This window comes from Muntiacus reevesi, chromosome 2 (genome assembly GCF_963930625.1).
Source record: "Muntiacus reevesi chromosome 2, mMunRee1.1, whole genome shotgun sequence".
Taxonomy (NCBI): domain Eukaryota; kingdom Metazoa; phylum Chordata; class Mammalia; order Artiodactyla; family Cervidae; genus Muntiacus; species Muntiacus reevesi.
Genome location: NC_089250.1, coordinates 26,435,241 through 26,579,419, shown reverse-complemented (window position 1 = coordinate 26,579,419; position 144,179 = coordinate 26,435,241). Strand labels below are relative to the sequence as shown.

Sequence of the window (144,179 nt, the reverse complement as noted above, 5' to 3'; positions counted from 1 at the left end):
CCGAAGGTTTTCTGTTTCTCTGCTCTTTTTTGGATGTGTATTTATGAGACACAATCATTGCCTTCCTTACCTTAATACCAAATTGATATAAATTATTACCATCGTTTTCTCTTTTATAGGAGTAACAAGATGGGTTTTCAGTTTTGAAAGCATATGTGAACACAGACTTACAGGTTGTATCCAAAGAGCCCGTGTCAATAGAGTTTCCTGAAAGAAAGTGAAAGTCACTTAGTCTTGTCCAACTCTTTGTGACCCATGGACTATACAGTCCACTGAATTCTCTAGGCCAGAATACTGGTGTGGGCAGCCTTTCCCTTCTCCAGAGGATCTTCCCAACCCAAGGATTGAACCCAGGTGTCTTGCATTGCAGGTGAATTCTTTACCAACTGAGCCACAAGGGAAGCCCAAGAATACTGGAGTGGGTAGCCTATCCCTTCTTCAGTGGATCTTCCTGACCCAGGAATCAAACCAGGGTCTTCTACATTGCAGGTGTATTCTTCACCAACGGAGCTATCAGGGAAGCGCATTCTCATGACGCCACTATTTTGCCAGGAAGCTAACAACTAAGGAAGACGCTGGTATGGTAGAAGGGACACAGGCTGAACCATAGAAAATCCAATCCCAGTTCTTCATCCTGGATAAGTGGCTTCATGACTGTGTCATTCAGCTTCCCAGTAGAGACGTCAGGATGATGTTTAATGTACCTTCCTGCTCAAAAATTGACTGAGTCTGGAAATGAAATTCCACTCACTTCAGTCTTGCTGGTTTGTTTTTAATTTATTTTAGCTGCACCGGGTCTTCGTTGCTGCATGAGGGCTTTCTCCAGATGCAGTGCACGGGTTTCTTACCATGGTTTGGTCTGTGGCTCCAAGTGACTCATTCACTACGTACCTACAAGTTCCTTTCAGGAGTGGATCTCTCCCACAGTGAACTTAGATGACTTGTATGCTGTGTTTGCAGCTAAACTGAATATTTTCTGGAAAATTATGCTGTGTGTTGTGATTTTTGCATTATCAGAAGACGGTTCCCAGAGCTCTGCCCTTTGAAAACTGCACCTCCTGTCATGCATGGCTGCTGAAAGATTCAAGGAAGCTTGTTGTAGTGTCCAGGGTTGTTCAAGAGAAAAACTGACCAAACCAGAACTGAAGCCAAAGAAATCTTAGCTTTCAGAACTGGTCCTTTTCATGGTCTGGTGAAAAGGTCACCTCTAAAATTGTTGTGTTCTCTGGGGAGAGATGCAAACAGGCTGTGTGACCTTGGGCAAGTCGCTTACCTCCCTGTGCATCAAATCAGGAACTTAAACCAGATACTTTTCGCAGCTTTAAAATTCTGTATATCTTCTTGGAGACGAAGTTTAATCTTGTCATAGATGGGCTTGTTCTTATGACACAGTCAGCTCAGATATAACCCAAACAAAATCAGGTCTCCCACAGCACAAAAACAATGTCAGAGCAAGCTTGATTTACATGGGAATTAGACCGAGACTTAGATTTCAGCATTACAATGATGGGTTCCCACCAGAGTGCCCTGGGTTATCCCCCACCCTGTTCAACTGTGCAGTAAATTTTCAGGATGTGAGATCAGGACTTGCTCAGATAAATAAATGAATCAACCTTAAGCAAAAGCCGTAAATCATCAGCTGCCTTCTCCTCCGTCTCCCTTCCCTGCCAAATTCCTATGGAAACAAACAAACAAAAAAATCCAAAAGAGAAAGGAAAGCAGAAAATCTTTTCAGCCCACTGCATGATGTGCTGGACCGAGACTGCCCTACATTTTATCAGCCTGGCCTCCACCTGCCTCCCACCTAGCAGGACTATTTTCAGCACACAGGCCAGTGCTGATTTCTGTGGATGTATTAAACCGCATCTTCTGTCAGGCAAGTTTTTGTGAAGGAAGTTATTCCTTAAGCCCATCCAGCTGTTTTCTCAAGTATACCTTTAGGAATAACAGGACAGGAAGCCTGAGAAGACATAGCTAGCTCTGCACAACTCCTCACAACTACAACCCAAGAAAAATATCTCCAAGGAACGTACCTTGAGAATTGCAGATCCGCAGCACCTCCTCATATGAAGGACAGTCATCGCGTTTCTTTCCTTGGCCATTGTAAGTCCCGGATAATTACTTTTCTCATTCTCATTTAATTTGCATTAAGCCTAGTGTGTTTAGTTTTTGAGACCTAACACTCAAATCTGGCCTGTGGTTAGGAATGCAAGACTCCTGGGAAAACATCTGGTCTTATTCGGAATAAATGCCTGAATTTACTTTATTCTCCTCAAAAACCCCCTCTGAATGTCCTTCCTGATGAAGTCTATGCTGCACAATACATTATTTAAAAATAAAAATATATTCACAAATGACCATTGAAAGAATGGCAAGAGGAGAATGTTTGATACTGTATCACGAATCAAAAATTAAAATGATTCCTGACATGATGTTATTTTTTGAAAGAATCACATGCCAACTCAAGCTATTCCAATTTGACAAATGAATTTTGAGTGAATTACAGCCCTTTTCAACTCTCTCCTTTATTCTCACATTGTCAGCCTTTAACTCGATTGAGCCGCTGTCATAATTGCAGAGTGGAAGATGTGGGTAAACTTTCTATACAGTACCTTTGGGTCCTGAGGGGTACAAACCATAATGGACAAGAGTATAGGAATATCTTAGTGTAAAGTAATGAATAGTCACTTAATATATTTTGTTTGCCTTTTGCTAGCAAACATGCACACATATGTATAAGGTATATATGTGTGTGTGTATATATATATGTATGCATTTGTGTATACATACAAGTAGGTGTGTACATATATACATTGGGAGTTTTCAAATCTTGATTTGTGGACTATGTTTGAGAAAAACCAGTTTCTCTAAACACGCATTGATGCATCTCTAACTACAGCAAGAATAATACTGTGTATCTACCCCTCTATTTGGAGAAGGAAATGGCAACCTACTCCAGTATTCTTGCCTGGAAAATTCCATGGCTGGAGGAGCCTGGTAGGCTACAGTCCATGGGGTCGCGAAGAGTCGGACACGACTGAGCGACTTCACTTTATTTCTTTCTATAGCTCCCTTTGGAGAAGGAAATGGCAACCCACTCCAGTGTTCTTGCCTGGAGACTCCCATGGACAGAGGGGCCTGGTGGGCTACAGTCTATGGGGTTACAAAGAGTCGGACACGACTGAGCAACTAACACACACACACCCTCTATTGTATACAGTTAAAACCTTCAAGAAAACACTCACTTAATTCTAAGTATTTATTTTTACTTAGTGCTGGAAAACTGAGAGACTCTACATGCTTAAGTGATAAAATGTTGCTGAACATCATCTGACGTAAGTAGGCACAGAGTTTATTGGAATTTACTGAGAGCAGGAATGGTATAACCCTTGTACTTTTAGATTTATTCAGTAATTCTCAGGAGTTAACATCAGTTATATTTTAATTTGACATGGGCTGATATTTTATGGAATGATATTTTATTATTTTATTAAAAAAATTTTTTTGCAGTAAGTAAATAGAATAACATGGTTTGACTCCATTCTATTTTTTCAGGAATTTTCCACAGCAGGTACTCATGTGGAATATCACCATGGGATATGTTGTATTCTACTTTTCTAGCCCTTCTGGAAATATTTAAAATACATAAGAAGTTACACAGAAAAATCTTATTAACAGAGATCCAAGTACCACATCTTCTAATATTTAGTGTGCACTGCAAAGAATGACCGAGAATTCCTGAGTGACCTTAGCTCATGAAAGTCATCTCATCTCAGCACGTGTGTGATGCTGGAGACACATGCCTGTTTCCTCATTTTCCCCAGACTTTCCTGGATTCCCTGAAGTTAGTCCTCTTCACAAGGTACACTGACCATCTCATTGGCATGCATTTCTCAATCCTTCCTCTCCCTCACCTAAGCCACCAAAATCTAGAGGCTGTCAAAAATATCCTCTCTGTGGAACATGCTTGTAACTTTTCTGACCTTGTGTTTCTACTGCAGTCATTTCAATATCAGGTTCTTTGACACTGCCATAGGGTATTTTGATCACAGACATTTTGACCCAACTTAAAAATAATAAAATACTGTAAGATAAGCTTTTATGTTAGTTGCATATATGCAAAGCCATCCTATGCTTGAGCATTCCTTACCCATTTCAGCCTTAAAGCCTATAAGTGAGCATCAGAGGTCTCTGAGATAGCAAGGACATGGAAGAACCCTAAATGTCCATCGACAGAGGAATGGATAAAGAAGATGTGGCACATATATACTATGGATTATTCAGTTCAGTTCAGTTCAGTCGCTCAGTCGTCTCCAACTCTTTGCAACCCCATGAATCGCAGCACGCCAGGCCTCCCTGTCCATCACAAATTCCTGGAGTTTACTCAAACTCATGCCCATCGAGTCAGTGATGCCATCCAGCCATCTCATCCTCTGTCGTCCCCTTCTCCTCCTGCCCCCAATCCCTCCAAGCATCAGAGTCTTTTCCAGTGAGTCAACTCTTCGCATGAGGTGGCCAAAGTATTGGAGTTTCAGCTTCAGCCTCAGTCCTTCCAATGAACACCCAGGACTGATCTCCTTTAGGATGGACTGGTTGGATCTCCTTGCAGTCCAAGGGACTCTCAAGAGTCTTCTCCAATACCACAGTTCAAAAGCATCAATTTTTCGGTGCTCAGCTTTCTTCACAGTCCAACTCTCACATCCATACATGACCACAGGAAAAACCATAGCCTTGACCAGACAGACTTTTGTTGGCAAAGTAATGTGTATGGATTATTACTCTGCCATAAAAAAGGAACAAAACTGAGTCATCTGCAGAGACATGGATGGACCTAGCGACTGTCATACAGAGTGAATTAAGTCAGAAAGAGAAAAAACAAATACCATATATTAATACATTTATGTGGAATCTGAAAAAATTGATATAAACGGTCTTATTTACAAAGCAGAAATAGAGACATAGTCATAGAGAACAAATGCATGGATACCAGGGGGAAAATTGGGGGTATGTGATGAATTGGGAGATTGGGATTGACATATATACATTATGGATACTATGTATGAAACACATAACTAACGAGAACCTACTGTAGAGCTCAGGAAACTCTGCTCGTGCCCTGGGGGGGCCTGAATGGGAAGGAGATCCAGCAAAGAGGGGATGTATGTACACATGTTGCTGACTCACTTTACTGTACAGGAGAAGCTAACATGGCACTGTAAAGCAACTATACTCCGATAAAAAAAAATTAAGTCACTAAAAATAAAACAAATAATGTGGGCGTCAGCCAAGAGGTGTGAGTGAGTCAAGGAGTGGGTCAGAGGTTGGACAACAAGCTACAGGTCATTGGGAATCAAATTCAGTCACAGACCCTCACCCCCAAAAGAGACCACAACCTGCTCTGAGCAAACTCTCTGTTGTTGTTTTTTTTCCTAAAAAATGGCTTATATTTTGAAAGCGCCACATCACGTCGTCTCAGATTTCTCCCTTATATTCAATAATATATAACTAGAAGGAAGAAGCTAGAGCAATATGCCATTCAGGTTGCACAAGAAATCTGCAATAACTTCTCTCTCAATAACATAGTTTATACATAAAAAAACATCTTTGGTTTTCGAGAATAGGACTTATAACCCATCTGGAGGCAAATCCACTTTGCAAATGAGATTCCACTTCTGGTATGACAGCATGAGACCCTCCCCAGCGAAACTGGTCAAAATTATTAAATATATGTGTATATATATATATACATATAAAACAAGACAAAGTATTACATTATTTCATGGTTATATGTAAATTATCAATATATTTAAAATTTTATACTTGTATGTATATACACACATGAGTCTTCTTTTAATAATTTTTTTTTGATGTGGACCATTTTTTTTAAACATTTTACTTTGTACTGGAGTATAACTGATAAACAATGTTGTCATAGTTTCAGGTGGACAGCAAAGGGACTCAGTCATACATATACCTGTATCCATTCTCCCCTAAACTCTCCTCCCTTCCAGGCTGCCACATGACATTGAGCAGAGTGATGTGGGCCATTTTTAAAGCCTTTATTGAATTTGTTATGATATTGCTTCTGCTTTTATGTTTTGGTTTTGTGGCCCCAAGGCATGTAGGATCTTAGCTCCCTGACCTGGGATCGAACCCACACTCCCTGCATTGGAAGACAAAGTCTTAACCATTGGCTCCCCAGGGAAGTTTCCACGCACGAGTCTTAATTGTCCTTGTCTCAGCTGGAGAGGTGGAGGTTCCACACTCAGCGAGAAGCCCACGGGACCTGAGGGTGTTGCCCCGTGTCCTGCACTGAGCACTCGTTAAGGTGTGACACAGAGCGAAGCATGCACTGTCTTGTTCCCAGCCCTGAAGCCATGGCTCAGAGATTCTGCCTGGAAGGAGAAGGAGGCCCTGGAACAGCTTATATTCTCTTCTCAAATAACCCACCTCTTTTGAAACAGAGTGCTGAGAAGTTCAAGCCTCAGGACCCTCTCACAAGTTGTAGAGGTTGCAGTGATGGGTGACTGGGAGGCGTCAGTGCTCCACATCACTAATCACCAAGTAAATGCAAATCAAAGCAACAATAACGTGCTACTTTATCCTCATTGGAGAGCTAGAGTCAAAATGTCAAATAATAACAAATGTTATAAAGGATGTGGAGAAATCCTTTACACACTCATGGTGGAATTTAAAATGGTGGAGCCACATTGAAAAACAGTCTGGCTCTTCCTCAGGTGGTTCAGCTTAAAGTGAATGTTATGACCTAGCAATTTCACTCTGAGATGTAGACCCAAGAGAAATAAAAGTATGTCCTCACAAAAACTGGTGCACCCATCTTCACAGCAGCATTGTTGAAAGCAGCCTAAAGGTTGAAACAATCTGAATGGCCATCAGCAGATGAAAGGATAAGCACCATGTGTCAGGCCATAAAATGGAATATCGTTTGACTATGAGAAGTAATAAGGTACTGATATATACTAGAACATGGGTGAATCCTTTGTTTTTAAAAAGTAGGTTGTTGTTTTATTTATTTTTGCTGCGCTGAGTCTTTGTTGCTTTGCTCGGGCTTTCTCTAGTTGTGGTGAGTGGGGGGCTACTCTTCATTGCGGTGTTAGGGCTTCTCACTGCAGTGACTTCACTTGCTACAGAGCTTTAGGCATGAGGGCTTCAGGAGTTGTGGCACTCAGTCTTAGCTGCCCCTCCACATGTGAGATCTTCCCAGGCAAGGGATCGAACCCATATCACTTAGCTGGCAGGAAGATTCTTCTCCACTGCTCCACCAGGGAAGTCCAACATGGATGAATCTTCAAAACATTGTTTCAGTGAAAGAAGCCAGTTACAAAACCCCACACATCACATGATTCCATTAAGAAGAAATTTCCAGAATGGGCAAACCTATGGAGAGAAAAATTAAATTTGTGTTTGTGGAGAGCTGGGAAGATGAAGAACAGTGAAAGGCAGCTGAAGGATAGGGTGTTCTTTTTGAGATAATGAAAATTTTCTAAAATTGATGGTGACATCAGTGATACCAGATTCAGTATCTGTGAATATACTTAAATCTCTGGACTATACATGTTAAAAAGGTGAGTTTATGGAATATGAACTATATCTCAATAAATATATTAAAATCTATGAACTCCAAAAGATATTTTTTGTTGTTAATGGAAAAGAGAATAGTATCTTAATCATCGTTGTGGATAATTGTGGATATTCCTCTTTATTCTCAATGTAACCAACAAGTCAGTTCAGTCAGTTCAGTCGCTCAGTCATGTCTGACTCTTCGCAACCCCATGGACTGCAGCATACCAGGCTTCCCTGTCCATCACCAACTCCTGAAGCTTGCTCAAACTCAGGTTCATCAAGTTGGTGATGCCATCCAACCATCTAATCCCTCTGTCGTCCCCTTCTTCTCTTGCCTTCAATCTTTCCCAGCATCAGGGTCTTTTCCAATGAGTCAGCTCATTGGAACCAACAAGTAGTAACTTCTTAAAAAGTAATTGAAATGCATACTCTGAAACCACATCCATGAACTTTTCATCCTCTTTAAAGCTTATTTGCTTATCTTGCATTTTCAGTGGTTCTTTAATCATGAATGATTTTTGTGATTATACATCAGTCTTTTGGAAAACATGGGCTTAGTCAGTTATGCAGATTTTCCATATCTTGTCACAATCTTATTATCTAACAGCAAACATCATATTTAAGTTTTGTTTGTTTTTTAATTGCTGGTCACACTGGGTCTTCACTGAAGGCTTTCTCTAGGCAAGAGAGCTTCTCTTGTTGCAGAGCACAGGCTCTAGAACACAAGGGTGCAGTAGTTGCTGTGCCCAGGCTTTCTAGCTGTGGCACACAGGTTTAGTAACCCTCAGCACAAGGAATCTTAGTTTCCCGTCTAGGGATTGAACCTGTGTCCCCTGCCTTGGAAGGCGCATTCTTAACCATTGGATCACCAGGGAAGTCCCATGGTGGGACATTTCACACAGGTTATAGGAAGTCAATGTAGTTTCTCACTTTAGACACAGGCTGTTGGAAAACAATCAGTGGTATGTTACTCAATTTGGGTTGTAAAAAATATCTTTATTGTCTTTTCTGATTATCAGTTAAAGTATTATAGAATTCAGTATTGGTAATAAAAATAAAAATAGCTTTAAATATCTTTAAAAATGAATAAAATGTAGTTAAACTAAAAGAAACAAAGCAATAGTTGTAACAATACAAAAATGAATAAAAAGGTCCATAATCTTGATGGGTGTGGGTAGGTGAAGTGGCAGGGTTATAACTTTAAAATGTGGCTTTACACCTTGATGGGGTCATTTTCATACAGTAATGTCAAAACTGATGGTTTAAAAAGGCCTTGTCAGTATGCTCCACATTGCTATGGAATTGCCCTCTTTGTTGCAATCAATTCATCTCCTGGATTTTTGATCTGCTAACAGCTATTGTCGCCACCTCCCAAGAATCCATGACCCGTTCTTTCATTTCAGGCCATTAAATCAGCTTTTTAAAATCCACGATTCAGCACCATTAAATTTCTACTGATTTTATTGAGGAAAGAGAGTGAGTTGTCTTACCCTAAAACCTAATCATTCTCTCTTCTCTTTGCTTTTCTTGCCAAAGACTCACATTCTGTTTGCTTTGAGTTTTTTTTTTTTCCTTTCAGTCTATCCTCCAGAACACTCTGCCCATATTTTTTCCAATTCTGTTTCTCTTTATTGCAAATATTTACATATGTATTTTAAAATAAAATATTAAAATTTTAACATCTTAATTAAATAATCATAGATATATTTAGATAAAATTGTTATATAATTCTATTCAGTAATAACAGTGTACATTTTAGCAATGTGTTCTATTAAAATAGAACCCTAAACTAAAGGGAAAGGCTAGACTAAAGGAGATGAAAAAAAAAAAAAGAGCATAAATCCAAAAGGTCACACAGTTTGTCTTTTTATAAACTGGGAAAAGAGCTCGTTTGGATTTAGCTTGTGAAACTTTACATGCGGCATAGTTGCTAGCAAGGTACATTTCTCCTGTCATTGTACACTTACAAGGACTTTTTCAAGAAACCATGGCTAAGCATGTTCTCCGCTACTGAGAGAGTTTCCTTTGGTTTGTTTTTGACTTTAATTGGTCTTTGGAGTGCTTTCTCCAATTACCAAAAAAAATGCATCCATTGCTCAACTCTTATGTAAAAATGCTACCAAGATTATTTCTGTTCTGATAGCATTATTTAACATGACTCTGGAAGTGTTGCAACAGTAAAACCAATTGCATATGATTTCAGAGCTAATGCTATGGAAAGGACACAAATTCAAGAAAGATTATAGGAGAATGGGAAGAAACCCAACACAGATGTTTTAAATAAAAGCACTTTAATGAGGGAGTTACACAGAGAGCTGCAGCCAGGAATACTGAGATATCCAGACTTGAAATTGTCAATACCAGTAGAGCTGAAGGGACAGGAAAATGGGGGTGTGCTATGGAAGTCCTGGCATCAGTCTGTAGTGCAGACACCCAGGAGAACTCCGATCACTCAGGGACACAGACAAAGGAGAAAGGAAGAGGGAAGTCATCCCAGATCTTCTTTCCTTTGGTCTTTGACTTCTGGCAAGTGTCTCCCACTGCTCAAATCTAAGGGAAAAAAATTGCCAACCAGGGATCCCGGGGAATGAACCCTATAGGTTCATATGAAGAGAAGTCCAGGATAGAGAATTTACCTGTGAAGGTAAATGTTGACTCAGATACCCAGGGACTGGGAGAAAGGGGCCCGGGGACCTCAAGACACATTCTTGTGCTAAATATCCAGGATCCAGATGGAACTGCCAATTTTCAGCTCTTCTAAGAAAACAGCATAGCTTTTAAGAGGTATTGCCACTGGTGAGTCAAACCTGCATTTCCCTTTGCTATCTCCTCATGAATTCACTTCTGGGAAGATCCCTTCTTTCATGGTCATCTTCTAGTTACCTAGATTATACATTAAAATTTCCTTGGGAAGAGATTCAGTAATGGAAATAGCCAAATTAAGCATTCTTTTCACAGAGTCTGCATGGAAAACTGGAATGCTCTGTTGGACCAGGGAAGTCAGTTTATTGGTCAAGAGGTCATAGCCTACTCTTTTTCTTGATGTTGCTGCCTGCACATGGAATAATTATTTCTGGCATCCTTGCCCCATTTTCATCTCAAAAGGCAGGGCTACTAGTCAGTACCTTATAATTATGATAACCAAGGCATTATTGTTGAGTGGTACCACAGTCATCAGCGAACAGATTCAAATCTGTATAGTGCTTACAGCCCTGATCATAAGGGAAGCATTCATGAAGTACATCATGCTACTTGGTCTGTCATATGGCATCAGCATCATGTACCTGTGTCAGTCAGGGCCACGGTAGGAAAAGAATTCCACTCTGAGGACTCATCAGAAGAGTTTTTAATGAGATAATTTCAGGGGTATGCCCAGAGTTAAGGGTACCTACAAAGGATGCTGAAGCACCCAGAAATGTTTAACTGTGGGAAGCTTTTATCACCCTTAGGGCAGATGGGACAAAGGTAGGTGGTGGGTAATGCAGCCAGATCCCTGTGAGGGTTGCTTGGAGATAAGAAACAAGGGACACACTAGCTCCTTCTGCTGCCATCTCTGGTTGATCCCACACCTGGCTGCACCTCACTACTGGCCAGTGGCAAAGGGGCTCAGTCTGTGTGGCCAATCGGGGCAACCTGCCTTGTAGGAACAAGGCAGAGAACATCAATTTGGGGGAAGAAGGTGTTGAACTGAAAACAGCTAGCACAGATAGCATCTCTCCATAATAACTCACTAATTTGCTTAGTTGTTCAATCATGTCTGACTCATTGAGACCCTTTGGACTGTAGCCCACCAGGCTCCTCTGTTCATTGGATTTTTTCCTCTGTCCAGGCAAGAATACTGGAGTGATTTGCCATTTTCCTCCTCCAAGGGATCTTCCTGACCCAGGGATGGAACCTGTGTCTCCTGCATTGCAGGCGGATTCTTGCAATGGATTCATTGTAGCCATTATATAATACGGAATTTATTGGGAGAAGCCTTAATTTGCATCATTTTCAGGGGGGACTCAACTACTGAAATGCCAAATGATCTTGCTATTTATATAAAAATACCTAGCCAGACTGGAAAGTAACATCAGAGTTTCCATCTTAGGGCTAACAGTGTGGTTGAGGCACAGAAATACTACTAATAATACAATTTGTTTTGTAGAATTTGTTGTATTAAATACATACATATCATTTATCTTCCATTTTTGTCTTATTAGCAACCTCTTTCAAAAATGCTCAGCTTTTCCCCATAAACCCCCAACATCTGGTACATGCTTTCTAAAGAGTAGGATTGTTAATTTATGGAAAATCCTTCAAATATAAGTTGAGTACTATTATTTAGCATCAAAGTACAGTGGCTAGGGATTTTCTGTGTCACCTTTCTTTCCTAGTTAGTATGCCCAAATTTATGTCTCCTCCCTCATTGTAGTTTCATTGTATTAATATCTGTCACATCACAAATAATATGGTCAATCACAGAATGTCCCTATGGTCGAGTGTATTGTTTTTCTAAATCTAGTATTTTAACTGCTTTTCATTTTAAAAAATGAACAGCAAAATTGATTCCAGACCCCCAAAGTAAACCATATTAGTAACTTGTAAGAAGAAACATCACTTTGCAAATGAAAATTTCAACAAGTAAAGTTTCATTGAATCATAGCCTTTATAAGGACAGCATCCTTCCAGTTCAATCTTCAGATACAATTGTTGCCATGCCTTCGGCTCTCTTGCTGTTAGAACTGCATCTAATGAGGTTAACTCTCCCTTTGATATCATTTGAAGCAAGCTATTTACACAGTTGTAGCTATAATGACTCCAGAGACTTTCCACTTCTCCATATTTTTATTAACATTGTAACATCTAGGACTAAAAAAAGTAAAATATATTTTACATTTTAAATATTTACTTGGATCTTTTATGATTGGTAATTTTACAATCTCATGTGCCTTCAGAGAAAAAAAATAAAGTAATTTAAATATATCTTTCCTTAGAACACAATGCAACTTTATAAATGGCTTCTCCTTCAAGACACATATCTCCTTCAAGACACAAGACACAAGTCCACATTCACCTTTCCACGTTTCCCAAATCCCATTGACTGGTACCTCTCAAGTGCATACACACACACACACACACACACACACACACACACACACACACACTCACAAACCCGTTATAGCACTACAGAAAAATAAGTGGAGCTGACTCATATTAATGATTCAGAAACTGTAATTTCTATAAAATAAAAACAAAGGGATCATACTGCAAGGCATCTAATTATAGATGAGTGTCCGAAGACTCAATTCAGGTCAAAGAGGGGAATTCGGGATAAGGCAAATAAATGCACTTTCTGAACTAAACCCCAACAAAGGTTCCACTTTGAGCCTGCCCTGGAGTCTTCTGCAAGCCTGGGGTCTTTGTTCTGCCCTGCTCCGAGTGCCCAGGGTGCAGCTGAAGCTTGTGTCACATACTGACTGGCTCCTTTCTGTGAAATGAGACCCACCCCAGTGACCCACTGCAAGGATGGGTGAGGATGGAGATGCATGCAGTGGTCATCCATCTAACTTGAGGCTTTTCATACACCTGCCCTCAATGAGCAGTAACTTGCCAGAGACGGTAATGAAATCTCTCAAGCTTTCCTCCTGTAGAGGCCCTTCCCCAGTTATCAGCATGCTCTCAACCCTAACCCTAACCCTAACCCTAACCCTAACCCTAACCCTTCCGACACCTGAAGAGAAACAAGCCAACCAACCAGCCACTAGCACTACAAAGCCAACTGTAGGCTCAGTGCTTACAATTGTTCTCCATCTACTTTTTTGTGACTCCATAGCTTTAAATACTATTATGAGTGTACCACTCACACATTAATATCTTCACCCTGGTGTCTCCCATCCTCATATGTACATATCCAAATGCCTTTGGTATATATAACTAGATTTTAAGACAAATGAGCATACTACATTATATTTATGCACTCAGATATTGTAAGACTGATTCATAATTGCTAATAAATCTTGAACATTAATTTGAAACAAGATCTATGTGTTTAGCAAATGGAACCTGGTTTATATTAACAATTGGGTGGGAAAGTGTGAAATAACTGTAACTGAAAGAATGAATTATATAGGTATGTGCTGTGCTTAGTCGCTCAGTCATGTCCAACTCTTTGTGACCCCATGGACCATAGCCTGCCAGCCTCCTCTCTCCGTGGGGATTCTCCAGGCAAGAATACTGGAGTTGGTTGCCATGCCCTCCTCTAGGGGATCTTCCCAAATCAGGGATGGAAGCCAGGTCTCCCACAATGCAAGCGGATTATTTACCATCTAAGCCACCAGGGAAGCCCAAGAATATTGGAGTGGGTACCCTATCTCTTCTCCAGGAAATCTTCCTGGTCAAGGAATCGAACCAGGATCTCCTGCATTGCACGTTGATTCTTTACCAGCTGAGCTACCTGGGAAGTCCATATATATGTGTATGTATATATATCTTACCAGTTACTGGGAAGTTTCCCTTGTATTTTTCATTCCTCTAACTATCCCATGGAATTATTTCCACTGTCCTGAGATCCCCTTTCCTTATCCATTGATAACCAACAAAAGACATGGTTAGTGGTCAATTATGTTCCCAGGGATTTTTGCTTTTGTAGATATTATTTCACCCTATCTTATATTACTCAAATCATAAAAGATTCTCAGACACATCATTTATCAATTATTTCCACCTATTAATATTTATGGCTTTAGTGAAGTGTCTAGGAGAATATATCTTTTCAGAATATTATTTTATATCATAGGTATATTGGAATCCCACTAGACATAGTGTAGGTAGAAAAATCATTTGTACCACTATGTACACCAGTATAAAGCAAATGAACAGTAACTCATATAATGCAAATTTTAAATATTCAAATCAAATGACATAGTTTAACTTATTTTATTGCTTACGTGATGGCTGTCACAGTGAATAAAACACATTTCACATATATGTTCATTAACTTATTTAGTTTTATAACAGACACACATAATACACACATATATACATACTACCCTTCCTAGTTTATAATCCTTTTTTTGTCTGTTTTGGCTTTATTTTTGTTTTTAATTCCAGTGGACTATAGTTGATTTACAGTGTTGTGTGTTTCAGGTATACTGCAAAGTGATTCAGTTATACATCTATTCATTCTTTTTCACATATATTTATTCATTCTTTTCTCATATAGATTATCACAGTTCTTAATTCAACTGAATTAAAGTCAGTATTTTAAAATTTTCACACCTACTCCTTTACACAAAATAGAGATAATTGATTACACACTAGTGTCACAGTTGCTCAAGGCTTCCCGATGTAAGGTGACTGGATGAAAGAATCCATAGTTTTACACTTTAAACATTTAGGTGAAAGATACACTATAAGATCAATGCCAAATTGCTGGGGAAAAATAATGTATCATATAGTTTTCCACCTATGGATCTCCTGTGATCATTTCAGGTAGGCAGTCTCACATCAATCCAGTCTTCCTTTCTCTATATAGTGTTGAGTCTCTCGGTGCTGGAACACTTCTTTGAACCAATGTTCAGGTGAGACCCTCATGCTTCTCGACGGTTTTGTCTGATCATTGAACACCCACTGAGTGTAGCCTTTGTTGTCTTTCCATTAGCAAAGTCCGTCTAACATCCATACTCAATGACAGTCTTCATCCCCATCAGATTCTTTTCACAATCTTCCGAGGAAGGGAAGAGGTCACCGGGGGTACATTTCCTATTCTACATTGTTTTAAAGCCCTCTTCACTTGTAATAAATACTTTCATATCTTTCAGCTTCTCTAGTAGCAGTGAATCTCTTGAGATTTCTTTGAAAGAGGTATCCTCAGATTAAAATCAATTCTTTCAGTGATTCACTAAAAGAAGTGAAAGGAATTAAGTGGTGAATATCATCTAACTTGGCTGAAAAATATCACCGGTGACTTCTGAAGTGGTCCAAGAGTTCTGTGCTCAGACCCAGCACATACCTGTGCTTTACTCCAAGGTCAGAGCCCAAAGCAGAACAGCCCATAATCTTAAGTTTTTAATTTTTTTTCAGTTACAATAAATTCATGGAATGTGTGCAAATTACTAAAGTAATTAGAGCTTATACTATCCTTCCTCTGTTATCTCCCTTTAATAAACACTTAGACGGTTGCTTGGAGTGAGGAGAATGGGGGGAAGAAAGAGGGGGCTTGGGATGGACGTGTACAGACTGCTATATTTAAAATTGATAACCTACTGTATAAAACCTACTATACAGCACAGGGAACTCTGCTCAATGTTATGTGGCAGCCTGGATGGGAGGGGAGTTTGGGGGAGAATGGATACACGTATATGTATGAGTGAGTCCTTTCACCATCCACCTTAATCTATCACACCATAGTCAATTGGCTATGCTCTACTATAAAGACAGAAGTTTAAAAAAACACAAACACATTTTCTATTTTGAAAACAAACTCATTTCCTCAAAGAACAGGTTCCAATTGCTTCCCAAGGATATTTAGAGAGATGGTGAGGCCACTGACCAAGAGGTGTGATTTGACACTGAGGGAACATAAAAAAAAAACAAAACTGTGTTTAGTTGTTGCCACCTATTGTTCACCTAAGGTGGCCGGATAATGTACACGTACAAGAGAGAAGCAGAGAAAGGGAGTCTGCAGCATGGAAAAGAGCCTACCTTAACAGATAACCCAATATCAATCCTCTCACCTTTTCCTTGGACATTTTTAAGTTCCCTGGACGTACACTTCTCTCATTCCACAAAGAACCATTGAGCAGCTACTCTGTGTCAGAGACTGCACCTCCTGAAGATACACAGGGGGCAAAGACAGGACTAGCCATTTTCACAAGATCGCTGGTGCCCAAGGGACAGCGCTATTCCTCTGGTCACTCCTGTGAGGCCCTGATGGGCAGGACCATCACCATGAGCCACACCCGGTGTGCACATTAAAATGTATCTGGCTCAGCAGCTGGGAAACCTGGTATCCAGAGACTTCAGTAAAAAGGTTAAAATATAAATTTAGGAGTTTTTTTCTCTCTCTCTCCAAAAGCTGCCTGTCAGATGATTTCTACAAAGTTCTAGCAAATCCCAGAAACCAGAGATAAACAACTTTCCCATGAGATCCATAAATTTTGAGAAACACTAAACTGGAGAAAACTGCCAAGTTTCCAAAAGTTACACATTTTTCGAAGCTTTATCTGAAATTCTGATCATACCATGAGGCCAGATAGAAAATTAAAAATAATCTATCCATTAGACCTAGAGACTGTTATACTGAGTGAAGTCAGAAAGAGAAAAACAAATATTATATAATACTGCTTATATGTGGAATCTAGAAAAATGATACAGAAGAACTTATTTACAAAGCAGAAATAGGGACACACACTAGAGAACAAATTTATGGATATCAAAGGGGGAAGAAGAGGGTGGGAAGACTGGGAGATTGGGATTGACATGTACACACTATTGATGCTATGTATAATATAGGTTGGAGACGGGCATGGCAACCCACTCCAGTGTTTTTGCCTGGAGAACCCCCCGGACAGAGGAACCTGGCAGGCTACCGTCCATGGGGTCACAAAGATTCGGACATGACTAAGCGATTAACACACACACATGTGTTTTAATTAGGTGTGTGTACATCACTGTTATCACTGTTATAATATAGACAGCTAATGAGAACCTACGTTATAGCACAGTGAACTTGACCCAATGCTCTGTGATGGCCTAGATGGGAAGGAAAGTCCAAAAAAGAGGGGATATATGTATACATATAACTGATTCACTTTGCTGAATAGCAGAAACTAGCTACCAACACTGTAAAAATGACTGTACTGCAATAAAAATTAATTTTTAAAAACAAGATTCAGTTAAAAAATGCTGGTGTAATGTTGGTGGGTGTAGCTTTACTTAGGGTGGTTTTAAGAATTCCACATCTGGAAATTGTATACACTAAGATGCTAAACATGGCACTGTTTAACATAGCAAAAAACAATTTAAAAGCTAAACATCTACCACTTAGTTATATTGAAAACTGAACAAAGTCATGCTTTGTTCAAGGCTTCAAAATGTTTAATTATTATGATCTTACATATATATTTAGCATTTATAATGAGAAACTATTTACCTTGCCAAGCAGAAACGTATTTTAAAACTATCTCTATAATAAATCAATGTAAGAAAAGTGAAGAGAGAAAGCAAGCAAAATAGCAATGTTTCTGGAAAGATGCTTGCCAAACTATTAACTTACAGGTGTTCATATATTTTAGTTATATAAATATGACATTCAAGTGATCATTAACTATATGCATTGCCTTTTCTGATACATAGCCATGTTTGCAAGCCAGTGATTTACAGAACAAGATCCTCATGTGTGCATTTCTATAGACTGAATTGCAATGCAATGATTATTTGCTGGATAAATACAAACATATATGAGTAAGCGAAGTTTTGAACAACATTGTAAAAACATCATACAGTTTATCTGGAGAAAAAAAAGCTAATTGTCAATCATGGTAGATAAGAAAACTTGACATGAGGAAAGATCCCCTTTTGAGTTGAGAACATGAACAGCCAGACTAAGCTATGGGTTTTTTTTTTAATCTTTATCTTATATTAGGGTATAGTTGATTCAGTTATGCATATGCATCTTGAATAAAGTTTAGAAATAGAGGGAGGTATATTTTGCATCCTCCCTTTTCTCCACTCAGTTTCATATTCAAACACTCAGGGCTCTCCTATTCTCTCCCACTTTTAACAAAACCTGCTTTCAGGAAAGTATTAGGTACCTGTCATGTCCATGTTGACATGAATCCCATTCATTGTTCCCTGTCCCAGGTGTCGTGGTGAGATTTAGTTTGAATAATCTCCTTCTGCTTTGTAGTTAGGCTCTTTGGTCATCAGACATCCAAAATCATGCCTATGGGCCTAAGATGTAAAGCTGGCTGATGTGACTTGCTTAGAAGACAGCAGCTTAGGCACTAATGCTGTTTGAAATGGATGGGAGTAGATGGTTTTCAGTTGTGTGTTTTAAAAGAATTGATGGGTTTGTTCACATAAGCAACCTCAAATTCAGTGCTTAGACCCCACTGATGTGAAAAATGGTTCAGTAACTACCTAAATGGTCCCTGCAAATGATGTTGGATGATCTGACCCCTGACACCTGGCCACTCTCACCAGAGGTGAGCTGGTTGGGAGCAAGTCCAGCTGGTTCCATGGGAGAGAAGGGGAAAAGACTGGGTTTCAAAGCTAGTTGAACTCCACAAGACCTATACCAGGGCTCAGCTTGCTCTGCCATGCCCTCACTGGAGCTTTTCCTGAGCATTCTGTGTAGAATTACAGTCCCTCAGTGACTAGGATTTTCTATTTTCCTTTTGCCGCCTTAATTTTCTCCATAACACCCCTTACCATGTGACCTCCTCCATATTTTTAATTCATCTTATTTATGGTCCATTTGCCTTCAGGGAAGCATAAGCCCCATGAGGGCAGAAATCTTTGTCATTCCATTTGCCATTGTGATCTCCATGTCTTAAACTGTTTGGTACATAATAGGTGCTCAATATTGAGTTCAGTTCAGTCACTCAATAGTGTCTGACTCATTGCGACCCCATGAACTGCAGCACGCCAGGCCTCCCTGTCCATCACCAACTCCTGAAGTTTACTCAAACTCATGTCCATTGAGTGAGTGATGCCATCCAACCATCTCATCCTCTGTCAATCTCTTCTCCTCCTGCCTTCAATCTTTCCCAGCATCAGGGTCTTTTCAAATGAGTCAGTTCTTCGCATCAGGTGGTCAAAGTACTGGAGTTTCAGCTTCAGCATCAGTCCTTTCAATGAATATTCAGGACTGATTTCCTTTAGGATGGACTGGTTGAATCTCCATGTGTTCAAGGGGCTCTCAAGAGTCTTCTCCAACACCACAGTTCAAAAGCATCAATTCTTCTGTGTTCAGCTTTCTTTATAGCCCAACTCTCACATCCATACATGACCACTGGGTAAACCATAGCCTTAACTAGATGGACCTTTGTTGGCAAAGTAATGTCTCTGTTTTTTAATATGTTGTCTAGGTTGGTCATAACTTTTCTTCCAAGGAGCAAGCATCGTTTAATTTCATGGCTGCAGTCACCATTGGCAGTGATTTTGGAGCCCCAAAAATAAAGTCTGTCACTGTTTCCACTGTTTCTCCATCTATTTGCCATGAAGTGATGGGACCAGATGCCATGATCTTAGTTTTCTGAATGTTGAGTTTTAAGCCAACATTTTTACTCTCCTCTTTCACTTTCATCAAGAGACTGTTTAGTTCTTCACTTTCTGCCATAAGGATGATGTCATCTGCATATCTGAGGTGATTGATATTTTTCCCAGCAATCTTGATTCCAGCTTGTGCTTCCTCCAGCCCAGCGTTTCTCATGATGTACTCTGCATGTAAGTTAAATAAGCAGGGTGACAATATATAGCCTTGATGTACTCCTTTCCTGATTTGGAACCAGTCTGTTGTTCCATGTCCAGTTCTAACTGTTGCTTCTTGACCTGCACACAGATTTCTCAGCAGGCAGGTCAGGTGGTCTGGTATTCCCATCTCTTGAAGAATTTTCCACAGTTTGTTGTGATCCACACAGTGAAAGGCTTTGGCATAGTGAATAAAGCAAATGTTTTCCTGGTACTTAGTAGGTGCTCAATATAGATGCATTAAATAAACTGCTAACAAAATAATTAATAATTGCCATAAATAGTCCCTGGTGTAAAGTATGATGATGGAGAAAGCTAAATCAGTTTGTTGGGAGGGGAAGGGGCACTTGGCAGAGCACGTGACAGTTGAGGATGAGTAATTGACAAGAATTCGCCAGGGGGAAGGGAGAGGAGGTACATCAGGTAAAGTGCCAGCAAGGTGGTGCCTGTGAGGCTGGGAATCTGTGGTCTGAGACCCAAAAGAAGGTGCCTGCTGCCAGGAAGTGAGCCAACCAGAAGGCAGCTTGGATCTGGTTGGGTATGTGGGCGAAAGCCAGACATGAAGGCATGTCAGTCATGTAGGAATTGTGGAGTCCGTCTTACAAGGAAGGAGGGGTCAATTCATCATTTTAAGTAGAAAAATCATATGATGAGATCAACAATTTTAATGTTTGACTTTGACTCCAATATGGAGAAAAACTGGAGAGCAGGACCAGGTAGTAGATCCCTACTCTCATAGAGTGTATGTTCCCTGCAAAGAGAGAAAATGAATAAACAAATTTTCTATTTCTTCAGTTCAATACTTGAGCATCATCAGGACATGGTAGCTGACTGCAAACACTGTATCTTCTTTGGAATGTAGTCTTGGAGGTCACACAACATTCACTTGTTGCCTTCTATTCATGAGAAGTGAGTCACTAAGTCAAGCCCACTTCCAGAGGGAGGAGAATCAGATTCCACTTTCTGAACGGAAATTTTGTGGGAAGATTCTAAAACCACTTGAACTACACTGATAATAAAGACCATCTTTCAGGTACCTAACAGATGCTAAGATCTGTGGTATTTTATATACATTCTCTAATCTTCATCCTCAAACCTGCATCTTGCAGATAGGGTTACTGACATTCAGAAGGTTCACTGACTTATCAAAGTATCAAGGCTGGAAAGTGACAGAGACAGTGTTTATAACTCGGATTCCAAGGTGGCTTTTGTTTTGCCCTGTAACCAGCAGACCTTCACCCTTTCCCCAGACCATACACAGAACCTTAAGAAAAAATGTGACATTTTGATCATGTATAATGTATCAGGTATTTGTTTTAAATTATCTGCTACTCAGAAACAATGACCAGTTTGTTGCAAATATGAAATTATATTAATTTGAACTTCACTATTTAGAATTTGCAATAATCATTAAGGCTTGTGACATCATTGAAACCTTTCAAACAAGTTGATGGTATACATAAGATTTCAATTTGTTTATTTAATTGTAAACATTTATTCATTTATGGGTCTTTGATGCTGTGCAGTCTTTTCTCTAATTATGGAGAATGAGGGCTATCTTTAGTTGCAGTGTGCTGGCTTCTTATCGTGGTGGCTTTTTTTGTTGTGGCGTACAGGCCCTAGGGCTCTTGGGTTTCAGTAGTTGCAGCACATGGGCTCAGCAGTTGCGGCTCGCAGGCTCTAGAGCACAGGCTCAGTAGTTGTGACACGTGAGCTTAGTTGCTCCGCAGCATGTGAGATCTTCCCGGATCAGGGATTGAACCCATGTCTCCTGCATTAACAGTCAGATTCTTTTCCATTGAACAATCAGGGAGCCCAAGATTACACTTTAAATGTGATCATTCTCACAGATGTTGATTATGCAAAATTCAAAATCATATTTTTATTAAAGCAGCTTTGGCAAAATTCATATGCTCTAAAGCTTCTTGGATGAGAATTTATGTCTCTTTTCATACCGGAAATGATTAATGTGAATATTTCCCCTAAGATAAGCATTTTGACTGGTTCACTGTTTCCAGCTGATACTCTTCTTCATTCCTAAAGGGGTATGGAGTCTTAGACTTTATGTTTTTCCTATTTTTATTTAAATGTGGCATGATTGAGGATATCTCAGTGCCTGCCCTGAATCCAAACTACTAAAAATAGGGTGCTAAGAAAGAAGTATCTTTTTAGGGGTAGCTTCGACACTTGCAGGGCTTCCCTGGTAGCTCAGACAAAGCATCTGCCTGCAATGTGGGAGACATGGGTTCGATCCCTGGGTCAGGAATATTCCCTGAAGAAGGAAATGGCAACCCACTCCAGTACTGTTGCCTGGAAAATTCCATGGATGGAGGAGACTGTTAGGCTACAGTTCATGGGATCGCAGAGTTGGACACGACTGAGCAACTTCACTGGTTCACTGGTTCACTGGCTTGACACTTGTAAATACGCAAGAAACATAAGCTACAGCTGCATGCAGAAGCCACGCTGAGAGTTTGTGATGTGCCTGCTATTAAAAAAAAAAAAAAAGCTTAGTTTGGAGGATCCTGAACATCTGTCCTGAACAAGCCTGACACAAAGTAAAATGCAATGGAATAGAGACTCCTTTGCTCTGAGAAGACCCTGATGCTGAGAAAGATTGAAGGCAACAGGAGAAGAGGGCAGCAGAGGGTGAGATGGTGAGATAGCATCACTGACTCAATGGACATGAATCTGAGCAAACTCCAGGAGGTAGTGAAGGGCAGGGAAGCCTGGTGTGCTGCAGTCCACAGGGTTGCAAAGAGTCAGCCACAACTTAGCGACCACACAACTACAAGCTCTGAGAAAATGACTTAGGGGCATGTTTCCCCATCGCTAGCCAATGGCAGGCACCTGCCTTACAAATCAGCTCAGATCTATGTCTGCATGAGGCCCAGGCTGGCTTGGGAGAGGCCAGAGACAAGCCCAAGAGCTTCTGGAGTTCCTTTCAGAATCAACCACTGGAAGTTTCCTCTCTTTCCCAGAATGCCTTTTCTTCTGTTTTCTGCCAAGTCACTACTCTCTCTCCTCCCTGAAGTTTTACCTAATTCACATGCAGTACATATTTTGTCTTTTATTTTCTGTCTCACACTCTGTCTCTTACGCCTTACTTCAACACAAACACAAACTCACTATTTGGGAAAGATCTGCTTTTGTCTGCCTGCTTTAGTTACAATATCTACCAATTATGTGTTTATTTGGCTGCATTGGGTCTTAGCTGTAGCACACGGGATCTTTCATTGTGGCACACGGGCTCTCTAGTTGTGACTCTCAGGATTCAGAGCTATTGCACTCAGTAGTTGTAATGAATGAATTTAGTTGCCCTAAGTCATGTGGGATCTTAGTTCCTGGACCAGGGCTTGAACCCGTGTACCCTGCATTTCTAGACAGAGTTTTAACTGCTGGACCACCAGGGAAGTCCCCAGTATCTACTAATTTTGAAAAGAAAATCTATTCTGAAAAATCCTGACTACAACTAGCTAACAACTCACCCTCTGTCACAGAACTCACAGTGGCAGAGCTGAGATTCAAATCCCCATTCTTGATATTTCTGCCCCAGCTGCCTCACCAGCAGCCTCTGGTCAGCATACAGGCAATATGATCTCTGAGTGTTAAAAGGTTTTAAATTTGATCTCCAGGGTACAGATTACTTTTGCTCTTTCAGTTCTTCATTTCAGAAAATTTATAATCCTCTTATTGTGTGGCTCATGATTCCATGGATTTGAATAGAACATGGATCAAATCAAACCCCTCAAAGAACAAGGACACACAAGCCCGTTAAAGACTAGTATACAATGGTATATGTTAATAACAGCATTGCCTTCAATGCTATAGCATCTGATATGTGTATTTTACATCAGAGAGAAAGAAGCAATTTGACTTGAGCAAACATCCTGTGAAATCTTGGGGAGGAGGTGGACCTATGTGACCTTGGAAGCAGAGGGCCTGGGTTTGAGTTCCGGTCCTACCACGTACAAGTTGCTTGCTTTCTGTGCCTCAGCTCTCACATCTGTAAAATGGGCATAATAAAGAGACCTATTTTGTAGGCTTGAGGATTGAAGGAGTTCATATATATCAAGCTACTGGGACAATGCCTAACATGTCACAAGCTCCTAAAAATGTTGGCGACTATTTCACTTGAGCAGGAACTATTCTCACTGCCTTGTTTAGATAAGAAGACAGGGGGAAAGTGAAGTTGGCTGATTTGCACCAATCCCACAGCAGTCAGTTAAAGCAATGTTTGACTTCAAATATGCTTTTCACGACCCACGGTCTTTTGGAGAGGCTAACAGGAAGCAACTGCATTTTACAATTTGCCCTCATAGTCTCACATCTCCCTGTCCTCCCTCCACTCCATCTCCTCAAACGCCATGTGATGGTGTCATTTCACCCTCAGAATCATCCTAATGAAGGTAGGGAAGTTGCTGATTTACCATGTACACTTTCTGGAAATCCCCAGCAAGGCTAACATTTAATATTTCCCAAGAATATAAGCTCCCCCAGATTAAGATCCACTACTCTAAATTATTAAATAGTCCACAGTGAATTCCTTCCTTTCCAACACCATTTTTAGAAATTCTGCTGAGTGACAGCCTGTCGTCAGAGGCAGCCAGGGGACAAGAGGTGGAGAGAGCAGCCCAGCCTAGGGAATGCTGAACTTTTCCTCTTGCCTGTGGCTGGGTGGTGACTCCATCCCAAGATCCCTGGTAGAGGCAGCCCATCGGGCAGGGGTTCATGCTCCACCAGGGATTCAAGTACACTCAGGATCAACTGATAACCCCCTGAAGCAAATTTACCCTCACTAACATCTTTCAGGCAATTGTGGGAGACACACTGTCCCCTCTAAGCTGCTTATGCCTCGAGCCCTTTGATTTCACCAGTGCACAGACACATGGGCTGGGGTGGGGAGATGGAACAGGAAAGCCATCAGTTTTCAGTGTAGCTCTATATAACTCATAGATCTTTAAAATGTGCCATGTGCAACAAGAATAGAATGTTAAAGAGTGCAAATTCTCCTCTAGAAACTTACAGCAGGCTTGGGGCAATGAGACCAAATTAAATTTCTGCAGAAATGGAATCAAACAGAAGCTGAGTTCATGTGTAAACAGAAGTACTTTGTAGAGGGTGGACCTTGAAATTTGACCTTCATATTGAGGGAAGAGTGGGTAGCAGAAGATTGTTCCCAAACGGGAAGAATGGTCATTGGGACAGAGGGCGGGACCCAAGAAGTTGAAGTCCTTAGGAGCCAAGGCGCTCTTAAGTGGTGTGGATATAAATGGTGAGGAACTAGAGATGCAAACGGGGACTTTCCTGATGGTCCAGTGACTCCACGCTTCCAATAGAGGGATCACCGTCCCATCCCTGGTCAGACCACACGTGTTACACAACTTAGCCAAAAAACAAAGAAGAAGAAGAAGAAGAAGATGCAGGAGTGCATGGTTGTGGGAAAACAAATGGATGATTTTTCAATGGAAAATCAATTTCACTTGGATGCCCTTAACACTAAAAAGTCTTCAAAATTCTAAGTTGAGACATTCCAAAGATTTCTGTCTCCTTCGGAAGAGCTTCATATGAGTGTTACCCAGGGCAGGCCAACAACCTGCATCTGAGAGAACGATCATTATAAGTTCATATAAATGCTTCCTAATTCCACATTCCATCTTGGCTAATTGGGAAGATGATATTTTTGTAAATCAAGTAACTTAAAGAGAGGGTAATCAAACATTACCCTCTGAAAAACCAAACTGACATGGGCTTTGTGATTTGATTAATTCAAAGAGAAGAGATGTAGCTGCTTCCTGTTTTTTAATCTATTTCTAAAAAGCCTTCATTTGATTTGATACCTTTAAGTCCATTTGAGGGCATGTTTTACATAGCTTTTCTTAGAGACTGGGTCAGAAGATTACCTCTCAAAATCAACTGAGAGAAACATTCTATACCCACATACACACAAAAAACACAATGTCCTAATATAAATAATAGTGTACAAAATAGAAACCAGAGTAAAAAAAAAAAACCAAAACTGAATCTTACCAAGAGAGGGATATTCCATAAATGATAAAATTCATCCAAAAAAAAATTCATCAAGATGTGATTCAAAAATCTTTGTATTAATATATTTATTTTTTCATTTTAATATTGTTTCTTTGATTATTTTATAATAAAAATAATTTCCATTTTTTCCAATAAAAGTAGAATGTGATTCATATCTGAGAGTATTTCATATATGCATGGATTTTGATTTAAGGGAAAAATCCCTACTTGGGGGTAAAAGTTGGAAAAGCCATATAAATGCACTAGAGCTAATATTCAACTTATGTGTTCATTAAAAGTGTGTGTGTGTGTGTGTGTGTGTTAGTTGCTCAGTCATGTCGGACATATTGAGACCCCGTGGACTGTAGCCGGCCAGGCTCCTCGTCCATGGAATTCTCCAGGCAACAATACTGGAGTGGGTTGCCATTTCCTTCTCCAGGGGATCTTCCTGACCCAGGGATTGAACCCAGGTTTCCTGTATTGCAGGCAGATTCTTTTACTGCTGGGCCACCAGGGAAGCCCATTAAAAGAGTAAATTCGTACATGTCCCATGAAGCTAAAAAATCTTACACAAGTACATTCTTTGTACCACTCTAATAACTAAACCTTAGACACACAAACACACAAGTCCCAGAGTCATACGGATAATTAACCACCCAGTTACAGGAGTTCCTCTTCTCAAACCCTGATCCTCTCCTCAGCTCACATTGACTTCATTTTTAGGATATTTTAGGCCAAAAGAAGAGTCGTTTTTGGCTAGCTCCTCAAAGATCATGGGCTCGTTTCCCCTCCCTCACATGACAGAGCCCCAGGTTGGTTGGGCAGGGCAAGTGACGGGCTCGGTGTCAGCTCTCCTTTCCTGATGAGAACGATCCTCGGTACCAGCTTAGCTGCCTCCTCCAGAAACCCGCGGTGTTTTGCCTCAGGCTCTCTCTCTTAAAGGAAATTGGACACAGCTTAAAGATTTGATTATTCTGACTTCCACAGCTCATTAAGGTAACACCTAAAGCACCGAGTCCTGGAACCCCCACGAGTGTCCTGAGCCCTCACCGGCATTTAGCTTCAACTTCGGTGATCTGCATTTTCCGGGACGGTGGACCACATTGCCCAGTGGTGGGCATCACATGCAGCAGCCCTTCATTTGACAGAACAGAGATGGTCCCGTCGCTGCTCAAATCTGGTAATTATCTCCTCTTCCCACACCGCATGGTCCCTTCTCATGCCATGTCAGATGAATAGTCAAAAGAGAAAAAGAGAGCGAGAACGCGGCAGGCACGGGGCTAACAGGTGTTACAGGCAACTTTCCGTTCCCCGTCTGTCGGCAACATCAGAATCTCCTCCAGTGTGATGGGCTGGCAGGTACGATGGACCAGGGGGCCGGAGGGCTTCACCTGCTTGCCAAGGTCTGTCTTCACTGTCCTCTCTTACTAGGATCTGTTGACAGTTCTTCCGAAAAACACTTTTTTTGAAAAGAGAGAAAAGGGGCTTAATACATCATCTGAGTTCAAAGCTCCAGTCAAAGTACATACACTGACAATTCTTCCAAACCGTCACTTCTCCTTTGTTTATTGCTTTCCACTGATATTTTCATTGCCATCTTTTCTCCAAAATGGCACACTTCAGCTTCCCAAAACTGGACTGTTGCCAGCTCCCTGGTTACTTCCCTTTCCGCCATCAGCTGACCACACAGGAAGTAAGTGCCTAAGGCATCACTGACCCTGGCAGAGTCAGTTTCCAGTTGCTCTGGGAAAATGAGAGAACTCAATTTATCAGAGTTCCAGCCTGCAGAGAAAACAAATTCTGAAAGAGCCAGTCCCCCGACCAGTCATGTTCTATTAGCTAGTATATTTAGATGATCACTCAATATCCTGGTGAGAAAAGGAAAAAAGACCCCCTAATTTTTTTTTTTTTTTTGCAATTCCACAGTTAAAGAGAATCACAGACCAGGATGCAGGAAGGTCTCCTGGCTGACCTTCTCTCCATTTCCTGCCAAAGGAGGAGTGGGCTCCTGAGACCATTCAGCAGAATGTGGAGGAAGTCAGGGCTGCGCTGCTTCAAATATCTCAAGGCTGAGCAAGCTTTCTCCACTGGGACAAATCTTGGTGCATCTGACCAGGTCATTGTTTTATTAGAAAAGATATCAGTGCTTGAAATTTCACCATGGATTCAGAGTTAAAAGGCAAGAGGGCCAAAAAAAAAAAAAAAAAAAAAAAATTCCTTAAAGACAACAAGCTTTAGAAATATAAAGAAGCTCCTATGTAGAGCAGGGATCTTCCAGATGAGTCAGTAGAGAGCGGAACTTGATAATTAGTTAGTGTTGGATGTGAAACAGAACTTTGCTATGTGACTGGTGTGCAGGATAGTTCCATTCCCTTTCCTATAAAGGGAAAGTAACTGAATGCCTTTCCGGTATTATCATCTCCCACCCTCCCTCTGATGGTGCCTTGGTTTATTTAAAAAAAAAAAAAAAAGCAGAAGCATTTATTTATTCAACAGAATTTTAATAGAATCACAAAACCAGCGTTTATATGATATATTTGGCCTTATAAACAATATGATCTGTGAACAACTATGATTCTGTTTTAACTATTAAGGAAATTATAAAAGGAGGCTGATTAAAGTCCAATTTCAGGTGAAAGGAATGGATCTGCCCTCGGCCTGGAACTGGAAAAGCAGCTGATTCTTCCCTTCTCAAAGTCTCTGCTGACCAGTGTCCACTGACTTCTGAGGAATAGCCCACTGCCTCTTTAGCAAAGATTATTTTGATTTCCTAAGTGTTCGCATATTTTCTTCCTCCAGGTCTCAGTGTTCTCCCTCCCTAAGCACCAAACTTGAGTCTGGATCACTTTACTTTTAGTGCCTGTATACCACCTAAGTGGGCCTTCCCTGGTGGCTCAGTGGTAAAAAAAAAAATCTATCTGTGATGCAGGAAATGCAGGTTCGATCCCTGGGTTGGGAAGATCCCCAGGAGGAGGGGCATGGCAACCCACTCCAGTATTCCTGGAGAATCCCCATGGACAGAGGAGCCTGGTAGGCTGCAGTCCATGGGGTCACAAAGAGTCAGAAATAACTGAAGCCATTTAGCACACCGGGAGACAGCTTGCTTGCTATCCTTTGTTGATAATGACTAACTTCATTGGTAAGGACAAGTTAAACAACCAGCAGTATTTTGAATTAAAAAAAAAAAACAACTCCTAGTGAAGAATAAAAAAATAGTAAAAGAAATAAAAAAGCAAGTGATAATAAACAGAATCTGAACATCTTACTATCACTAACCATGGGTGGAGTTTGTTTTAAAAAAAAGTTAAATAACCATAGTTATTTAAATCATCCTATTTAACAAGTGGGTATGCAGCTTTGATTATAAAATGTAATATTTCCAGGAGGGCAACTTAGAGTCACTGACTATACAGTAGATCCTTGTTGATTATCTATTTTGTATAGAATAGTATAGTAGTGTGTGTCTGTAAATTCCCACCTTCTAATTTATCCCTCCCACCCCTCTACTTTGTGGGTTTTTGGGTTTTTTTTAATGCAGGCTAGCAGTAGTAGCGCTCAGTCACCCAGTTGTGTTTGAGTCTTTGGGACCCCAGAGACTATAGGCTGCCAGGATCCTGTCTATGGGATTTCCCAGGCAAGAATACTGGAGTGGGCTGCCATTTCCTTTTCCAAATGCAGGCTGTAACCCAAGAATTTATTTCAGGACCCACGATTTGAACAACACTGACTTTGAGGGGAAAAAGCCCTAATTATTTAGCATGATCAGGACCACTGAACTTTCTGTGGTTCCTCTTGCATTACTATCTCTCCATCCATCTTACTCTCTAGTCACAGGAAAGCATTTGCCAGCCTCCAGCATTTGTCCTTCATTTCTCCACGCAGGGTCCAGATCTCCTGAGACTGTTCTCGTCTTATTCTAGGCAAGCAGTCATTCTTCAGTATAAACTCAGGGCTTGTTTTCTAACATCTCACCCAACTGAGTCCTCTGACCCTCATAGCAGCTTGCACCCATGTATCAGTTCAGTCACTCAGTCATATCTGACTCTTTGCAACCCCATGGACCGCAGCATGCCAGGCTTCCCTGTCCATCACCAATTCCCGGAGCTTACTCAAACTCATGTCCATCAAGTCGATGATGTTGTTCAACTATCTCATCCTCTGTCATCCCCTTCTCCTCCCGCCGTCAATCTTTCCCAGCATTAGGGTCTTTTCAAATGAGTCAGTTCTTTGCACCAGGTGACCAAAGCATTGGAGGAGTTTCAACTTCAGCATCAGTCCTTCCAATGAATATTCAGGACTGATTTCCTTAGGATGGGCTGGTTAGATCTCCTTGCAGTCCAAGAGACTCTCAAGAGTTTTCTCCAATACCACAGTTTAAAAGCATCAATTCTTCAACTCAGCTTTCTTTATAGTCCAACTATCACATCCATACATGTCTACTGGTAAAACCATAGTTTTGACTAAATGGACCTTTGTTGGCAAAGTAATGTCTCTGCTTTTTAATATGCTGTCTATTTGACCATAGCTTTTCTTCCAAGGAGCAATCATCTTTTAATTTCAGGGCTGCAGTCACCATCTGCAGTGATTTTGGAGATCAGATAAAAGTCTCTCACTGTTTCCATTGTTTCTCCATCTATTTGCCATGAAGTAATGGGACTAGATGCCATGGTCTTAGTTTTCTTAATGTTAAGTTTTAAGCCAATGTTTTCATTCTCCTCTTTCACTTTCAAGAGGCTCTTTAGTTCTTCTTCGATGTCTACCATAAGGGTGGTGTCATCTGCATATCTGAGGCTATGATATTTCTCCCAGAAATCTTGATTCCAGCTTGTGCTTCATCCAGCTCTGCATTTTGCATGATGTACTCTGCATATAAGTTAAATATGCAGGGTGACGATATATAGCCTTGATGTACTCCTTTCCCGATTTGGAACCAATCTACTGTTCCATGTCCAGTTCTGTTACTTCTTGACCTGCATATAGATTTCTCAGGAGGCAGGTCAGGTGGTCTGGTATTCCCATCTCTTTTAGAATTTCCCACAGTTTGTTGTGATCCACACAGTCAAAGGCTTTGGCATAGTCAATAAAGCAGAGGTAGATTTTTTTTTGGAACTCTGTTGCTTTTTCAATGATTCAACAGATGTTGGCAATTTGATCTCTGGATCCTCTGCCTATTCTAAATCCAACTTGAACATCTCAATGTTCAAGGTTCACATACTGTTGAAGCCTGGCTTGGAGAATTTTGAGCATTACTTTGCTAGTATGTGAGATGAGTGCAATTGTAAGATAGTTTGAACATTTTTGGGCTTTGCCCTTCTTTGGGATTGGAATGAAAACTGATATTTTCCCAGCCTGTGGCCACTGCTGAGTTTTCCAAATTTGCTGGCATATTGAGGGCAGCACTTTCACAGCATCATTTTTAGGATTTGAAATAGCTCAACTGGAATTCCATCACCTCCACCAGCTTTGTTCATAGTAGTGCTTTGTAAGGCCCATTTGACTTCTCATTCCAGGATATCTGGCTCTGGGTGAGTGATCACACCATCGTGGTTATCTGGGTCATGAAGATCCTTTTTGTATAGCTCTTCTGTGTATACTTGCCACCTCTTCTTAATATCTTCTGCTTCTGTTAGGTCCATACCATTTCTGTCCTTTAATGTGTCCATCTTTGCATGAAATGTCCCCTTGGTATGTCATTTTCTTGAAGAGATCCCTATTCTTTCCCATTCTATTGTTTTCCTCTTTTTCTTTGCATTGATCACTGAGGAAGCTTTCTTATCTCTCCTTGCTATTCTTTGGAACTCTGCATTCAGATGGCTATATCTTTCCTTTTCTCCTTTGCCTTTTCTCAGCTATCTGTAAGGCTTCCTCAGACAATCATTTTGCCTTTTTGTATTTCTTTTCTTGGGGATGACCTTGATCATTGCCTTCCGTACAATGTCATGAACCTCCATCCATAGTTCTTCAGGCACTCTGTCAGATCCAGTCCCTTAAATCTATTTGTCATTTCCATTGTATAATGGTAAGGGATTTGATTTAGATCTTACCTGAATGGTCTAGTGGTTTTCCCTATTTTCTTCAATTGAGTCTGAATTTGGCAATAAGGAGTTCATGATTTGAGCCACAGTCAGCTCCTGGTCTTGTTTTTGCTGACTATACAGAGCTTCTCCATCTTTGGCTGCAAAGAATATAATTAATCTGATTTTGGTGTTGACCATCTGGTAATGTCCATGTGTAGAGTCTTCTCTTATGTTGTTGGAAGAGGGTGTTTGCTATGACCAGTGCATTCTCTTGGCAAAACTCTGTTAGTCTTTGATCTGCTTCATTTTGAACTCCAAGGCCAAATTTGCCTGTTACTCCAGGTATCTCTTGACTTCCTACTTTTGCATTCCAGTCCCCTATAATGAAAAGGACATCTTTTTTTGGGTATTAGCTCTAGAAGATCTTGTAGGTCTTCATAGAACTGTTCAACTTCAACTTCTTCAGCATTACTGGTCAAGTCATAGACTTAGATTACTGTGATATTGAATGATTTGCCTTAGAAATGAATGGAGATCATTCTGTCATTTTTGAGATTTCATCCACGTACTGCATTTCAGACACTTTTGTTTACTGTAATGGCTACTCCATTTCTTCTAAGGGATTCTTACCCACAGTAGTAGATATAATGGTCATCTGAGTTCAATTCACCCATTCCAGTCTATTTTAGTTCACTGATTCCTAAAATGTCAATGTTCACTCTTGCCATCTCCTGTTTGACCACTTCCAATTTGCCTTGATTCATGGACCTCCAGGTTCCTATGCAATATTGCTCTTTACAGCATCGGACTTTACTTCCATCACTGGTCACATCCACAAGTGGGTGTTGTTTTTGCTTTGGCTCTGTCTCTTCGTTCTTTCTGGGGTTATTTCTCCACTGATCTCCAGTAGCATATTGGACACCTACCAACCTGCAGAGTTCATCTTTCAGTGTCCTATCTTTTTGCCTTTTCATACTATTCATGGGTTCTCAAGGCAAGAATACTGAAGTGGTTTGCCATTCCCTTCTCCAGTGGGCCATGTTTTGTCAGAACTCTCCACCATGACCCATCCAACTTGGGTGGCCCTACATGGCATGGGTCATAGTTTCATTAAGTTAGACAAGGCTGTGGTCCATGTGATCAGTTTGGTTAGTTTTCTGTGATTGTGGTTTTCATTCTGTCTGCCCTCTGATGGAGAAGGATAAGAGGCTTATGGAAGCTTCCTGAGGGGAAAGACTTCCTGTGGGGGAAACTGGGTCTTGTTCTGATGGGTGGGGCCATGGTCTGTAAATCTTCAGTCCAATTTTCTGTTGATGGGCAGGATTGTATTCCCTCCCTGTTGTTTGACCTGAGGCCACACAATGGTGGAGGTAATGAAGAGAATGGCAACTTCCTCCAAAAGATCCCGTGCAAGCACCGCTATACTCAGCGCCCCTGACCCTGCAGCAGACCATCATCAACCATGCCTCCACTGGAGACTTCCGGACGCTCACAGGCAAGTCTGGGTCAGTCTCTTGTGGGGTCACTGCTCCTTTCTCTGGGGTCCTGGTGCACACAAGATTCTGTTTGTGCCCTCCAAGCGTCTGTTTCCTCAGTCCTGTGTAAGTTCTGGTGGCTCTATGGTGGGGTTAACGGTGGCCTCCTCCAGGAGGGCTTATGCCACACTCAGGTCCGCTGCGCCCAGAGCCCCGCCCCTGAGCAGGCCACGGCTGACCTGTACCTTCTCAGGAGACACGCAGGCACAGCTCTGGCTCCATCTCTGGGGGGTCTCTGGGTCCTGGTGCGCGCAAGGTTTATTTGAGCCCTCTGAGTGTCTCTGCTGGATAAGGGGTTTGACTCTAAACCCCTTCCTCAGGATTTCGCCCCTCCTACCATCTTGCTGGGGCCTCTACTCCATGTCATCTATTTCATCTCCCAGGCATGTCTGACCTCACCCTTCAGAACTCGGCGGTGCTTGCTGGGAGACAAAGGCGTGCTCAACCTTGCGTGCCCAGTGCCTGGACAACCTCGGGACAGAGCCTCTCAATACAGGCTGAACAAAGGAATGCATAAGAGATGGAGGTGGGAATTACGTCGGTCTTTGCCTGCTTTTATCTGTCTTCTGACTGAAGACAGACAGACTGGGACAATCTCTGTGGAGGTCTTTTGTGTACCTTAATCACATTTGAGTTTATTCTGGTTCCAAACATGTGTTCAATGTAGAAAATTTAGAAATACAGCCAAGTTAAAAATTAGAAAAGAAAACCACCATTAATCTCACTCCCCAGAGATGATCACTACTAATATTTTGATGTTTCCTTAAAGTGTTTTTATCGTTTTTATTATATATGCATATACATATCTCTGTATATATGTATATGTATCTTTTTTTCCAAGATACATTTAATAATAAACATCTATTCATAAGCTTTTTGAAAGCTAGGAATAGAAGGAAGTTTCATTATTCTGATAGGAAGAGTATTTTCAGATTTTCAATTTCTGGTTGGGTAAGGTATCCTTCCATTTTCTTATTTCTTTTCTCTTGCCTTTTTTAAACCTATTTTTCTCTTCCTGTGTTTTGTTTTGTTTGCTTTTTATTGAAGTGCAACTGACCTACAATTCCATGTTACTTCCAAGTACACAACATGTGCTGCTAATTCGCTTCAGTTGTGTCCAACTCTTTGGAATTGTGTCCGACTCCTGTCAGGCTCCTCTGCCCTTGGGATTCTCCAGGCAAGAATACTGGAATGAGTTGCTGTGTCCTCCTTCAGGTGATCTTCCCAGCCCAGGGATCGAACCTGTGTCTCTGAAGTCTCCTGCATTGGTAGGTAGGTTCCTTACCATTAGTGCTACCTGGGAAGCCCAACAATGCTGTATTACTTCCAAGTATACAAAATAGTGATTCACTATTTCTGTACATTACAAAATGATCACCACAGTAAGTCTAGTTACCATTTGCCCCATACAAAGTTATTACAATGTTATTGACTGTATGTTTTATCTCCATGACTCATTTATTTTGTAACTGAAGCTTTCATCTTAGTCTCAGTTGCCTATTTCACTCAACCCTACCTCCTCCTTTTCTCTGGCAACCACCTGTTTGTTCTCTGTGTCTATGAATCTGTTTCTGTTTTGCTATGTGTATTTGTTTTGTTTTAGATTCCACATGTAAGTGAAATCATGATATTTTTACTTCTCTTTTGGACTTATTTGACTTAACTTAATACTCTATAGGTTCATTTATGTTGTCAAAAATAGCAAAATTTCATTCTTTGTATGGCTGAGTAATATGCTACATTACTTGGACATTCTATATTACTTGTGTATTTAATGAATATTGAATATACATTGGAAGGACTGATGCTGAAGCTGAAACTCCAGTACTCTGGCCATCTGATGCGAAGAACTGACTCACTGGAGAAGACCCTTATTCTGGGAAAGATTGAAAGGCGGGAGGAGTAGGGGACGACAGAGGAAGAGATGTTTGGATGGCATCTCTGACTCAATGGACATGAGTTTGAGTAAGCTCTGGGAGTTGGTGATGGACAGGGAAGTCTGGTGTGCTGCAGTCCATGGGGTCGCAAAGAGTCAGACATGACTGAGCGACTAAACTGAACTGAACTGAATATTATATATATATATTCCTCCTCCACGGGATCTTCCCAACCCATGGATAGAACCCATGCCTCTTGTGTCTCCTGAATTGGCAGGTGGATTCTTTACCACTAGTGCCACCTTTAAAGCCAACAAATGCATATATATAACATTTTCTCTATTTATCTATCAATGGACACTTATGTTGCTTCCATATCATGACAATTTAAAGTAATGTTGCAATGAACATAGGGATGCATGTAGCTCTTCAAATTATTATTTTCTTTGGAAAACTAGCCAGAAGTGGAACTGCTGAATTATATGGTGGTTTTATTTTTAATTTTTTGAGGAACCTCCATGCTGTTTTCCATACTGGCTATACCAATTTATATTCTCATCAACAGTGCACAAGGGTTCCATTTTCTCTACATCCTCACCAACACTTGTTATTTGTTGTCTTTTTGATAATAGCCATTTGGACAGGTATGAGGTGATACCACATTGTGTTCTTGACTTGCATTTCCCTGATGATTAGGGATGCTGAGCATCCTTTCATTTGTCTATTGGCCATCTATTTGTCTTTTAAAAAATGTCTAATCAGGTCTTCTGCCCATTTTTAACTAGACTGTTTGTTTTATGTTAAGTTGTATAAGTTCCTTCTATATTTTGGAAAAATGTCTAATCACGGCAGCCACAGGGACCCTCCAGGACTGGTTCAGGATGAAAGAAACACCCCTAGACCCACTTTCCCTGCTAGGCAGGAACCAGATACCCTGAGAGCACTTGAGCACCTTCACAGTGAGAAGACCCTGGAATTTCACCTGCTCCCAGGACCCAAAGCAGGGATGTAACCAGCTATCCCCAACTTCCCTTTCTCTTCAGAGGACCTCTTCCTCCTTCCACAGGCAAACTTAAACACTACCTCTTGCCCTGTAAAAAGGAGCAGATAATATCACATTGGTTTTTAAGAGTGTTAAAATAGGTGTTAGGATTGGGTTCCAGTCATGAGGCTGCCATTCCTTAATTGTGTGAGGACAGACACAAGACTGGATGTCATTATTTCTTCAAGATTTCCTTTGCCCCAAAGGAGGATATTCTTTGGTTGTAGTTCAGTTACTAAGAATTGTCTGACTCTTTGTGACCCCATGCACTGCAGCACACCAGGCTTTCCTGTTCTTCACCATCACCTGGAGTTTGCTCAAACTCACGTCCACTGAGTCAGTAATGCCATCCAACCATCTCATCCTCTGTCATCCCCTTTCCTCCTGCCCTCCAACTTTCCCAGAATAGGGGTGTTTTTCAATGATAGCCCTAGTTTTTCAATGACATTCCTAGAGCAGAATAAGAATGACAGGAGCTCATCATGATAACCATACCCTGCAAAAAGGTAGCATTGTCGCACATGACAGCTAGACAGTCACAGGTGGAGGGTAGCGTTTTCACAGGTCGGGGTTGCGTCACAGCAGGTATGCGGTAGCATGTTCCTCCACATAGTGCACACACACCTTCCCAGCCTGGAACCCCTCCTGGGATGGGAAACACCCCTCGGAGCTGACGCTATGGGTAAAGAATGAACGCCCACACTCACATCCCTTGTAACTTTGCTGCCCAGCACACTTATTCTCCATGTGGTGCTGACTGTCATTGTGCCCAAAAGTAAAAATAGCTCCACTTCTCAGCTTCACCTCAATAAATTAGGACAAGGGTCAGAGGCCAAGGATCTCACAGAGGGAACCTTGGTAGCAACAATGGGCTAGCCCTTCAGACCAAGGAGAGGTTAGTCCTGGGGCACAACCTTCACTAATTTGCCTTCACTCACTTCATCTCTCTATGACAGCACCACCCACCTAAAGATCAGATGCACGTTCCTGGATACTGAATGGTCTTTGAAAAAATGAATATGTTCAACAGAGTCTATTTATCTTAGGGGGAAATGAATATAACTCCAGTCAGTTTCAAAAGATATTATTTTTTTTAACCTGTACAGTAGCCTATGGTTAAGGTAAGGTAACGTGTCAAACCAACGTCTTTTGTGAATCCAGGGCAGAGCTCTTTTTTTCCCAATGACATAAGGTAATTATGAATAGAAGGGTGATCCTCCTTCAAGTTCAGCAGGAGCTCAATTCTGACTATTCATATTGGCCATACCCACTCAGAATGACAAAATCATTTGATGGACGGTGGATAGACATGCATTATTCACAGAGGCATCTTCAAAGAATTCCATAAATTATAGGTTTCCGGAAACTGAGCGTTCCAGTGAGCTGGCGGTGAATGCCAGGGGTGAAGAGGTGTAATCAGCATGAATATTGTTCCTGGTTAATTTGTCCCTTAGAGGTGGCTGCATTTGATGCCCCAGGAAGAAAGACTGTCTTTGTGCTTTCTCAGCACTGCCTTTCTCTCTGGAAAATTCACTGGTCCTTGACCCTGGCTTCGCACTTGGATAGCCCTGGAGCTTTTAAAACCCCAGTCCTGGATCAAACACTAGAGATTCTTCATCTTCCGGTGTGGGGCCTGGGCATCAGAATTTTAGTCTCCCCAATTGATTCTAATGTGCTGCCATGGACTTGAAATGTTAAACTCATCACTGCAATTCCTTAAAAGATGTGCTTAATTTTTTAACCTAAGGAGAGTTGTTGTGAGAACCAAATAATACTTTCCCAGTAAGCTTAGATTCCAGTGCATTTAAGTTAGGGTTCAGAGAAACCAGCAGAACCAATAGAATGTGTCCATGTATATATGTTTATGGAGAGAGAGGGGGAGAGAGAATTATTTTAAGGAAATGACTCATGTGATTGTGGAGGATGTCAATTCTTAAATTTACAGGACAGAAGACTCAGGGAAGAACTGATATTGCAACAGAAGTCCAAAGGCAGACTGAAGGCAGAAATTCTTCCTCTTTGAGAGACCTCCATCTTTTCTCTTAAGGCCTTCAACTGATTGGAGGAGATCCACCCACATTATGAAGGCTAATTTATTTTACTTAAAGTTTACTGATTTCATTGTTAATCACATCTAAGAAGGACCCACAGGACCCTCACAGAAAAATATATAACTAGTGTTTGACCCAACAACTTTGCACCATAGCCCGGCCAAGTTAACTCAATATTAACCAACCCAGTGACCTTCAGATGGTGTGTTCAGCTCTGGGTCCATCCAGAAAAGTGCTTCAATTCTGCTCCTCCCACCTTTCTTCAATTATTTAGACTATTTACTAGGGAATAATTAGTCAATGTGTTTACCTTCAAAGAGAACAGGTGTTGTTAACCAGTGAGTCATGGGCACCAGGAAGGCTGAGGGAGCTGGGGAACAAGCAGGAAATAATTGAGACCGAGAAAGAGACTTATCGAGATCTCAGACAAATGGAGGCGTGATGCCAGGATCAGAAAAAAAGTACCAGCCTCCACTGCCATTTAGGAACTTCAGGTGGGGAGTCCCTGACACAGAGTCAGTCGGGGAGAGGGGGAAAGGGTACAGAGTGGGCTGGACTTCCCTGGTGGCTCAGAATTCGGTAAAGAATCTGCTCTGCCAATGCAGGGGACCCAGGTTCAATCCCTGGGTTGGGAAGATACCCTGGAGAAGGAAATGGCCCCTCTAGTATTCTTGCCAGGAGAATCCCATGGACAGAGGAACCTGGCGGACTATGGTCCATGGGGTCGCAAAGAGTTGGATATGACTGAGCGACTCACGCACACATACACAGCATCGGCTATGGTTCCCAGGGGCAGGAGGATCATTCCAAACCCTGTAAAGCAGGAGCTAAAGGCAGCCCTGTAGAAGAAGCTCTGTTTGCCTTGACAGGCCCCTGAGAAGCGTCACCATGTCTGAAATACATCCCCAACACTGGTGTGGACGAATCGTTGATCTTCCAGCTGTTTGAACAAAGCATAGGATGTAAACCAACTTGAAATACAAAACATGCTGATCAAGGAACTCTCCCCCGTTCATTATGTTGGCCACCTTCCAGACCCACACCCCACTTTCTCCCCATCATGGTCAGCTCTATCAGGGAACACCCTTGCTCTTGGCTCTGAGCAGAAGATGGAGCAGGAAACCAGAGGGATGGAAGATCCTGAGGTTGGGGGAACACATCACAGGCTGGCTGACAGCATCCCCCACTCCGAAAGGTCCCTCAGGAAGCTTTCTCCACTAGGCCCTTCTCTTTCCCTCCAGGCTGAACCAGCCTTGTAAAAGTGCACATAATCTTAGGACTGCAAGTCACTAAGGGTAGGGAAAGGGTGGGTGGATGCTGAAGGCAGTGGAGGTCTCTATCACAAGGAACTCATAAGAGGCCCCGAAAGCCCATGCTTTTGTCTGCGGTTCCTTTTTCCTAGCAGGACACTGACTGATTACAAATTACTGACTACACTGGCTGATCGCATATTTACTATGAATGTGGACTGGAGCTGCAGCCACCAGCCCTGGGCTCCGTGCAAATGACAATTATCCAGCTCATCTCAGAAGCAAGACTCAGATACCTCTGGACGGAAGCCAGATGATGCTTCTGCCACATTGCACCTGTGCGACCTGAGACAGGTAACCTCTGGACCTCAGAGTCCTCCTGGGTAAAGTGGGAGAGTAATATTGCCTCCTAAAGAGAGTCACTGTGAGAACTAAATAATTTAATATGTTTAAATCACAGAGAAGTACCTGGTGCACAGATATACTTAATAAAGCTAAGTCAGTAGTTCTCAAAGTGTGCTCCACAGGGCTCTGAGGTCTCCAACACCATTTCAGGGGGGTGATGAGGCCAAAACTATTTTCATTATAATATGAAGGCATTATTTGCCATTTTCATCCTGATATTTGCACTGATAGTGTAACAGCAGAGGTGGGTAGAATTCCTGCACATGAATCAAGACTCCAGTGGTGCTGGTGGTCTTTACTGGGATTCTTCACTGTCACTGAAAAGAGTCAGTGCCATGTAAGAACTTAAGAATGTCCTTGATGTGATGAGGTCAATTATTAGTATTATTAAACCTCAATTCTTGAATGAACACCTTTAGTGTACTGTACAATTTAGTGTAAATGAACAATATTTAGCATGACAAGATGAGAAGTATACATATGGCACTACTGCTGCCTAAGGAAGAAAACCAAAGTGCAATCATCTCAACTGTGAGCCAAACAAGGCTCTTTTTTCATGGAATAGACTTTTACCTGAAAGGACTATTGACCAGCAAACAATGGCCCTTCAGACTTGGGTATTTGAGAGGCATTGTCTCTAAAAAGAATGATATGACCTTGTCACTTCAAGGGATAATACATACAGAACTTGCTGCCAATGATAAAAATCTCTATCTGCCACCATGAGCTTGAGAGTTTTCCAGTATTTAGAGACTTTGTTAGTGAGATGGAGGGACATGTACCTGATGTAATCTTTTGATGCTGTTTAAGGGAATATAGCAGCATTTGGAAGATCTGTACCACTCAGTGAACCAATATTTTCCAAATGACCAATGAATGAAGTTACAAAATCACACACAGGTTAAAGACCCAACCTCAGTGCACAAGAGACCAAAGGATTACAGCATGGCAAAATTTCATTGATAAGGTTTCAAATTTCACAACTGCAACCAACCTTTAAGAAATTACTTCTTGTCAAATCCTAGTGTAGTATCAAAGAATATTCACAAGGATCTGAAAATGCTATTCAAATACTTCTACCCTTTCTAATAAATCTAGGTGAGGCCAGATTTCCTCCAGCTATTTTGACCAAAACAACAAATTGCAACAGATTGAATGCAGAAGCAGATGAAACAAACCAGCTGTCTTTTTACTAAGATTTGCAAAAACAATGCCATTCTTCTCACTAAAATGTTTTGTTTTAGAAAACAAAATTATTTTTCCCAAAAATGTTACTTATATTGACTTGTAAGAGTTTGCTATTGTTAAGTCAAGTAATAAATAAATATTTCCAATATCTGATTTTTAATTTCAAATCTATTAAATGTGGATAGAAATTACTCACATAAGCAAAAATTCTTTGACATGTTAAGTAATTTTTAAGAGTGTGAAGGGGTCTCAGGACCCTAAAGTGTAGGAACCCCTGACTGAAGCCCTGTTGCTCCACAACTGAAGCTGGGCTGGGAGATGACACCCCTGTGTGTGCTCAGTCATGTCCAACTCTCTGTGACCTCATGGACTGCAGTCCACCAGGCTCCTCTGTTGTGGAATTCTCCAGGCAAAAATACTGGAGTGGGTTGCCGTTTCCTTCTCCAGGGGATCTTCCCAACCCAGGGATCGAACCTATGTCTCCTGTGTCTCCTGGACCAGCAGGTGGATTCTTTACCACTGAGCCACGTGGGAAGCCCCAAGCAGCCTTTTATAAGGCAGCACATCTTTGCATCTCTGCTATAATTGGCCCCTCAACTTGCCTTTCCTCTTTCTCTCTATCCTCCCAAATCTTGCCAGTTCATCCAGGCATATCTGAAGGGCCTCATGTCCAAGCAGCCCTTCCTGAGAACTGAAGTCATAAATCTCACTGGCACCGACTTCCACTGCTCTTACAAATGCCTGTGCACTGTACTGTATGTCCTTTAGTTGTCCAACGTTACATCTCATTGTGCCAACTTGATTATAGTCTTTAAGAGAAGAGGCTGCTCAGTGACAATTTTTAAATGTTTATATTTATTTATTTATTTGGCTATGCTAAGTCTTAGCTGCTCTGCACAGGATTTTGAGTTGCAGCTATGAAGTCTTAGTTGCAGCATATGGGATCTCATTCCCTGACCAGGGATTGAACCAGGCTTCCTGTATTGGAATCACAGAGTCTTAGCCACTGGACCAGCAAGGAAGTTCATTGCTCAGAGATTCTTTATCCTCCTACACCCAGCCCGTGGATACATATCTGCACCATTTAATGTACTTGTAATCATCTGATTTGAATTGATGCATCCGAATAAGTCATGACCAGGCTTTTGTCACATACCTTCTCCCTTAGAAACCAAACTTGTTTTTTTTTTAGAAACCCACCTTCCCTAATGGCCTGCACATTTTCATCCATGTGTAGCTGAAGACTTTTCTGCACACAACTTTCCCCTTATCTGTGAACAAAACTTTTCTGAAAGCAGGCTGCCAGTTTTCTCAATGAAAGCTAATTGGGCAAGGGAGCAGATCAACCCTGGTCCTTCATTTTCAACATTTTTTAAATAGGTCCCCCAGAATCTCATGAACAACTGTGTTCCTTGGAAGAGCTATGGCCAAGAAAGCTTCTTTTTAAAGTGAGATGAGACATGAGGATAACTATAGGAGTGTATATAGTTTTTAAAAAGGAATATAAAAATAACAAATATAATAATTATATTAGAACAGTGGGTTATAGACCATTCCTTTTTTGTTTTACAAATTTTATGTCATGTGCTTTATATTAATTTTTTAAAAAATCATTATATATTGAAAATCCAGTTGTACATTTCTTAAAGGGGATTTGTGCCAGTTGCAAGTTGTGATTACGTGTATCAAAAGCCAATTGTGAGAATTGTATGGTATACAAATAATATTTCAATAATGCTGACATTAAATAAATGTGTCTTTGAAATACTGGGTAGCAGAGAAGAAAATTCTGGGAAGTCTGAAGAATGCTGTTAGGATACTGACAGAAAAAAGAACAAGCTTGAGAGCCCAGAATCCAGCCATATTTGCACCAGAAAATCTGTTTAGGTCTCCGGAACTGGTGGTGCCACCCTCCCTACCCCCACCGCACCCTGGGCACTCATCACTGCTGTAAATTTCTGCAGACACTTTCACAGCGTTGGCCAGGAGCATCTGACTGGCCAAGTTCACATCATGGTCAATGTCAAGAAGCAAGGATGGGGGAACTTTGTCCCCTTCTGCGGCTTCTGTTGGGGTTCTTGGCCCTCCCTCCTACCAAGATCTACACCACGAAGGCCTTTCCACCAAGAAAGAGTTTAAATGTTTGAAGCCAAAGGCTGACACATGATCACCACATACTGTATAAAACTGCAGCATTGGAAAGGGCCACAGATGAAAATGACAGTAAATGCATTACAATAAATTAAATGAAAAAATGCTTTCCATTCACTTAAGAAGAAAACCATTCTTCTGTCTTTTGAAGATGATGCTGAAAAGACCCAGTTTATATAGACTATACCATGTGGTAGCAGATAACTCACCATCATCATTCCTTTTGTTTATTTATTTATTTAGATTTTTTGTGATGTGGGCCATTTTTAAAGGCTTGATTGAATTTGTTACCATACTGCTTCAGTTTTATGTTTAGGATTTTTGGCTATGAGGCATGTGGGAACTTAACTCCCTGACCCAGGATCGAACCTGCACCCCCTTCTTTGGAAGGTAAAGTCTTTACCACTGAACCACCCGGAAAGCCCCCATCACTTCTTTTTAATCATTCTGAATCCTGCCTATTCTTTAAGACCAATCTTAAGTCTCCACCCTTCCTTCCAGGAAGTGACAAAGTCCTCTTCTGTTAAACCAATCACCTACCCTTTGACTGAAATACATGTATTTGCCAATATCCTGGAATTTAAATAAAAGCAAATGTTAAGAGAAGTAGAGTAATCCTCAGGCCAGTGACAGCTATTGAGAAAACTGTGTCCCAGAAACTGATGTTAACCAGTTAGTAGGCAACAGGTGTAAGTTTATACTCTCTGTGACCCCATGGACTGTAGTCCACCAGGCTTCTCTGCCTATGGGATTTTCCGGGTAAGAATACTGTAGTGGGTTGGCATTTCCTTCTCCAGGGATCTTCCTGACCCAGGGATCGAACCTGGATCTCCTGCTTGACAGGCAGATTCTTAAGTTTCAACCTCCCGCAATCTACCTGAAAATAGGACAGTGCTTGGCTTACTGTACTTATTGGGAGCAAGTGGACACCAGCTGGGGTACCACCCTCTCTATGTCCTGGTCATGCAACCTTGGGTCCAGTTACTCCAAACTCTAACCCAGAGTTGCCCCAACTGCAAAATAATAATAGTAATAGCACCTGCCTCTTAGGGACGTTGTTGGAATTGCAAGAGATAATGCACATAAAGTAGTTACCAAGTACCTAATTCATTATCACATGATAAATGTGAGCTATGATTATTATACATGGACCTCAATTCTGATCTCAAGCTTAATTTTTCATATAAAGTAATAATCATTACTTTCAACACTTCTGGTTTCAGCATCAGTAGCAGGCAATAGACCCAGTTTGATGTGTAAGTAGTTACTTAATATTAGGAGCTAAGATAACTATTAGGTAACTTGTCATTTAGAAAAAAGCTGGGTTGAATGTGATTTTCATCATTTTGTTCCAACTTTTTAAAAAAATTATTTTTTAATTGGAGGATAATTGCTTTACAATGTTGTGTTAGTTTCTACTTACAACAACGTGAATCAGCTATATGTATACATATATTCCCTCCCTCTTAAGCCTCCCTCTTTCTGAAGCCTCCCTCCCACCCACCCCTATTCCACCTTACTAGGTCATCACAGAGAATCAAGCTAGTCTCCTTGTGTTATAGAGAAGTTTCCCACTAGCTAGCTATTTTACACATGGGTAGTAAATATCTGTCAGTGCTACTGTCTCAATTCATCCCACCTTCTCCTTCTCCCAACTTTTAAATGGTTAAAATTCAGAGTTCCGTTCAATGGTTCCCTCAAGCATTCATACTGTGGAGCTAAAACACAAGGACAAAGACTTGATCCCTCCCTTAGAGAATGATGCTTGGGCGAGCAGGAAACATTACCACGCTGGCTTAGGAAAAGGAAGAGGAAATGAATTCACATGCTGGGGAGGGAAGGAGGGACCTATCACAAATAATGCACTGCAGTCGTGAGCACCTCCAAAGGGTTCTGAAATGTTATTCACCGCTGAGAGAGGAAATCTGAGCTGACATGTTATTTTCTGAGCTGTTTATTAATGCATTGACTGTGGAAGAAGCAGGAGCAGCCTTCAATCCCATCCCCCAGTTCAAAATCAATGCCTTGTCACTAGCTCTCCTGGCTGGCTGAAGGGAGAAGAGGAAAAGGATGAAGATTCTGAAAAAGCTGTTAAGAACTGTGCAGAAAAGAAGAAACCTGATCTTTTCCCTCCTTGCATGAGTCTAACAAAGCTGATGCTTTCAGTGGGAGCATCTGCAGTGGAATTCCCATTAACTGGGGGCCATAAGAAATGACTTCTGTTTGGCCATCGATCAATCAGCCGCAATGAAGGAGGAGGGGAACATTTTCAATCAAGGGAAATGCTTTGTCTCTGACAAATGTGAGAGTAAAGGAAATTAATCAGACATGTACTAATGACCGAGCCTCAAAGTTGAATCTCTGTTGATGGGTCCTAACTCTGCAGTTGACCAGTTCATGGGAAAAAGACCAACAGATGATTCAGCCCAGCCTCACTAAGGGCCAAGAGTTAATCTTGCTAACATGGTAAAAAGCATAAATGATCTATTCAAATAACATAGCAAAGTGACCTAAATCCATCTCTCATATGAGAAGACATAAAAATAAAGGGGATTAAAATGCATCTTGTGAGACTGGAGTTATCAAGAAGATTTTACTGTTACCAAGAGGTGTCCAGAATTAGAATCAGTTATCAGCTGATTTCAACTCTTTTGAGTCTTCCTCTTGGGGCATTTTCACCATCAAACTGATTTGGGTACCAGCCTCAGCTCCCTACCAGAAGTGCATTCAAACAACTCAGTCAAATGCAAAATAAGAATCCATAGACTGAAACAAAAGTTAATTTCAAACTCTCTCAGGCCAAGTGCAAAGCCCACCGCGTGTCTCTCCCGTGCTTGTGGCCAACTGAACCACGGAATACATTGACAGGGGTATTTGAAAATTCAATTCAACCCGCCTTTCTTAAGCAACTATTACTGCAAAGCATTGTGCGAAGTGCTAAGGGATTCACTGATGAATACGTGTCTCATTTACATCTTGACACAGATTAAAATCTTACTGGAGAGACAGATAGGCAAACAACTGGAGTGAAAAAAGCAAAATGATGCAAGAAGTAGAACTGGAGAAACAAGGAACATAATTGGGATGTCCCCTCCCCCACAGCCCTGTTACCTGCTAATGACAGTTGCCAAAGTAAATGACCCAACGGTTGAATCGCTGCCACTTTCCTATTACGATTCTGCACATGCCACCTTCCTGCCGAGCCCTTAATCAGCACTTTCACTTCAGTCACCATGATGGCAAAGACCTGACTGCAGAACAACTGCAGAAAAGTCATTTTTTTCCAGCCTGACCAGTGTGGTTTGAAAAGTTACTATCTTCAGAGAAAGTAGGAACTCATTAAAAAAGAAAGTGCAATTTTCCTCTTCAAGGTCTTTGCCAAAGTACCTGATATCATAGTATTTTGCAAAGCAACATATATGAAAATCTCTAATTAGCATATCATGGGATCATATACCTCATCTTTTTTCTTTCCTCTGATCTCTTCCTAGTTGTAATTAAACCAGCTGTGGCTATTTAGACCTTTTTCATGCTCTGAGAATAACCTTCCCCTTTCTCTATCAGAACCATTAGAAAAAATAAAGTCTTAACTTTGCCTTGGATAAACACTCCAGGATCTTATCTGAACCCATAATTAACATCCAGTTTAATCCACAGCAAATAATTAATCTAATCTAGCAGACCCCAGTGAGAGGCTCCCATAGAAAATGCTCTTCATGTACCTGATGGATATAACTAAAAAGAACTATCCCACCAACCACCTTCCTTAGCTTCCAAAGGCCCATGAAACAGAGCCATCAAGGGTGTTTGAAACTACATATATACATCAATATATGATATGCATTTTTCTCTTTCTGACTTACTTCACCTTGTATGACTCTAGGTCCAGATGAATCTATCTGCAAAACAGAAATAGAGACTCAGACATAGAGAACAAACATATGGACACCAAGGGTGGGGGAAAGGGAGGGGATAAATTGGGAGGTTGTCACTGATACATATACTGCTGCTACTGCTAAGTCACTTCAGTCGTGTCTGACTCTGTGCAACCCCATCCCTGGGATTCTCCAGGCAAGAACACTGGAGTGGGTTGCCATTTCCTTCTCCAATGCATAAAAGTGAAAAGTGAAAGTGAAGTCACTCAGTCAAGTCTGACTCTTCGAGACCCCATGGACTGCAGTCTACCAGGCTCCACCGTCCATGGGATTTTCCAGGCAAGAGTACTGGAGTGGGGTGCCATTGCCTTCTCCAGACACATATACACTACTGTGTAAAAATAGATAACTAATGAGAACCTACTGTATAACATGGGCGGGGGAGAGAAGGCACAATCTGTTTATGGGACATTTATTAAGATAATCTTATAACTGCATTCTAATATACAATCAGTTCAGTCACTCAGTCATGTCCGACGCTTTGTGACATCATGGACTGAAGCAGACCAGGCTTCCTTGTCCATCACCAACTCCCAGATCTTGCTCAGACTCATGTCCATCGAGTCGGTGATGCCATCCAACCATCTCATCCTCTGTCATCCCCTTCTCCTGCCTTCAGTCTTGTAAGTGCAGACAAATACTGTTCGATTCCACTTATATGAGGTACCTAGAATAGTCAAATTCATAGAGTCAGAAAGTACATTGGTGGATGCCAGGGGCTGTGGGATGATGGGGTAGGGAGTAGAAAGGGGAATTTAGTGTTTAATGGGGACAGAATTTCAGTTTAGGAAAGTGAAAAATTTGGGAGGTGGATGAGGGTGAGAGTTGTACAACCATGTGAATGTACTTAATGCCGCTGAGCTGTACAGTTAAATATGGTGAAAATAATATTTTATGTGACTTTTACTACATTAAAAAAAATTTTCAAAAAGGATCTTTGAAACCTCTGTTTTATAATTCAAAAGAAGACAGACTAACTAGGCGCTGTGTTAGGAAAAGCATCACATTGAACTTACCCGTCCCTAGTGAGGTTTACCTCACTGTCCTTATAAACATGAAGAGATTCAGAAGGGAGAATCAGGATTTGAACCCAGGTCTTTTGAACCAGTTCTCTCTAACCAGTGATCTCTTCCCCTCCCTGTGCTAACTCCCAAAGGTGAACCATATTCATGAACTGCAGTGACAGTGGGGCAGCCAAGGGTCCCACGGCTGCACAGGCGCGGGAGAGGCTCGGGTCTGGACTCAGCAGCCTTGCTCCCAGGCTGCTGCTGCTGACCAAGGAACTCGTGTGATTCCTTCAGGACACATATGCCATCTTTATTTCTCCCTCTTTCTTATTTCTTATTCTAACTTTAGCTCACTTTCCAGGCTGCGGTGGGATTCTCTATCCTGGCTGAAATATCACTTCTCCAGGACACCCGTAAAGTCGTCTTGGGGTCTCCTTTCCCCCACCCCCACCCCTCAGTTTCTTTCTTATGTTCCCTCCTCCAGGAATGCCATGCTCTCTGGAGACTTAATACCATCCTAATCCCTATGTCATAAAAGACAAAACCTGTCAATAAATGTTGCAGCTGTGCTTGTGGAAAGGGAGGAAATTCTCTTTATATCACCCATCTCTGAAATGAAAAAAATGCTGATCCAGTGGGACATGATAGACAATCTGGAAAGGTCTTCACCCAAGTCGCACGGGAAGTGGTGATGCCGCCTGGCTGTATACTGACAACACTGTCAGGATTGTTCATGCTGGGGAAGGGTTTCAGTTCTCACTGTTATGAAATTCCACCCACATGGATGTCCTGGAAAACAATCGCCAAGTCCAAGAACAACACAAGTCGGAGCTTACTGTCAGGCTGTCCAAGGAGATGTAATCTATTGACCCCTTCATCCCCAAAGCTGTGGGCACTGTGGGATTTATCACCCACACTGGGACAGGTCTGAGATTCAAAGGAGCTCTGCTAACAGCCACATTGGCCACCAGGTGCAAACAAGACTGCTGGGACCAAAGAAAACATCCTACCAGAGAGAAATGCACTTCAGAGCCAAGTCTCAGCATAAATCACTCTTCCTGAATATTTCAGTTCAAAGGACTGATCGATTCCTCTTGTTGTTAGAGAGGAACATTTATTCCCCACTCCTCAGCTTGCACGAGGAGGCCCGTAAGCAGGACTCACCCTCCCTGTCCTTCTTCCCTGTTCCCTCACCTCACACAGCATCAGGTGATGATGCTTGTCCTCCCGGGAACTTGCCCGACTGTAAAGCACATGATGCTGGTCCTCTCTCTGCTCTGTAATCACACCTGGTTGGTGGTTGCGGCTGCCAGGAATCAAGGCAATTCAACCCTCAATCCAAGTGGGATGTGTCCACGAGCCCTTTCCCTCACAAGTCAAGAGCCACATTACCCAAATGGCTTCATCAGTAATGAGGTGACTTTATATCCCTGAATCCTGGTTCTTAGTTCTCAGCTGGTTCTGAATTTGGATGGGGAAGCCATCTGAGTTACATTTTGACCCCTAAGATTCTCATCCTTGGGCACCCCTGGTGACTCAGACGGTAAAGAATCTGCAGCAATGCAGGAGACCCAGGTTCAATCCCTGGGTCAGGAAGATCCCCAGGAGAAGGGAATGGCTACCCACTCCAGTATTCTTGCTGGAGAGTCCCATGAACAGAGGAGCATGGGGGGCTACAGTCCATGGGGTTGCAAAGAGTCAGACATATCTGAGCAACAAACAACACTAATACACTTGATTCTTATCTTTGTTGTTTGCATAGCTGACTGGAAACAGGCTGATGAGAATCTAAGGGATGTATAAGAAAGAAGACAAACAAGAAATTAGGAGGGCAAACATCTCTCATCTTTGATAGCAAAAAAATACCCCCATGTTTTACTTCAAAAGTAACTTGGATATAAAGTTCCTTTAAAGAGTTAGCAGCATATTAATGTTCATACACACAGTCTGGAAAAGATTCAGCCATAGGAAATTTTCTTTTGAACGATACTCCTCTTTAAGGCTAGAAAGCCTGGCAGGAGTGATGGAAAGACTACGTAAATATCTTAAAGTATTTCTGGAAGGTGGAAGATTCCAGAAACACCAGCCCATAGTATACCATCACAGACTCTGAGGATACTTATCTTGTGCACATACACACACACACACACACACACACACACACACAGGTACTTACACTATTTTGAACATCTCAACAACCAGGGATCAAGTTTCTCTTATTTTTCTTTACTTCTAATGTGAACAATGGCTGAAGTCAGAAATAGACTTGGAAAGGAAACCTCCCTAATCAGCAGTTCCTAAGGAAAGAGCAGACGTACTAGAGTCCAGACTAGTCTTTTTTCCACATAATGTCACAAGGTGCAATAATTTTCAAAGTCGGGTACTTCTAACTAAATGTCAGCTCTCTTGTTGACGGGGCTGAAAAAGAATACCACTTTTACATTGCTGCAGCACACCAACTACCTTCTAAAACTAGTGATTTTTGCTAGGCAAATAATTCCAGCTAACAAGCTAGTTCATTTTAGTGTAACATTACTTCAACACACAAATGAAATATAAACTACTTTTGGGAGATATGCTTCGGAGAGATGGTTCTGATGCTGTCTTTTGCTGTATGATTTCTTCAAGTTGAGAAAGGCCAACTAGTTAGCAACTGTTTGAATTAAGAAGTCTCCTAATTTTTCTTGATAAGTGTGGGCAGTTGTAGCACTAATAGTTTCACTTGCCTATTGTCCCACCAATTGGGGTAGCAACTGGCTTTTTAAAATTTTTATTTAGTGATATATTCACTTTTGGCTGGGCTGAGCCTTCACTGCTGCTCAGGGTTTTCTCTAGTTACAGCGAGCAGGGACTACCCTCTGGCTGCGGTGCACAGGCTTCGCACTGTGTGGCTTCCCTTGTTGTGGGGCGCAGGCTCTAGGGCACGTGGGCTCAGCAGGTGCGGCTCCCAGGCTTTGGAGTTCAGGCTCAGTAGTTGAGGTCCACGGGCTTAGTTGCTTGGCCTCATGTGGGCTCTTCTGGGAGCAAGGATCGAACCCATGTCTCCTGCATTGGCGGGGGGGATTCTTTACCGCTGAGTCACCAGGGAAGCCCAGCAACGTCTTTTAGACAGAATCGGTTGGCATTAGATGTCACCAGACACTTTCAGCCAAGTGCTCAAATAAACTGTTGTGTTCAGAGAGCAGTAGGTAGGTGTTAGCTTATATAAATCTACCAAAAAGTTCACATTTTAAAAATGTAACAAGGGTGGGGAGAGGAAGGCAGTGTACTAAGAAACGAGTCCAGATTTAGATCTGTGCAATCCTGCAGTTCTTATCTTCCCAAATCTTTATGTTTCTGCTAAAATATTCACCCCGGTTGGTCTAATTATAGCCCCAGAGGAAAACAGAGCACACACAGTGAGTGGAGAGTGCAAATACTCAAAAATCACCCAAGTGGAGAGAAACGGGAACATTTGACTTTTTGCCAGCTTCGTCACTGAGCAGAAACCACGTACTTTTCACTGAGCCAAGGTTTGCCAATCTTGCCATCAGCAAAATATGTTCTGATTGCATCCTGAGTCATTTCCCATGATAGAAAAAGATTTCCACCTCAATTTAGGATTTTTGTCTCACAAAACACTAAAACTTTGTCCAGAGGTAAAATGCTCAATCCCAAATTAATTGGTGAGAAAAACTGCAGGAGAGAGAAGAGAGTGTCTGCAGACATCATTCTCCTGAAAATGTGAAGGACGGGATATTTGGGAACCCTGAGCAGGAGGCAGGTGCTGTCTCCTGGAGGTTTAGAGGGGGTTTCCAAACCACAACAAAATATAACATCTGAATCAGGAGTGAGGAAACCAAATTGCAGTTCTCCTGACTTTTGGTCCAAAATGAGTCACATCTGTGATGCCCTGCACACAGCACTTCAGCTTACTCAGCAGACCTGTCCCCACCCATCAGCAGCCACACACACCATTTACTGGATAAAGATACAGGCCTAAGGGGTGTCAGAGCCACTACGGGTGTCAGAGTCTCCCTAAGCTGAGAGAGCTTACTAGAAGCACATCAGACCAGGCCCTCCTCCTGCACGGGAGCAAAGAGCACAACTCTCATCCGTCTTTCTCTAGGACTATTCTGTGAAGTTCATGAACACACAGGCCAGGTCTTATTTACACTCGTACTTACATGCGTGCTAAGTCACTTCAGTCATGTCCAACTCTTTGCAACCCCCTGGACTATAGCACTCCAGGCTCCTCTGTCCATGGGCTTCCCAGGCAAGAATACTGGAGTGGGTTGCCACACCCTCCTCCAGGAGAATCTTCTCCACCCAGGGATGGAAACCGTGTCTCCTGTGTCTCCTGTATTGGAAGGCAGATTCTTTACCGCTGAGACACCTGGGAAGCCCTATTTATACTCACTTGTCCCCACATGGTGAGGAGGCCCCGGTACTTAACACACAGTGGTTCCAGTAACTAGTTTCTGCTTTGTCCTACTTTTTTGTGCATGTCTTTTTTAAAAGATTAATCAATCTTTTTTTGAAGTAGTTATGTTTTTTATTGAAGTGTAGTTTGTTTACAATGTTGTATTAGTTTCAGGTATACAACAAAGTGAACCATAAATTTTTATCTGCTCTTTTTTTTAGACCCTTTCCCCATGTAGGCCCTTATGGAGTATTGAGTAGGGTTCCCTGGGCTAAACAGTAGGTTTTTATTAGCTACTTATTTTATAATAGTGTGTATTTGTCAGTCCCAATCTCCACACTTATCCCCTGGTCTCCATAAGTTTGTTTTCCACACCTTTGAGTCTATTTAGATTTTGTAAATAAGTTCATTTGTACGGTTTTTTTAGACTCCACATGTAAGCCATGGCATATGGTATTTGTCTTTCTGTGTCTGACTTATTAAATCAATCTTAAGAAAGATCATAGGCTTCCTGAACTTGACTGATGCAACTGACCCCAGGACTTCTGAGGATTTACCTCTTAGACATTAGTCCTACTGAACAACCCAAGATAATCTTCACAAGCACAGTTATCAAACTGCATGTTGCTATTGTTGTTTAGTCCCTGAGTCATGTCAGATTGTTTGCGACCCCATGGATTATAACCACCAGGCTACTCTGTCCGTGGGATTCTCCAGGCAAGAAGGTTGCCATTTCCTTGTCCAGGGAATCTTCCTGACCTGAGAATTTAATCTGCATCTCCTGCATTGCAAGTTGATTCTTTACCACTGAGCCACCAAGGAAGCCCCCAGCTACAGCTTATGTCCCCGCTGTGATGGTTTGAAATGAGTCTAGGTGCCTCTGCTGGTGGGTGACTTCACCCACAAGGACAGGCCCACTGGAGTCACCGCCTCATTGTTTGACTCCCAACCCCAGTGCCTCTGTCCCACTTAGTGTTTTCTTCTCATTTTCCCTGTCATTTGCCAAGTCAGCCTGCTTTCTAATTCACAAGCCTTGAAAATCCCACATCCATGCAAGAAGCCTACCTGGTTAGATGAGTTGAGAATAATCACTCTTTTCCTAAAATTCCCACCAACTATTGACCTGATTTATCCTTTCCTCCTCCTCCTCCATGGGGGAGAGTTCCAAATAAAAGCAGGAAGGGACGGAGAGAGAGAAAATAGGGAGGGAGGGAAGAAGGGGAGAAGAGAAGAGATAAGAAGTCCAGAAAAAGCGTCAGCTCCATGAGTGCCCAGGCTGAGAAGCACTCTAAAGCATCCCGTTAGACTCACCCATAATACCCAGCCACTGAACAGGGTCACCAACCAGTGCATCGTTGGGTCTTTTCTGTATTTAGATGTGCTATTCTCCACCCACAACCTTGTTACCTAGTTCTCTTCATTGGGAATTATTAGCAAATCAAAAAAGACAGCTTTACAAAGGAGCAAGGAAGCTGTTAACTAGAGTAAATGTCAGCTAACAAAGTCATCTGATGAGTCCTTAACGAAGACAGAGCCCGTCTACCAAATCAGTTGTTCTACTAGTAGAAATGATGGTGGAGAAACAGCCTACATGGGTGCTTACACCTCCCCTCTCCCATTGTTTGTTGTGTGATCTGGACCCCCGTGTAAGGTATGTGGTTTGCCTCCTTGGGTATAACCATGTCTGGTGGAATTTGAGTAGCCTACTCTCCTGGAAAAGGAGGTAGACTGAAGTTACCCTAGTGAGTAGGGCTTGGATTCAGGCTCTAAGGCAAACAGTGGCCTGCTAAATGCAGAATTTACTACTCCTAGATTGCCATGACTTCTTTTTCTTTTGGCCATGCATATAGGATCTTACTTCCTGGATCAGGGATCAAACCCATGCCCCCTGAAATGGAAGAGCCAAGTCCTGACCACTAGACTGCTAGGGAATTTCCTGCCACAATTTCTTAACAATTACATATGTCATGGAAAGGTCCAGTGCACCTATACATAAATGTAGCCATTGAGTTCAACTTTTGAATACATTGTTTATTTGTATGGCAAATTGTCCCTGTTGACATATTAGATTAAGTCCTAAGTGATACAGACAGACTAACAATAGGAACCGTCTGTATGATGTCATGTAATTTGGGAACTCCTTGGTCCTGGTATCAAGGTATCAGATACCAAGTCAAGGAGGCTCCTGAACCCAGCAATGCATCCCTCCCTTCTTTCTACCAAACCATTTCATCATGTGTTTACCAAGGCCTCCACCCTGTGCTACACTATGTCTTAGCATAGCCCATCGCCCATGCTACCAGAAAGTGTTCAAATGTATCACCATAAAACAATAAAATAATAGATACTTAATTAAGCACTACATCTGCAGTCAATACAGCTACTACTACAATTGGGAAGGGAGGTGGGAAAGATGATCTTAACTTCTGGTGCTTGATCAAGATCCAAACAGATGGTAATGGGAGTAGCAGGACTCAAGACCAGAGGATCCCCAGTGATGGAATTTCTGCAGAGCATCTGTAGACCTCCAATCAAATTGGTGGTGGGTTGGAGAAGGATTCACAAACAAGATCATCAGCTGCCCCTTGATAGGAGATGTAAAAGAGCATGCAGTGCTCAAGAAATGACAAGCAGTCAGCAGGGCTGAGCTTCATGTTGTAGGAAGAAGAATTGGAGCAGTGGGAGATGAGCCTGCGAGCAGAGCCTCAAAGCATCAAATCATGAAGGTCCTTGAGTGCCATGCTCAGATATCCAGTGATGTCCAAGCTTCTGAGGAGATAAGTTTTGCTTCAGGGACTGCTAACAGGGAGCAACAGAAGAACAAAATCAGCCTAGATCTCAGAAAACCTCCTCCTGTCTTGGGGTCCTATTACACCTCTATCACCCCGGGGAAGATCCATAAAGAAAATTGGGGTATCAAGGAGTCCAGTGGTGCAGGCAGTCTGTGGATGGTAGGTGGGAGAGAAGCCACAGTGGGGCAGAAATTGGATGCACAAACATAGGCTCATCCTGAGAGGAGTAAGAGAGCCGAGAAAGAACCAATCCGGGAGGAAGCTAAGGTACTGAGTCAGACTAACAGAATAAAACAGGAGTCTGGTTTCTGCCCTAGGTTAAAGGGAAGTTTGCAAGGCAGAAGCCCAGATCTTAGACAAGAACAAGGGCTTGAGTGCCATGTCTGAGCAAGTGCAGCAACCCAGATGAGCTCTGTGAAATCAATGGGTGAATGAACCTCCCAGAGACGATCCCATGCATCTATGATGAGACTGAATCCACAGTGCCCCTGTGCATATGAGAGCGCTCTGCTGACCTGTGCTCCTCGGGAGGGTGCATACTGTTTGGAGCACTAATGGCAAAAAAGCTACCCAATGGGTCTGGGGTGTAAAACATGAAGCACACTGCAGGGATAGGGACCAGCTTGAAACACGAGGTTAAAAAAAAAAAGCCAGACTCATTTTACAAAATCTATCTACACGACCACTATGGGTCCATATTTTTTTTTTTCTTTTTAGAGCCCGAGTCCTGCTGTGGAATGTACGTGTTGTGAAATTCCAGCACATCACGAGAACACAAACTTTTTCTCTTACCAGTGGGGTTTATCAGCACAGAATCTTTTACTTGAAGCCAGCAAAATTTTCAGCATAGGCAGGAGCGGGTGTAATGAATCTCTGTTCATGAATAAAGGCATTTTTTCACCTGCTGAGGCCATTAGTCATTATCTGGGGTCTCACTGTGACATGCACGGTGGAGAAGCCAGGCCACAGAAAAATAAGATAAATTGGTAATTTCAAGTTTGCAGGATGAGTGAGACTCCCTTTTGACGTTTTTAGGTTAAATGAACAGGTGTTCTCATTGGCTTCTATACATTTATGAGCACACCTTTAAAAAAAAAATCTATTCATTCCTCTGGGGAACAAGCCAGGATGCAGTATGAAAGAACCAGCATCTTTGGGTACTTTGTTGGCATCTGAGGTTCACAGTGCAACTCATGTTTCCTCCTGGTGGGGATCTGAGGAACACAGACACAAACAAAAATAAATCCCGGTTATTATCAGTTCTATAAGAGTCTACAACCCCAGCTGCAGGAATGGTGGGGAAACATCATTTGGAAAACACAGCTTAGGATAAGGAGCTCCTTGAATCTTTGCTTTGGAATCAGTCTACTCGGTCAAGTCTGCAGAGACAGGACAAAGATCTATCAAACTCTGAGACCAGCCTGCTCTCCCCTTCAATGTAGGGATTGAGCCCCTGGGGAAGAGTGACCCAATGAATGTCACGTGCTGACCGAAGACCAGTGGCTGAGGGGCACGGGTGAGGGGGTGGAGAGAAGAGGCTCCTCTGGCATCCTCTCTCTTACTCCTAAGGGAAGGGGAACAATCATCTCACTCTGTGTAGACTAGAGTAGGAGAGTGAGAAGAGAATGAAAGTGAATTCTCCATGGCAATTTACTTGTGCTGCCGGGTTTAATCTGCACACTCACCCTGTAGTATAGGTGGGGTTATCTGTATTTGTACAAATAAAGAGACTGAGATTCAAAGGTTAGGTTACCTGTGTGAGGTTAGACCATAAAGAAGAATGTCCAAAAGTCAACCTGTGTTCAGTTCATTTCATTCTACCTTGAAGACTGGAGCAACAAATAACCACAAATTTGGCGGCTAAAACAAGAGAATTTGGGGGAATTCCCTGGCGGTCCAATAGTTGGGACTCTGTACTTCCACTGCAGGGGGGCCCTATTCGAGTCTTGTGCCCATTTTTTAATGATTAAGATGTTGGTTTTTGTTGTTCAATTTTAAGTGTTTTTATACATTTCTGGGTAAGTCCTTTATCAGATACATCTTTTACAAATATTTTCTCCCAGTCTGTAGCTTACCTTCTCATTCTCTTGACAGTGTCTTTCATAGATCAGAAGTGTTTAGATGAAGATTAGCTTGTCAAATATTTGTTTCATGGATTGTGCCTCTGGTGGTATATTTTAAAAGTCATGGCTGTGCTGAGGTCACCTGGATTTTCTCCTACATTTTCTTCTCAGAGTTTTACAGGTTTGATTTACATGTAGATCTATGATCTACTTTGAGTTCATTTTTTCTTAAGGATATAGTGTCTAGATTCATCTTTTTGCAAGCAGAAATCCAGTCATTTCAGCAACAGTATCGCCAACAAAGAGGAGATGTGAGTTTATCTGCAACATGCACCAATAGAAAGTCACATTTTAATTTATTTTTTAGATTTTTTTGATATGGACTATTTTTTAAAGTCTTATTGAATTTGTTACCATATTGATTCCATTTTACATTATGTTTTTTGGCCTCAAGGCCTGTGATATCTCAGCTCCCTTTCCAGGGGTCAAATCCACACATCACTGCTACAGACCTTTTCAGCCCCTTCCTCTGATGCAGAAGCATCACTCAATTATCTTAATCAAGCATTTGAAGAACAGGAGGAATCAGCCTCCTTGTGACCCTGTGCTTTTCATTCATCCAGGGTTAATACTGAAGATTAATGGAAAGGCCTTTTCTTCTTGGAAGAACTGAGTGGAATTCCCACCATGGTGAAATTTCACCATTAGATATTAATGCACTACAGACCCAGTGTGAATTGACTGATTTTCTGATTTAGCAATTATAACATGAACACTCAAAACTATATCCCAAGAGTTCCTCTTACTCAGCTGAACCCACTTAGATGATGTAGTTGATTTCTAATTGCAGTAAATTGGAAATAGGGCAGTGTATCTATTAGATAGAAAATTTTACTCATGGCAGTTTGCCTTGGTCATAGGGTCCCATCTTCATTCAGACTGCCCCTCCTTTCTTTTCCAGCTTTCACTGACCCTCTGTTAGAGAGGATCCCAATTAGACTGGGAAATCTACTGAAATGAGCAAAAGGGTCAGGGGAAATGAGGGAGAGGTGAGATCAAAAGGGAAGGAGAATAAAAGAGAAGCGGGGGACAGGAACACTTCCCATACTTCGCCCAGAGGGGATCTTTTGCCAGACATTGCATTTCACTCCAAGTAGCTTTAGCAAATGTGGGTCCTTTTCACACGGTACCTCAAGAGATTTCATGTGTGACTTTGAAATACTTTGCTAGTGCAGAATTTCACAGCTTTGCTGCAAACAAGAATCTGATCCTTATGATGACCACTTTCACAGAAGCTCCGGGCCACAGACTGTCGGTGATCACAAGCAGAGAAAAGGAGTTTCTGAACTGCAGGGTCCGTGTGCTACCCTAAAACCACGCACTGCCTGGGCCACTCATCAGCTCCTAATTGTCTTGGTACAGTTTTTTTTTTTTAACATGTGCATTGCTTCTTATCCCTAAATTAGAAGTTTCTTGAAGGCAGGGACTGGAGTAACTGCCCTACAGCCAATCTCCTTGGCTCGCTTCCAGCCTGCAGGATGTCTCCTTAACAGACTCGCCTGTCCAGATGCTCTTATATTTAAATGTGAGAAAATAAAACATGCAGATCTGAGCATATTGGCCTTTCTTCTCCAAATTATTGATGAGGTCCCTGGGAAAACACGTATCCCAGTGGACTCCAGTTTAGCCCAGAGACAGTGCACCAGCCTCAAAAGCTACTCAGTTCAGTTCAGTTGCTCAGTTGTGTCTGACTCTTTGCGACCCCATGGACTGCAGCACGCCAGGCTTCCCTGTCCATCATCAACTCCTAGAGCTTGCTCAAACTCATGTCCATTGAGTCGGTGGTGCCATCTAACCATCTCATCCTCTGTTGTCCCCTTCTCCTCCAGCCTTCGATCTTTCCCAGCATCGGGGTCTTTTCCAATGAGTCAGTTCTTTGCATCAGGTGCCCAAAGTATTGGCACTTCAGCTTCAGCAAAAGCTACTATCTTGTGTTTATTTCTATTTATTTCCAGGCTCAAATACCTGGGAGAGTTGCACATGACTTGATGTTGTCAATCTGTCAATGGCTGATTTAAGGCTTAAAAGGAGGCAGGATCCTGACAGTTATGTGCATGCAGATCTAGCTGGAGCCTCTCCCGAGGCTGGGGGTCATGTTCACTCAAGGCTGCATGAGACTTAGGGCACTGCTAGAAGCAGATTAGCAAGAGATATCTGAGAACTGGAAAAGCTGTCGGAGTAGGTGTGTGTTTCCCCAAGTCTTTAGAAGCAGGGATATTAAGAAGGCCCTCTTGACAAGCTACAAGGCTACAGGAAGAAGATTCTCTTTTTTTTCCTTTAAATATGTCAACTAATATATATATAAATAGTTTGATAAGATACAAGGGGAAAAGGATTTTTTCTTCTCTTTTGCAAAAGAAGGGTCAAAATAAGCCTGGTAAAAGTCCCGCTGCTGGGGGTTTTATCTCTGATGCAGGCTGTGCTGATTACATGAAAAACCCTAAGGCTGGGGCAACAGACCTCAGCCTGAGCCCTAAGGGAGGATTGGGAGAGGCTGTAGGCAGGGCATCCTGGAGGTCAGGTCTCCTAACAGGACTGCATCCCTTACAGAAACATAGAGATGTAAATATGCACTGTGGCTCTATTACAGGCTCTCTAACTGAAAGTGAACATATGTTCCAAGGTTGTCCCTAAATATTTCTCTGGTCAGACCCCCACAAAGATCTCTCTAACATTAAGCTCTGGGACCCATTTGGGAGGAGACATGCTGCTCACAAATTCCTGCAAGGAATGTGAAACTTCTTCTCAGGCCCCAGGTACCTGTGTGCAGAGATCTACTCTCAGAGATAAGAGCAGGGAGTAAGACAGCGTGGGGCTTCCAGTTTCCTTTGGGCAAAACACAAGGAGCAGGAGGGAAGGAAAGTAAGCTGGGCACCTGGAACCTGAGAATTTTCTTGCAGGAATATGTGAGCAGCATATCTCTTCTCAAACGAGTCCCAGAGCTTAACGTTAGAGAGATCTTTGTGGGAGACTGACCAGAGAAATATTTAGGGACAGCCTGTACGCCCTGAAACACTCCCCATCTCTCCAGGCAGACAGTTACCACTCCTGTCCCAGAAAAGCATCGCCTCACTCAGGCAATCACCGGAGCACCCCTTAGTACCTGCCCAGATGCAGACAGAGGGCGGAGACCCGCCAGTCAGCCCCACCCACCTGGACCACTGGAAGGAAGTGGAGTAGAACCCATCAAATCACCTGCCAGTGTAGGAGACACGGGTTCTATCTCTGATCTGGGAAGATCCCACTTGCCGCCCAGCAACTGAGCCCATGTGCCACAACTAGAGAATAGCCCCCACTTGCGGGAACTAGAGAAAAACCTGCGTAGCTCCTACCCAGCACAGACAAAAATAAATAAATGAGTAATTAAATAAACAAACCACAAGCCATTTCTATCACAGAAAAGGAGTCTGATGTTCAGAGAGCATATTGCATGCAGGGTCCCTGTAAGTGGGGGTCACACAGAAATGAAATTTGCTTCTGACAGTGAAAAAGAATGTGTCTTAAGACAGCACATTTTAGATTCTCTAATAAAATGGTATCTGTGTTTTATGTTAAGAAACCTAATGCCTCAGTTGTGGTCTTTAGGATATGTTAAAATGATTCTAACCTTCCCCTTCTCTCCCAGTAAATCTAAGCAAGACTGATGACTACTATTTTAAAAAACATTTCCTAACAGAATATTTCAAGCTCACATCTCTAGTGTACCTTGAACTAATTAACAATTTAGCTTAAGTTGAGAGAAAGTTCACTCCAGGCACTTTCACAGGGAAGACCAAGTACAAAGTTCTTTGGCATGTCTGAACACATTTTTAAAAAATGAATGTCCTAAAGGAAATGGAATACCAGGAATAATTTTATAGAGGCAGAATTTAATTTTAACCTTCACATTTTTATACGTTGAAAATGTTTAACGAATTCTGATCGAGAACAGTGAAATATCAGACATGGGCCACAAAAGAGGAACAATGAAAAATCAGTATTTCTTGGTCTAGTTCCTCAGAGTCATTTATAGTGATTAAATGAGTTTCGATTAGTTACAGTTACAGTAATATCAGGCATTTTAAAGAAAAAAAATCTGAATGTTTCCATATATTTTGTCCTATATACACAATATTTTTATTCCCTTATGATTTTGAAGAATGCTAATAGCCCATTGACAGTTCCTGTGGTCAGTTACAAAGATGACTCCATTCTTCACCTACCCTATGTCCACACTCTGCCATGTAACTCTGTTTGCCCTTATACTTGGATGTCTTTCCAGCTGTAGACATCCAGGCTTAGCTGGCAGCCAGCAAACCCCCAGACATGTGAAGGAGTCCAGGTAAGACCAGCAGACATGTGAGCAATGAAAGCTTGCCATTGTGTGTAACTGAGGACCATGGTGCTCTTTGGGTGGCATTATTGGGTCGACACTAAAGCAACCACTATCCTGCATGTAACTGTCTTCTTTCCTGCATATTCTGCTCTTTTGCCTCCACACTCTACATTACCTTCCTGATAAATTCCATCCATTGATTAATCTACCTTCTGCTTCCTCCACTCTTACACCTGCCTGGCTAAGGATTCCTGGAGAAAAACACAAAGCCATTCCTATAGGGGCTACTAGAAACTGAGGCCACCTTAACAGTTATCTCACATGCTGAGCAACCCTATTCCACGTCCCTTTCAAGAACCTTTCCCCATCTCCTTAGAAGCTCCTTCAAACTGCCCTATGCTCCTCAAGCTCCTGACTCCATCATTATATCCTTCATGAAGATAACTGCCTCCTTTTTCCTTATATCCTCAGATAAACATAGAAGCCCATGTGGTCCAGTTTTTGAGGGCCATCTTAGTAAAACACTGTCTGCCTCCGTAAGAAATTATCAGGAGACTACGATCCTTCACTTTTATTTCTCTTCTCATGTAAAAAGGGAACCCAAACATGTAACTTACTATTGCACTTATTATAACTCTCTTTCCTCACTTCCTTAATTATTTAGTTTCCCTTAAAAACAAACAAACCAAACACTCCAGAAGCTTTCACTAACTCCCTGAAAGTGTTCTCATCCACACTAGACAACCTCTTCTTCGAGCTCATTTGGTCTGTTTGTTCAAAATATACAGTCTTAGACCCAAAGCTAGACTCACTGAATCTAAATTCTTACGGAAGAGACCAGGAATGTATGTAGTTAAATAAGACCTGGGCAATTCTTATCATCAAGCAAGTTTGAAAAACTGGACCTTGAATTCTGGTTCTCCGTCTTTGACTGCATATTGGAATCCCTTGGGAAGTTTAAAAAAAAAAAAAAAATTCCTGATCCTTGTGCCGGACCCTCACTCCCACCCCAGGTTCTGATTTAATTGAAATGGAGCCAGTCCTGGACATCTGTACTTTTAAGAGCTCCCCAGGTGATTCTAACGTGCAGCACAGTGGTCCTGTGTAATATGGTACAGATATAGCCCCAGGTGCGCAGGGGGAAACGCTGCAGGGTAACTCAGGGTAGAATTGGAGGAAACCAAAACCTCCCATATGCAAATCTTTCCCTTCCCCCACATGCCAGAGTCCAAACAAATACACTGGAAATGATGTTCCTTTAAAAACAAGGAGGCAAGAAATATTATGCATTTCCCACTTGCATCCAGAGTAATTCCCACAACTGGGAATGTGGGAGGAGAAAGGAAAGAGAACAGAGAAAAGATGAGGTGGGGTAATGTGATACATTATAAACAGATTTCTTGACACAGAGTAGATATCAGGGCAGTCTTTTTTCCTGGTGGCTCTGTGGTACAAAGAATCTGCCTGCAATGCAGGAGACATGGGTTCAATCCCTGGGTTGGGAAGATCCTTTGGAGAAGGAAATGGCAATTCACTCCAGTATTTTTGCCTGAGAAATCTCATGAACAGAGGAGCCTGGCAAGTTATAGTCCATGGGGTCGCAAAGAGTCGGACACGACTGAGTGATTAATCAACAACAAACAGTTGCTGTACAAAGTTGTGTTAGCTTCTGTACAGCAAAATGAATCCACTATCCATATACTCTCTTTTTTAAAATTTCCTCCCCATTTAGGTCATCACAAAGCATTGGGTAGAGTTCCCTGTGCTATACAGTAGGCTATCATTAGTTATCTATTTAATGCATGATATCATTAGCTAAAACAAATACCTCACAGTTGCACATTCTCCCATAAAGTTATACATACACAATGTAGTTTCTTTCTTTCCTTCCCCTTCCTTCCTCCTTCTCTCCTTCCCTCCCTACCTTTCTTCCTTTTTTCTTCACTTTCTATAACAGATTTAATCTTACTCTTAAGCCTCTTTTTTGAAGGAGGGCATGGAGAGAGGGCAGGAAGATCTTTTCAGACAATCTGACAAACTCATATTCACTCAAAATGCAAAGAACTCCCTGTAGCAGCTAATCTCTTTGCCAAGGTCACTTTAAAGGTCCCGCTCTTGGCTTAAATGGTCCTTGAGATCATGAGGGAGAAGATGGTATGGAATCCATGGACGCCCATCAGATCTTGGGTGCCCTTTGCCCGTTGCCCTCTGGTCTGGTCTCTGATCTGTAACCATTGAATTATGTGGCCCTGTGCCATCTGCCCCTGCCAGAATGACATTCTGACTCCCATGAGTGGAGTCCATTGTCCCAGGCTCCAATCTCAGAGTCGCACACTTTGAGTTTCTTCATTCTAGCCCTAGCCTCCATTCGCCCCAGGATGCCTCAGTGGCTCTGCCTTCCTCAGTGGGCGTGCTGACATCTGAGCCTTCTGTGCACGGTGTACACGCCGGGGGCGCCACGGCGCTGCCCCAAGCCCACTGCTCTGACTTCCTGCTGCATACTGATTGAAATCTCAGTCTGGCCACATATTTTGTGGAGTCCAGTGCAAAATGAACATGAAGCCCCTTGTTCAAAATCTTGCTAAGAATTTCAAGACAGTGATGGAGAGTCTCCAGCCTGGTGGGACCTGTCTGAGTCTTTGCACAGGTAGAACATTCACAAAGCAAGCCCGGATTGCAGTCACCCTAAAAATAACCTCTGTCCCTCGCCTGCCAGACTTGTGGCCAGATCTGATGGGGGAAAAAAAATATCAAAGGAATCAACCTGTGGAATGTCACATATGATTCACTTCTAGATGCTAGGAAAAAAAAAATCTATAAGTTTTTTTTAAACATAACTGTCTTATTTTCTAAGAATGTCTTTCAAAAATAGTTACATTCTCCATTCTTCAACCCTCCTCCTCTATCCATCTTCCAATTAAAGGGGAGGTCCCTGAACTCATCAAAATGCAAAACACCAGTGTGTCTCCTTTTTCCTCCCTCCTTCACTTTGATATTTGGAATAAAGTATGTTCATCTCAGCACACCTTTACTTGATCCTCCAGTTAATTATAAGGCTTTCAGAGATTCCCCTTTATGGAGAAGGCTGTTGGATTTCCCAAACTCAATCCAGGCATGACAAGCCCTCCAATTATAGAGCAAAGGATGGCTTAAAGAAAAATGACAACAATGTTTTAACAACGACTTATACCAGTGTCTCAAGATTTGACTGTTCTTCCTATTCTTATGAAGCATATAGCACACACACACAAAGGATAGCATTGCACAATCCCCCAAAACTCTTGTTTCCTGCAGAGCAGATTTGAGTGTATATTCATGTTATTATAATTACCATTCTGCTATGAGTATCTTCCAATCAGACCATACAATTAAAAGAGAATTCACTTTATACAACAACGGAAATTAAGCCATGGAAACAGCATCACTCTTCTTTGTTTAATAATATCAGTAGTGAATCGTGGAGAGTATCCAGCCCTGTCAGAGGAATGTGAATGATATAAATATGAACTGGGCAGGAACGGTTTGGGGTTCTTCAGCTCAACATAAAGAGCTCAACCTATAACAATGGATGGATCCTTCAGTGGGTGCCTCATGGTGGTACAGACTTTAACACAACTCACCTTTCTAAATATCAATATTAAAGGTGATGAGATTGGATGCTTTACTATCAGAAGGACAGACTGCTGACTTGGCTTTTGTTCAGCAAATTGTAAGTCCAGATGGACTACTGCCCATTGAGAGCCATAAGTGAAGATGTCATATCTAGTTGTCTCTACCATAAAGCTTTGAGGAAAAGCACCAAAGCAATGCACAAAAACAATAGCAACAGCTAGTGTGTACTGAGTTCTACGAGTTTTGGATACTATGGAGGTGAATTGAATTGAAGTGAAGTGAAGTCACTCAGTGTCCGACTCTTTGCGACCCCGTGGACTGTAGCCCACCAGGCTCCTCCGTCCATGGGATTCTCCAAGCAAGAATACTGGAGTGGATTGCCATTTCCTTCTCTAGGGGATCTTCCAGCCCAGGGATTGAACCCAGGTCTCCCATATTGCAAGCAGATGCTTTAACCTCTGAGCCACCAGGGAAGCCCACTATGGAGGTAGGTACTATTTTTACATGAATTTTATAAAGGAGGAAATCGACATCTGGAGACGCTGACTCCACAGCCAGTAAGTCACAGAGCCAGAATTCCAAGACGCCATCTCAAAAGTCTGCACTCTTATCCGTATGCTATGCTACTTCTCATCAGAAAGCAGAAGGCAAACCTAAGCACTATACCAAATATAGCATAAAATTTAGAAATCTAAATTCATTGTGGCTGAATATCTTCATTATTTTATTCAAAACAAATGGCCTGGTCTTAAAATACTAATCATATGTGCAAGTAATCATAGCCAAAGGACTTGGCATTCAAATTTGAATATAATCTTTTCTTCACCTCCTGTTCTAATCATAAACACAATTAGTTTGTAAATGATACAACTCAGTTTTATAAACATGTTGCCCTCAAAAAGAATTTGAACAGCTATATGGTGATTTGAAGAAATGAACAAAAGTGAGCAATTGACTAAGTTTTTATGAACTGTTTTCACATGCAGTTGCCAGTGATTTGTTTCCTATAGTAACTCACAATCTTGCACATCGTTAACCAGATGCTAAAATGCACAAGCAAACTCTTAACCTATTCTCATTTTCCAAGTTAGGGGTGAATCAAATCACCCTGAGAATTGGGGTCAGCTGCCTTGCTAGGGATCTGAATCATGACAGAGCACTACCCGTTGTAAAGCGATTAAGTCTGACCAGTTATGATGGCCATTTAATGAACCTCCTTATGGCAGAAAGGAGTTCAGTCTACCTGTCTCAAATAGGTTGTGATATGCCATAAAGCTCACGTAATAAATAATTTAAATGTCAAAATATTCCAGAAGAAAGGCTTTCTTGCTGCCTGTGTAACACCTGGCAGTATTGTCATAAATGGAGACAGTCGGTGGTTAGGAACCTGCCCACTGATTGGTCAACTAAGGATGGGAAATACACCATCTCTTTTGATGGGCAAAGAGTTAAAACACTGGTTAAGAGTTGCAGATATCAGTGCTTGTACTTCACATCCATTTATCCGGTGCGATGGACAGGCCCTGTCTGCTGTGTCAGGCACCTAGAAGGCCTGGCCCTGAGATTGAATTAATGGTGAGAAGGAGGATATCCTATAATTATGTGAGAAATCACATACTCTGCTATTTAGCCAGCAAAGCTGGGTGGTTTCTGTAGATGGTAAATTAATCCAGTGGGGATTGGGGGCATATTTCTGTGCAAAAGATTTCTTTATTCATGAGAATAATTGGATATTGAAAAACCATCATGTATTGTATCTTGATTTGAACCTGTCAACTGATGTGTGAAGCCCTCTCCCTCCCTGCCCGCTCTCCTCGGCCCTGTGCGTCTTTGCTCAGCCAATTATAGAGTCTCCTCATTGCAGTGAGCCCCGGGAACCACAATGGCTCCCAAACCACAGAGGCCGGGGCACAAACCCTCTGGCTTGAGAAGTCTCTTCTGACTGGCATTGTCCATGCAGGTCACCCAAGTGACCTCAAGACCAAGAGGAATAATATATATATTTTAAGGAGATGAAAGAACAGTCCACTTTTCAGGCAGCTGTGTGAGATTAGCTTCCAGGTAGCATCCTCCAGGAATGAAAAAAGAATGGCTTATTTTTACAGTGACTGCATTTTTCAAGCATTTTCTCTCCCCAGCCACATTCCAAAGATATCATTTAGAGAGAAAAGACCAGACAAACGCACTGGAAGTTCACAAGTTATGAGGTAATTGCATTAGCACATAGGAAAAAAAAAAAGGAAAGTATGCACGAAATCCTGATTGGCATTTCTGTGTTTGAAAGGCATTATTTTCCAATACCTGAGCATGCCCAGAGGAGCTGTCTAGGAGCAGCTGTGAAATAGAACCTTTTTACTTCAGGGTTAGTGCAAGGAGCTCATTAGCACGGCTCTACCCCCAGCTAAACAGCCTTGTTTGCATATCGAAGCAATAGATAGTGAAGGTGTTAAAAAGGAAGAATTGCTCCCCTACTCCTGACTGACATGTCTATCTGGGCTCTTGTGTTTACAAGAGAATAACGAAGCTGCCCCAAAGCCCCTACTGGGCCTGATTATTATGCAGAGGCTTCTTAGATTATGTATAATTGATATCCTTTTTCCCTCCAGCTAACCAATGGCAGCTCTCAAGAGTAATGCTAATTCTCCTGCATCTTACCATCCAAGCAAACACTGGAAATTGCCAGCTTTCTCGCTGCTTAATAATTTTTAAAGACCAAAAAAGTGACATTTATGTTTTTTAGAAGCACAATGACTGCGCAGTTGGTGTGGGTTTACTGCTTAATAACCGTCATTGAATCAAACAGTTGAGACAGTATTCAGGACTAGCTTAGCCCATATGTATGTGTGTGTGTGTGTGTGTGTGTGTGTATGTGCGCGCGCAAAGCCGTACTATGGACTTGATAGAAATACACTGAACAACCGTCACTCTTTCTTGAAGGCAAAGTATTGCTTCAAAGGATCCCCCTTATTGGGGGTGGGGGGAGGAGGGCATGGGGATCCCAGGTTACAATGGGTTTTGGTGCTTTAAGTCTTCGAAGTTAATTTTCAAGGGAGGAAGTCATATGCGTGTGACATGGTTAGGCAAAATGGACAGAGTTGAGCTGGGTTGCATTTCTGATCTCAGTTTGTTCAAAAGGAGCAAATGGAGGGAAGGAGGATTCGAGGTGTGAAGCCTCCATTCTCCATGCATGGAGATGCCCAGGTCTCCACTGCACTCACACTCCCCAGCCTCTTGCAAATGCAGGTATCGGTGTGCTACTTGGAGAATGGAGCCTCTCAGCTTAAATATCCCTCCCTTCAAAAGTTGAGCTAAAGTTCCACCCAGTACCTGGTCAAGTGTCTGGGCAACAGAACACCCTCAACTTGTGGATGAATCCAGAAACAGCTCCAGAAGCAGCTTACAAGGAAACAAGGATGTTTGGATTCAAACTGGGGAGACTCATTCGTGTTATGAAGTTTCCTGAGTGACTATCAACTGCCAAAGATAATTCAAATGCTAATTGAGAGCAGGTCAGTTTCCTACCTCCTGGAGCTCACTCTCCAAGGAGGGAAAGATATAATGCAGCTGCCAGTTGCAAGAAACTGTGATGTGAACCAAAATAAAGGAGGCACAGGATACTGTGAAGCATCTGAAGGTCAACACTGGATCCCATCAACTTTTATAATCAACTATTACTCCAAGCCAGAAATTCAGGAAGACCCCTCCTGTTTCCAGATGACTCCAGCTCATGACCCCACCTATAGGAAATGCCCAAGACCAAGGGAAGAATGAGGCTGTTCTGAACTCAGTGTGGGCTCACCCTTACGGTCCCTCTGCCGAGGAAGATGGTAAGGATCTCCTTAGTGGTCAAGAGTAGGCTCCCTCCTTCTTCTTTGGGATTGTCCATAAATTTTACTTAATTGTTTCAAACTTACTTGTATTCCACTTGCTATCACTTGGGAGAACAGCATTCCTCAAAATTGCACAGTGTGAGGAGGGGCTGCCCCATGAAGAGAATGAAGCTGGGAGCCAGCTAAGAGGAATTCCATTTCCTTTTTCCCAACTTGGATGCTTGTTCCCCTCTGTTCTCAAAGGAGAATTAGATGTGAGGTATTAAGGACACTAGTGATTACCCAGGTAGTGCTAGTGGTAAAGAATCTTCCTGCTGCCGGAGACACAAGAGAACGCAGGTTCGATCCCTGTGTCAGGAAGATCCCTTGGAAAAGGAAATGGCAACCCACTCCAGTATCCTTGCTTGGAAGGTCTCATGGTCAGAGGAGCCTGGTGGACTACGTCCATGGGGTCACAAAGAGTTGGACATGACTGAGCATATGTTGTTGACCACTATTAAGGGCATTAGGGAGCTCAATTCAGCAGAGAAAGAGCTAAATTATGAGGAAAATAAAAAGATAATTATTTTGTCTTTGAAAATAATTTGGTTCACAGCCCTTGTACTAGGGTCTTGACACTCCGGAATTCCTGATGCTTCATCAATCTCTGAAATTTAAGAGAGAGTTGGATCGTTCATCTTGACCATTACCCTCACCAGTCTACATGCACCTTGAAGAAATATCAGAACTTCGGGCTTTGAGTTGGAATGGTTTCTTTAAAAGACCATTTCCTAGTGCCGTGATAGTTCTATTTCTAACACAAACTTACAGCAACTGGGCCTAAGACTGACCTTAGGGTGAGACCATGGGTGGCTGTAGGACTCTTTGAAATGGCAGGAAGGAGCAGGTCAGATCTGGCCTTGGTTTCTCCCCATTGGAGCACACTCCTTTTCCAGGACTCCCTTTAGGGAGGAAAGAAGAGGTGATACCTCAAGGCTGCCAGTTGCTTTGTTGCCAGTTTTCACCTAAGTCTTCATCATCCTCAGAGCCTCCTCCTCGCCTGCAACCCAGCGTCTAGAGCCACCAAAGATGTGAAATCTCAGCAAAGCTGGAAACATAGAGCATTTGAGAAGACAACTCAGGTGCGTATCTCATCAGCTGTCACTAGCTTTGAGACTGTCGATCAGCAGCTCTGCCTTTCATGTGAGCACAGAAATCCATGTTTCTTCCCTCTATTTCAAATGTTCCTCTCTCTTTGTTTAGCTTTTCCCGCAAATATTTTGTGAGATATATTCCCAAGTACTCAATATTTCTTACAAAAATTTCATTTCCTTAAAAAATTCCATTTCGTACTTTTCTGGTACATAAAAATAAAATAGATTTTTGCTCTTTGTGTACAATGACATCACTAAATTCATTTATTACCTCTAGTGGTTTGACTGTAGATTATTTTTGGATTTTCTAGGCACACATTCATGTCATTTGTGAATAAAGAAAGTTTTATTTCTTCCTTTCCAATCTTTGTGCTTTTTATTTTTCTTGCCTTATTGCACTTGGTAGAACCTCCAGTATAATGTTGAGGAGATGTGATTGCAGGCACCCTGTCTTATTCCTAATCTCAGGTTGAAAATTTTCCACATGTTATACTGAATATATTCCTTTCTGCGGATGAACCTCTTCAGGGTTAAGGCTGATAAATATTCCATTGTGTTGCTTTTATTTTAAAGTTAGTTTATTTATTTATTCCCTGGTGACTGGGACAGTGAAGAATCTGCCTGCAATGTAGAGTTTGATCCCTGGGTCAGGAAGATCCCCTGGAGAAGGGAATTGGTATGAACTCCAGTATTCTTGTGAAGATAATTGCATGGACAGAGGAGTGGACAGAGGAGCCTGGCGGGCTACAGTCCGTGTGGTTGCAAAGAGTCAGACACGACTGAGCAACTAACACTTTTACTTTCAATTTATTATTTATTTTTGCTAAATTTTTTTCCAGATCTGTTCTCTCCAGTTAGCTTCAAAAATAAGACGTCCCCGTTTAACTGCAAAAGGAATTAAATAATCACCTGCATGCTAGTGTCTATCTGGTCCTTGTCTTCACAGGGTTGCATCAAAGATATCACGATCCTTCTTCGTTTACTATGACTAACAGGTTATGATGGGCTGGTTCAGAATAACCCAGGCTAGAGGTGCTTACTGTCACTTTGGAATTTCTTCCCAGCATCTCATTACAGAAAGCTAGTTTCTAGGAAGGAAAGGAAGGGAAAGGTTTCCTCTATTTCAATCAAAGAGAAACAGTAAGGATGGCTAGATCTTTTAACCATTGGGCCAACTATTCAAAATGGAGAGTTTCCTTCAGGAGCAAAGAAATGAGTCAGTATGAGGATGCAAAAATGAGGCAGACTGGTTTGAGTTGAAGGTAGCTGTGTGAATACCAACAGGAGCCTCTCATATGGAGCACTAGTAGCATGTTTGAGCTGACAAAATCGCAAAAGACAAAGATCCCACCTTCCAGGAATGCCTAACTTACTGAGAGAGAGAATTGTGCAAAGAAACAAAATAGTGTGAAGAAAATGTCAAGTGGAGAAGTGCTCAGAGGTGGTAAGCAGTCAGAGGAGGAAGAGAGACTTCAGGATGATTTCACAGAGAATCACAGAAATGAGGCTTTGAAGTATGAATAGAAGTTTGCTCCACAAAAGAGGGAGGCACCAGTCTGAGCAGAGAGAGCAGTCTATGAGAAGGTAAAGAGACATTAAAGACGGTAGAGTCAAGACCAGAGCCTGACAGGGGCAAGAAGAATAGAGCATAGGGGATTTGATGGTGATGGAAATGCCTTCATGACAATTAGTGAAAACTCAGTGATGGAGCTTTACTGGAGATGCGTCTAGAAAAGAGTATTCTAAAATTCAGAGCTCCAGTCAGGTCTGAACTGGAGTGATCACTTAGCCAAAGTTCATTTCCTGGTAACCTTGGCTCTTTAAAATTTGGTCAAGATCTAGGAAGACTTGTGAGCAGTTACCTGGGTTTGCGGAAAGTTACCTACCCAAAGTTCTTTCCAGTTATTAATTAGAGAGTGCCTCCAACTCTTACAAAGAATCTATTTGTGCTTACGTTGAAGATAATTCTAATAATAAATTAGACTATTTTCTTTTTTTTTTTTTTCATTTATTTTTATTAGTTGGAGGCTAATTACTTTACAATATTGTAGTGGGTTTTGTCATACATTGACATGAATCAGCCATGGAGTTACATGTATTCCCCATCCCGATCCCCCTTCCCACCTCCCTCTCCACCCTATTCCTCTGGGTCTTTCCAGCACACCAGGCCCGAGCATGTGATGTAGTAAATTGAAGGGATGGGAAAGCCTGTTAAACTAACTTGAACAGCATTACTAAAATATTTAAACCGAAGGAAAAAAAAATAACCTACAAAAAAGCCCAGTGATCTGACACCACGAGCCTTAATTTTCTTGACTGATGAACATCCAGTTTTTAAGGTTTTAGAGCAATAGAGTGCTAAGTTTCAGTGTCAAAATCTGGATAAATATTTAAAAGTAACACCTTATTTTCTTGACAGCACTGATAATAAAATTGTACATGTTATTAAAATCTGTCTCTAAGCACCACAAAGCCTGTACTGGTATAATCTGAGAACTGAATCTTTAAAAAAAAAAACACTGCATGTGATGGCATGGTAGTAGAAACACAATTAGTTAAATCAGTATTCCTCAAGTGGGGGTGATTTTGACCCCAGGGTGGGAGGCATTTGGCAGTGCCTAGGGTTTTCTTGGTGGCTTAGACTGTAAAATGTCTGCCTGCAATGCGGGAGACCAGGGTTCAATCCTTGGATTGGGAATATCTCCCTGGAGAAGGGAATCGCTACCTCCTCCAGTATTCTTGCCTGGAGAATTCCATGGACAGGCTACAGTCCTGGTGGGCTACAGTCCACGGGGTTGCAAAAAGTTGGACATGACTGAATGACTAACACTTAAGAAATATTTTGGCTGTTACAATGGGAGCAGAAGAATGCTACACTACTTGGCAACCAGAAAATCTGCTGACTTTCCTATTGTGCAGAGAAAAGCCCCTCACAATAATTCTCCAGCCCAAATCACCAGCACCACCAAGGTGGAGAAAGCCTGGTTTTAGTGCAGGAAAAGCTGTGGGGTCCTAACAGTTCCATATTTATAATGTCAAATTCATTTTCTCCTGGAGAACTTTCAACAACAAAGAAAATTAGTGGTTATATATAGTTGTGTATATATTTTAATTAATAGTTAAACTAATAAACTGTTTGTTGTTGTCATTGTTTAGCCATTAAGTTGTGTTTGATTCATTTCAACTTCATGAATCCATGAACTGTGGCCCACCAGGCTCCTCTGTCCATGGGATTCTCTGGGCAAGAATACTGGAGTGGTTTGCCATTTTCTTCTCCAGGGATCTTCCCAACCCAGGGATCAAACCCACATCTTATGCATTAGCAGGTGGATTCTTTACCACTGTGCCACCAGGGAAGCCCCGTAAATTTACATGAGCTTCATTTAAACTCATCTCCAAGTCATCAAATACTAGCTTTAAAAATCCTGAGATTTCAAAGTATCCTCATGAAAGAAATCTGTTGTGAGAGTTACCTCAATTAAATTATTTCAAGATTTGCTGACTTTTTGATGAAACAAATTCAATAAAGACTAAAATTGGTCCACATAAAAAAATTTTTAAATTTCTTGAACATATGGGACTCTGCCACTCATATACTTATTCAAGAAAATCATGCATCAGTTCACAATAATCAACCAACAGAATGTCCTGTTTATTTATTTTTCCACTGATCAAACTCCTGGAGCAGCTTATTTTATAAGAAAACTAAGGATGCAGCATCACACATCTATCACTTGTACTGGCTTCCCTGGTGATTCAGTGCTAAACAATCCCCCTGCCAATGTAGGAGATGGGGGTTTGATCTCTGGGTCAGGAAGATCCCCTTAGAGAAAGAAATGGCAACCCAGCCCAATATTCTTTCCTGCAAAAATCCCACGGACACAGGAGCCTGGCAGGCTACTTTCCATGGAGTTGCAGAGTCAGACATGACTTAGCAGCTGAACAACAACCACCAATTGTACTATTATGCCAATTACTTTATTTAATGTAGACCTGAAAATGAAAGAAGATGCAGGCATAGGAGCAGGCTAGATTATTCTCCCAGGATGTATTTCACATTGCACTAGATGAAAAGTGATTCTATGATAAAAGGGTATTTCATGAAAGTCTCTAAGTCATAATGTGACCCTAACACATGAGCTAAGGATCCAAAAGAAACCCGTACTTCAGCATGCTTTCGGGGCAGGACTGAAGTTGTGACAACCCTGTGGAGAAGCCTCCAGATGGTTTGGATGACAGTCATCCTGTTTGGGGGACTGTAGCCAGTTGTCATCAGGTCCCAGCACTATTGGACATGAGAAAATGCAGGGGCAAGAAACTCTGGAGGAGAGCCTCTTGCTCATATGCTAACAGCCATGGGTTTTATGCATCCTGTTCATCCATGAGGTTAGAAAGTTTTTACACTGCAAACCAGCAGATAATTCATGAGGTTAGAAAGTTTTTACATTGCAAACCAGCAGAACTTCAACTTCTATGAAGACTGAAGCTCAGCTATACCCTTCTGATGATAAATGCTGGGATCTACCTTCACCCTCTTTCCTAAATTGATATATAATAACATCTCAATTGATCAGTAGAATCAGCTTCCCTCTTGTGGTCGAAACCCTCAACACCATACAAATATTTGAGTGATTGGGTAACTTGCTTGAATTTTTCCAAATACTTATGACTGACCGAGAATTCTTGGGAACATTCGGTTTTCATAATGTATTTCAGCAATATGTCCTCTTCTGAGATAAGACAGTGATTAGGAATAATGAGTAGATTTTAGAAGTAAAATGAGTTTATTCTTTTCCAAATTAATCAAGAACTGTTTCTCTTTGTTCATATCCAGCTAACTTCTAGTAAAACATTCTTACAATTTTTTTCTAACATGTATGCTACTACCAATTATATTTATCTCTCGTCTGCATCTGGACACATTGCCTCACCCTTGTGGACAAAAGAATTCATAATCCTGTTAAGAATCGTTATTCATTTGGATTGCCCTCAATTCCCTCTCATTCTAAACCAAAAGTCCTTGATAAATTGAGGCCAGGATGATGATAACTTTGGAGATAAACACGAGGTAAAGCCAAGGCATCACTGAAATCACTCCTTTCTTCTTCTTCTTATTTCTGGTATCCTACTTTAGCAGTTTTGGGTGAGTTCTCCCTACTAGAAAAAGTCAGAGGGCTATAGCACTGGTAGGTTTCTTAGAGGTTATTCATATTCAAAACTTTTCATATTTTTCCTTATCTCAGAAAGGAGCTGGCGTTTGGAGAGATTAAACAGCTCCCAGAAGAAGCCACTGATAGCCAGCAGCACAATCAAAACTCCAGAGTTTGGATCAGTCCCAAGGCTGTACCCTGCCTTCCAACTCCCAGGCTCTTTTCTTACAGGCCCGGTGACCTGTTAAAGGAAGAAACCCCTTCAAGTCCCTAAGTACCCAAGGAAGGCAGGAGGCAGGCAGTGAAAGGGCAAAGTGGCATTTCCTCTTTGGCAAGCACAGCTGCTGACTACAGAAGGTGGGAAGGCATGTGCCCATTTCTGCAAGGTGGCAGGAAGGAGTCCAGGCTTTTCTGCAGAGCTGGATTGTGACAGATCCCTGCTCACCTCTCAGGGAATGCTGCCTGATTCATCTGTCATGAGTGACAGCTCTGACAGGTGTAAATAACCCCTGTGTTGTAAATTTCATGAAAGCAATACACCTGGGCCATCTGGCTGTGTGTTCCTCCTGGACACCTCAACTGCTGGGGAAGCACAGTGCACAGCCCAGGCCTCAATGGGCAGGAAACACAAGGCTGTGGGCAGGGGTGGTGGCAAGATCAGCAGAGTACTCACAAATATTAGTAGTCACAGCCACTCAATAGTGTCACTGATGGCCCCATACTACCTGGATGCATTTTCTAATTTATGGTCCACTTGTTTCCATTCACTGAATCTTAGATAACATCCTCACATCACTGATAAAGACACAGAGAGGTTAAATTTTTTGCTCCGTGTCCTGAGTTAATCAGCAGCTGACCCATGATTTCAACCCACGTCCATCTGTTGACTCCAGGGCTCAAGATTTTTATGACTATGCTAAAACATTTTTATCCTGTTTCCTCCCCTGCTCCTCTGCACCACTGCTCCAAGAGGTGGTAATAGGGGTTTATTAATGTAAGAAAAATCAGAGATCTGTAAACTCTCAGCTCTCGAAAGTCTAAGTAGAGCATTTTAGAGGCTGCTGAAGGGCCAGACATAATAGTTAAACAGCTGGAAGAATCACTTTAATGACTCACCACAGCTGTAGTTTCTTTTTTTTTCTCTTGGCATTGGTTGTTTGGATTAAAACACGGAAAATGTAATGAAATCTTTTAAAGAGAGGAGTGAAAAACTTACAACAGAAGCTGAATTCTGAAACGCATGGAGATATGATGACAGACAAAAGCCATCATGGGGTCAAGGGTAGCGGATTTTTCACATCTCTGCTGGTCCTGGAAACCACATGGCCTTGGGTGCCAGACACCACCCCAGCACCTCACGGGTCCTGTAGATGTGTGTGCCCCCCCCCCAGGCACCAGTCCACGGAGCCATGGAACTGGTGACTCAGATGAACACTGTTTTAGAGATGAGGCTGCCACTGTAAATTACTCCCACACACGAATCAGGATTTGGAAGGCATTAGGAGGCTATTTGAAACAACAATACCTAAGAAACTAAGAATAGAAGACAATTTTGAAAGGCATGCTAAAGAATCTGCCTGCAATGTGGGAGACCCAGGTTCAATTCCTGAGTCAGGAAGATCCCCTGGAGAAGGAAATGGCTACCAACCCCAGTAATCTTGCCTGGAGAATTCCACGGATGGAGGAGCCTGATGGGGTACAGTCCGTGGGGTTGCACAGAGTTGGACACAACAGAGCGACTAACACACAACATTTGAAAGGCATGTGTTTTCACAGAGTTCTTGGGAACCCGATTGAATCCTGCTACAGTTTTACACCCCTGACGACAACAACATCCCTCTTGGCCCAGCTCATGCCCATGGATGAGATCGTTGACATCTGGCCATGCTGCCCTGGGATGCTTGTGGTTTGCTCCCCTCTCCTGTCCATCTGTCTGCCCTAGAGTCTCTTGGCTGCCAAGAGCAACCTGATAGGCAGCCTCAGGTTCCACTCCACCCAGTCCCCAAGACTTGCAGTAGATTGGAGCCTGCCCACATGGAGGTTTCTAGAAGATGTCTGTTACTTCAGTAATAGATGTTCCAAAATGCTCCTGCTGTGCCTATTAAGCTGTGTATGCCTTATCTCTTATGCTGTGCTGAACACACTTGGTCGCTCAGTCGTGTCTGACTTTTCTCGACACCATGGACTATAGCCCACCAGTCTCCTCTGTCCATGGGGTTTCCCAGGCAAGAATACTGGAGTTTGTTGCCATGCCCTTCTCCAGGGGGTCTCCCCAACCCAGGGATCAGACCTGGGTCTCCCACATTGCAGGCAGATTATCGACTGAGCCAACCAGGGAATTCCAAGAATACTGGAGTGGGTAGCCTATCCCTTCTCCAGGGGAACTTCCCACTGTGCCCCAAGACTGAGTGGTCCAGAATAACCACCCATTTATCTGGTCCTGATTCCCATTATCTGGTCCTGGGTTCACAGTGAAGTTGGGGTGCAGCTGGGAGGGCAGGTGTCTGCCCCTGTGATGTCAGCAGGTCAGCTGTGGATTGTTTCACCCCAGGTGGCCTCACTCACACTTGGCAGCTGCCTGGGACGGTCAGCCAGGGCACCCAGCTTCTCTTCCACAAGCCTCTCATCCTCCAGTGGGCTGGATGGAGCTCTTTTTCATGATGGTGGGAGCATCCAAAGAGGGCAAGAGGAGAAGCGAGAAGCGCTCTCGAGGTCTTGCTCGGAAGTCACGTGGTCCAGCAGTCAGTGTGTTCTTTTGGGCAAAACCAGTCACATGGTCAGTCCATGTTCAAGTGTTGGGGAAATAGACTCCGTGTCTTTGTGGGAAGAGCTGCAAAGAATGTGTGAACATGTTTAACCCACCACAACATGCTCACATCATATAACACCCTCTGCTATGTCCATCCTTCAACTGTGGTTCTGAATCCATTTTCTGATGGACATTGGTTACTCTGCTGGGTCTAGAGTCTTATCCGGAGCTTTAGTCTGTTGGGTTGTGGCTTTCCCCTGTCCCCCAGGAAACAGCTGCATCCCAAGGCACTAACTGGTATCCAGTTCCAAACTTGTGCTCCAGTCATGGTAAGAGGCTCTTGTGGCTTCTAGCTTTCTTCATAAGATCAGACACCAGAATATTAAATTCTGGCCCAGATTATTCATCCAATAAATGTTTACTAGGCTTTCTGCTTTATGTCACTGAACACTAGATACTTGAAGAATTACTGATGTTTTGAAAAGATATGTATGTGTATAATAAATTGCATTGTAATGTAGTAATTTTTGCTCCAGAAATATGAATGACAAGTTGGTGGGTACCAAGGGCTCAGGGAAACTTGACTAAAGAGGGGGCATTTAAACTGAATCTAAAGGATGAACAAGAGTTTGTCAGCTGATAATGGTAAAGAAAGGAATTTTAGATAAAACAAGCTGCAAAATTATGATGAGGATCTCACTCACATTTAGAAAAGCCTGAGTCCTGCTGCCTGTGGATCTGAAGTTCAGAGGGTGAAGTAGAAGACTAGGTTTAGTCCTATGGGAAGGCAGCTAAGCCGAGAAGTTTGTTTTCCATCCTACAGGCTGGAATCCAGCTGCGAGGTGTGCCCAGACTTGCTGATCCTCAGAATAACCGGGATCTCAGCCCAGGCCAATGAATCAGGAGAGCCATGGAGCCTGGGAGTCTGCGTTGCTAAAAACTACCCCCGTCATGCTGATGACTAGCCTTACTGGGAAGCCCTGGCCTAACCTAAGAGGGAAGGGTTTAAGTAAAGAAGGTGATGTACGTGTAACTCTATGGCTGATTCATATCAATGTATGACAAAACCTACTGAAATGTTGTGAAGTAATTAGCTTCCAACTAATAAAAAAAAAAAAGAAGGTGATGAGATAGCATTTGGAGACTGGAAATGTGACTGCAGAAGCAGTATGGAGGGGAATGCAGTGTGGAGGGCGAAGAGAAAGCAGCTGGAAGGCATTGCAAGAATCAGGGAAAGGAGTAGTGATATGGATCTGGTCTGGAACATGGCTCTATGGGGAGACTGAAGAGAGCTTTCCATGGAAGAATCACCTAAACGTTATGAGAAGGAGGTGGGGTCAATCAGGAGAAACAGAGGGTAACTCTAATGTTTCTTGCTCAAAAGTCTAAGTAGACAGACATGTCATTGACTGAGTTGCAGTATTTGAAATATCAGTTTCAGGGGAAGGATAATAAAGTGTTTCACTTTAGACAGGTGGGATTTGAGATATCAATAAGACATCAAGGTGGATCTGTCCATATGATAGTTAGAAAAGTGTATTTTAAGCTTAAAAACAATGAAGACTCCTAAACTGAAAGATACCAACAAGAGACAGGAGCTGAAGCCAGGGCAATAGATGAATTAACCAGGGACCATGCATAATAATAGCTCTCAAGCTTAAAAAGAGTAAGAATCAACTAAAAATCTGTTCAAAGATATATTCCTTGAGCTATTCTTTAGAGATTCTGATCCAAGAGGCTAAGATGTGGCTCAGGGATAAATATTTGTAACCATAAATACAGGTGATTCCAGAGGCCATATTTTGAGGAACATTGATGTGGACAGAACATAAGGATAAGTCTAAGACAATGCCTCAGGGTGCACTGTGAACCCCAGAATTCATATGTTGAAGTCCTACCTCCTCCCCACTCTCTACCTCAGAATGGGACTGTATTTGGAGATAAGGCCTTTAAAGAGGTAATCAAAGTGTATGTTGTGGCCATATGTTGTGGTCCAATATGACTAGTGTCTCCATAAGAAGGAAAGAGTAAGACACAGACACACACAGAAGGATGACGAAGAGAGGACTCTGGAAGAAGATGGCCATCTGCAAGTCAAGGAGAAAGGCCTCAGAAGACACCAACCCTCCTGAAAACTTGATTCTTAAACTCTTAGCCTCCAGATCTATTAGAAAATCAACTTCTTTTGAGTAAGACACCCAGTCTGTGGTGCTTTGTTATGGCAGCCCTAGCCAAGGAATGCAAAGGCTAAGATGGACTATCACAAAGACGAGAAGTGAAAACAAGAGAAGCTACACCCCCAAGATAAAGGAAGGGAACAATCAACAGTTGTCTGATTCCACAGGAAGACCAAGATGGGGAGACATGAAAGCAGGGTAATTGCTAAGTGATTCTTGCAAAACCAGCAACAGTAGCGTGAGGAGGCAGAGAGCAGGTTGCTGAGGGTCCAAGCTGGACTTGGCAGTGGTGAGGTGGGCACTGGGATGATATCTTAAGGGCAGATACTTCAGGGGAGAAGAGTAGGACACATTTGAGATTAAGGGGAAGAACTGGGGAAGAAGGCTGTATTAAAGCTTAAAAAAAAAATTAGGGCAGGGAGCAACCAGAAAAGCAGAGAGAAGTGAAACCAGACTTAGATGAAGGAAGATGGGAAAAGGAAACTATTGGATGAGACGGAGAGGAAGAGGAAATGGAGGAAGAGAAGGAGAAGGGTTGGAGGAGAAGCTTACACCTTTCCTCAACAGAAGAGGAGAAAAAGATGGAAGGTTGGACAGACAGGGGGTTGACTGTCTGTGTTTTCCTGGAAAAGTAAACAGTGTAGTTATCAGCCTAGAGTTAGGATTTGGGGTGAGCTTCTAATCTAGATTAAGCAAACATATAGGATGTATTGAAAGGGAAGTGCAATGCTGCTGATGATGTGTGATGAGACTGGAACTACCTAATTTGATCCAATTTGCAAAATAAACAGAGGAGACTTGGAGCCAACCTTCCTGTCATTCTCTCCTCAGTTGACTGATGCATCTGAAATTAGTCCTTTTGGGTTTACGATTAATTGTGCAGTCCTTAAATTGGGGGACACGATGGGAGAAACCAACTCTGACTCTGAAAGGTCAGACCAGCTCTGATCCATGTAGTCATTTCATTGAGTTAAGGGCTGACTTCAGGAATTCTGTGTACAAGGCTTTACCAAGTTTCTTATATGAGTCAATATAGTCCCTGTAGTGACAGGCGATACAAAACAAGTAAAATCTATTATTGTCTTTGATCTTAGATCCTAATCTAATATGAAATATACAAATTGCATTCAGCACTTAGGCCGAAAGACAGGTAAACACAAGATAGAGAGAGAGCAAAGGAAGAAAATGACATCAAAAGAAGGGGTCCTCACTGGTTCTTTACTAGGATACAGGTCAATCCAATTGGATTCCAGGCAGCAGGAATACACACTCAGAGAGAGAAGGAGCAGCCTGATTTGTGGAAAGAATATGTCATATAAAAGTCCTGTCATTTTGGAGTAGTGAGTTGATCGGAGACAGATGAAACTGAAAGTCAGACAAAAAGACATAACATGAAGGCTTCATTGGCTTTGTCAGGGGGTTGCAGCCTCATTCAGAAGGAAGGAGAAGCCACAGGAATGTGTGGGATCACTCAGGACAGTGGAGTAGAAAGGAGAAGAAAGCGCCCAAGGGGGACATGAAATCCCAGGGAATACCAGTATCCAGTCTGAGAAGGAAGTCGATGGAAAAGCCTGGAAAAAGCAATCATCTCAGTAGAAAGAGAACTAGGAGACAGCATTAGATACCTCAGGAAGTTCACTGAAAAAAAATAGCTGAAATTCTATTGGACTTTGCAAATAGGAAGCAGTAGAGACCTTAGCAAGGGCAGTTTCAGTGGTGTGGTAACAACTAAGAGGTTATTACCCAGGTGGCCTTTTTTATTTTCAGCAATGTCCTCATACCACAGCCAACATAAAGGACCACCAGATGACCAGTGATGTCTTAGGGTCTAGGCATTCATTTCCCACAGACACAGTTACCTAAATCAGATAATATAGAACACAATACTACCAAAAAAAAAACTATCAAAAATATTCAATATTCAGTTGAAGACCATTTAGAAAAAATTTATAGAAACACCCTGAAACATTGGAATAGATTTCTCTTTTTCTTAGTTGTAGTAAGAACATTCAACATGAGATCACCTCTCTTAACAAAGGCTTAAGTGCCCAATTCAGTATGGTTCTTATGGGCATGAGGTTGTACAACAGATTTCTGGAACATACTCATCCTGCAGAACTGAACAGTGAGATTGACGGACTACTAATTTAAAAAGAGTTGACATTTTCCAACGATCTGCATTTAACAGTGATTCGACTAAAGTAGAATTTCCCTTGATCAGGGGGACAATCAATGATGAGACGTTCTTTTTTTTCTCTCAAGGAGCTTCCACACCCCCTTGATCATGTAGGTCCGATAAAACAGACCCAATTACTTCCAACTCATTTGAGAGGAAGCCCATGCATGTTCCGAGCACTTCTCTGATTATAGTGCAGATTACTTTTGCCCTGTGGCAAACAGAAAAATGCAGAAATGAGGTAATAGCAGAAATCGAGTTTTGATTTCTGATTCTACCCTACCCATCAACCATTTCCTGTACTCTGATTATTCCATCTCTTCTTGTTCTCCCCACATCAGGGACTGTAAATCTTACCATCAATGTCCTGGTCACAAGGAAACCTGCAAATCAACATCTGCTGTTTTCTAGTGTTAAAAAGCATTACATATGGTCTAACGTTTTAAAACAAACTAGATAGTGGTTTTTTATTTTTTTTTAATGAAACAGAATCTAAAATCCTGTCTTTTCTCATTAACAAAACTTTACTCTGTTTCAGTAAGGTCAGCAAATTAATTGGAATGGCCTTAGATGAGGTGCAGCCTTGGACTAGACTTTCAACAAAGTAGAGTTTTTCTTCTGTTGCCTGATCAACCAAGACTTTTAAATTACTTTCTTCCACTCCTGGTACTATTTGCCCTAATGAGAAATTTACTCTTTATGAGTCATGACTTATGAAGTCAGTTATTATAATACAAGTTCTTGAAAATTTTACAAAAGACTTCAACATCCAAGGATTAATCTTTTTTTAATTTTTATGTGGACCATTTTTAAAGTCTTTATTTTATTTGCTACAATATTGCTTCTATTTTAATTTTTGGCTTTTTGACCAAGATGTATGAGGAATCTCAGCTCCCTGACCAAGGATTGAACCCACACTCCTTGCATTGGGAGGTGGAGTCTTAACTACTGGACAGCCAGGGAAATCCCAAGGATAAAATTCTTAATGATGGAGTTTCAGACCTGTAACAACTGAAAGGGCTTCCCCGGTGTCTCAGTGGCAAACAACTATCCTGCCAATGCAGGAGACACGGGTTCGATCTCTGGGTCAAGAAGATCCACCGGAGAAGAAACTGGCAACCCACTCCAGTATTCTTGTCCATGGGAAATCCCATGGACACGGGAGCCTGGCAGGCCTCAGTCTATGGGGTCACAAAGAGTCGGACACAACTGAGCAACTGAACAACAACAGCAAACAACTGAAGACAATTTGGAGGAAAGAACTGTTGCTCACGGGCTGTCAATCAACCTACATGTATGCCCTGGTATAGGGGACACAGGGATGTGTCGGTCACACAGGCTGACAGGGTTCACAGTGGTTGAAGTCAGGACCACCCAGGCACTCCCAGGATGTGATGGTGACTTTCTCCATCAGGGTGGCCACATTTTCCTGGTTGTGCAAAAAGCATCTGGCTCTGCAGACCAACTCCGTCTGTAGCTGGCCCATCTATTTCTTGGCAATCAGAAAGCGAGCTGTTGCGTCTGCCAGCCTTGCCCACCTGTCATCTGTCTCGGTCTCCAAACAGCTGGTGAAAACCAATCTCGCCCTAAGCGCCAGCCCCTGCTGCGGAGGCGGACGTGGCTGGGGATTAGACACACACATGTTCACTCAAGCTCTCTTGGACTTGGCAAACACATTGTGACAAGTCGCACACCATTCTGAACAGAACCACAAAGCCTTGGGTTTTGATTACAAGAAACGCCTCTGGTTAAAAAAAAAAAAAAAAAAGGAGCTCTTTCTCAGCCACATGTGGTGCCTGACTCTGGATATGGGGTGGAAAGGACCCTGCCTGTAGAATCTGTCTGTTCCACTCCCACAGACTCTGAGCTGAATTCTGTCCCGAGTTAGGCCAACCCTCCCAGCAGCAGGGAAACCCAAACAGAAATCTTTTCCCAGGCAAGATCCAGCAGGGATAAGATTTTCCCAGGCAGAGGAAAGAAGATGATTTCCCCTTGTCACTGGCTTCATTTATCTGGAAGGTAACTACTTGACATGTTGCATTTTTCTGTTGTAAATAAGCTTAATGATATGAGCCTTCCAGGTTGTGGCTTTACTGGCAAGTATCAGGTGTCACAATCCATATCTTGATACAATGTAGTTAAGACTCTAGATCTAGTTGGGACTACCTGTCAAAAGAGCTGGGTTGATCCAAATGAACAGTTCAGTGGTACTGATGCTATGGCCTTAAAGGGAAAAGGGCTGAAGAATCAATAACACAGTTTGGGTTTATTCATTGTGATTCTTTATGATTTCTTGCAAGGAATTAAGAAAATAGCAAAGTACAAAACCATGGAAGAAGTGTTTTTTTTTATCACTTATATTGCCTAAGTGTTACACCACTCCCTGGTGAGACCTACTTATTTAAGTATTTTTTAAAGATTCCCAACCTAATTTTCTGCATGCAGACATCCTTCCCCACCCTCCAGACTTCTTAGATTTATTTTGTGGCATCTTTATTCTAATCCAAGCAAAACTGCATGTAGGAAAGGACTAGTTATTTGCACATAAATGTGCAGTTAAGTCGGTGTTATCCATATGTATTTCCACTGGATTCTATACCTGACCTCTGATGGGAAGAAGGGTGAGGAAGACTTTGACATTGTCTCATTGGACCTTTGATTACTTGACTTTGACTGTGGAGTAAAGCCCAAATTCCTTTTAATATTAACAAATCAACAAATATTTGAGTGCCTAGCATTTACATTGTACAGCCCTAATACTATGGAGGAAAAAAAAAATCTATCAACAGATGATATGCTAGATGACCCACAGATGTTTGCTTAAAAAAAAAACAAATAAGTGAACGAACCAAGGGGTGGACAAAGTACATATTATCATTCCAATTTGTGTTTGTAGTCTCATTGCAGAGGTAAAATATTTATTTTCAGGTGACCATAACCATATTCTGAACCAACTATGAAAGAGACAAGGAGCAGGAAATTGAAAATCAAAATGATACCTCCAACACTGAGAATGGCTGGGCTGGAAAATATGCCCTTGGTATGTGGTTGTAATGGACTTCCTAATAAGAAACCCCAAAATAAGACAAAATCACCCAGTTGTAGACACAGTGGACAGCCACAGGAATTTGTGTTGAAGTTATCCCCAGAAAACTTTTCAAGCAGAGGAGCAAGAAATGATGTGTAGGAAAGTCTGGCCCCCAGGAGAGGATTAGAGAGGAAGGGGCCAAGCAAAAGACCACCCATTTTCCCATCCCAGGTTCACCAATCAGGGCAAGAGGCAGTATGCTCAGGGAATCATTTTCCCTCCTGGAAATGAGAGGAGTTGAGAAAAAGTGTTCCTCTTCCTTGACAGTTCACCTTGGATATTGTCCAGCACCGTATGTAACTACATGACAAAGAACTAGCGTTAACAGGAATTTTAGGAGAGGGAGGCATCATCTAACACTTGGGAATAAAAGAACAATCTTGACCTGATTCTTAGTGGGAGGATTTGAGTGGAGGAAGAGGCATTCCTGGGACTGGAGGGAGCATCTGGGGATGGTGAGTGGGGAAGACTATCCCAGCAGCAAACATGGAGTCTTCCAATCTTACTTCCCCTTTTTACTCCTGCTTCCAAGATCTTCTCCTCATTACTGACACGTGACCTCAGATTTCAGCCTCTGCACCTCTGTTCCCTCTGGTCTAGCTAGCTGGCTCCCCTCACAACTCACCTTTATCTGGAGAGACCCCGAAGACCTCTGCCATACACCTCACATACGAATCCTTGAGAAGACCTGCTTCCATCCTCTCTCCAAACAGAATTCTTTCTCCCCCCTCAGTCTCTCCACTTTTTCTTTAGGCACATATCATATTCTACACTGGTTCTTAGTTATTCTTAAACGTGACTGCCTCTCAACCAGATTATAAAGTTCACTGGGTCTAAAACTTATTATCCTTATTATATATATAATAAGGATATATATATATCCTGCCTTATTATCTCCCAGCAGTCTAGGATAGCCAGAGTTACATGAATGCACTTTTCATTCTAGGAATCTCAAGCATTGGTGAGTAGTGTTTCTTTAGGTAAGATTAATCTTTGTTTTCAGAAAACTCCTTCATAACCTTGCATCTTAAAAGAGAAAATGGGGACTTCCCTGGTGGACCAGTGGTTAAGAATCTGTCTTCTAATATAGGGGATGTGGGTTCAGTCCCTGACAGGGGGAACTAAGATCCCACATGCTGCAGGACAACTACGCCTGCACGCTGCAACCAAGCCCCGATGCAACAAAAAATAAATAAGTATTTTTAAAAAGAGAGAGAAAAGGTAACTTCATCATTCCAGTCCTATTTGTTTTATAGCAAAGATCAAGGTAGACTTTAAAGAAAAAGCAACAGCCAGGTGGGGCCACAAGTACTTAACTGCCAACTTTAGTTCAAACACCACAATTAATTTAGGTGTCCTTGACGGTGAGTTTTAGGTACAGAAAACGCTATAGTTATTTTGGACTTTAATATTTATCATAGTTATTAATTCAAAACTCTATTTATTACCCAAACTTTTATTTTTGAAAAATTTTACTGACGTATAGCTGATCTACAATGTGGTGTTATTATATTTTCAAGTACATAGCATAGTGATTCAGCCATACATGCACATATACGTGCATGTATTTTTCAGATTATTTTTCAGATTCATCTCCCATACAGGTTACCACAGAACACTGAGCAAAGCTCCCCCTGCCACAGATTAGGTGGATGCTGGTCATCTACCCTATATATATTTAGTAGTGTATGAATGTCAGTCCCAAGTGCCCAGTTAACCCCTCCCCACCACATTTCCCCCTTCGTAACCAGGCAGAAGATCTAAATAGACCTTTCTCCAAAGAAGGTGTATAGATGGCAAAAACGTACTTGAAAAGATGCCCAACATCACTAATTAATCAGAGAAGAGCAAATCAAAACTACAATGTTGTATGAACAGCCATCATCAAAAGTCTACAAGCAGTAAATGCTGGAGATGGTATGGAGAATAGGGAACCCTTCTACACGTTGGTGGGAAAATAAATTGATATAGCCGCTATGGAAAATAGTATGGAGCTTCCTTTTAAAAAGCTTCCTTAAAAGAGCTAAAAATAAAACTACCATATAATCCAGCAACCCCAGTCCCGGGTATATATCTGGAGAAAATCATAATTTGAGAAGGTACATGCACCCTAATATTCATTGCAACAATATTTATAATAGCAACCCAAATATTCATTGACAGAAGAATGGATAAAGAAGACATGGTACTTATTTTATGTACACAATCCAATGTTATTCAGCCATAAAAAAGAATAAAATTATGCCATTTGCAGCAATGTGGATGGATTTAGACATTATCATACTTAGAAAAAGACAACTATCAGGTGATGTCTGACTAAAAAGAATCTGGAATCTGACTAAAAAGAAATGATATAGATGGACTTGTTTTGTGGGACAGAGGCAGATTCACAAATTTCTAGGACAGGCTTGTGGTTACCTAAGCTTTTAAGTTTAATTTATAACTTTATAACTCCTGGTCTACAACACTATATTGAATTCCATATTGTTTAATATTCCCCCTCTGACTTGCACCTATTCCCACCTGCTTTACAGGAACAGTTAACCTCATTCCCTGCCTGTTTGGATCTAGGAGGTTTGTTTGTTGGTTTGGTTTGGGTTCACTGCTTTTTCATGACATTCTAATGTCTGCCTGATTCTAAAGACTCTTTTACTGGGCATTTCACTTGATTCCTCAGAATTTAAGGTATTTCTTTCAAAATTTTTACCACCTAATTTGAGAAAATCAGATCTAATAAACATTTTTCCTCCCATTTTTTCTTGTTTTGCCAAAGCCACAATTCCTAAGGATAGCAATGTGACACCTAGTAGGTTTCTGTGCTCTGTGGTTTTGTGAGACTCAAGTTATAATACTAAAGTCATATTAATGGCAACAAACACATGGAAAAGTCACCTTACGCTCCAGCTCCTGGCCTAATTTAAAACTGCCATCTTCCTTTGAATTCTTCTATATGCAGTCAGGAAGCAACAGTTAGAACTGGACATGGAACAACAGACTGGTTCCAAATGGGAAAAGGAGTCCGTCAAGGCTGTAGATTGTCGCCCTGCTTGTTTAACTTCTATGCAGAGTACATCATGAGAAACGCTGGGCTGGAGGAAGCACAAGCTGGAATCAAGATTGCTGGGAGAAATATCAATAACCTCAGATATGCAGATGACACCACCCTTATGGCAGAAAGTGAAGAGGAACTAAAGAGCCTCTTGATGAAAGTGAAAGAGGAGAGTGAAAAAGTTGGCTTAAAGCTCAATATTCAGAAAACTAAGATCATGGCATCTGGTCCCATCACTTCAAGGCAAATAGAGGAGGAAACAGTGGAAACAGTGTCAGACTTTATTTTTGGGGGCTCTAAAATCACTGCAGATGGTAATTACAGCCATGAAATTAAAAGACACTTACTCCTTGGAAGGAAAGTTATGACCAACCTAGATAGCATATTAAAAAGTAGAGACATTACTTTGCCAACAAAGTTCCATCTAGTCAAGGCTATGGTTTTTCCAGTGGTCATATATGGATGTGAGAGCTGGACTGTGAAGAAAGCTGAGCACCAAAAAATTGATGCTTTAGGACTGTGGTGTTGGAGAAGACTCTTGAGATTCCCTTGGACTACAAGGAGATCCAACCAGTCCATCCTAAAGGAGATCAGTCCTGGGTGTTCATTGGAAGGACTGATGTTGAAGCTGAAACTCCAGTACTCTGGCTACCTCATGTGAAGAGTTGACTCACTGGAAAAGACCCTGATGCTGGAAAGGATTGGGGGCAGGAGGAGAAGGGGATGACAGAGGATGAGATGGCTGGATGGCATCACTGACTCGATGGACATGAGTTTGAGTAAACTCCAGGAGCTGGTGATGGACAGGGAGGCCTGGCGTGCTGCGATTCATGGGGTCTCAGAGAGTCGGACACAACTGAGCGACGGAACTGAACTGAACTGAACTGAACTGAACCTCCTTTTACCTGGTTCTGTTTTTTTTTTTTTTTTCCTTAGCATCCTTCATCTTCAAGCATGGCATGTAAGAATGGTTTATTGTGTTTGATTTTATTGTTGTCTCCTGGCAACTGGAATGCACATTCCATGAAGGCAGGAAACTCTGCTGCCTTGTTCTCCAAAATATTCCTGCACCTGGAAGAGTGTGCGGCAGTTAGCCCTCGAAGAGACAGGTTGGATGAGTATACAAATATCAGTCAAACAGTTTCCATATTTGTGGGACCCAGTGTAAAATGAAAACACAAGGAGTCTTGTTCAAAAATGAGTAAGACTTGCAAGATAGTAACAGCAGAGTATTAACCAGCATTGGCTGTACCTCAGCATAGGATGCTGGTTGACAACACAGGTCACATACCCAGAAAACTGGCCCCAAGTAGAAGTGTATGTGTGCTCGGTCACTCAGTCGTGTCCCACCCTTTGCGTCAGGCTCCTCTGTCCATGGAATCTTCCAGGCAAGAATACTGGAGTGGGTTGCCATGCCCTCCTCCAGGGGATCTTCTTGACCTAGGGATCAAACTGCCTCTCTTGCATTTCCTTCAATGGCAGGCAGATTCTTTACCACTAGTGCCACCCAGGAAATACAAGTGTATTTCCTAAAGTGGCTCAGGGAGCATGGACTTACAGTCCAGTTGTGCATTTGTCAGACCCACTTGGTTATAAACTCCTCGTGGGCAAGGTTTGTATGCTCTTCATGTCTGTGTGTCCAGTCTGTGTATCCTTGGCTATGTCACAAAGGCAGCATCATATGAGCAGTAAGTGATCCAGTGCCCAACATAGTAACAAACAAATTGTTACTGGTAACAAGCAAATAGATATTACACAAGCACATGTTCACAGAAGAACTTTCTGACCAAGAGGAGAATGTTTCAAATTCAGTGTACCCTTTCATCTTCTGTGATTCCATGGATGGATGCAGGCATCACTGAAGGCACGCAGTACTTTCAGTATTTATGTCTTATTTGGGGACCCTTGAGTCTGGAATTGTACCCTCAAGCCTGGTGCTAAAGAATCATCTTATACTTAGAGCATCTGTATTTTCACAGCAGGTACTCTGTCCAAGAAAGAAGTGTGAGGAAAAACAGCCACAGAAAATGCATCCCCAGGTCACATTCTAGGAAACTAGCTCACCAAAAACCCTGACAGAAACTACAGAAATAGGTCAACTGCAAAGATGCTATGAGAGGCTACATTCGTTCTTGAGGAATAAATTTCATGTAAGATTGGAAAACAAGTTTTTATAGAATAGGTATCTGTGAAAGCAATTTTTAGCTTGCACTTTAAAATTTGGTTGGAAAATAACCTCATGAACAAATCAAGGAGAAAAAAAACAATTGCTTTGGATATTTTGTTTTGTTTTTAAATACAGGGCATAGTAAGATTTCTTTCTGTTAAAATTAGTCAGTAAGGAAGTTTAAACCAAGCTGGAAAGATGTACAGCACTGGATGAAGGGCAGCGATGCTATTTCCCATGGTGAGGAAGAGACAGCGGCTTTGCGTCACCAAGGGCGAGTCTGGGTGACCGCGAGGTCACCCCGTGATGAGTGGAGATAGAGTCAAGACCAAAAATACAGTCAGGAAAGCGAGTGCTGCCGGGGAAACAAACACACGAAGCATAACTCACAGTTTTGGAAAGCCCCCAGCGTTTTCAGCAACAGTCAGGATATAAATCAGATGAGCACTTAACTATTTGACCATTTACCTGAAGCCAACAAGTTTCAGGGAGAACATGTCTATACGTGCCTCCTCGGTGGGTTCTAGAATCTCCCCTCCCTCCTTTCCATTTCTCAAGTACGCACCAGTCAAATGTCTGAGTAGGGTATTGTAGAGCCGACAGGAAATACAAATGGGCCCCAGGAAGGGAAGTTTGTGTGGCTTTGGCTGTAGCACTAAGACAGCAGTAAGCGCTGAGGTGCGATCTTTGAAAGCGTGGGCTCAGTGTAGGAAGAAGCCTCTTAAGCCACTCACAACACGATCAGGCATCCAGGGCAGATCCGACAGACGCAGCAGTGTAAGAATAGAAAAAGCAGGAAGGAACTTGCAGAAGTCACATAAAGGGGATGATAGCAGCCTCAGGAGGGCCACAGGGACACATTGGTGGGGAGGTAAGGGACACGTCATCAGTTTCCCAGTGTCTGCAGTTGTAGGACTGGCAACTCTCTACATGTTCTTAACTTAATAAGAATAAAGGTTCAACTAGAGTTAGCTAGTCAATACAGTTGGGTGTTAAATTGGCTTTTTCCTTTGACAATGAAGTGTTTTCATAAGACGCAGTAAGAAGAAAAAAAAACCTGCCTTCTTACTGTTTGAAGAAAATGGCCTTAAACAGTTTGCAGTTTCTGAAAAAATAAAGGATTTTTTTTAAATGAAGAATTTGTCTCAAAAGTGAAAACATTGTCTAACGTGTCTTTCAGAACCAATTCGAAATAAACATACAGAAAGAATTCATCTTACCAGCGAGGTTAAGCAAGATTTGAAAAGAAAAAAAAAATCAAAGATGCGAAATAATATGACACAGAGAAACAGTTTGGCAAAGCAGAAGGAAAATATGGAAGTACTTTGTCTCTCCTAAAACCCGGCCCCAGGCCAGACATGAGCATCCAATAATGATAAATTAGGCCAAACCAATAATGAATGTGTGTCCACCTGACTTTGTATCAGTGGGACATCCACTAGACACAAATTGTTATTGTTCAGTCGCTAAGTCATGTTTGACTCTATTGTGACCCCCGTGGACTGCAGCCCGCCAGGCTCCTCTGTCCATGGGATTTCCCAGGCAAGAATAGTGGAGTGGGTTACCATTTCCTCCTCCATGGGATCTTCCTGACCTAGGAATTAAACCCATGTCTCCTGAGTCTCCTGCATTGGCAGGTGGATTCTTTACCACTGCATTACCTGCGAAGCCATGCATATATAGAATATATAAATGGGCTTCCCAATGGGCTATCCAAGTGGCGCAGTGGTAAAGAATCTGCCTACCAATGCCGGAGACGTGGGTTTGATCCCTGGTCCAGGAGGATCCTCTGGAGAAGGAAATGGCAACCCACTCTAGTATTTTTGCCTGGAGAATCCCATGGAGATGGGAGCCTGGCGGGCTAGAGTCTATGGAGTCTCAAAAGAGTCAGACACAACTTAGCAACTAAACAACAACAAAACCTATCTAAATATGCTACACATACTCTCTCTATGTATAATCATATATATGTGCATACATACTGTATATATAGTCATAGGTATGTTTATATACATATAAATACGGGCTTTCCTGGTAGCTCAGCTGGTAAAGAATCCGCCTGCAATGCAGGAGGCTGAGGTTTGATTCCTAGGTCAGGACGATACCCTGGAGAAGTGACAGGTTCCCACTCCAATATTCATGGGCTCCCCTGATGGTTCAGATGGTAAAGAACTCACCTGCAACACGGGAGACCTGGATTCGATCCCTGGGTTGGGAAGACACCCTGGAGGAGAGCATGGCAGCCCACTCCAGTATTGTTGCCTGGAGAATCCCCATGGACAGAGGAGCCTGGTGGGCTACAGTCCATGAGGTTGCAAAGAGTCGGAGACGACTGAGCGAAAGTATTTATTTTGGGCTTCCCTGGTGGCTCAGGTGGTAAAGACTTTGCCTGCAATGCAGGAAACCCAGGTTCAATCCCTGGGTTGGGAAGATCCCCTGGAGAAGGAAATGGCAACCCACTCCAGTATTCTTGCCTGGAAAATTCCATGGACAAAGGAGCCTGGTGGGTTATAGTTCATGGGGTCGCAAAGAGTAGGACACAACTGAGCAACTAACACTTTCACTTCATATATGTAAAACTGAATTACCTCGTTGTACACCTGAAACTGACACAATCAACTATTCTCTAATAAAATCAACTATTCTCTAATAAAAAACTTTTTTAAACAACAAAAGTCATAGTTTTCCAAGTTTCTAGCTTCTTAAATCTCTGCTGCCCTGCACTTCTGGGTTAGAAGGAACAGTTTTATTTCTGACCAAATTGGGATACTCTTTCTCTAACAAAAGTTGTACAACATTCTTGCATCAAGCCCTTGATCAAGAAAATCTATTTTAATTGCTTCATCATTTACTTTTCATCCATTGTACTTATTTGGTCAACAAACACCTATGTGGAAGGCACTTTTTAAAGTCATTCCTCTCTCCTTTTCACTCCAGAGAACGTCAATAAACTAGAAACCATGTCGTCTGATCTACCTAGAGTTTCATAAACACGCGGGTGCGAATTACAGAGTAGCAACAACAAACGATGATGCCTGTTCTGGGGTGTGGATAAGACAGCATCTCGCCACTCAGACCTCACACGTTCTGAGTTCCAGCTGCGGTGACTGAGTTTGAGCTGTGTCTACAGCAGAAGGTCACACAACAGCATGTTGACAAAATATGTTCCGTTAGGTTAACGAAGTGCATTTGGCACTTTTTCTCCCCACCCTTGTCTGCCTTTTGAAGTCTAGAAAGGTGTCACTTGTTAACCAAGTTACCACTGTTGAAAGAAACGCCCCCTGATTTGGAACTCTGCGTGGCCAGACTTGCCTTCTTTCCTGCAAGTCTACTGAAGTCGGGTCTGGTCTCTCACCTCAAGGCTGAAACTTCAAGGAGGTGGACAAGGGGAGGGAGGAGAGGAAGCAAACCTGCGATGGCATCTTCCCTGCTCTTAAAGGCCACAGGAGCAGCGTCTTGGTCGATTAGTGTGTTTGTTTTCTGACTTAATTTTTCCTCTCTCTCTCTCTCACCAGTCAGTCCCTGAACTATTGAGGATGGAGCTGCTGTTTTTTAAAAGAGCAATCCCACCAGATACAGGTATGATTGTTCAGAACCTAGCCCTTAAGGAAGAGAACAAGGTAGCCGGAATTCCATCCCTGTCTCTGTCCTAGACTGGAAACAAAGCAGTAGCTAAGGCAAACATGGTCATTCTATATCATTGATGCCATCAATTTGACTTCCTCTCCTTTAAAAACAAAATAACTTTAAAAAAAAAGAAAAGAAAAACAAGGAATTGAGGGGATTTACAGAGGTACCTAAAACAGGTTAAAAATGAACACGGATAAGGAAAATGTTAAGATGAATAAAGTAAACAATTTATAAGACATATCTACATGGGTTCCCAGGTAGCTCAGTGGTAAAGAATCTGCCTGCCAAGCAGGAAATTCAGCAAGATGGTAGGAGGGGTGAAATCGCATTTAAAATCAAAGCCATACCCACCAGAGACATTCAGAGGGCTCAAACAAACCTTGTGTGCCCCAGGACACAGAGACCCCGCAGAGACTGAGACAGAACTGTGTCTGAGTGTCTCGTTTGGAGGTATGGGTCAGCCGTGGGCTGCCTCAGAGGCAGGGGCTCTGAGTGCAGCAGACCTGGGTATGGCACAAGCTCTCTTGGAGGAGGTCACCATGAACCCCACCACAGAGCTGCCAGAACTTACACAGGACTGGGGAAATAGGCTCTTGGAGGGCACAAACAGAACCTTGTGCACACCACGACCCAGGAGAAAGGAGCGGGGACCCCACAAGCAACTGACCCGGACTTGCTCGTGAGTGTCCGGGAGTCTCTGGCAGAGGCGTGGGTCAGTGGTGGCCAGCTGCATGACTGGGGACGCTGAGTGTAGCAGTGCCTGCATGGGACCTACTGAAGGAGGTCACCATTATCTTCATTGCCTCCACCATAGTTTGGCCCTGGGTAAATAACAGGGAGGGAACACAGCTCCACTGATCAACAGAAAATTGGATTAACGACTTACTGAGCATGGCCTTGCCCATCATAACAAGACCCAGTTTCCCCCTCAGTCAGTCTCTCCCATCAGGAAACTTCCATAAGCCTCTTATCCTTATCCAACAGAGGGCAGACAGAATGAAAACCACAATCACAGGAAACTAACCAATCTAATCACATGGACCACAGCCTTGTCTAACTCAATGAAGCTATGAACCATGCCATGTAGGGCCACCCAAGATGGACAGATCATGGTGGAGAGCTCTGACAAAACGTAGTCCACTGGAGAAGGGAATAGCAAACCACTTCAATATTCTTGCCTTGAGAACCTCATGAACAGTATCAAAAGGCAAAAAGACAGAACACTGAAAGATGAACTCCCCAGGTTGGTAGGTGCCCAATATGCTACCAGAGATCAGTGGAGAAATAATTCCAGAAAGAATGAAGAAACGGAGCCAAAGCAAAAACAACACCCAGATGTGGATGTGACTGGTGATGGAAGTAAAGTCCGAAGCTATAAAGAGCAATACTGCAAAGGAACCTGGAATGTTAGGTGCATGAATCAAGGCAAATCAGAAGTGGTTAAACAGAAGATGGCAAGAGTAAATGTCGACATTTTAGGAATCAGTGAACTAAAATGGACTAAAATGGGTGAATTTAACTCAGATGACCATTATATCTACTACTGTGGGCAAGAATCCCTTAGAAGAAATGGAGTAGCCATCATAGTCAACAAAAAAGTTTGAAATGCAGTACCTGATTGCAATCTCAAAAACAACAGAATGATCTCTGTTTATTTCCAAGGCAAACCATTCAACATCAGAGTAATTCAAGTCTATGCCCTGACTAGTAATCCTGAAGAAGCTGAACTTGAACGGTTCTATGAAGACCTAGAAGACCTTCTAGAACCAACACCCGAAAAAGATTTCCTTTTTATTATAGGGGACTGGAATGCAAAAGTAGGAAGTCAAGAAATACCTGGAGTAACAGGCAAATTTGGCTTTGGAGTACAGATGAAGCAGGGCAAAGGCTAATAGAGATTTACCAAGAGAGCACACTGGTCAAAGCAAACACTCTCTTCCAACATCATAAGAGAAGACTCTACGCATGGACATCATCAGATGGTCAATACCAAAATCAGATTAATTATATTATTTGCAGCCAAAGATGGAGAAGTTCTATACAGTCAGCAAAAACAAGACTAGGAGCTGACTGTGGCTCAAATCATGAATTCATTATTGCCAAATTCAGACTTAAATTGAAGAAACCAGGGAAAACCACTAGACCATTCAGGTATGACCTAAATCAAATGCCTTACGATTATACAGTAGAAGTGAGAAATAGATTCAAGAGATTAGATCTGATAGACAGAGTGCCTGAAGAACAATGGACAGAGGTTCATGACATTGTACAGGAGGCAGTGATCAAGACCATCCCTAAGAAAAAGAAACGCAAAAAGGCAAAATTGTCTGAGGAGGCCTTACAAATAGCTGAGAAAAGAAGAGAAGAGAAAGGCAAAGGAGAAAAGGAAAGATATACCCATTTGAATACAGAGTTCCAAAGAATAGCAAAGAGAGATAAGAAAGCTTCCTCAGTGTTCAATGCAAAGAAATAGAGGAAAACAATAGAATGGAAAAGACTAGAGACTCCTTCAAGAAAATTAGAGATACCAAGGGAATATTTCATGTAAAGATGGGCACAATAAAGGACAGAAATTGTATGAACTTAGCAGAAGCAGAAGATATTAAGAAGAGGTGGCAAGAATACACAGAACAATACAAGAAAAACTTCACGACCCAGATAACCACGATGGTGTGATCACTCACCTAGAGCCAGACATCCTGGAATGTGAAGTCAAGTGGGCCTTAGGGAGCATCACTGCAAACAGAGCTAGCGGAGGTGATGGAATTCCAGTTGAGCTATTTCAGATCCTAAAAGATGATCCTGTGAAGTTGCTGCCCTCAATATGCCGGCAAATTTAGAAATCTTAGCAGTGGCCACAGGACTGGAAAAGGTCAGTTTTCATTCCAATCCCAGAGAAAGGCAATGCCAAAGAATGTTCAAACAATTGCACAATTGCACCATCTCACACGCTCATAAAGTAATGCTCAAAATTTTCCAAGCCAGGCTTCAACAGTATGTGAACCATGATCTTTCAGGTGTTCAAGCTGGATTTAGAAAAGGCAGAGGAATCAGAAACCAAATTGCCAACATTTGTTGGGTTATTGAAAAAGCAAGAGAGTTCCAGAAAAGCATCTACTTCTGCTTTATTGACTATGCCAAAGCCTTCGACTCTGTGGATCACAACATACTCTGGAAAATTCTTAAAGAGATAGGAATACCAGACCACCTGACCTGCCTCTTGAGAAATCTGTATGCAGGTCAGGAAGCAACAGTTAGAACACAACATGGAACAACAGACTGGTTCAAATCTGGAATGGAGTACATCAAGGCTGTTTATTGTCACCCTGCTTATTTACCTTATTTGCAGAATACATCAAAAGAAACGCTGGACTGGATGAAGCACAAGCTGGAATTAAGATTGCCAGGAGAAATATCAATAACCTCAGAAATGCTGATGACACCACCCTTATGGCGGGAAGTGAAGAAGAACTAAAGAGACTCTTGATGAAAATGAAAGAGGAGAGTGAAAAAGTTGGCTTAAAACTCAACATTCAGAAAACTAAGATCATGGCATCTGGTCCCATCACTTCTTGGCAAATAGACAGGGAAACAGTGGTAACAGTGACAGACTTTATTTGGGGGGCTCCAAAATCACTACAGATGATAACTGCAGCCATGGAATTTAAAGATGCTTGCTCCTTGGAAGAAAAGTTATGACCAACCTAAACATCATATTAAAAAGCAGAGACATTACTTTGCCAACAAAGGTCTGTCTAGTCAAAGCTATGGTTTTTCCAGTAGTCATGTATGGATATGAGAGTTGGACTATAAAGAAAGCTGAGCACGGAAGAACTGATGCTTTTGAACTGTGGTGTTGGAAAAGACTCTTGAGAGTCCCTTGGACTGCAAGGAGATCCAACCAGTCCATCCTAAAGGAAATCAGTCCTGAATATTCATCAGACGGACTGATGCTGAAGGTGAAACTCTAATACTTTGGCCATCTGATGCAAAGAACTGACTCATTTGAGAAGAACCTGGTGCTGGGAAAGATTGACAGAAGGTGGAGAAGAGGACAACAGAGGATAAGATGGTTGGATGACATCACTGACTCAATGGACATGAGTTTGAGTAAACTTTGGGTGTTGGTGATGGACAGAGGGGCCTGGTGTGCTGCAGCCCATGGGGTCAAAAAGAGTCAGACACAACTGAGCGACTGAATTGACTGAAGCAGGAAACTCAGGTTTGATCCCTGGGTCAGGAAGATCCCCTGGAGAAGGAAATGGCAACCCACTCCAGTATTCTTGCCTTGGGAATTCCACGGACAGAGGAGCCTGGCAGGCTATCATCCATGGAGTCACAAAGAGTTGGACATGATTTACAGCAACAACAATCTACTATGGGTATCAATTGGGCATTTAAATTAGGTGCTAAGATTCCTGGTGCTCATAACAAGCAACATCACTCAGATCCTGTTTCTTCACTTTTATCTATAAATTGGAACAAAAAATACACCTAAAAGACTGGTCAATCACAAGTACAAACATTTATTATCTGGTGTCTTAACAGTGAACAACTTAATTAAATCTGAATCTATTTCTTGAGCACCTGCTTCTGCAAAGTCACTTTAAAAGTTTAAAATTCTGTCTTATGTTAAGATGGTTTTTGTTAACCTCTGAGTCAGAGCCATACTGAGCTAAAAAAAAGGGTTTATTGCCTGTAGTTATCTCATTACCAACACGGTCTAGAAAGCAAATCTCAATATGATTTTATTTTCCTGTGAAGAATTTTAATTTTTTAAAAAGTACTTTCACTATATCTATGAATCTAGGAAATGTTTGTACAAATGGACAGTAAAGAAAAGCTTGAAAGGGGTGATGGTTCGAACAGAAAGTGTCCCTTTTGGTTGGGAGGTTGAGGACGCTGCGTCATCTTCCTTTCAACACGCTTCTGAGAATGGGGTTAATGCTGTCTGAGAAGGTCCCCCAGCTCTGCACTGTTCCTCTCTTGACTGGCCGGAGACTGTGTGACTCCGTTTAATGAGCATAAGATAGCAACCATCACACCAGATTGTTCATCTGTAATTTGAGATTCCTGGAAGAAACGCACTGCACAGTAGCTTATATTTGACTTTAGTCGAATTTCCCTCAATACGTTGATGACAGAGGAAATCTCTCTCATGCTCTGTCAGGATGGATGGCTTATGCTTTGGAGTTAAATAAGTGTGGCTTCAAAACCCAGTACCGCCACTTGTGAATGGTGAGCATTTGGGCCAACAATTTAACCACACTGAGTCTAACCTTTCTCTTTTATAAAATGATAATAATATTTCATACCCCCACAAGATGCATTGAAAGTGCCTGGCTCATAATTAACTCTAAAAATTAGTTGTTTTACTTTTGCAGTTTCTTACTCATGGCATCAAAACAACCGTGATCTCAGGAACAATGATGAGCTGACAAAGTAATTATTTTATTGTCTTTTCTTTTTCAACTCTCTGCTTTAATAAATTACAAAAGGACCTAGAAAAGATCAAGAACATATTTTCAAACTAAAATAATATTTTTGTTGATCACAATACCACTATTAATTAGTAATAGCATCTTGAACAGTTCATTTTTGCCAACTAGAAAATTCATGAGTTATTCATTGAACAAGAATTGGAAAAAATAACATAATTTTTGAGCTTCTTCTGGCTGTTCTTGAGAATGAATGTTATAGAATTTTAAACCCTGCCCCCTAGCAATAAATAACAGAGCACAGACAATATAAGCCAAATAAAGGCAACACTTACGAGTTGTGTTCAAGACATGGTTTTGACTTGATCTGGACTTTTGGTACATAGAATATCTGCTTATATGTAAAAGATATCTACAGTTTATCTGCATGACTATGTCAGTCCCTGTGAAATCCAACAGAAGTCAAAGATCTGTTGCTGAGGTCATCTCCAGAGAGATAGTCAGGGATTTATGCCCATAGCATAGCAGCAATAGCTTCTTGTTTACCTGGAACTTAGTGGCTCCGTATGGTTCAAAATTCCCCCTAAACTTGAGTCACTACTCTCTAATGAGTAGGCTTTAAGAAAGTGCCACATATTAAGGATAACTTTGATGAGGCTTCCCTTTCTTTGAAACTATTATCCACCCATTTGATAAGTGGCGTTTGTGGTATAGGCCTGATTTGTGCTAAAAAATCAGTCATATTATTGTAATTAATTGTGTTTTATATAGATCAACACAATGTCGAGTGCCCAAAGTCTAAAACCTGGTACATGCCACTAGATGTTAGTTTTTGTCTTCAGTAACTTAAGTCATGTCTGACTCTTTGAGACCCTGAGAACTGCAGCACACCAGGCTTCCCTCTTAGTTTTGCATCTTGCTAGATGCTCAAATACTTATTAATAGATTGCTTTTTCAGGCAAACATTTCAAAAGAAATGTTCACCTGGAGATGCGGCCCTAGTCAAACTACAAATGCTCTGTAAGAACACATATTTCTTAGTAATGGGAAAAAATAGATATAAAACTGTTTTATTTTTCTTAGGAAGTAAAGGATCCAATTTAAGATGTTTCTCCCAGATGTTTGCTTCATGGAAAGAAGCAAACAGTGACAAGAAAAACCTGAGTCTGTCCAAGATAATCATTATTAAGCAATGTGTCTGGGAATGTGTGCCAAAAACCTGAAAAATTAAAACCATTACCGACGTTTCTGTAACTCCTTCTTGCATATTGCCTTTACTGGAAATTTTTTTCTAATTGTTTGCTTTCCATTTCTGTTCATTAGCCTTTTTTCCTTATAGGAAAAAAGGATGAGAGAAGACAAAAAATTTTATATTGTCTATTTTTATCTTAATTGCATTTAAATATTTAGAAACCAACCCATCATACCTCTTAACATTCAAAAATTCACTGGGCAGCTCTCTCACCACATAAATGTACATTTTCCAGATTTTTCTAGACTCGATTTGTCTAGACTATTAGCTTGAATAATCGCAACTTTTTCCTCCCACAGTCCTTCCTATGTGGAACTAAACTCAGTAAGATATTCCCCCTGGGTCATGCACCTCAAACTGTTAGTGGGTCTTCAGGATTAATCACATCAGACTCACTGAGGAAGGTCAAGGTGTGAAGCTGGAGCAACACAGAGGGGTGAGCCAGAGACCTGGGCCCTGAAAATCTGGTTCCCTGGCTCCCTGGATGAGAACCACACCAGCACCCAGACGTTGGTCCACGAGAAGTCTCCTTCAGGAGAGTTTATGATCACTTAGATCATCTAAACAAGAGGGGAGATCTTGGTAGTCCTGGAAGAAATGCCAGCGGTCATGTACCCAGCCCTTAATTGCATAAACAGAAAGTAAGACCTGGACAGGCTGGGACCACACCCCATGAGCAGAGTCGGTCCTGAGGTTCTGTCTATAACTCCTTATTCAGTCCACAGGTGGCTTCACTCAAGGCAACACGGAAGCTCTCAGCAGTGATGCGATCAGCTGAAAAGCTTGACCAGAATGTGGAGTTCTTGAGACCATCAGGGCTGGAAGGACTTGGCAGACAGTGTTTTTGCCTACTAGTCATTTGTCCACTTTCTCCTCACCCCAGAATCCCAGTTCAGCTGGAGAGAAGTGGACATTTTCCAAGCCAAGTCTCCTGTTCCTCTTGCCAGCCAGGGGTCAGCAAGAGTGTCAGTCACAACTCAAGTCTGTGACATGTGAGATATCTGCTAGTTCTGCTGGGGACATTTTCCTCCATCTTAAGATGGATCATAAAATAAGGATGACCTCTTGTTCATCCTCTGGTCTCAGTGTTGTCTGAGGATGGCCCCGTTGAACCGCATCAGCCACCTTACAGTCACGAGAGAGCAGCCTGATGACAAAAGGCAGAAAGAAAAGATGAGGGGAACTTGGCCCTTGATACCTGCAGAGCCACTCAGTTAACTTCCCCAGGGACCTGTTCTTCCTCCAAGCTTTTTTATGACAGAAGATAACTTCTCTTTATTGTTCAGTCATTTGAGTTGAGCTCCGTTGTTCACATCTGAATAGGTTCTTTTTTGTTTTCTTTTGAATTTTTAAATTTGTCTTGGGGTATAGCTGATTAGCAATGTTGTGATGGTCTCAGATGAACAGTGAAGGAACTCAGCCATACATACACAGGTATGCATTCTCCCCCAAACCCTCCTCCCATCCAGGCTTTTTTTTTTAATTAAATTTTTTATTGTTGAAAAAGCACATTATATAAAACCTACTATTTTCACCATGTTTAACTGTCCAGCTCAGTAGCACTAAGTACATTCACATGGTTATACAACTCCCACCATCATCCATCTCCCAAATTTTTCACCTTCCTCAACTGAAACTCTGTCCCCTTTCTCTCTTTCTACTCCCTACCCCTCTTTTCTACTCCTTTCTACTCCCTACCCCTCCATCCCTAGCTCCTGGTATCCACCAGTGTACTTTCTGATTCTATGAATTTGACTATTCTAGGAACTTTGTTTAAGTAAATCAAACAGTATTTATCTGCACCTACTGTACGTTGGAATGCATTTTTAAGGTTAACTTAATAGATGTCCCACAAACAAATTGTACCTCCCTTATTTTTCCCTGTGCTATACAGTAGCACAGGCCATCTACTTCATACACAATAGAGTATATACGTGAATAAATTCTTTTACAAGGTGTTTCAGCTACTCTTTTCTCTTATGAGACCAGCTATTGAATCAACTATTGGCCCAATTTTGGCCAAAGAGTACAAAGTTTCAAATATGCAAGGTGAATACTTCTGGAGATATGATGCACAGTGTTGTAACTAGAGTTAACAAGGCTGTATTGTATACCTGAAATTTCCTGAGGGTTGATCTTACTTGTTCTCATCACATTTGAAAAAAGACATGGTAACTGTGAGGTGATGAATATGCTAATTAGCTTGACTGAGAGGATTACTTCACAGTGGATATGCATTATCAAAACATGGAGTTGTGCACTTTATATATATATATATATATATAATTTTTAAATTACACACAATTTTCATTTGTCAATTATACCTCAATAAATCTGGAAAAAAATATATAATCACTCTGCAACATAAAATGAGGCACTCTAAGATAAGAAAAAGAATGAAGGGCCCAGAAAGTCAAAGTTCTGGTCTTACAACATGGAAAGAATAGATTATAATTTACAATTATAATTTTTGATAAATATGATTTATTTGAACTATTGGGGAAGCAAGCATATTTTCCACTGAATTACTCGAGTGACTGCCTCCCATCTCTGCCACCCCTACAATGTCACTTTAAGCACAGGAAGATACATACATCTTTTCAGCAGAATAATTTTATTGTGATCAAAATGTAAACATCATATGGCCAAATTTTTAAAAACAATTCTAGGCCATGTATCTATTTCCACAATACTAGCAAAATAAAATATTTCTAGGTGCTCCTCCACAGCAAAAAAAAAAAAAAAATGTATTTCAGAATTCCAGCCTGGAGGCCACAGGCTGACATGATACATTTCTGGAGTGTGTGTCTGTAATGTGAGATAAAGTATTGGTTTCTAGTTAAAGTCTCTGCCCCCAAACAGAGCTGGTGGGTTGACATTAAAGGACTCTGATCAACCTTTCCATTCCCCAGGGGAGCTTAAGGATGTACAGTAAAAATGAGGGAAGAGGAATCTTCTTTCTTCTTTTTCGTAGGATTTTCCTAAACCTGAACTCAATGGAATTTTTTTTTTCATTGTAAGCAACCAGAACAAGGAAATTAGATGCAGTTGGGGGCCCTGAGGGAAGTTGGATTAGCTATCTGGACTCAGTTTCCTCAACTCCAAAATGAATAGGATGCTTTCTGGTCACCTCCTCCATCCAGCACACAGCCTTGCACACAATCATCCTGACCTAAATAGTAAGAATTCGTGTGTAACTCTATAAAACAATTCACAGTCATATCTTAAGGTCAAATCCAAAATTTTTGAAAGCAATTTTTCAAGAAGCTCTTCCATCCTAATTATTATCTGATCTTCTATCCTCATCTCCTCCCTAGGACTCCCACACTGGTCTGTCCTCTAGTCCTCTCCCTTTCCAAGAAGATTCAGCACTGAAAGTCAACAGTCAGCTCAAGGTAGGAGTAAGGAGGAACCCCTGGCCACCTCTCTTTGACTTGTCCTCCACCTCTAATCTACCTATCCCCAGACCTGCTGAATACCCTTAATCCATTGTCTGGTCTTCAATGTCTATCTCAGCAACTCCAGGCTCTGACACACATGGCTTTTCCCCAAACGACTTCCCATCCTACAGAGGAGAGAACACTTTGTAAAGGTCAGTTCTGACCATGTCTCTTGGGCATCAACACACACACTTCCTGGACTTTTCAAGGATCATCTTTACACTCAGTGTGAATGAGCATGTCTCTTTTCACCAAGCAGTGTCTCCTCCCTGACACCACAATGTACAGTCCTCTTCCTCGAGGAAGCCGCCTCTGCCTCCCTGACCAGTCAAATTCCTTCATCATGGGGCAGTCCCCATGATGGAAGTGGTAGGACAGCTGGGTTGGACCTCGGAAAACAGGAAGTCGACACTGATCTCATGGGTGTCTGCATGTAGGTTCTAACAACTTTCTAAAAATTTATTTTATTGAAATATAGCTGATTTACAGGGTTTTGTTAATTTCTGCTGTACAGAAAAGTGATTCATATATATATATATATTCTTTTTCATATTATTTTCCATTATGGATTATCACAAGATACTAAATATAATTCCCTGTGCTGTCCAGGAAGATCTCATTGTTTATCGATCCTATATATAACAGTTTGCATAGGTTTTTAAAATTTTGGAAGTTTTTCTCAATTAAAACTGGAAAGAGAAAAGTCACATATGTCATAGAAAGCCAGATATCACACTTAGCATTTTGGTATATTTTCTTCAAGTCTGTATATGTATTTTCATAGAGCTATGACCAAATGATTAAAAAATTCTACTAGCAACATCTCAGAATAAAATGAAGTCACTTTTTACTAAATTATAGGGCAAGTGCCAAAAATAGTACCACAGATTTTCCAGCTCTGTAGCCAAAAGGTCCTTTCAGAACTCCATGTAGTTCCCCTTCATCATTGCTGGAAGTTATAGTTGGGAGGGATGGTGGGAATAGAAAAAAAGTGTTTTATTATTAATATAGAAACAAAGCTTAAAACTAAATAATAGAGTGAGCCTTAAGTATATCTGACTCAGGCTCACGTGTCACTTTCTGAATGTGTTTGAAGGGGTGTCATTCACAAACAAATATCACAACTCACCCTTGCATAAACTGAAGAGCAATTAAAGACAAATCTTCTCCTCCAAAACATCACAGTGTGAATGACTTAATACCAGTTAATAAAACATTCTAGTTAATCAGAGCACGACATTAGCAGACCATGCTGATTAAGTTAGAATTTTTACTCAATGCAATTTAAATTTCTTTGAAGATAAACTATAAGCTTCCAGATCTTGGATTCCAGTACTATTCTCCAATAAGAGGGAGCAGGGCACCTTGAGGATATGATTGATTTGAAGACTGGGACAGGGAGAATGCAAGATGAGCCTAGAGCATTTGTAGTACTCAAAAAAAGCATAGAGAAAAAAAAGCCCACAATGATGAGGTTGTGTCAAAGGGACACAGGAGACAAGTGAAAGAGGTCCCCAAGCCCAACACTGGACAATTTAAACAACAAAATAGAGTAGCACTGGATTATAATTCAGAGTATAAAATAAATGCCCATAAATCTATCCTGATATAGATAAGCAATTGAATAAATTAATAAATAGGGGAGATAGAGACAATTTCTCATGCATAAAAACAAACAAATGATGTAGATACTTCATCCTACAGCTGCGGGGCATAACTCTCTGCTCCTTAAATGTGGGCTGTGCCTCATGACCTCCTTCTAAAGACTACAGTCTGGGAAGTAGGAAAAAGTAACTTCGAAGAGGAGAAGTCCAGCAAATGCTACTCAAACCATGTGGTCAAGGTCAACACACTGTGATATTATGTTCCCAAGATATCATGTGATGACAATGGTACTTTACCTCTGTGATCTCCTCCTCAAAACCTAAACTCCCAGCCTGCTCATAAGGAAAACAATTACACAAATTCTAAGAGAGGGGCATCCTACAATATACCTGTTCAGTACTCCTCCAAACTGTCAAGATCACCTTAAATAAGGAAAATCTAAGACACTGTCACAGGTAAGAGGAACCTTGACTAATGTAAGACAATATCCTGGATGGGATTCTGAGGCCAAAAACAGAATGTTGGATAAAAACTAAGGACATCTGAATATACTACGGTCTTTAGTAAATTATAATGTATCAAAAATGGTTCATTAATTATAAAAAAGTATACTATACTAGTGTAAGATGTTAATAATCAGGAAAAGAGCAGTATAGCTACTGTACAGGGGATATATGTGAATTCTTTATATTATATGCTCAATTTTTGTGTTATTCTAAATCTGTTCCATTAATTTAAAAAAAAACCATAAAATTCATAGTAAGTTTTCTTTTAACTATTTTTTGTTTTGTAAATTATTTATTTATTTATTTACTGGCCACTTCTTGTGACCAAGGATCAGACCCGTGCCTCCTGTAGTGGAAGCACAGAGTTTTAACCACTGGACCACCATGAAAGCCTGTCATTCTAAGTTTTGATTGACAAAAATGTCCAGCTGAGTCTGTCCCCTTTTCATATCAAGATCCTAAGAAAATAAGTACCTTCAGGTCAGGATGGTCTAGGAAGGCATGAATAGTTCTCAGTTCTGTTGTGCATTTAAATCACCTGATGTATCTTAATAATAATAAATCAGAATCTTTGCGATGAGCATCAGCAAATTTTACAACCTTTTCATACTACCAAAAGTCTAGTTTTGCCAACAGAAAGATCCCATATAACCATATCATAAAATTGCACCTTTTGTCATCAGCATGAAATGTCTCTTTTTCATAGCAGGAAACAATGTTACCCCCTTTCCTTTTCTCCCTTAAGATACCTGGGGGCTTCAGCCATGATTCTGGCAATATAAAGATAAGTAAGAGAGTGATTCTAGCCAACTTAAAAAATTTTCAACACTTAAATATGCCAGAAAATTTGGAAAACTCAGCAGTGGCCACAGAACTGGAAAAGGTCAGTTTTCATTACAATCCCAAAGAAAGTCAATGCCAAAGAATGGTCAAACTACTGCATAATTGCACTCATCTCACACACTAGTAAAGTAATCCTCAAAATTCTCCAAGCCAGCCTTCAGCAATATGTGAACTGTGAATTTCCAGATGTTCAAACTGGTTTAAGAAAAGGCAGAGGAACCAGAGATTAAATTGCCAAATCTTCTGGATCATCAAAAAAGCAAGAGAGTTCCAGAAAAACATTTATTTCCGCTTTATTGACTATACCAAAGCCTTCGATTGTGTGGATCACAATAATGTGGAAAATTCTGAAAGATATGGGAATATCAGACCACCTGACCTGCCTCTTGAGAAACCTGTATGCAGGTCAGGAAGCAACAGTTAGAACTGGACATGGAACAACAGACTGGTTCCAAATAGGAAAAGGAGTATGCCACGGCTGTATATTGTCACCCTGCTTGTTTAACTTATATGCAGAGTACATCATGAGAAACACTGGGCTGAAAGAAGCACAAGCTGGAATCAAGATTGCCAGGAGAAATATCAATAACCTCAGATATGCAGATGACACCACTCTTATGGCAGAGAGTGAAGAGGAACTAAAGAACCTCTTAATGAAAGTGAAAGAGGAGAGTGAAAAAGTTGGCTTAAAGCTCAACATTCAGAAAACTAAGATCATGGCATCTGGTCCCATCACTTCACAGCAAATAGATGGGGAGACAGTGGAAACAGTGTCAGACTTTATTTTGGGGGGCGCCCAAATCACTGTAGATGGTGATTGCAGCCATGAAATTAAAAGACGCTTACTCTTTGGAAGGAAAGTTATGATGAAATATTGAAAAGCAGAGACATTACTTTGCCAACAAAGGTCCGTCTGCTCAAGGCTATGGTTTTTCCAGTAGTCATGTATGGATGTGAGAGTTGGACTATAAAGAAAACTGAGCACTGAAGACTTGATGCTTTTGAACTGTGGTGTTGGAGAAGACTCTTGAGAGTCCTTTGGACTGCAAGGAGATACAACCAGTCCATCCTAAAGGAGATCAGTCCTGGGTGTTCATTGGAAGGACTGATGTTGAAGCTGAAACTCCAGTACTTTGACCACTTGATGCGAAGAGCTGACTCATTTGAAAAGACCCTGATGCTAGGAAAGATTGAGGGCAGGAGGAGAAGGGGATGACAGAGGATGAGATGGTTGGATGGCATCACCGACTCAATGGACATGGGTTTGGGTGAACTCCAGGAGTTGGTGATAGACAGAGAGGCCTGGCGTGCTGCAGTTCAAGGGGTCGCAAAGAATCGGACACGACTGAGCGACTGAACTGAACTGAACTGAACTGAAACACTTAAAGCAGCAAACTACAGACTCTCTCTTGCTTTATTTCTCTTTTATTTTCTTGAGAAATTCTTTCTTAGGATATTGAAGATTAGTGTGATTTGAAAAGAAAGGAGTTTGAATTAGGGCAGAAAAATATGAAATTTTTTTCATCATAGAGAAAACCAAAATTTCAACTTTAAATGGAAGGCATCTAATGTTTTCACGAGTTCAGACAGGGTCCCTACCACTCCAGGGACATGGAATCAGAACATTTTTAAACCCAGACCCGCGTGGCCTCTCTGTGTGTCCTGGACAGTGAATCACCAGACTAGCCCCAAGCTCTGGCATTAGGCTCCAGGGTGTGTCCATCTCCAGCTCCCAGCCTGGCTTCCTGAACTCTTGGAAAGCCTTGCTAGGCTCTGTCTCCACCTGTTTTCATAATACTATTTAAAGAACAGGAGCCCATCTTAGCCCCTAACTGGAAAAGATGTCAGTTCTCTGCTAATGAAATGAACTCTCCTAATGCCATGAAATCGGGAAGCTGCAGCACACGGCCAACATTTGAGCTTGTTTTCCCCTGCAATACTTTACTACTTCCCATGTAGGAAGATCTGGGGAGGTCAGGGGACTTTGAAAGTCCTGACGGTTGCAGGTCTGTCTCAACAGCAGATATAAACTGTGATATACTTTAAAGGGGGTCGGGGAGTATTCTTTAATTAGGGGGCTTCCATCAGAACCTTGGTTGATGAAGACAGTCAAAGAAATCCATCAGGTTTAAAATGATTCACTCTGAGACCCTGGGTACAGAAGTCCTAGACCCTTCTTAAATGCTTATATCATCAGATTAAAACTCTGGTCTGGAATTTCCCTGGTGGTCCAGTCATTAAGACTTCACCTTCCAATGCAGGGGGTGCAGGTTTGATTCCTGGTTGGGTGCTAAAATTCCATATACCTTGTGGCCAAAAAAAGCAAAACATAAAACAGAAGCAATATTGTGACAAATTCAATAAAGACTTTTAAAACGGTCCACATTAAAAAAAATCTTAAAGTAAAAGCAAAAACAAAAAGCTCTGGTCCATGTACTGGGGGGAAGTGGAATTACAGGCACCTTGGAATCAGAAAGCATATAGGCTGAGCCCAGACCCACCATGACAAGCTAATAGACAGTATGAACTTCTGTGCTTCTATTTCCTCATGTGTAAAAGAAAGCTAAGGATTCTTCATATATATAATTATGGGATTCTGAAGATCAAGTGGACCACATACGACTTCCATCTGTACTGTGTCAGTAAACAGAAGGCACACGTTATTATGAAGAATCATGTCATGAATATTAATGATTTTAAGGTCTATCTACAGTGGATACCCTTACCTCTCTCTCTGACTTTCAGCTTCAGTTCAGTTCAGTTCAGTTCAGTCACTCAGTTGTGTCTGACTCTCTGCGACCCCATGAATGGCAGCACACCAGGCCTACCTGTCCATCACCAACTCCTGAAGTTTACTCAAACTCATGCCCATCGAGTCAGTGATGCCATCCAACCAGCTCATCCTCTGTTGTCCCCTTCTCCTCCTCCCCCCAATCTCTCCCAGCATCAGGGTCTTTTCCAATGAGTCAACACTTCACATGAGGTGGCCAAAGTACTGGAGTTTCAGCTTCAACATCAGTCCTTCCAATGAACACCCAGGACTGATCTCCTTTAGGATGGACTGGTTGGATCTCCTTGCAGTCCAAGGGACTCTCAAGAGTCTTCTCCAACACCACAGTTCAAAAGCATCAATTTTTCAGTGCTCAGCTTTCTTCACAGTCCTACTCTCACATCCATATATGACCCTGGAAAAACCATAGCCTTGACCAGATGGACCTTTGTTGGCAAAGTAATGTCTCTGCTTTTTAATATGCTTTCTAGGTTGGTCATAACTTTCCTTCCAAGGAGTAAGTGTCTTTTAATTTCATGGCTGCAGTCACCATCTGCAGTGACTTTGGCGCTCAATAAGATAGGGTCTGACACTGTTTCCCCTGTTTCCCCATCTATTTCCCATGAAGTGATGGGACTAGATGCCATGATCTTAGTTTTCTGAATGTTGAGCTTTAAGCTAACACTTCTCACTCTCCTCTTTCACTTTCATCAAGAGGCTTTTTAGTTCCTCTTCACTCTCTGCCATAAGGGTGGTGTCATCTGCATATCTGAGGTTATTGATATTTCTCCTGGCAATCTTGATTCCATCTTGTGCTTCTTCCAGCCCAATGTTTCTCATGATGTACTCTGCATATAAGTTAAATAAGCAGGGTGACAATCTACAGCCTTGACGTACTCCTTTTTCCTATTTGGAACCAGTCTGTTGTTCCATGTCCAGTTCTAACTGTTGCTTCCTGACCTACATACAGGTTTCTCAAGAGGCAGGTCAGGTGGTCTGGTATTCCCATCTCTTTCAGAATTTTCTGCAGTTTATTGTGATCCACAGAGTTGAAGGCTTTGGCATAGTCAATAAATAGAGATCTCTTCAAGAAAATTAGAGACACCAAGGGAACATTTCACCCAAAGATGGGTTTGATAAAGGACAGAAATGGTATGTACCTAACAGAAGCAGAAGATACTAAGAAGAAAGTGGCAAGAATACACAGAAGCACTGTACAAAAAAGATCTTAACAACCCAGATAATCACAATGGTGTGATCACTCACCTAGAGCCAGACATCCTGGAATGTGAAGTCAAGTGGGCCTTAGAAAGCATCACTAGGAACAAAGTTGGTGGATGTGATGGAATTCCAGTTGAGCTATTTCACATCCTGAAAGATGATGCTGTGAAAGTGCTGCACTCAATATGCCAGCAAATTTGGAAAACTCAGCAGTGGCCATAGGACTGGAAAAGGTCAGTTTTCATTCCAGTCCCTAAGAAAGGCAATCCCAAAGAATGCTCAAACTACTGCACAATTTTACTCAGCTTCAGCAAAGATATATTTCACTGAGAAAAATTTACCTTTCACCCTTGATGTGGTTCATGTCTTTGCTATGATTCTGCCTCCTAGGCCCTTCAGTGACCCACCTCAGGTCCCTTCAGCTCAGCTCCACCTCTGCTCCTTGGGGACAATATTTCCACTTAATACCACTCATCTCACTACCCAGACCCATGGGCACCCATTCATGCGTAACCTAACAACCTCCACAGCCCACTTGTCAAGGACGCATAAGTCCATCTGAGAGATGAAAGAAATTGTAGAAACCACTTTGTCTGATGTCTTAACTTTACAAATGATGAAACCGAGGCTCAGGTCATTTAACTGACTGGTGAGTCAGCAGTAGAATGGAGACCAAAGTCCAGATCTCCAGAGAACATGGGCCAACATCTGCATCCAAATCTGAGAACATTAAGCCATGAAAGTGTCAACATCTTTTACTAAAATACACAGAGTTATTTACAACAAAACACAGATGTCCCTAAGTCTTATCATCCAAGCAGTTGTTAACCCTCTTTAAGATAAAAGAGTAGTTGGTTTGTCTAATAAACTTGAGATGGTAAAGAATCTGCCTGTAATGCGGGTGACCCAGGTTCTATCCCTGGGTCAGGAAGATACTCTGAAGAAGGGAATGGCACCCCCACTCCAGTATTCTTGCCTGGAGAAGTCCATGGACAGAAAAGTCTGGTGTGCTACAGTCCATGGAGTCGTAAAGAGTTGGACATGGACTCAGTAGGGAAGGGCTTCTAAAACCATCATCACAGGATTTCCATTGCAAAATTGAAAGCTTTATTTAGCACAGGACTTCATCCCTTCTCTAGAAATCTAGACCTTTTGAAATGAACTTTGCAGAGTCCCTGTGCTATTTGGAGACAGTATATTCCACATGTACAGACGTCAAAGGCAAAAACTACCCAGGATCATATTAAACCAATGCAGCTCCAACCAGAATTCCAGCTGGAGTCTGAAAAACAAGAGCCATGTAGTTAAAATGACTCTACCAGATATTAAGGCATGGAACATGCCGTAACGATTAAAAGATTATATTTCTGGTCCAGTTATTTTAAAAAATTGAGCAATGGAACAGAATGGAGAATTTAAAAACAGACCCAGACTCACACCAAACTGAGTTGTGATAGAAGTAGCATTGCACATGAGCAGAGGAAACATGGATCATGTTCAGTAGTGTTGGTGAAATGAGATCATTGTAATGGAAAGGTGCAATTATATCCCTCTCTCACTTTACACAGAAAAATAAATTTAGATGGCTTCAAAACCTTTGTATATGTACCTAGAGAGTATCCTGCTAAGTAAAGTAAATCAGACAGAGAAAGACAAATATCACAGGATATCATGTACGTGGAATCACGATATAACAAATGATACAAATGTACTTATTTACAAAAAAAAGAAACAGACTCATAGAAAACAAACTGATGGTTACCAATGGAGAAAGTGCGAGAGTGATAAATTGGGCATCTGGGATTAAAAGATATACGCTACTGAATTTAAAATAAACAAACAACCAGGACAGGAAACTATATTCAACATCTTTTAATAACCTATAAGGGAAAATAATATGAAAAAAGAATAGATTTATGTGTGTGTAATTGAATCACTTTGCTATACACCTGAAACTAACACAACATTGTAAATCAACTATACTTCAATTTTTAAAAATTTAAAACCAGTATTAAACAAGTAAAGTGAGGAAGGGAAAGGAGGATACTAGCTTTATGATTCTGAGATTAAGAAAGATTTTTTTTAAGTATGTCAGAAAAAGCAATACCTGTAAAAGGGGGAAATGGAAAGATCTGATTACACCAAAATTAAAGATTTCTGCTGTGTTAAATACACTACGAGTGAGTGATAGTTACTTAGTCGTGTCTGACTCTTTGTGACCCCATGGACTATAGCCTGCCAGGCTCCTTTGTCCATGGCATTCTCCAGGCACAAATACTGGAGTGGGTTGCTATTTCAAATACACAATAGACAAAGTTAAAAGACAGGTGACAGGTGGAGAGAAGATAATTTCCAATGTATACAATCAAGAAAAAGATTAATACCCAGAATATTTAAGAAACTCTTGTAAATCAGTAAAAACAAAAAGCCATCTAATAGAAAAATGTACAACAGCTATAAAGGCTCAGCTTCCTGAGTAGGAATGCGATGACTGATATGAAATATACTTGCCTTCACTGGTAGGTAACCAGAGAATGCCAAAATACAGGCATCAATTTAGAGCACACAGACAAAAAATATTCAGATAATAGCCAATGTCAGCAAGCATGATGGGAAATCATTACTCTTATTAATGTGTTACTGACTCTGCAAATATTTACAACAATCATTTGCTGAGCAATCTAGCAGTATGTTGTAAAATTGTATTAGCACGCACCCGTTAACACAGGAATTTCCAGATACATACCTCCAGAGAACTCAATAAAGACGATGTATAAAGACTGCTAGAATAGGGACTTCTCAGAAGGTCCAGTGATTAAGATTTCATGTTGCAATGCAGGGACTGTGGGTTCGACCCCTCATTAGGGAGCTAAGACTCCACATACCTCAAGACCAAAAAAACCAAAACAAAAACAACTGCATAACAAATTCCATAAAGACTTAAAAAAGAGTTTGTTAGAATAGCAAAATAAGGGGAAAATATTTTCCAAATGCTGTTTTTGGACCTATTTCTATTCAGAGAGGGGTTTCACAGGTGGCTCCGTGGTAAAAGAATCTCCCTGCCACTGCAGGCGACAAGGGTCTGATCCCTGGGTCGGGAAGATCCCTTGGAGAAGGAAATGGCAGCCAGCTCGAGTATTCCTGCCTGGGAAATCCCATGGACAGAGGAACCTGGCGGGCTACAGTCCATGGGGTCGCAGAGTTGGACATGACTTAGCGACTGAACAACAGCAACAACTATTCAGAGGTCAAGAAATGATTCATTACCAAGAATGGAACTGGAAAACAATGTTGAGAAAAAAATATCTAAGTTCAACCCAGTGTCTAATACAATTTATATTAAGATCCAGTTCAGAGCACATGCAAAACACATATTTTTTATAGATACCCATATGTATCCATGGAAGAAAACTGACCATTAGGCTGACGGGAATCAGCACCTTATGAGAGCCAATGCAGTTGAAAGACAAAGGGGAACAATGAGAAGGTTTCTGATTAGAATAAATCTTTTAACGGACACAAACCAAGGAGCAGCATTAATACAATTTGGGGTGCTTAGAGACCAAAAGTTACAAACAGTAAAGAGAACAGCTGAAAATGGGGCAGGAAAGAGAAAACGGATGATCCGTCTTACGTTGATGGACAGTGAGAGCAGACAAAGGGGTTAACCTCAAATCCACTGAAGTCAGATATTTGTCTGGAGGAGGGGCAACCCCCCTGGATAGCCTTTCATCCTTTTCATCGTCAGGGGTAATTGAGTGTTAATTCCGCTGACCTTATTTGCTGCAGCTTCTCCATCCCCGGAGCGTCCCTGGCTGTCAGACAGCAGGCTTTACAGAGCTGTCGACTTAATGTTTTTCTTTTGACTGAATTTTTTACCCGAGGCATTTCAATCCTGTAACTTCAGCAATCAATTTAGGCCCCAAAGCAGCACAGGCTTCAGCCCCCTCGAAGCAGGTATTTGCATGGGAGCTAAGAGCTTAAGCACCAGGGAATGGGTTCTGTCCAAACAGACCTGAGAAGTAGGAGAAGTGGGACCTTATGCTAAATCACCACCCAGCGAGCTGACTAGTCTCAGCAGAATTGCGCTGTGTGTCGGGGGCTGGGGAGAGGCATGGGTGGGTGGGTGGGAGACGACCGGTTAAACTTTATACTCTTTTTTTTTAAACTGAAGGGTAATTGCTTTACAATGTTGTGTTAGTTTCTACTGTATAACATGAATCAGCTCTAAGTTTTATACTTTTTAAAGTTGCCAGCTATTTCTAATGTGTTGGTTTCAATGATCCTAAGCCAACGTTTTAAAAGTCAACATGAAATTCCAATAGCTAGGTGTGTCAAATAAAGGGAAATTGTTTGCAGTATAACTTGAACAGAATTATACTAAGAAAATAAAAATTTTGGATTTTTTATCTTTTTTAGACAACTCCGTATCTTCAAACACTAGAATGACAGAGGGCACAAGTTAGGCATGGACTGCCAAGAAATAGAATGCCAGCTCCACTGAGGACTTGTCAATATTTATTTTAAAAGATTCTTAACCTCTAAAATGACATAGAGCCATTTTCTACTCTACAAGGAATTCTTGCTATGGAATAAGACACTTGTGGGGAACTTGCAAGCCAAGTAGTAGATCGTTTATTAAATCCAGATCTTTCACCCAAGAGAGAAGTTGCTACAGTCATTCCATTATTTGGGAAGGAGGAAGCCAGACTCCAGCTCGAAGCTTCCTGTGTCCTTTCAGCTACCCTACAGAACAACGATCTAGCCTGAACAACAAAGCCTAGCAAGACTGACATCCAAAGCATCTCAGATCTGGATACTTCCGTGGGTATTTGGAAAGAGGGCAGTTCTCCTCTCAGCTCTACCACAGGAGAGAAGACCAGCATTCTCAGCTAGCCCCTGGGGTGACAGTCAATATTCCTAACTCCACCCAACAGATGGCACAACTTGATCCCCTAACAGTCGAATGAAAATAATCATACTGATTCCATTGGCCTGCATGTCAGTATTGAGAAAAACAGTTATTCCTTAGTAAGAAGCAAGGCATCCATCTACAGGAAGAGGAGGGAGAAGAGAAGGGTAAAATAAAGACCAAACAAACCCACCACCAACAATAAATTGAGTCAAGGATAAGTTTGCCTGAAAACTGAAGCTAGCCAGTTTCAGCCTACCATACTGAGATGTTACTGAAGATGATACAGAGAAATAATGGCACGTGTGCTGTGAGCTACAAACATAAGATGATAAGGGATCGTCTAATTTTGTCCCACTTATACAAGGATTCATGGGAAGAAAGTCCAGGAGATGCAAAGATGCTCCTGGTAGAAGACCACCTTTAGGGGTGCACACAGCCTCCTGCCCCCAGGGCTGTAGTGTCACTTAGAAGAAACCGCTCCTGGACACATTGTCCCAACATCTTTTCTCTAAGCTCGCCTCCATCCAGGAGTTTCCCCTGGCACCCAGTGGCTGGAAGAGAAGCCGCCTCTCCTTCCCAAGAGATCAATGCAGAGCACTCCCTGGGACAGAAGAAGATTATCTGAGATTTCAATAGTCACTGCAGATGCAGGCAGAGAGTGGAGTGGAGGATGAGTGAGCAGAGGTGCAAGGCGTCTGGACATTACTGTGCAGGTAACTCACCTTGGGGTGGGGCTGTGTTCATTCCAGCAGGGCTGAGGCAGAATTGGGGAGAGCTCATTTCTAATCAGCTCCCTGGTGTGGACAGTGCTGAGGGTCTGACCTCACTCCGAGTGACCAAGTTTACAGGAATGATGGAAAAACTCAAAGAAGGTGGCAGATGCCAAGCCTCCTCTAATGTGATGAAGTGGTGGAGGAAGATGCTATAAAGTGAACACCTGCAAACCTCCTTGTCTCAGGAGGACTGTGTTCTTAGAGATGTTCACAATGGGTTGGGTGCCTTTCTCTTTTCCCTGCAGCCCTCCTCCATGCTGGGGTAGCCAGGTCTGGGAGTGGCATCACCACCCAAACCCTTGAGACAGAAAACTCAGATTTATTCTCCATGCCTCATTTTTCTCAACTCCACATCAGACTTACTATTTTCACCACTGAGTTTGGGTGATCTGTTCCTTGGCACGGAAAATTGTAAAAGGTCCTTAAATGTCAGGCACTGTGTTAGGTATTGGGACACTTCTCTCCTCGTGGAGTTTAAGCCTTGGTGACCCAGCACTCTCTGTGCAGGTAAGCAAACTCTGGTCTCCCTGATTTTGCTATGCAAATGGAAATATAGAACATATTCATAGAAATAGCAGTATACCAATATAAGAGTATACTGGTAAGTGCTAGAGGTTTGAACAGCAAACAGAATTGAGTAAAAGAAGAGAACTCTTGGGACTTGTACAGTCAGAGAAAGTCAGCAAGGAACCAGGAACTGGGCTGAATGGGCAGGATTGGTGTGGGGACAGGTGCTGGGAAGAGCAAGAATTTTCATCCTGAGCCTGGTGTCATGGGCTGGTTGGGGAGAGAGAGTTCCCACCCAAGGAAGTGTATAAATGAGACGACTGGAAAAACCAATAGGAGGCGGAAGATAGAAGGTCTTGAGGTCACAGGAAAGGTTTGGACCTCATTTTCTAGGCAAGAGGATGGTCCAGAAGATTTATAAACCACAGATGAGCCATGGTGAAAAGTGCAATGAACCAGACTGTAGAAGGAACATGCACTGCATTCATATAGCATGCGGGGGCTCCAATGAGGATATCTTGAAATAATGTTCAAACAGATAAAGAAGGGTCTTTCACTCTACGTTACCCCCTCTCTCCGGCCCCAGTCCTTCCAAAGTGTCATTTCCTGCCTCTCCTGTCTGTTTCAGCATTTTCTTTCTTTTTTCTTAGATTTGATTTTATTTATTTTTTTAATTTGGCCATGCCATGTGGCATGTGGGATCTTAGTTCCCTGACCAGGGATCGAACCTGAAGCCCCTGAGTTGGAAGTGTGGTGTCTTATACCCACTGAACTGCCAGGGAAGTTCCTGTTTCAGCACTTTCGGGCCTCCAGAGCCATGATGTTCTCTTCCTGACCCACATTCCCTGTGCTGGGCCCAGGGATGGAAATGCTGCCTGGCAGCTGGCACCCAATGGGTGGGCGCCTGCCATCACAAGCCCCCTGGCAGCTGCTTCCTGGTGATATGAGGGCTTCTCCATTCCTGTTGTTTGTTTTGCCTGTTTGATCCTTCATGCTCTACATGCTAGCATTAGTTCACCAGTGACTGACAAGTTTTATCCTCAAGTGAGCCCTGCCTGTGAAGACAAAGTCAAGTGTCCCTGAAGCAGAAACATTCCTGGCTTCTGGAAGAGATGCTCTGTAGTGACAATTGTGCAGTACTTTCCTCTTCAAAGCCCTCCACAAATATTACTTAATCAACCCTCCTGGAATACCTGGAAAGCTGGGAAACATCTATAAACCTGGTTTCAAGAGAGAAGATGGAAAGCTGAAACCCTCCACCAGAACAGCTCAGCTTGATACCCAAACTGGCAAGTAAGAACCTGGCCTCCCCTTCACAGAGCCAAGGAAGAGACTCAACACCGAAGTGTTCCGTTTATTTCCAGGGTCACAGGCAGTACCTCCTTGTACATCTCAGTAGAGCATTTGGAAGGCAGTGTGTATTCATACAGGAGGCAGGGTGTCGAGTGCTGGGTTTTAGAGACTAGTTGTAGGAACTCTCTGTACTCTGAATCCCTCTTCTGTCGAAGGAGCCCTATTAGTCTGTGATTCCCATCACATAATAACACTAAAACAATTCACGCAAAGAGTGCTCAGAAAATGAATTTTAATGAGGTCCTACAATATGGATTATTTTAGCATCTGGGGGAAAAAATCCTAACCAGATGAGTCCTCATCTTCCTTTTTTACCAAATTTCTGCCTCCTCTGCCACATCCCCACCAACAACAATGTCTGTCGTTAACTGTCTGAGCAATGTCCTTGGGATTGCTCTCCCTCTCCCCGACCAAAGTCACTTCAGAGACAGCTTCACTGCCACCCAGTTTAGAAGAGAGTTAAAGCTAAGTGTAAGCCATCCAGAGGGACTCTGCATTTCAACAGGGGACACATGCCTACTGAGCTGAAGTCCAGCCTATGGGGTTCCAGCCACTGGGAACTAACCTGCAGAGGCATCTGGGTGGCGGGACCTTGATACCACACACCTTTGAGTGTGTGTTGTTGTTGTCGTTCAGTCGCTCAGTCATGTCCGACTCTTTTCGACCCCATGGACTGCAGCACGCCAGCCTTCCCTGTCCTTCACCATCTCAAACTCAAGTCCATTGAGTCAGTGATGCCATTCAACCACCTCAGGCTCTGCTGTCCCCTTCTCTTCCTGTCCTCAATCTTTCCCAGCATCAGGGTCTTTTCCAATGACTTGGTTGTTTGCATCAGGTAGCCAAAGTATTGGAGCTTCCGCATCAGTCCTTCAAAGGAATATTCAGGGTTAATTTCCATTAGGATTGACTGGTTTGAACTCCTTGCTCTCCAAGGGACTCTCAAGAGTCTTCTCCAGCACCACAGATTGAAAGCTCAGCCTTCTTTATGATTCACCTCTCACATTTGTTTATGACTACTGGAAAAACCATAGTTTTGACTAGATGGACCTTTGTCTACAAAGTGCTGTCTCTGTTTTTTAATATGCTGTCTAGGTTTGTCATAGTTTTTCTTCCAAGGAGCAAGCGTCTTTTAATCTCACAGCTGCAGTCACCATCCACAGGGATTTGGGAGCCCAAGAAAATAAAGTCTGTCAATGTTTCCATTTTTTCCCTGGCTACTTGAGTGCTTAGTTGGATCCAAGCCCTGCTGAAAAAGAAGCTTGGTGCTGTGGTTAAGAGCATGGCCCCCTGTGCATCCTACCACCGAGACACTGCTTCATCTCTCTGTGCCTGTTTCTTCTCAAAAATGGGAATAGTAACTTATCCCTTGAACGTGCTATAATGGTGCCATAAATTAATGTACATACAGTGCATAGGATCATGCCAGCACTAATAAACATCAAAATATAGCTTGTTTTTTTTTTTTAAAGACTTTTTTGATGCAGACCACTTTTTAAATTCTTTATTGAAATTGTTACAGTATTGCTTCTGTTTTATGTTTTGGCCATTGGGCATATGGGATCCTAGCTCCCCGACCAGGGATCGAAACTGCACCCCCTGCATTGGAAGGAAGACTGCTGGGGAAGTCTCCAGCTTGGATTATGATAGGCACTCTACTTGCAGTAACAAGTGTGTATTACATAGTTTGGGCATGGGCACTAGTTCCAGCCCCACTTACAGACACAAACAGAGCGCAGGAGTGAACACACAGCTCGGTCACACGGTTGATCAGTAGTAGAGCTGGGCCCTCACCAGGCAGCAGGGCTGGACCCTACCCCACGCTGTGCTGCCCCAGCCTCACCGTGCGCCACAGCCCGGGGAGACGTGGGAGACAGGCGCCAGGCAGCCACTCGGGCTGGGCGAGAGGAACCTGAGTTCAAGCCATGCCTCACCTCCAGCAAATACACCAAGGAAGCTCTCTCTTCCTCCCATCTTGGCATCTCCAACTTTAACACAGACATAAGCCACCACTGCAGGTGGCCAGGAAGATCAAATAACTGTGCAAGGGGTTTTGAAAATTCTCAAGAGCTCTCTTTTGAAATGTAAGGGATATTTATGATCCACTGCAGGACGAGGGAGTTGGAAGGCCATGAAGGTCACTTGTGCTGCTGGGTGTCCTTGTTCATGGAGGCAAACTGCTGTTAGACAAACCTGGTCGGAGCTGGGCTGCAGTCTGGTGCCCAGGATCCACCCCACACTGCAAATCCTACTGTGGGTCCCGGAGTGCAGGACCGCCCCGGGCCCCGTAAGCCAAGAACCTACCCATTGCAGATGCCTGTGAGGCTGCCCTTCACTTCCTCCCAAGAGCCCCTGCCAGGCCAGGCACCCCCTGGGAAGGCCCTTGGACTGTGGCCCCTAGAGGTCCCAAAGGGGTCAACATGAGAGGCGGGCCCTGCAGGGTCTGCAGGCCCCTGTCCCTTGGCCCCCAGCACAGGGCTTAATCGGCCCTGCTGCACCGTCTGTTTTAGGCCAGATGCACACTGAGGTCCTCAAGGCACATGGACTGTTCAGGTCAGCTCCCAGCTGTGGGTCTGGAGAGAATGTACGGATCGGGCCTTTGGAGAAATTCACTCGATTCTTAGTTACCCAACATTCTCAGTGTGCAGACTTTTAAATTCCCAAAGGCAAGTGACCCACACTGCTATGGGATGTTAAGGGTATGCAAACGCATTTTCAAATGACTGCATTCTTTGATGGCAGCAAATTTGCTTTCACAGCTAATGGGAAGAATCCCTTTTTAAAAATCGTTACTTTTTTATCCTGTGTTTTGGTTAACAAAAGCCACCAACCTGGCTCCTGAATGAGAACAAAGGACAAAGGGCAGCCCTGAGAAGACAGTATCCAGCCTGAAGTCGGGGTCCGTCCTCCACCTGCAGCTGCCCCAGGGTGTGACGAGCTAAGGCGACAGGGTCCAGGGGTTGATGACTTTGCAGCTCCCAGCTGCCCTGGGGTCTTCACACCATCAAGCTGTTCACTGGCTCCTCTGAATGCTATTTCCTGTGTTCACAGCTTGATTTTGCTACAATTTGCACGTATTTTACCACTCAGGAGTAATGCCCCATTCATATCTGTCACAAGCCACTCAACAGCAAAGGTGAGTGATTTGCCCAAACTTGTATACATTTTCTGACACCTATTCCCCACTGTTTTTCTGCCTGCCAACCCCAGCTTAGGGTCTGTGTCTTTTGTCACAGTATCACCATTTAACCATATCAAATATGCTCCGTGTGCCCAGCTCTCTAGCAAGTGAACAGAAACATAATGATCCTGCCATGTTGATTTAGCATCTAAGCCCAGAGAGCAAGAGAAGAAACAAATAGTAGAAGGATATGTCCCTATCACGCTGACATCAGACCACGGTAAAACTGGGTCTGATGTCTTCCCTCAACACTCTCACTACAGCTGCTTCTCCAAGGGAAATGGCTGTGGGGAGAGGTTTAAAAATTTTTTTTTTTGCTGAAATAAGATTACCACTCTATTTGGGGCATCCCCTAAAACAGTCTCCTGGTCTCAGCAGCCTTATTTATCCACCTTAAGCCACAATTCTGGTCCCCTTCGGTCTGCTACCCTCATCCCATCCTCCAAGGAGAGTATTCCTCTCACACAATTTTATCTGAAATTGCATCAAGAAGAATAAAATACTTAGAGATAAATTAATGCAAAGACAAGAATGACTTGTACACTGAAAACTATGACACTGATGAACGAAACTGAAGAAGTCACAAATACATAGAGAGACATATTCCATGTTTCCAATTTGAAAAAATTAAAACTGTTTTTTAAAAAGTCAGTATTAACCAAAGCAATTTACCATATCAATGTAATCCCTATCCAACTTCCAACAGAATTTTTTCACAGAAATAGGGCAAACAATCCTAAGATTTACATGGAACCACCAACATCCCAAACAGCCAAAGAAATTGGAAAAAAAAACAAAAACAACGTTGGCAACATAATGCTTCCTGATTTCAAACTGTATTATAAAGCTAAAGTAACCAAACAGAATGGCATTGGCACAAAAACAGACACATAGATTAATGGTATAGAGAGTCCAAAAGTAAAACCATACCTATATGTCAATTAATTTTTAACAAAGGAGCCAAGAATATATAATGGGGATAGGGCAGCCTCTTCAATAAATAGTGTTGGGACAACTGGACAGCCACATGCAAAGGAATGCAACTGGACCACTATCTTGCTCCATACACAAAAATCCACTCAAAATAGATTAAAAACTTGAACATAAGACCTGACACCATGAAACTCCCTGGAGAAAACCTATTGTGTAAGCTCCTTGACATGTCACTTGGTGATAATATTTTGGATTTGACCCCACAAGCAAAGGCAACAAAAGCTAAAATAATCAAGTGGGACTACATTAAACTAAAAAGTTACTGCACAACAAAGTAAACCATCAACAAAATGAAAAGGCAACCTACAGAATGGGAGAAAATATCTGAAAGTCATCTATATGATATGGAGTCAATATCCAAAATATATCAAGAACTTACATAACTCATAGCATAAAATCCAATTAAAAAATAGGCAGAGGATCTGAATAGACATTTTTTTAAGTAAGATAAACAAGTGGCCAAGAGGTACATAAAAATGTACTCACTATCACTAACCATGAGGAAAATGCAAATCAAAATCACAATGAGACATCACCTCACATCTGTTAGAATGGCGATTATCAAAAAGAGGAGAAATAACAAGTCGTGATCAAGTCTTGATGAGGATGTGGAGAAAAACTCTTCTGTACTGTTGGTGGGAATGCAAATTGATGCAGCCACTATGGGAAACAGTAGGGAGTTTCCTTGAAAAATTAAAAATAGAGCAACAATATGATTCAGCAATTTCACTTCTGGGTATTTATCCTAAGACGAAATCACTATCTGGGAAAGATATCTGCACCTGCATGTTCACGGCAGCATTATTTACAATAGCCAAGATATGAAAGTAACCTAGGTGTCCCTCTGTGGATGCATGGATAAAAAAAAATATGATACATAATTCCTGAAATTACGCTATTTGCAACAGCATGAATGGATCTAGCACAATGAGGGCATTGTGCTAAATGAGATAAGCAGCTCAAAAGTTTTATGAATAGGATTCCATGTAGAAATTGTTTAGGGAATTTCTTGGTGGTTCAGTGGTTAAGATTCTGTGCTTCCACTGCAGGAGGCATGGGTTTGATCCCTGGTTGAAGAACTGAGGCCCCACATGCCACCCAGTGCTGCCAAAAAAAAAAAAAAAAAAAATGTTTTAATGTGCTTGGTTCATTTCTCTGTCTTATCTGGTACCTTGTATCCTACAGTGATTAAATCCCTGAGTTAGAAGCTGAGACTGACAGTACTTTACAAAGGTCTTGTGACTCATCACATTACAAAGGTAAGAAGGAAACTCTTCTGACCCCAACATCTGTGTCACATTTTGCCCAGGATCCTGCTTTCGTTTCTGTGTGGCTCTGGAGATCAATAAGGAAGGAGTCAAAACTCTTCTCCAACATGTTCTGTGCTTCTGGAATCTTCTCTTATCACCTCTATTTCTGAAGCAGAGTCCAGTTAATGAGTCAATCTGGGCTGTGAGTATAACTTTTTCTTTAAGATTTGACAGTGATTTTATTTTTATAAATAAGCAAGGGGGGGACTCCCCTGGTGGTCCAGTAGTTAAGAAGAATCTGTATTCCAATGCAAAAGATGCAGATTCAATCCCTGGTCAGAACTAAGATCCCACAGGCTGCAGGGCAACTAAACCCATGCCTTGAAACTAGAGAGAAGACCACTTGCTACAATGGAAGATCTCATGTGCTGCAACTAAGACCAAACACAGATAGAAATAAATTAGTTAATTTTAAAAAAAAAAAAGCAAGAGGAGTACAATATTTTGACCTACTAACTTGTAGGTTTGCTTTTCTTCTTTGGATTATATTTTAGAAAAATAAAAAAGCAATGCTTCTGGGTTGTGGCCGTGAGCGCTCATTATCTTGATCATCAGAAAGCACTCATGAAGCCCTAATTGGGCCAGGTGCTTCCATTAGAGATGGCACCATCAAATGCAGAGTTGTAGGAAGCTTCTCATTGTACTCCTAATGGAAAGACACATGTGTCTGAGAAGGGTTTAACTTCACGTATTTGCAAGTATGTCCGATCCCAGGGGATTTGTTTTGTGTGAGTCTCCAGATATCAAGATGGAAGATGAGAGGGAAGGGAGGGGGGAGGGTAGAGCCGCTTGCTTGCAAACAGACACTGGTGTCTATCACTAAAATATAGATATGCACATATCTATATTCCCCTGAAATAAGCCCTCTAATGAAGGCATCTCCCCCTGGAGAGTAGCATATTTAATTAGAATGGATTTATGTACGCCTTGACTCACCAGGATAGCCTCCAGAGATGAACATCTTGTTATGGGAAAGCCCAAGAGGTGTAGCCGCCAATCTTCCTCCAGCAGAATCTGCACATTCTGAACTAACTGTAGGTACAGGACGTTCTGCTTCTAATAAAGACACAGATCCTGAGTCACTGGCTTCTGCTCATTGTTGAAGAATAGCCGCTAAGAGCCTGAGTATCCCTCCTTTCACCATATTAGGTAAACCAGCCTCTGTGGTCAACCTTGAAGCTCCAGGAACCTACCCGGCTTGCCTCTTAACTGTTGTAATTATCAAGAATGAGGAGCCTCATTTTTACCCAAATTCATACCATGTTGGATTTCTAAATGGAAAGCACACAAACCCTTTACATGCAAATATTTCTTTCTTTCCCCATAACCAAAAAGTCTCTCTGATCATGCCTTGTTTAGATCCAATTTTTTGTTGTTGTTAACTTATTCTAGAAAACAAAAGTTTTCTTTAAAATAAGGTTTTTGCATTTCAGATTATTACATAAAAAGGAAAAATAATGATTTGAAAGGGATGATATTTTATACAGTTTCAGTTTTTAAAACTGAAAACAAATAGTGGATAAACATGTTAATATATTAAATAATGGAAGTGAATAATGGAATATTGAAATATCTTATGTTTGCACAGCCCCTCTAAATTGACAAAAATCTTGGGAATCTTTCCAACAGCTCTTTTGAGGAGGGCCAGGGATGTATTACCATCACTCAGTTTCCACCAGCAAATCATAACTTCCTCTGTTGATTTCAAAATTATGAAATAGAGACTGCAGGTCTAAACCATAAACATTTTAAGTTGAATTGTAGATTGTGTTAAACTAACATGTGATGGAAATGGCCATTTATATAGGCATCTCCCATCCCAGCTGTCCTGGCCATTGTTGTGGACTGGTAACTTCTAACCCACAATTTATTCAGTCAATACTAGTGTTCATTTAAAAGGGACCACAGGGGCATGTGAGAAATGCCTGGGGTCTTGATACAAATGATACAAATGGATTGATCTAAAAAAACAGACTCACAGACTTCAAAAATAAACCTAAGGTTACCAAAGAGGAAAAGGAGAGGGAAGGATAAATGAGGAGTTTGGGATTAACATATGCACACTGCTATATATAAAATACTCAGTAAGCTCACACTGTATGGCACAGGGAACTCTACTCAATATTCTGTAACAACCTACATGGGGAAAGTATCTGAAAAAGAATGGATATATGCATAACGGAACCTCTTTGCTCTGCACCTGAAACTAACACAACATTGCAGTCAACCATACACTAAGATAAAATAGAAAAAATTTTTAAGCAGATTTACCACAAATCTTTTACAAAAGCAAAAAAATTAAAAATTAAAAGGGACCACACGGCCATGTGAGAAGTTCTTGGGGAGTTGGCTCACCCCTCTTGTCCAGCACATGCAATCCATAATAGTCTTTTGGTAATTGACCTATTTAGCTGAAACATTTCATATAAAAGGAAGTTCAGCAGAATGATTCCTGTCTCTTATTGTAACCATACTCTCAGTTATCCCAGTGATCATTAGCAATTCTGGTGAGGTTGTAGAAAACGGCTTTATCGGGAGACTTACCAAACAGAAAGTTTCCAAGTTTTAACAAAAAGACACAGGCAAAGAACACAGACTGAAATAATGAATAGGGTGCTCCAGAGGAGAAGGGAACCAGAGCAGCCAACGCCCTCCCAGAGTTCATTATGCCTCTTGAGCTGCTAGTAGGAAAGTTAATTTTTAAATGCTTTGAGGTGATTAAGAAGCTGGGCATCACTCTAAATGTAAATAAGTCCCGTTTCATTTCCTGGAAGCTGACTCTGATTGGGGCAGTCACCAGCTACTTAGCCTGCTGATAAATTTCACATCCATAGTCTGGTTCATAATTAACCCTGTCTTCTTATGAAGTCAAAGCTTAGCACACTCATTTGTAAATACAAGCACAGCCAGAGACCTCAGTGCTCGACAGTTTCACTGGGGAAAAGTTGGTTTATCACAGAAAGCCATATTAAGACCTGAAAGCCTTCTTGCGTTGATGATGGAGTGCTGACCAAATATTTGGCTGAAGGTGGTGTCATTTCCTTCAGCCAACAAATCTGAAAAGTCATTTGAAAGACCATCCTAGTGATGGAGTTTGGGTCCTTTTTTGATATCAGGATTTCAGTCCCTTCAACTTACAGCCTCTGGAAGGAGCCCAGTGAATTATTTATTTCCCACTCACTCGCTCTTTCTCTCTGCGTAGGCTCTATTCATTCCTCTATCTTATCGTAATGAGCCAGGTCACCGCTGAACTGAACTTAAATCACAACCGCTTGGCAGTGCCTGTTTTACAGGCCTGGATGGCCTACTTTATATTGTTTGTACTGAGCTGATGTCGGTGCGCTGGTGTAAGATTGTAGAACTGCTTTACCCTGGGGACCCTCATAAAAATGAGTGGGCTGGCTCATAAAACTGTCCCACTGTGCAAAACTGTAAATAGCTTCCTTAGGGGCACGACAAGTCCAAGGCTGCAAAAAGGGCATACCCTCGGTGCCAGAGACTGGAACTGTCCTGCTAGGATTTGGAACTCCGCAACCCGGCAGGGTCCTGTTTATCCTGGGAATTGTAGCACCGATTGTTTTATCCTTGTTTTGCAACTCAACACCATTTCCTCACTCATAGTTCCCTTCTGTTTCCTCTTTGCCACTGTTTGCGGACACAGGAAAAGGCCAGTGGGCTCACATGAGGACAAGATCCCTGCTGGAGCTCGGTCATGTTGACAAGCCAAGTGATGATCCGTCATTGTCACTGTGTTTACATGAGGGATTAAGTAAATAAACAGTCTCAGTACAGCTGCTGTTTTTACTATCTGCTTTCAAGATTCAGAATGGTGCTCTAGATTGGTTAGACTCTGACCCAGTAGATTGAGCAGAAATGACTTGGGGGATGACTCTGTGCTATGTTGTTTGTAAGACTTCCACTCCCACACACTGGGACATCCCAAGTTACAGGAAATGTTGTCTTCAGCCAGCCACTGGGAACAACCAGCACCTCAATTCAGAACAGCTTCCTCCTCTGAAGCACTAAGGGAAGACTAAAAGCTGAGACGCTATCACAGATACAGATTCAGTTCAGGAGAAGCAGCACTGTGGCCTCCCGGCTCCTCCACTGATGGGTGCAGTATAAGCCAGCTACAAATTAATAGCAATCTCACATTTCATCTTTCCTAAAGCAACTGGAAACACAGGGATGGGGGCACACATGGGGACTGGATCTGCATTTCTCAATATAGGGGTCTCACTAATACCATCTGGGAACATGTTAGAAATGCAAATTATCAGCCTTAAGAATCAGAAACTTTAGGAGTGGGGCCCAGAAAATTGTGCTTAAAAAAGCCCTTCTGGTCATTTCAATGGAGCTAAAGTTTGAAAACCAGTGGCCTAGAAAGAGGAAACACAGATCACAGTTCGAGTCTGTCATCAAGCTGCTGTGTGTAAACCCGGGGTCTGCTGCTTGAGGACGAGTTATTTATGTCCTTTAAACCCCAAATTGCATCTGGAAAACAGGCAGGAATAAGCTGTCGGGGCCTTTCAGTGAATGTATTCAGCTTATTAAACACTTAGTACAGGGCCTGCTAATAGAATAGTAAATCTTAGCTCACATTGTTTTAAAGCACTAGAACTGGAACAAAATATGTGCTTAGTATCTGAAATGCACAAATAAATCCACAAATAAGTGACAGGATGACAGATGCTCAACTTGTGCAGAGAAGGAAAATGCTGACAAAAATGCATAACTGGACCTCTGTTTGCAGAACACAGATTAAAAAAAAAAATTACATGCACTCTTCTCGGAGACCTTGTGAACATCAAGCGCATTTAACAAGTGGGAAAGGGAGGAAGAGAGAGAGAAGAAAAAGGTAAAAGGAAGGGAGTGGAAAAGCCAGGAATTGGAGTTACTTGCTTTCCTGCATTGCATTAGATCTGTGACTCTGAGCATCTATTTCCTCCAAGTGGTCCACCCCAGAGCCTAAAGTTTTTGATGCCTCGAGGGTCTTTGTCCTCTTCTCCTTCACCCGTGACCCTTCAGTTTAAGACCTCTTTTTGTGTAACTCTATAGCTGATTCATGTCAATATATGACAAAACCCACTGAAATGTTGTGAAGTAATTAGCCTCCAACTAATAAAAAAAATTAAAAAAAAAAAGACCTCTTTTTCCTAATGAAGGAGTAATTTTTGTTTCCCCTAATTCTGCTCCTTGCAAAGGAGGAGGGCTGAGTGGGGAATGCAGGAGTGGGGGTGTCTGAGAGTACTAGGAGGTGGGACCCCAGAGCTAAAGGGTAGAACCAGAAGACGTCACCTCGTGGGATCATCACAGCAAGCATCTGCTCATGGTATCATAGAGATCATCTGATCATGGCCTGAGAAAACAGCTTCTAAACCAACCCAGGTGTGAAGTTAGATCTGGTGAGAAAATGCAAGCCACTTGCTGGAAATCTCTGTGAAAAACCAGCGGAATCCGATAGCTCTGCTGCCTTCATTTTGCTATGAGAAAAGTCTGCAGTGACTTGATAGATTGAGAAAGGATTTCCCTATACATGAGGTCATGAATCAACTACAAACCCAAACGGAGACTAAGGGAGACTGTCTGTCATTCAAGCCGATAGTGAATTTCCTCTGCTGGACATGACTACCAAATTCTAGAGTCTGAGAAAACAAAGAGGCAGCTGCACAATGTTAAAAGGTAGATCTTTGCATGAATTTAGCTGGGTATTTTTTCAGTTTTCTGGTCATAAATCAGGTCCACCCAAATCAAGGAACAACGAAAGAAAATAGCTTATATAACTGCGAGGTAAAGGCAGCTCTTGTAAGTCAGAAGCACTGTGCTCTGAAACAAGAGCAACAGGCTTGACCCTGGGCTTAAGTCAACAGAGTTACCTACTATTAACAGGGTGTCTGCCGCACTATCTCAGGGTTACAGCCTGTAACCATGGCCCCACCTTCTCCAAGCCATTCTCATTAAACTGTCTTCATAAAGGCTGTGCCTGTGAATCAGGTATAAACTGCTCTCTAGTCAGGTTCCTTGCCTGCTTCTCTATTGGACACAGGATGCTGTCTGTTCTGGGTGGGAGATGTCTTACCAAGAGCCTCTCATCACTGCCATTTTCCAGCCTCTGAAAACATCTGAGCTGATAGCTCTTCTTGGTAGAGGAGACTCCTTCTCTTCCCAGTCTTTTCTCTCCACCGGGCTCCTGTGAGCAATGCACTGGGTGGACCAAAAAGTTCAGTCGAGTTTTCCAGCCATGTGTCACAAAAAATTCAAACGAACTTTTTGGCCAACCCAATAAGCTCCTTCACAGCCCTCTTTTCCCCCATTCAAGATCATTTTCTCATTAAAAAGGGAATTCAGCCTGGACCTTCTAATGCTGAGAGATGATGCCCATCAATGGTTGGGGGCTGTTTTTGTCCCCAGAGTGTAGAGCAATGTCTACTGAATGAAAACCGCTTTCTCCTTTATTTTTTGCATAATAGTAATTCTTTATTCATGAGGTCTTTTTATTTCCATGAAAAACACTGAGGTCATTTTAATTTTTAATTACACTAAAGTTCCATTGATTTTAACTTCTGTAGTAGTGAGCACAGAAGCTAGAGATTTACTCACCCATTTCTACTTAAAAAAAAAAAAAAATATATATATATATATATATATATATATATATAAAGGAGAAAAAGATGGTTTAAAAGGGTCATGAATTTCATTTAGTTATAACCTTTGGCTGTATCTTACTTCTAATGTTATGCAAACCTGCCCTGCAATTTTATATCCTATTAATTCTCTTATTTTTGTCTAGGCCCATTGGCTAAAAGTATGGTCAGAGGAAGTAAACTACGATAGAAAACTTGGCAGTGGATGTTGGTAGAATAATTAGTTTGGGAGACATGGATTGCTGTGGAATAATGGAAGAAACAGAGAACTAATTCTGATACGTATTTAATTGAGTAATCCTGGGCAAATCACTTCACTTCTCTGACCTTCAATTTCTTTCCTTTCTTCTGTATTATTTTTGAAGCATAGTTTATTTACAATGTTGTGTTAGCTTCAGGCATACAGCAAATGACTTAGTATTATATATTCTTTTCCATTGTAGGTTATTACAGTATATTGAATATAGTTCCTTGTGTTATACAGTAGGGCTTTGTTGTTTGCCTATATTTCATACATTAAAATCACTTCACTATTTTTTTAAGATTTTTTTAAACATGGACCATTTTTAAAAGTCTTCATTGAATTTGTTACAATACTGTGTCTGCTTTATGTTTCTGGGTTTTTTGGTCAAGAGGCATGTGGGATTTTAATTCCCAGACTGGGGATCAAACCAGCACCCCCTACCTTGGAAGGTAGAGTCTTAACCCCTGGACCACCAGCGAACTCCCCAAATCTCTTCATTCTTATTTCCAACCCTCCTCTCTGAGGTCTTTATTGGATTCTTCATTCAGAATCACCCGGTCTGTTCTACATAGAAAATCACTCCCAGCTGCTCCACAAAAGCTATCAGACCTAAGAGAAAGAAGTGGACCGCCAAGGACGTCCCTCCCAGAACTTTTTAGAGGGCAGTTTGTAATCTAAGGTGGGAAAGACAAGCTCTCTCCTAAACACGTGTCCAGGAACTCCACCTGACCGGGACTCTCATTTTGCAGACCCTGGAGGTGAGGGCGGAGGTCCAGAGAGGGCGAGCGCCTGGCCCGGGAGTCACCTGCACACGCGCAGTGCAGGTGGGTCGCCTGGTGGCCCTTTGCAGACCCAGCCACGCAGGGCTCCTCCACCCGCGAGAGGAGAGCCTGCAGCGCCACGGGAGAGCTGGTAATTTTGCAACCAGCAAATGAAAGGGCAGAGAAAAAGCACCAGGAAACCTTTCATTCCGAGGTATCTCTAATTTGTGCAATTATGTAAATGCATTATGCAGCCCTCCTGGAGTCAGTACGGCTGCCTGACAAGGCCAGCTTGGACTGCTGCTCCGTTTTGTGTTGGAAGGCTTGGGGTGAAGGAGGGGGGTTGAGGAGGAGGGGAGATGGGGTCAGAGGAGAAGGCCTTATTCAATTCAAATATTTCATACTTTTGGAATCTTTTATTTCTGCTCCATTTTCTAAATCTTAGACTGCAGCAGAATGCAACTTTTCGTTGTATGCCACATCCATTTTACGATAAATCTTATACAGATTGACAGACCCTAAATAGAGTTATTTCTGTGCCACAGGCAAGATCAAAGAAGGCCAGTGGATGATTTGACAATAATGGGGAGAGGGGCAGATTGCACCCCTGCTGGAAGAAGGCTAGGGGAGGGGATGCTGACCCCGTGGGAATGGCACCAGCCAGCTCTTGGCCACTATGAAGATAAATAATAGGTCCCTGACTCTGGTTTCTCCAGTGATGGTGGTAAAATGTCCAACTGAAATTAACACACAGGATAGTAACAGCCTTTGTCACTGCTTGGTAAAAGCAGTAGTTTTTTAAAATGTCTTGACTTGAGACTCATTGTCCTTTGTTTCTAGAAGTGTTAGAACTAGATTGGAGGTCAAGTAACATCTCACCTCTGCTAAAGAGTCCTCTTTGTTTTATCTACAGTTTCTTTTTTTTTTCTTTAAGTATTTATTGAATTTGTTATAATACTGCTTCTGTTTCATGTTTGTTTTGTTTTATTTTGGCCAGGATACATGAGTAATCTTAGCTCCCCAGACAGGGATCGAACCCGCATCCCCTGCATTGGAAGGCAAAGTCTCAACCAGTGGTCTGCCAGGGAAGCCCCATTGTCTACAATTTCCAAGCAGTTTTTCTGACCTCATTCCCTGAAGTGTGAGCCTAAGTTTAGCTGGAGCTCAGAGAAAGAAGGTGAAGTGTAACCTGGGTGTCCATGACGGGGGCTTAGATCAGGTGAACCCTCTCCAGAAGGCTCAGGGGCTGAGAGGCAGGGCTGTGGTGGAGCCAAGGTCAAGGCCTTGGCCTAGGCATGAAAGGCAGGCTAGACTAAAAGATTGCAAGGAACACTGAACTGGGGCTTCCCTGATAACTCTCAGTTGGTAAAGAATCTGTCTGCAATGCAGGAGACCCTGGTTCAATCCCTGGGTTGGGAAGATCTCCTGGAGAAAGTTATGGCAACCCACTCCAGTATTCTTGCCTGGAGAATCCCCATGGACAGAGCAGCCTGGCATGTCCATCGGGTCACAAAGAGTTGGACATGACTGAGTGACTAAGCACAGCATGGGGACTAGATGGTGGGAAAAATTAGGAACCTGGCAGCAGGTACCAGAAGACTTACAATTATTACATTTGTGCCTCAGTCAATCAGTCAGTTCAGTCTCTCAGTCGTGTCCAACTCTTTTCGACCCCATGGACTGCAGCACGCCAGGCTTCCCTGTCCATCACCAACTCCTAGAGCTTACTCAAACTTGTGTCCATCGAGTCGGTGAGGCCATCCAACCATCTCATCCTCTGTCATCCCCTTCTCCTCCCGCCTTCAACCTTTCCCAGCATCAGGGTCTTTTCAATGAGTCAGTTCTTCACATCAGGTGGCCAAAGTATGATGTTGGTGCCTCAGAACATCCCAAAAGTTATGTTTTAATCTCTATTCTTTAAATGAGGAAATAGGCTCAAAAAGTTCAGAGATTCAGTCAAGGTCCTGAGATGTAGACCAAGGGCTTAGCCCCAGGCAATGGTCTCCTGGATGGTGATAAAGGTTGCTGAATATTCGTTTAGGTGGGAAGTCATCCCACAGATCCTCCTCCATAGAGGAAGGAGGTCCAAGCCTTGCCCTGGAGGGGCTCACAGTCTCCTGGAAAGGGCAGGAGGCAAAAGTCACCCAGTTACCCATCTGAAGGGAACAGCAGGTGAGTGGCTTTGAGAAGAAGCAAAGGTCACAGACAAGCTCATCTGGGAGAAGAAAGCTGAAGGGATCCACTGTCTGGAGCTCAGACCCATCAGGGGAAGAGGTGGCAGGGAGACTGGAGGGGAAGGTGGATTTGGAACTTCTCGCCCTGGCATACACACTGAGATCTTTATAATAAAAGGGGAGGGGAGCGCTTGGGGAGATTTAAAAGCAGGCAAATGGACTTTCCTTGAGGTTCAGTGGTTTAAGACTCCACATTTCCTTGGTAGGGGGCATGTAATGGACTAAGGGGGCGTGTCAGGGAACTAAGATCCCAACTGCCACTGGGTGACACTAAAAATTGAAAAAAGATTCAAAGCAGGGTATCGACTGGGCTACATTTGCCTTTTAGATGGTCCCCCTGCCCCAGGGGTGGAGAATGGATTTGGGGCTGCTTTGGACATAGAGGGTGCCACCTCCTCCTACATCCCCACTTCCTTATTCCTAACAGATTTTGTTCCATTGATGTGATGCTTAGGCTGCATTGATCCTTCCAGAAATAATCACACCCTGACCCCATCCCCCCACCCCTTGCCCCTCTCACCAGGCCTTCCTTGCCCTTGGGCTCCTTCCTATGTGGGGTCAGCCTTAGGTGGCATCCCAGCTGGGTTTCCTCCTGGCCCCAGCTCCCACCTGCAGGGCTTGCCCATGACTATGACTCATTTTGTTTCAGTGACACAGCTCCCTCTGTGGACCTCAGACTCAGGGGTGGCACCATCTTCCCATAATTACTAGTCCCTGGGAGCTTCGCCATTCTTTATTGGCCTCCTTAACCCTACACACAACTTAGTAATTTGCCCCCTTTTTGTTGTTGCTCATTCACTCAATTGTGTCCAACTCTTTGGACTGCTGCATGCCAGGCTTCCCTGTCCTTCACCATTTCCCAGAGTTTCCTCAGACTCATGTCCATTGAGTTCAATGATGCTATCCAGCCATCTCTGTCATCCCCTTCTCCTCCTGCCCTTATTTAATCCTTTTGAAATTGAGTATGCTATGTGATTCCTGTGGAAACTATGTACTACTCCATCCCCATATTTAGAGGACGATCAGTCGAGGGTAATCACGATTAGTCTAAGCCAGTCGGCATTTGACATTGCCTTGACCACTGTTCTTGGCCCAGTAATTGGCAAGAGCTTTCTCTCTCTCTCTCTAACATGTGATTTACATCGCATGAGTCACAACAGATGTCACCATAATAAAGCTGATCCTAAGAAGGTGGAAAGTGGAAGGTCATAGTTTTTCCCGTCGTGGTTCAGCACTGGTGATGCTATGCTTTGAGTCAGCTCTACCTATGAACTCCCAGTTATTTGATACAATATGTTTTTCTTTGTGTAAGTCAGTTTAGTCAAAGCTATGGTTTTTCCAGTAGTCATGTATAGATGTGAGAGTTGGACCATAAAGAAAGATGAGCACTGAAGAATTGATGCTTTTGAACTGTGGTATTGGAGAAGACTCTTGAGAGTCCCTTGGACTGCATGGAGATCCAACCAGTCCATCCTAAAGGAAATCAGTCCTGAATATTCATTGGAAGGACTGATGCTGAAGCTGAAACTCTCAACACTTTGGCCACCTGTTGCAAAGCACTGACTCCTTGGAAAAGACCCTGATACTGGAAAACAGTGAAGGCAGGAGGAGAAGGGGATGACAGAGGATGGTTGGATGGCATCACTGACTCGATGGACTTGAGTTTGAGCAAGCTTTGGGAGTTGGTGATGGACAGGGAAGCCTGGTGTGCTGCAATCCATGGGGTCTCAAAGAGTCGGACACGACTGAGTAACTGAACTGAATTGAACTGAAGTCAGTTTAGGACAAGTATTTCTATCACCTGTAGCCGAAAAGCATTACCTGGTTATACTAAGGGGAAATGAATGGAATCAAAAAGATAGAAGAGACTATCAAAGTTGTCTAAGCCATAAAAAGAAAAGAAAAATAAAAAGAGAGAGAGAGAGAGAAAATACCTTGACTGGCAGTGACAGAGGGAGAAAGGAGAGGAGAAAAGCTTGGTAGGTTTGTCTTCACAAATGTGCGAGTGGTAGATATAAGTCACCACATCACCGAGTCAGGTGAAGGCCAAAATGATGGGTGGAAATGAACTGTATACATAGAAATAGTTAAACTTCTAAATGTTATGTTATATATGCGTGGATGCTAAGTTACTTCAGTCACGTCAAACTGTTTGAGACCCTATGGACTATAGTCTGCCAAACTCCTCTGTCCATGGGATTCTCCAGGCAAGAATACTGGAGTGGGTTGCCTTGCCCTCCTCCAGAGGATCTCCCCAACCCAGTGGTGAAACCCACATCTCTTACATCTCCTGCATTGGCAAGTGGGTTCTTTACCACTAGCATCACCTGGGAAGCCCTATGTTTTATATATATATATATATATATATATATATATATATATAACCATAATTTTAAAAAACATAATTTTTAAAAAATAAAATATGCCAAAAAAGCCAAAATGATGGATAAAAATCATCACTGGGTATCTAAATACCTAGATAATTCAAGCTGAATGTGTCAGGAGTCAGATAGGAATGTGGTATTATTGATACAAGCAGTCATCTAAAAGATGGCTTTATGACTTCAGGTCATAAAATGCTGTTTCAGTTTTGTCAGATGTTAGTGTTGGAATGTGGGGACATGCTGTAAACACTGTCACTAGATATTCTAAGGGTGCACACTCATGGTGCCTGGTGCTACAGCATTTCTTTCACCTGTAATGGGATTTTCTGTAAATAAACCCACCCATTTCACATTTGAAGTCCTCTGGGTGTGGTTTTTTTTTTTTTTTTAATAAAACCTGTGCTATATCTCCTTTAAATTTTTGTTGAGGTGAAGAATTTTATAAAACAGATGATCACATTCTTGATACGTGTGTTCAGATGTATAAATCCCTGTTTTTTGCCCTCAAAATTTTCTTAAAACAGAGCATAGTTTACACAAGCAACCTCTTGAAGTGACCTTCTTCAGTGAACACATATTTATTGTTTCTAGATATTTTAAGATATTTTCCAGGTATGTTAAGGTCAAATCACCCTCAAATACTTTGTCAACAGTCTAGTTAAAAGAGTGAAATAAAGTAAACTTTACTAGAGAAACATGGTAAGTGAAACATGCATTAAAAGAGGCACAAGATCTCTGGAACTTCGTGAGGTCAGACAGATCAAGATGATCAAATATGGCAGATACTATGGATTGACTGCCCAACTCTCTTCCTAAATGCCTTCTTGAACACCCATGCCAGAGCGCCACCTGCGTTTCTCAGACTCCTGTGCAGCGGCTTCTGGATACGGTCTTAGGTGCTGCCCTCAGACATCAGCCCCATGACAAAGAAATTGCACACATAGCTGGTTCATCCTTGCTGTAGAGAGGTGATGGTGGTTGAAACTCTCAAGTCCTTTCCCTGGTGTCATAAATGTTAAGGTACCTGAAAATACGTATGATAGTTGCTCAGTCGTGTCTGACTCTTTGAGATCCCACGGACTGAAGCCCGCCAGGCTCCTCTGTGCATGGAATTCTCTACGTAAGAATACTGGAGTGGGTTGCCATTCGCTTCTCCAGGGGATCTTCCCAACCCAGGGACTGAACCCAGGTCTCAAGCATTGCAGGCGGATTCTTTACCATCTGAGCCACCAGGGAAGCCCAAGAAACTTGAGGTTGTGGCAACGTCTCCTGACTGCTGTGGTCAACAGCTGTGTAGCATCCAAACCCAGTTTTCCAACTAAGTTATTCAATACTCGCTAATAAATCAGTTTCTGCTTAAGCTAGCTAAGGAGACCTAAATCCTGACACAGGGAATCAAGGAAGACTTTATAAAGAGAACAAGGAATCTGGGCTAAGCCTTTGAAAATTGGGTAGAATTTGAATAATTGGAAAGGAGAGAAGAGAAATTCCAGGTGACAAGAGACAAAAAAGCAGTGGAAAAAATATGTGCAGAAAATAGTCAATAAGACAGAAGAGAGGGCTGATAGTGAAGAGATGTAGAAATAAGAGGGAAGGAGAGTCCAGCTCAGAGTGGTTGCTGGGTCCTTATGAGATGAAAATTAACAAGTGCTGCAGGTTCTTACATGGAATCCAACAAAAGAGACCAAGGCAAAGGGGATGTGATTTACAGTCATCAAACTAGATAACAAAATTAATCAAACTGCTTTAATTGAAAGCATTAAAGGAGGGAAAATAAGTAAAAAAAAATGAATAAAAGAGAAATAAGTCCTAATCAAACCCTAATTACAACTCAGAGATACCACCCATGCATGCTAAGTCACTTCAATAGTGTCCGTCTCTGAGACCCCAGGGACTGTTCCGAGAGCCTGCCAAACTCCTCTGTCCATGGGATTCTCCAGGCAAGAACACTGGAGTGGACTGCCATTTCCTTCTCCAATAGCCTAACAGTTAAAAATGTGAATCCAGAACCACATTCTCTGATCTGTCTCTTTTCCATTTACTTGTTGTGTAAACTTGAGCAGCTTTCTTAGCCTAGTTGCATTTCAGTTTCCTGATTTGTAGAGAGTATGTTTCATCTTCCTCATAAGGTTAATGTGAAGATTCAATGTATATCATTAAACCATGCCTGGTATGTGGTAAGCACAATACATGTGCTTATTGTTATAACTAATGTATCAATTTGCTCAACTCATCAATCAAAAGAATGTGTGGTACAGATTGGGTCAAAAAGAACAGATGATCACATTTTCCACTAATACAGAGATGAAAAGTCAGGTGTTAACTTTGGTACCAATTTTAGTATTGGACAGAAGACAATTAAGTGAAAAACATGATACATACATACATATATATATTTTTTAACCTACTTTTTCCCTTTCAAAGAGTATACATCATCACCATAAAAGATATACATCATTACATGAAATCAGTAACAAAAAATGTTAGCTGAAAAAAATAACCCATATGTCTAGAAATAAAAACACCACTGAAAAAATAAATAAATAAATAAATAAATAAAAACACCACTGAATATACCTTATTTGAAGAAGAAATTGTGCAAAATTTTAAAATACTAAAACTGAACAATAAAAGACAATTCCTGTCAACATGTATATGCTAAAACAAATGTAGTACTCAAAAGGAAAAGTATAATTCTAAATATATTTACCAGAAAACAAGAGAGAAAAACAAATCACCAAAGTGTTATAAGAGTACATATAAGTGTAGGTCATATTTGTACTGAAAACTTTCCTCTGCAGCTTTAATTCAAGGCAGGAAGATTTAAGGAAACATCCAACCTTCTTAATTTCTCCTGATTGAAGATCTCAATTTACGATTCTTCTAGGGGCTGGCAGATTTGTGTTCCTAGGAGTATTTATTTTCAATCATTCTATCAAGGCTCAGTTAGATGACTGATTTTGCTGGCACTGCGCTCCCACCCAGCAACAAGGCACCAGCTGCAAGATGCTGTGTGAGCTCCTCAGCTTCCACTTAGGATTCTTGCCCCCAGGCATTCGTGCCAGAAACCTTCATGAAATCTCTTCTTCCGAGGCAGCCCCAGACAAGCAAGACCTACACAGACTTGTCACGTCTTTCTAGTCTCCTGGTCCTAAACCTTTTCATTTCCCCTCCTTTCCCAGATATTGATTTGGAAATATTGATGATAAGCATAGTAAGTCATCGAAAGTACCACTTGAGTGAAATTTCCTCCTTCTTTTGAAAATCGAATATATGTATATATATATATATATATATACACATGTGTATGTATATATATATATATATGTAATGAAACAGAACTAGCTGCTCTGAATATGTATATTTGCACACACATGCATTTATGTGTACATATATAAAGAGAGAGAGAGAGAGATCATTTAGTCCTTTTTTGTTCTAAGTTCCAAAGATACAGCAATAAACCAAAATGACAATTTTTCTTTTTTTTCTGTCCTGGAACCTTACAATCCGGTCAGGGGGAGGTGGAGGCAATTAGCAAAATACATAAATATAGTTGTAGCATTTTACATAGTCTGATGATGCTGAGGAGAAAAGGAAAACAAGTAACGGTTAAGGAGTGGGAAAGGGTATGAGAGAGATGGGTGGTGATGATTCAAGGACAGATTTAGAGCCACAATCTGACTGCAGTCAGAAAAGCAGACAGCATTACCATTCTCTAGTGAGCAAGAACCTCTGTCACCTCCTTTCCCTTGTCCTCACCCCCTCAAAGCCACCATCAACTTTATTCATTCCTAGTCTTCCATTTCTCCTCCATGTCCTCTCTCCTCTCCCCATGACCCTGCTCATACCTCTCTCCTTCCAGGAAGTCTTCCAGGATGCCTCCCAGGAACCCTGGCCTGAGCTGACCTCCCTGACTTCCACATCGCATCTCGTTTACCCTCAGCAACGCTCTTTGAGCACTTAACATTCACTGCTGTGAACTGTTAGTCACTCATTCATACCTGATCAGGAGTGTGACTCTAACATACTGGGAGTAAGTGTTCATGTGTCACCTCGACCAGCATCCGCATGTTTTACTTCTAAGTTTGGAAAAGCTTAGGTGGGAGACACATGGACAGAGAAACATGAATAGTTAAGGGAGGTTCAGAGTAAGCCCTGCAAGTTCTCCTTCCTGCTTTCCTGAGATGGATAAAAAAATGTTTGCCCATTTGCTTCTGTGAAAAGCTACCTTCGTGGTCAAGGACATTCTCAGAATCTAACATCCAGCTGCCTTAAAAGTACCCCTGCCTTTTGCCACCTTTCAGGAGTCAGCTGAACACAGGTTCCCCCTGCAGCTTGTGCAGGAGGGTTCTGGGTACCAAGGAGAGGGGCTTCCTTCTGAGAATGACACAGACGGCCACTCTCTTTTGCCAGGAAAAGCCCACTAGCAAAAGCATCCCATGTGGTGTGAGGATCTGTAAATGACATCGCTGTGCACTTAAGTCCTCCTCATCAAGGAAAGATCAAGTTTTTCAATCAGCATCAAGTTTATCAATATTGTTTTTGGTGTGAAATTGGGTAACTTGAACCCACGATTCAGGAGCTGACAACTCCCAAGGGAGAAACTGTCTCTCAGTCAGCCAAGTGAGAGCCCAAACAGGGTTCCAGAGGGGCAGGCAGCAAAGAGTAGCCAATCCTTCCTGCCCGCATATTCTTACCAGTAAGATACAGAAATACTTCAGGATTGCTTACATGATAGAGCCTTGCCTGTCCATGCTAAATTCACGTTCCTTGAGCGCAGACACATTTCCCTGGACTCAGTCCTTACCACCTGTATGTAACACAGACTTCATCACCCTTGGTTAGTCAAATAGATAAAAAACCTCATGCTACATCCTATCAGATATCTTTTATGGATGAGCCTCCAGTGGAAAGAGCCCAATCTTGTGGCGTCTTCAACTCTTTAGCTTTGTGTCCTACCCATGATGATGAGACACTGGGCATTGTCATGGCTGATGGAAGGGAATTCCGACCTTACCCAAAAAAGAAAGAGGCCATAGAGTTCTAAGACTAATGTATCATGTCTTGTTGAAAGGGATAAGATGCATGAAAAGACCCCGCCACATGTGCAAGTTTTTGCTTATAAATCACCGATTGGAAACAAGAGGTCATAAATTACTTCAAGCTTGTGGGGCCAACGTCCAGGGATGTCAATTACCACAGACTCTGGATGGGCAAGGCTGAGACTCGTGTGTGAAGGATTTAACCCTCAGCAGAGCTGCTGCTGCTGAGGGGAAAGCCACTAATAAGTGGGTTATTATTTACATGGGGGATAAAAGCAAATGCTTAGTGAAGAAGAAATAATTTTTTAAGAAAAATCACCTGAGCAGTAGAATTTCTTGCTTTGTTTCAGTGGCCTTAGAGATGGGCTCTAATAAGCCCCAAGCAGCCAGGCAGCTTGCCTTGTTGTCGTTGGCAGCATCTGATCGCACACCTGTTCCTGTTCATTAACCCTTCACGTCAGATAGTGTTTCTGTAATTCCCATGGAAGGGGCATTTTCTCCTCACCTCGTAATGAACTGTGGAGGGCATGCAGCTGAAGAGGAATCCAGTGAGTGCCCAGAAATCAGAGCCTGATGGTCCAGGCTGCCTGTGAGTGAGGCGGACGCCTCGTCCAGGGGTCACTTGGGGCCGAGACCCCCTCTGTGCAGGGGCCCCAGGAGCCTGGGGGTCAGCATCCCTTCTCGCCCAGCCAAGTGTGAGCGTTCTTTCCTCACCTCATAGAACGCATTCTCATCACAGTCTTGACATATTTACAGATCAACGACATGCCCATTATTTAATTTTCTCCCTGAAAGCCTAACTCACACTGACAGTAATTGTGTTTGGTAGAGTGTCCAAATTAACTGGGATTTGAAGGTTTCAAGTGACCAAGGCAGCCCCATAAATACTCCCACCAAAATTATCCAAATTATCTGCAAATTCTCTGAGAGCTACACAACCAGGAGGAGTGATTCTGGAGAGAGGGGAGCAGGTATAGTAAAAGTTATTCCTCTAATGCTCTCCTTGGGATTGCTCTCCTTCTCTCCATGTTTTATACAGGTGGTCTTTGTTTGCAAAGTAGACATAGACACACAGAGAGAACAAGCGCATGGACACCAAGATTGGGAAGGGAGGGTCGGATGGATTGGGAGATTGGGACTGATACATACACATTAGCATGTATAAAATGGGCTTCCCAGGTGACTCAAGTGGTTAAAAAACAAATCCACCTGCCACTGAGGGAGATGCAGGTTCGATCTCTGGGTTGGGAAGATCCCCTGGGGGGAGGAAATGGCAGCCCAGAATTCTGGCCTGGAAAATCTCTTAGACAGAGTAGCCCAGCTGTCTATGGTCTGTGTGGTCACAAAGAGTCAGACACGACTGAGCATGCTCACACATGTATACAATAGATGACTAATGAGAACCTACTGTATATCTCAGGGAACTCTACTCAATGCTCTGTGGTGACCTAAATGGGAAGGAGATTCAAAAAAGAGGAGATATATGTACACATGTAGCTGATTAACTTTGCTGTCCAGCAGACTCTAATACAATATTGTAAAACAACTACTCCAATAAAAAATGATGAAAAGAAAACCTATTTTGCTCTAACACAGCTCTGGCTTATATAGGTCTCTATCATTTTTCTTGCTTCCCCTGTTACGTTGGCTTCTGCATGACACCTGCCATCTGAGTGTCAGGGACACCCCGGGCATTGGCTGGGGCTCAACAAGGTCTGCAGAGCTGGTTGGAGCCAAACCTCCTTTGGACCCAGTGCCACAGCCAAACCTCCTTTGGACCCAGTGCCACTCCCTCACCTTCCCCATCCTTTTCCTCCATGTAAGAGAAAAGTAAAACATAGATGC

At 42.0% G+C, this 144,179-nt stretch overlaps 1 long non-coding RNA gene across 1 annotated transcript; it reads right to left on the bottom strand.

Annotated features, from left to right (window-relative positions):
* Positions 1-56,520: 56,520 nt before the first annotated feature.
* On the bottom strand, positions 56,521-127,691 carry LOC136157805 (uncharacterized). Its single transcript, XR_010661279.1, has 4 exons — positions 127,570-127,691; positions 125,962-126,081; positions 57,798-58,106; positions 56,521-56,936 (listed from the first exon to the last, which is right to left on the bottom strand). It is a non-coding gene; the product is annotated as an uncharacterized lncRNA (long non-coding RNA).
* Between the last annotated feature and the right edge of the window lie 16,488 nt (positions 127,692-144,179).